Genomic DNA, 144179 nt, shown 5'->3' with positions numbered 1-144179 from the left:
AATAAAAATGAAACGGGGAATTAACAACTTATAACATAAAATATGTCACAACTGATGGAAAAAGGAGCAAAATGGGAGCATGGGCCTGCCACAAGTTTCTTCCAGTGTTCATAAGATACTAAAATCAGTGTGAAATTATATAAAGTTAGAACTTAGGGTGTGCAATAGACCCCAGAGCAACCACACAGACACCAAGAGGAATGCAGCCAAGACTTGAACTCAGAGCAACCAGTACTGCAAAAATAAATACAGCAAAAAAGCTAGTTGTAACAATAAAGTTCAATTATTAAAAACATAGTCAGTAGAGGGAATTGCCTCTTATGTCACTCAAATGCCATAAACCAAGAGTTGAGCAGTACTGAAGACAGAGAAAGAGAAGGACAGACACCTGACAGCCAGATGCCTTAAAATAGATAGCAAAGTAATGGATTGAAACACAAACACACTAGCTGGGTGAGATGGCTCACACCTTCAATCCCAGCACTCAGAATGCTGAGACAGGAGCATTGCTGTGAATTTCAGGCCCTGAAATATCTTCTGAGTTCCAGCCTAGCATAGGCTTCAGTGTGAAATCCTGTCTTGTTGTAGATTAAATATTGTAATATTAAATATTAATTTAAGATGTGTTACATTTGTTTACACTGTAGAACATTTGTCTAATGATGCACAGATGTGCTGCAGTCTTCCCTGTTGCATTTGTTTAACTCTGTGAAGCTGTGTTACTGTGCCTGTCTAAAACACTTGATTTGGTCTAATAAAGAGTTGAACAGCCAATAGCAATGCAGGAGATAAAAAGGAGAAGCTGACAGGCAGAGAGAATAAATAGAAGGAGAAAAAGAGAGAGAAAGCATGGGAAAAGAAGAGGTCAGCCACCCAGCCAGCCATGGAGTAAGAGTGAAAGAGAAATTGCAGAAGTAAGAAAAGGAAAAAGCCCTGAGGCAAAAGGTAGATGGGATAATTTAAGTAAGGAAAAGCTGGCTAGAAATAAGCCAAGCTAAGGCCAGGTATTTATAAGTATTAAGTCTCTATGTGATTAATCTGGGAGCTGGGTGGGAGGCCTCCCTCAAAAGAACAAAGAGTAAAAACCAACAATACTGTACATGTGATATATATATATATATATATATATATATATATATATATATCATCCTCCCATCAGAGCCAAGGGAGGAATTATGTAGTGCCTTTTCAAGGTCCCTCCTTGCAGGGTCCCTTGTTATGGAAAGTCACATGATCCAACCTCAAAGAGGGCGGAAAGTATATACTACCTAATGGACCTGGAGAGAGAACAGATGGATAGTCACGAGTAATGTTAACTTTAAAAATTCACACAATGAAAGCATCCATGTGACCCTGGACTTTCCAGGGGCTCATTCACGTTACCAATGTTCACAACGAAATCCTCAGTCTTTGAACCTATGTGGTCAAGTATTGCAAGGAGGGCCCACTTGCTTGTTCCAGCCACCCAAAACTAAAATAACCACATAGAAATTGTATTAATTAAATCACTGCTTGGCCCATTAGCTCTAACTTCTTATTGGTTAACTCTTACATTTTAATTTAACCCTTTTCTATTAATCTGTGCATCACCATGAGGCTGTGGCCTACCAGCAAAGTTTCAGCACATCTATCTCTGGTGGCAGGTCCATGGCATCTCCCTCTGACTCTGCCCTTCTTTCTCCCAGCATTCAGTTCTGTCTTCCCTGCCTACCTAAGTTCTGCCCTATCAACAGGCCAAAGCAGTTTCTTTATTCATTTATGGTAATCATAGCACATAGAGGGGACTCCCACATCACCTCCCCTTTTCTGTTTAAATAAAAAGGAAGGCTTTAACTTTAACATAGTAAAATTACATACAACAAAATAGGTATCAAGCAAGAATTACAGTTACAATATTTCTATTTACTTTATCTTTTATCATAGCAAAGGAAAACTATAACTATAACTATCTATCTATTCTTCAACTTCATCAAAGACTCCAGAAGGATATAGCATTGCCTAAGTAAACAAGAAATGCATTGTAAGCAACTTCCAAAACTCTAGAATTTATAGAAATATTTTGCTACCTGGACAGTCACCCAAAATTCTTTTGTACTGTTGGGGCATCCATCTTCAGCCCACAGGCCCATAATATCCAGAAAACTTTTCCATGAAGCAGGAAACTTCAAAGACAGTTCAGTCACGTTCTTCTGTATCCTGCAGAATGCCTCGCAGACTCTTTCATGAAACAGGAACCCCAAAAAATCATTTCACCTTTAGGCAAGTTCAGCAGTCATGTCTCTGTGGGTTCTTTATGTCCAGTTTATGCAACAATCCAGGCAAGAGCAGTTTCTTGCCCAAATGGCTAACCAACTCCATAAGAAGTCTCTTCAATGCCCATCATCCTCTTGAAGTAGCTGGTGCTGCCAGGAGCAGATGTGTCTCACTGTCATGAAAAGTCTTAAGTTCTTAAATCTTTTAAATGCCATATTCTGAAGGTCTCTGAAAGATTTGAAGAATATCTATCTAACTGAAATATATCCTATATATCTAGACTAATATAGATGAGTATCTATTAACCTACATTTCTTAGTTATTACATTTTTAAATGAACTACACAAACACAATACCTTAATCAAGAACATAAATATACATATAACAAAATAGACCTTAAATTTGTATCAATAAACCAAGATGCACATCTCTATAGCATTATCCCCCTTTAAATGTAAACAAACATTTATAGACAATATTTGATAATATGGGCATAGTTCTATCCAAACTTCTTCCTGCTGTTTATTGGGTGAAGTAATTTTTGAGGGGTGTATTTTTGAGGGGTGTCCAAGGCTACCTTTCAGGAGGACATGGTCTATTAAGCCATATTGGTCTGGAAGCAATCCACAGGTTTTCATCTTCTTTGAAAACAAAAAAAGAACCTCTTTTCCAAAGTAACATATCCTTAGACTCAAATTTTGAAGTCAAGATGCTTTGTCATATACATGCTGGTTTAGCTTAGCAGCCCATACAATGAAATGTCTCTCTGTTCGTAGCTCTTTCACAGTCAAATAGCTCAAAGAAAACACAATAATATGCATAATCCAGACTCTCTGTTCATATTTCATCTTTACGTGGCTTGTTTTTCTTTTTATTCTGTCTCTTTAAAGACTCTTTTTAAACAAGTTACTCTTTTCAACTCTCTATACTCTTTTTTTTTCTCTCCCAAACCTACATACATTTATCCAACACTATGACTCATCTGGATTTGTCTTTATTGCATGGAGGGGGCTACTTGTTCTTCCTGGCAGCCCAGCTAGCTTACACCTGAAATAATCACACACAAAAAAAAACTGTATTAATTAAATTGCTGCTTAGTCCATTGGCTCTAGATTCTTATTGGCTAACTCTTACATCTTAATTTAACCCATTTTTATTAATCTGTGTATCGCCACGTGGCAGTGGCTTACTGACAAAGATTTGGCATGTCTTACTCTGGCGGCAGCTCCATGGTGGCTCTCCAACTCCACCATTCTTCCTCCCAGCATACAGCCTAGCTTTCCCCACCTAGTTCTGTTCTTCCCTGCCATAGGCTCAAGACAGTTCTTTATTAACCAATGAAAGGAACACATAGACAGAAGGACCTCCTATATCAATCAAGCATTGTAGGTAGAGACTGCTCATTCATTTCCCGGCCACCCAGATCTGAATAATAACACATAAACTTTATTAATTACAATACTATTTGGCCAATAGCTTAGTTGTATTCCTTGCTAGTTCTTACATCTTGAATTAACCCATTTCTAATTGTCTATATATTGCCACGAAGCTGTGGCCTATTGGTAAGATTCCATCCAACATCTGTCTCCTTCAGCAGCAACATGGCATCTCTCTGACTCTGCCTATTCTCTCTATTTATATTTCTTCTAGTCTGGCTATATTCTGCCCTATCACTGGCCAAAGCAGCTTTATTCATTAGCCAATAAAAACAACACAGAACAGAAGCACATCTCACATCATCTCCCCTTTTCCGTCTAAATAAGAGGAAAGATTTTTAGCTTTAACATAGTGAAATTACATATACTAAACAGTTATCAGGCAAGAATTACAGTTACAATATTTCTTTGTGAGTATAAAGTTTCATACCTAATTTATCTTTTATCATAACTAAGGAAAACTATAACTATCTATTCTTCAACTCCATCAAAGACCCCAGAGGATATAATGTTACCCAAGTAAACAGGAAGTACATTGTAAGCATCCTCCAAAACTCTAAAACTGACAGAGACTGCTCATTCATTTCCCAGCCACCTAGACCCGAATAAGTACACAGAAATTTTATTAATTACAATACTATTTGGCCAATAGCTTAGTTGTATTTCTTGATAGTTCTTAAATCTTGAATTAACCCATTTCTAATAGTCTATGTATTGCCATAAGGCTCTGGCAGCCTACTTGTAAGATTACATCCAGCATCTGTCTCCTTTGGCAGCTACATGGTGTCTTTCTGACTCCACCTACTCTCTCTATATATATTTCTTCTAGCCTGGCTATATTCTGTTCTATCATAGGCCAAAGTGGCTTTATTCATTAACCAATAAAGGCACATATATTCAGAAAGGCATCCCACATTAAAGCATCACCCAGAACCTGGTTCAGAGCAGAAACAAACTCAATAATTCAATCTAAGAGAAAATTCTTTACTTATACAGTGTAGGAAGAGCTTAAAGAAGAAAGGGCAGTGAGGGAGCAGGGTTGTAGGAACAGAATCCAAAGATCCCAAACGACAAAGTGATTCCAGAGACCTGAGATGCTAATACCCCGTGTAGAGCACCCCACTTCTAGAACAGAAGAGGGCATCAGTGAGCTGCCATGTGGGTGCTGGGAGCTGAACCCAGATCCTCTGCAAGGGCATCGAGTGCTCTCAACAGCTGAGCCATCTCTCAGCCTGTTTTCTCTGACTTACTCTGTTACATTTAATATTGTTTTCTTCTTTCTAAGATCTCATTTCCTTTACTTTCATAGCAGGATGAGTCAGGAGTCAAGAACGCATACTGCTCTTACAGAAGAGTTCAGTGCCCGGAGCTCACATTGGGTGGCTCTCAACCACATACAATTCCAGATCCAGGGTATCCAATACTTCTGGCCTTTGCTGGAACCTACACTCACATGCATGTGCCCAAATGCCACACAGACACATACACACATGAAATTAAAAATAAAATAAATCTTGTAAAAATAATAATGACATATTAAAGTAAACGTTTAGATGATAGATTTAAGACCTTTCTTTTTGTATTATAAGCACTAGTCCTAGGAGTTATTCTCTCTAAACACAGATCTTCTGTCTGTCATAAATAATGGCACTTCATGCTTACAGTAGTTATTTCTGAACCACTATGACAAATGCCTAAGAAAACCAATCAGAAAAGGACAGGCTTATTCTAGTTTGCAGGTTCTGATATTTCAGTCTGTGGTCACTGGTCCCATGTGTTCAAGTAGGACATCACGGCAGTGGGAACCCAAGGCAAAAGATAGCAGCTTGTAGCAGACAGGAAGTAGAGGCAGCAGAAACAGGAAGGGGCGGAGCAAGATCTAACTAACCAGAAAGGACACTCTCGGGAGGCTGCTTCATCTAACCAGGCCCCAGCTCACAGCTCACCACTTTCCAGTGGTCTGTTCAAGAGTTTGGCATCCACCTATGGATTAAGCCACTCATTAAGTCAGAACCTTCATGATCTAACGTTTTCTGGATACACCTCAACTTGAGTCTTCCAGAACTCATGAGTATGGTTTAATCCAATCAAATTGACAATCAAGCTTTGCTATCATGATGTTTTTATTTTTGTAAATTAACATTATTTTCTTTTTTCTTTGCTATTTCTCCTTTATTTATTTTGAATGTGTTGATCCATTATTTGCAGATTTTTCTCTATGTAGATTTCTGTTACAATGCTACTTTTATGCTATTATGAAGTAGTATAGTGTTATGTATTTAGTCTTCTTATACTTAGTCAATATACTTTATGCCACTAAATACAGTCTTTCATATATATAACTTTAAAGGACTGCATTTCCTGCTCTTTTGGCTGACATGAGTCATAACCCCATCCAGGACACAATCCCTTTCAGACACTGTACCTTGGTGTCTATGAGCTCAATTTCTACGTATTTGCCCTTTCATCTTCTTCTTCTTTGTGATCCTATTTAGTTCTTCCTTCATGCACATGTGAAATACGTAATATCCTTTTTAATTTATTTTTTTCTACTTCCATCATCTTTTATTTCTAGTTCTTTTTCAATTTTTTTTTTGTCTCCTGGTTTGATCTCTTTGTTATTTCTGCCTATAGCTGTGTATATCCTGAATATCTTATGTACATACTGTTTCTTTCTGGACTTTGGTGTGTTCTAAAGACCACCAATGTGCTTCATCCCTAGCGTATAATTGGTTCTATCTTTCTATGCCTGTTTAAGGCTGTTTAGGTGACCCCAGAGCAGTCTTAGTCTAATGTAATAGACAACCACCGCTGTCTAGATGATTTTATGAAATCATCTATTGAACACTGATATCTATTGACCACTAATGAGAAAGTGTAGCTAGTCATGAAGTCATGGACTGGAGCAATGGCCAACCCCCTCAATGCACTCTTTCTTGTTTTACATTCGATGAGACCAAACATTCATCCCTCTTACCTAATCAAAAACGGAGGTATCCTGCTCTCCTGGAAGGGATCCCAGATCTTCAAAATCATTGCCAACTACAAGCTCCACAACACAGGCAACCCTGTAAAACATCCACCAAATGAAAACAAATATGACCTTCTCTTATGGTTCTCAACACTCAAGGGCAAATTTAAAAGAAAATAGCCTCTGCTATGTGTGTTCTGCAGCCTCAGGTTGAGAATATACACATGACCAAGATATGTTTATGTAACCTATCACATAATTACCCTTCCCCTTCAATGTCTCTGAGCACACAGGCAACACTGCAATCCTCAGTCAGTGTGTTCTCACTCATGAGGCTGCACATATTACTTCCTAGCATGGCTGTTTCTTTTCTCTTCTTTTCAATTTTATTTATCCCTTTAAAAAATTATTAATGTTAGCTGGGAAGCGGTGGCACACACCTTTAATCTCAGCACTCAGGAGGCAAAGGCAGATGGATCTCTGTAAGTCCAAGGCCAGCCTGGTCTACAGAACTAGTTCCAGAACTAGATTACACTGAGGAACCCTGTCCAGAAAAAAATTATTAGTGTACATTCATTGTATGAAGTCATGGACTTCAGGCTATATTTGGTTCAAGTATGTCATCTTCTTTATATACAGTTATGGGTAACACCCTTCCTTGTCCCTCCTTCCTCTGTTTTTGTCCTCTTCTCAGATAGTTCCCCATATGTTTTCATGTCAAATGTGTATGTGTGCTGTATGCACATAATTTAGGTCCCATGTATAAAATACAGCACAATATAGTCATATTCTGAGCCCAGCTTACTTCTCTTAACATCGGGTTCTCTGATTCCATCCATTTTCCTGAATTTATGGCTGAATAAATCAACATTATCTTCACTCAAGCATGCACTGATGGCCGCATAGACCGACTCCATGGCTTGATCGTTGTGAATAGTATGGTAAACTTGGAAGAGCTGATATCTCTGACGTGGACTGACTTAGATTTGCTTAGGTGAATTCCAGTGGAGGTATATCTCAGTCACATAGTTGTTCCAATTTTAATTTCTTGAGGCATCTCCATACTGATTGTCATAGTGTCTGCACTATTTATATTCCCATCTACAGTGCAGAAAATCTCCTTTCTCACACATCCTTTCTGGTCTCTGTTCCTTGTGTTGTGGTGGTTTGAATGTGATGGCCCCCATAGGCTCTGGCATTTAAACACTTTGCCCCCAACAGCTCAGGGAAGCTTAGAAGGCATGGGTTTGTTGGAGGAAGTATGTCACTGGGACTGGACTTTGAGGATTCAAGGCCACACACTATGCCCAGTTTGTTTTCTGCTTCCTGCTTATCGTTCAAGACATGAGCTCTTAACCTCCAGCTAGAGCCACCACGTCTCCCTGGTGCCATGCTTCTCTGCCTCAATGGACTTTTCTTAGTTAGGGTTTCTCTTGCTGTTTAGAGACACCGTGACCATGGTAACTCTTATACAAGAAAGCATTTAATTGGATGACTTACAATTTCAGAGGTTTAGTTCATAACCTTCGTGGTGGGACAGGGCGGCGTGCAGGTGTTGGAGTCCTACATCTTGACAGACAGGCAACAAGAAGTTAACTGAGACACTGGGCATAGTTTGAGCACATAGGAGCCCTCAAAACCAACCTCCATAGTGATACACTTCCACCAACAAGGCCACACCTTCTAATAGTGCTATTGCCTTTGGGGGCCATTTTCTTTCAAACCACCACAGGACTCATCCCTCTAGAATTAGCCCAATTAAAGCCTTCCTTCTGTAAGTTGCCTTGGTCATGGTGTTTGATCACAACAATAGAAAAGCAGTTAGCAAAGTGTTTTATTTTGCTCATGTGTTTTTAATGAAGGGCATCCTGACTTGGGTGCCAGGGATGTCCTTTCACCTCCTCATATGTATAACTTACTCCTCAAAGTAAAAGTTAGCTTTGCTGCCCTGCTGCGTCCATCTAGAAATTATTTTATTGATGAGTATCTTAGTTTGAGTTACTATTCCTATGATAAAACACCATGACCAAAAGCAAGTTGGGAAGGAAAGGGTTTATTTTGCTTATGTTTCCTCGTCCATGGCCCACCCCCTAAAGGAAGTTAGAATAGGAACTCAAACATGGCAAGAACCTGGAGCCAAGAGCTGTTGCAGAGGCCATGGATGGGTGCTGCTTATGGGCTTGCTCAATCTACTTTATCATAGACCCCAGGACCACCAGCCCAGGAATGGCACCGATTACAGTGGTCTGGACCTGCCCATCAATAGCTAATCAAGAAGCTACCCTACTGCTGAACCTTATGGAAGTGTTGTCTCACCCAAGGCTCCCTCCTCTCTGATGCCTCTAGCTGTGTCAAGTTAATATAAAACTACTCGGTATAATGAAATTAAGAACAACAAAAGTGGGACTACCCCTCAGTCAGCTGCCCCTACAGAACCAAGGTCTTCCACTGCCGTGAGTCGGGACACAACCTTCCCAGCCCTAAATGCAGGGCAGGGACTACACAATGTACTTTCATCTGAGCTATTTTCTTACCCATACGTGATTGCTTCTCATGTACGTCTGGGTCTATACCCCCTCGGTGGTGGAAGGGGAGCCTTCTCAAGGTCCCTGGCACACTTATTTCTCTCTGTATTCCTATCATCTCCTTTATTTTGAATCTGGGTTAATCCTGGTTAATTATAGATTTCCATACTCTAACAAAATATCTGAGACTGTCAACTTATAAAGAGAAAAGATTTATTGTGGCTTAAAGTTTTGGAATCTCCAGCCTGTGATTGACGGACCCTGTTCTTCTGGGGCCTGTGTTGGTCGATCATGGTGGAAGCACTTGCCGGAGCAAAGTCGTTCATCACAGGGGAGAAGAAAGGGAAGGGTCTGGCAACCAACTCAAAGTCAGGTCCCTGAGGACCTAAAGACACCCTACTGAGTCTCACAGCCCCGATATTCTGTCATCTCCTGACCGCATCCTGGAGCCTGACAATTTGTCACGTGGACCTTTAGATAAATTAACAATCCGTACCACACACTGCCTGGAATCTGTCCTTGACCCCCATCAAGTTCTGCACAAATCTTCTAGAGTTTGTGTGACGGCCGAGTTTTCGTAAGCTTGGCATCCCTGGGGGAGCACATACACATCCAGAACACTATTCCATCAACCCAGACTCCCTACTGCTAACAGCCTGATTGGTCACATCCTAGATATAGGAAATCTGGAAGTTGGCACCTGCTCTGTGCCTGTCACATGATAGGCAACAGAGGAAGGACGTCCTCAGCTATTCTGGAGAGTGAAAATGCTCCCCAAAAGTGTGGCCAAAAGAAGGGTGGCGGCCTTGGTTCCTCTCTCCCAGCCCACAAGCATTCGTCTTCTACCTCTGCTGGGTACCCTTCCAATGTGTGATTTTTCTAGGTCTGTGTGTTTTGCACACACACACACACACACATAACACACCACATACACACCACACACATATACACAATACATACATATACTCGTCACATACACACATATACATTACACATACACACACCACATACACACACACCATACACACACACACCACATACACATACCACACACAGCAACACACATATACCACACATATGCACACCACACACACACATACCACATACACCACACATGCACCACAATATACACCCCCCACACACACTGACACCACTACTTCTCTAGTGTGAGTCTCCAGATTTCCTCTAAAATTAAGTCAATTGTGTTGCTCTGACTTCTCTGCTCAAACCCTGTGTATGGTTTGAAGGAGAATGGCTCCCATAGGCTCATGTGTTTGAATGCTTAGGTCTCAGTCAGTGGAGCTGTTTGGGAAGGATTAGGTGGCCTTGTTGGAGGAGGTGTGTCACCGGAGGTAGGGTTTGAGGTTTCAAAAGCCATACCAGACTCAGTAAGCCAGTCAGTCACCTCTCCTCCCTCTCTCTCTCTCTCTCTCTCTCTCTCTCTCTCTCTCTCTCTCTCTCTCTCTCTCTCTCTCTCTCTCGGCTGCTAGCTTCAGATCAGGATGGAAGCTCTCAGTGACTTCTCCCACACCGTGCCTGCTGCCACCCCACCCCGACATGATGGCTGTGACTTAACCCTGAGACTGTAAGCCAGCCCCCAACTAAACACTTTCTTCTACACGTTGCCTTGGTCATGGTGTCCCCTCACAGCAATGGCACAGTAACTAAGACACGCTCTGTAATTCTCCCTTTTACTTAAACACTGACATTCTGCAGTGGCAGGGAGTCCTAAGAGACTCTCCAAACAACCTCCCCAGCACAGCTGAGAAGTTGCTGGCTCCAGCAGCCCCAGGCCCCTCAGCGAGTAGCTCAATCCCAGGACCTCCCCGTTGCTCACCCAACTGCCTGACATGCACCTCCCACCACATCTGTGTGGCTCAGTTCACACCTCCTCAGGGCATTGCCCAGGTAACTGTGTCAAGGAAACCTGTGTCACCCACGGATTCCCATCTTTCCCCTACCATGAGCCCGTGGAACCCCAGACTCTGTGGTTTGTATAGCATCTCCCATCTTGGGCAAAACACCTGCCCCATGTCTGATGTGTATTTCTGCCTCTTCCACTAGGCCCACATGAGGACAGGCAGTGCTGGTTCCTCTGTGCCCTGACTTTGTTACGTGTGTGGAACGCCAACTGGCCTCTCTCCAGTGCCCGATAATCGTCTGTGAAGTCTCTGGTGACATAGGAGCACCCTTTCTCTGAGCTTCCGCTGTTCTTCTCCAGAGGCCACCGACAATCTGTTATTGACCCCTGTGTGAACACACAGAATCGTTTGTTTCCCAAAGCTGCGGATTCAATGAAATCATCGCTCCATTCAGACCTGACTCAAGTCTCTGCATCTTCCTGACTTATATAACCAAGGAGAAGGGACGGAGAAGGACACCCTTCCTCCAGGGCTTTTGCTAGCTAGGAAGACAGCCTGCATCTGAGAGCGAGGCTGCCGGCGGCACTGTGCAAACATCTCTGCGCTCCAAGCAGCCCGCACAGTTGGCTGGCCCAGCTGGTCCGCAGCATCCGGGGGCGGCTCATGCTGCTGACGTCAATTGGCAGAACCCACCTGCTCGGCGTTCACACTCAGCCTGCCTCCCACACACTCCTTTCTTCCACCCAGCGCCGTTATCCAACCTCTGCTTCTTAGTCCGGCCCTCGGATTTCCTCTAATGTCTTAAAGGACACGTGTGTCCTTTACAGACTTCCTGCTCCCGCTACTCTCAGCCTGTGGCGATGCAAGAACAAAAACATACGGAGTCAAGTGTGAGCTGTTGAAGCTCATGACACGTTCATTTCTCAGAATAGGCTGATGTTAAAGGTCTCAATCCAGCTTGATTTTTTTTTTAATTAGGAAGCAATGGAGATTTTTGCTCAGGCAGCTGCCAGGAAGCACTAAGCCATTGACTAAGGACATTATGACAACTGACTGATCAATTCTCTTTGTTTGCATGCTAAGGTCGTGAATTTTCCCTTCCTTTTTCAGCCTGTGTGCAAAGAACAATCATTCCCTCAGTTGGACTTACTCAATGGAACACCTCTGTGTCACGATAGCATGCAAATAAACCATATGGAAAGCCCGCAGCAATGGCATTTCCACACCCCACTGGGCAGGAGAACAAAACTAGTAAGAGCTCACTATGTAAAGAGGAAATGTTGTCTTACAATAATCTCATTTGTGCTAGCATTAACTTTAGCCCCAAATCTCTCCTGTTAGGTTGGCAATCTGATTCAATTCCAGCCTGAGTGTCGTATGCTGAATCTCACAAAAGAAGAGGTAAAGGAGCCAACTGAGGCAGGGTGAGAAGCCACATTGTCAGGTGAGATCATCTCTTCTAGGAGCGGCTGGCCCCGGCGACACCTCTGTAGGAGTTCCTCTTCTGTTCCAGGGAGCGTTTGTCCAGTTTCCTCATTTGTGTTCAGCTTCCCTCCGTGGGAGTCTCACAGAAAAGCACAGAGTCATTGTTAACTTGTGCAGACAAGTTACCTTTCCAAGTTTCTTCTCTCCTCTTCTGTGTTTGACTATGGACTTCCTGGAACACACCTCCTCTCTAGGACTTTAGTGCCATTTTACTCTGAAACTTTGGGGGCACTGGAGCTGGCCTTTCGTTTCTTGTGTCTCATAGGTTCTCTTGAGTTTGTAATCTCTGCCCTGGGAACTCAGAAACAGGAGGATCTCCTGGGTTTCAGTGGCCTGCCAACCTAACTGTGATGGTTTGAATAATGACGGCCCCTATAAATTCCTATATTTGAATGACTGGTCACCGGATAGTGGAACTGTTTTAAAAGATTACAAGGATTAGGAGGTGTGGCCTTGTTAAAGGAAGTGTGTCACTAGGGGTAGGGGTGAAGGGTAGAGGTTTCAAAAGCCTATACCAGCCAGGTCCAGTTCATCTCTCTGTCTCTCTGTCTCTCTGTCTTTCTCTGTGTGTGTGTGTGTGTATGTCTCTGTGTCTCTGTCTCTGTGTGTGTCTCTCTCTGTCTCTCTGTGTCTGTCTCTCTCTGTGTGTGTATGTCTCTGTGTCTCTGTCTCTCTCTGTGTGTGTCTCTCTGTGTGTCTCTCTCTGTCTCTCTGTGTCTGTCTCTCTCTGTGTGTATGTCTCTGTGTCTCTGTGTCTCTGTCTGTCTCTGTGTATGTGTCTCTGTCTCTCTCTGTCTCTCTCTCTGTCTCTCTCTCTCTCTCTCTCTATTTCTCTCTCTCTCTGCCTCTGTACCAGGATGTAGCTCTCAGCTAATGCTCCAGTACTATGCATACCACCATCATGATGAAAATGGCTAACCCTCTGGCACTGTAAGCAAACCCCCAACTGCATGTTTTCCTTCCAAAGAGTTGCCTTAGCTGTGGTGTCTGTTCACAGAAAGAGAAGAGACTAAGATGCTAACCTACTTTGCAGAGTCCTGGCTTCACAAAAAAAAAAAAAACCCTGTCTCAAAACACCACGGTGGGAGCTGCAGAGATTGTTCAGTGCTCAAGAGTGGTTGCTGCCCTCCCAAAGGACCTGGGTTAGTTCCCAGCACCTACACGGTGGCTCACAGCCAATTCTTAACTTCAGAACCAAGGGATCTGATGCCCTCTCTGGCTTCTGCAGACACCAGGCATGCACATGGTACATATACATACATGTGTGCTGTGGGATGCCCTTAGGTATATGAGTTGCTCGTATTGGTTAATGAATAAAGCTGCCTATGACAGGGCAGCATACAGCCAGGCTGGAAGAAAAAGAGAGTGAGTAGGTGGAGTCAAAGAAACATCATGTAGCTGCCGAAGGAGAAAGGCGCCCAGAACTTTACCTGGTACGCCAAAGCCTTGTGGCGATAAACAGATTAATAGAAATGGATTGATTTAAGATGTAAGAGCTAGCTAAGAACTCGCCTAAGCCATTGGCCAAAGAATGTTGTAATTAATACAATTTTGTGTGATTGTTTGGGTCTGGGCGGCTGGGAAACAAACAAGCAGTCTCCTTTTACACATGCGGGCAAACACTGTTACGAAATCAAAAAATTAAACTTTTTAAACATCAAAGTGGACAGTGCCTAAGGAATGACACCCAAGGTTAATCTCTGGCTTCTACATACATGTACAACTGCACACACATACAGACACATACACCAACACCCTCCACATACATGTATAGCTACACACACACCAACACCCTCCACATACATGTACAGCTTCACACACACCAACACCCCCACATACATGTACAACTACACACACACCAATGCCCTCCACATACATGTACAACTACACACACACCAACACCCTCCACATACACGTACAGCTGCACACATATTAGCCACACAGACACCAAAAATAAAAAATAAAAAAAAATAGCAGATAAACTTTGGCTCTAATGTTCACAAGAAAATGTTACCACTGGACACATGCTTCCCTGGATCCCAGGAACATAAAACATGCTCTGAGTACTCACTTTGGACAGCAGTTCTGAGGAACATTCACAGGGCAGGTGGCTGAGTTTCCAGACATCTGTGGTTCTATTGGGTTACCAAGTGACCAGGTGGAGAGAATTTCTCCTCTAGCTCTGGTAGCTTTAGATATGTGCACCTGAGAATGTGGTAAATCCCACAAGACCACACTGAAGCTCCTTATGATGCCACCACACACGTATGCACACAAGCAGGCCCACACATGCTCACATGCACACATACACACGCGCATGCACACACACGCACACACAGGCATGCATACACACAGAAGCCACTGTGGATCCACTCTGCATGGCCTGGAACAGCACACATGAGTTCTCTGGGTCTGCTTTGGCTGGCCTAGGGTTGGTTTTTGCTTTTCTAAAGATTCACCTAGCCGGGCGGTGGTGGCACACGCCTTTAATCCCAGCACTCGGGAGGCAGAGGCAGGCAGATCTCTGTGAGTTCAAGACCAGCCTGGTCTACAAGAGCTAGTTCCAGGACAGGCTTCAAAGCCACAGAGAAACCCTGTCTCGAAAAACCAAAAAAAAAAAAAAAAAAAAAAAAAAAGATTCACCTACAATGCATGACTCTGCGGCATGCCACTGTCACTGAGCCACACCCCACGGCACGGAAACCACAATCTGTCTTTCCGCTGCTTGCGGACAACCATTTGGAATCGTCCCAGCCTTTGGCTGTTTTAGGTGAAGCCGTATGAAACCCCTATGCAATCTTCACACTTGGGTCGGTCTTCTCTTCTCTGTGAACACCCAGGACTCGGGCACAACATCATTTTAAAGCTTTTCACCAGGGCATTTGGCATAAAAGGCTAAGCTTGGACCGTCCCTGCTCCTTGAAATCTCACTAGCACCCACCCAAAGCCTTCTCCTGTTTTATTTATTGCCCTATTTATGTATTTATTTATGAATTCCCTTTCATCCCCATTCCCCAACATCCCTTCCCGGCTCCTGTGTGATGTGCATCCAGGACTGCTATTTAGTGGGATCCAGGACCAAGATAAACTCTTGTGCATTCCAGTAGCCACTGGGACACAGCAACCAGCAGCGACACGGTGGGGGAGGGGGGCTAATGCCATAAGCGTGACCCACCCAGCACAGCCAGCTCAGTTGGCTACAAATACTTGATTTTTTAAATAAACACTGACCTACGCGGGAAGGTATGCTGTCCACTTTTTTTTTTTTTTTACAATTCGTGCATTTAAAACTGATCAGCGGGCACTGCTGTGCATGGTGTCACATGTCTTTAATCCCAGCACTCCAGAGACAGAGGCAGGCAGATCTCTATGAGTTCATGGCCAGCCTGGTCTACATATCAAGTTTCAGGCTAGCCACAACTACATAAGAAGATTCTGTCTCAAAAATAATAAATAAATAAATAAATAAATAAATAAATAAATAAATAAATAAATATAAATAAATAAATAAATATAAATATAAGACAGATTATCGTTCCTGGTTTGGGACCTTTAGAGCAAGTGCTGTATCATTCTTATCAGTTTAAAATGGAGTGCTCCTGATAAGGTAGGCAAGATTAATTAAAGCACTTAAAGCCTGAAAAAGCAAAACCCTTCGGTTATTGGGAAGGAAGGACTCCTACCTCAATTGAAAGTGTCTGGGATTCATTCATTCATTCATTCACTCACTCTGGCAGCACCCGCCCTGTGTCAGGAAGAAGTCTGAGCATCACTTTGTCAGAGGTGGCCTTGACCTGACCGGGTACCAACAGAGGAGTTGCCACAGCCTCCGCTCTCACCCACATTGTCCCTGTCCCTCCTGTATCTAGGCCTTTCCGCCTCCGCTGGAGCTTGTGAGGAGCTATGGCCTATATTTCTTTCATCAATGTATTGCACAGTGGATATTTTGGGCATGAGGGATTTTTGAAGGGAGTGAAAGAAAACCATAAATAGAACAGACAGTGAACCCCCACCCCCGGTCAGGTGTACATCATCTCATGAGGCCTCCTCCTTCCCCCTCAAAGAAGCGATGCCAAAGTCTCCAGAGATGCCCAGTGACTCACACATATAAGGAGTTTGAGTCTGAAACTGTCCTGGGGGACCCAAGACATACACCTCAACAGCATCTAGTAAGTACTGAGAACAAGCAAGGAGAGAATTCGGGATCCTGACAGGGGCACCACACCACCACACAACCTGATGAGCTGCCAGTATGCTTGGGTTAAAGACCATTTCCTTTTCAACTATTTTTGGTTTGAACAGAAATAATTCAAACTATTCCTGGGCTGTACTTTCTACATGCCAGTAGGCCACATGGGCACTAAAATTATATATAAAACATACAACAGGGAAAACAGTAAAAAATAGGTTATTTCTTCCTTACTCTTTTCTGAATTTTTAAAAAATACTTAGTTTTTCAGTGTGTATGGGTGTTTTGCCTGCATGTATGTCTGTGTACCATGTGTGTGTGTTATGTCCATGGAGGCCAGAATAGGGCTTCAGATCCCCTGGAACTGGTTGTGAGTCACCATGCGGGTCCTGAGTCCCGTGGGAGAGCAGCCAGTGCTCTCACCTGCCGAGCCCTCTTGCCAGCCGCGTGGTTCTGAATTTTTAAATGAACACCTTCGCTTTTATAATACAAATAGATAAATAAAAAATGAAAATTAGAAGAGAAGTCAGTCCGTGGCCCTAAGGCCAGGGCAGGGACACTGGCTCAGCTCTATTGGCTGAGGAAGGGGGGGTGTTCTCTCCTCTTCTTTGCTCAGCAGCATGAAGGGCGGGAATCTCTCTCTCCCAAGACTGCTCAGACTCAGTCGACAGATCAGAAAGTCCAAGCAATGACTCTTGAATCGCAAAGGAGAGGGAGGAGAAGTGAGAGTTCAGGAGAGGTCATGCTTACGATGGGATTTCTGTGGCCCCGACGACCTGTCTTCTTCTACCTTCTGGTTTCCTCATTTTCCTTATTTCCTGCCTCTTTCCAGTGGACTCTAGAACCTTCCAGCGTCCTAATGAGGCTGGGCAGCTTAGCAGGCCCCACTGACTAATTTTATTGGCTGTTAAAGAAGTTTTGGGGAAACTCTGAGTGTTGGAGTCAACGCTGTAAAATGCGATGCCTCTCTGCCACTCTGAACGCTTGCCGGTACCTCTTACGGCTGGGGACTCGCTGGCCGGTGCCCTTTCTGTAGAGGAAATGGGATCTTTGCTTCGAGAAACATGACTGGGGTCTTTTCCACGACTGTGGCGATAATATCCACTATAGACACATAAACAGGTCAGGCCCCCGCCAAAACCGTTCATCTCACGTGACCGGCCACCTTGAAAGCTTCCAAAAACATTTTCAGAGCAGATTTAGAAGCAGAAACCGGCCACTGCCGGAGCGTGATGGCGAATCTCAGTTGTCAACACGACTGCATGTGGAATCAACTAAAACCAAAGCCACTGCGGTCTCCCAGGAGGAGTTTTCTTGGTTGGACCATTTCTAGCCAGAAGATCCGCCCTCAACGTGGTGGCGCCTCCTGGTGGCAGCCTTGGTGAAAGGACACAGAGGTAGAAAACTGTTCTTTGCCTATTTGCCCTCCCTCTGACTGGCAAGTTCATCTACTCTGCTGCTGAGACACTCCTTCACCTGTGTTAGAACCAGTCTCCTAGGGATTCCAACCTAGACCAAAGACCAGCGGCTCTTGAGGAATCTAGGCCTTCAGTTACAGACTGGAACTGCATAGCCATTGTGGGACTACCCAAATCACACACACCCTATAAACCAATCCAATAACCCCCCAGCATACATACATATATATGTACACACACACACACACACACACACACTATCATTTATATTCATATAGAAAACCTGACTAATACACTAACACCCACTAACTTGCTCTGTAGACCAGGTTGGCCTCAAACTCAGAGATCTGCCTGTCTCTGTCTCCCAAGTGCCAGGGTTAAAAGTGTGGGCCACCATGCCCAGATAAGCCTTCTCTTTAAGGGAGATGAAGTATGTTCTGAGCACAAATGTGCAGTGACCAGGTGCAGGAGCCCTGAGAAGGTGTCCCATGTCAACAGGAACTGCCAAAAGACAGCAATAAAAATGTGACCATGGCCACACTGCGGGCCACCCAGCATCTGGCTTTACAAATCCCATACAGCTCTGAGCCCTGGAGGAAAGAGGCATTGACCACTCCAGAACACAGAAGGTCAAAGACGTGCTTCAGAGACAAGACAACAGCGAGGACAAAGATTTCTGGAGCACCTACACACATTGGTTCCTTTTCACCCAACATTGCAAACTGGCTGGATATTGTCTAAGGCTGTTGCTTTTCTATCTGAAGGCACAATAGAAATTGATTTCAATCTATGCCAAACATGCAATAATAAAGTGGGGGCTGTTTCATAAAAGCTGAAATGAAAACCCTTCAAGTCCAAGACAGAGCCATGTTCTCAGAGGAAATACATTTTCTCATTGCTGCAATTTCTCTTTCTTTTTCTCTTCGTTTTTTGTTTGTTTGTTTGTTTTTTAGACAGAGACTCAGAGTGCAGCAAAAGACTCCCACCTCTGCCGGTCCTGAGATTCTAGGCCTGAATGAATCTGTTTCTCAGCCCACAGAATGAGTGACCAGGTGCTGCTTCCCATGCTAGCCTGGCGTAAGATAGAAAAAAAGTTTAAAATTCATATTTAACGTGGAAATGTTTGTGATACAAAAGCTGGTTAGAGCGTAGGTTCTGCTGGAGCAAGTCTGGAAGACACCAGACGTTCTAGCCAGTTCCAGGGAGGCCAATTCTGCTGGAAGCATATGATCAAGCAGGAGCCTCAGCTGCTGAAGGGTCACCTGATCAGAATAAAGACAGTGTGTGCTCCTTAAAATAAACCAGAATGCAACCGAGTCTGATGGCATTGAGGAGGGTGTCATTGCTATTGTTTGGTTTGGGGGTTTATCTGTTTGTCTACCATCTGTCTGTCTGTCTGTTAGAAGTAGGGAGAATCCATAAGTTTGTTCAACTTCACTGTGTTTCCCCGTGGTTGTCATTCAACTTGTTCCTTCCAGCTTGCACTGTAACATGAGGGGTCTGCTTGTTGGGGGTTTTTGTCCTGTTTAGTTTCCACAGCCAATAACCCCCAAAGAAATTTACACGGAGTCTGTATTAAATATAAACTGTTTGGCCCATTAGCTCAGGTTTTGTATACATATATTAACCCATTATGCTTATCTTTGGTACCACGTGGCTCGGTACCTTTTTCAGCAGGGCAGACCACATCCTGCTTCTTCGGTGATCTGGGCAGGACTGGAGAAAAAGCTTTCTTCTTCCCAGAATACTCTTGTTCTCATTGCCCCACCTCTACTTCCTGTCTGGTTTTTCCACCTATACTTCCTGCCTGGCTAATGGCCAATCAGCATTTATTTAAAACATGATTGACAGAATACAGACAATTCTCCCACACCATTGCACTACTAGATTAGAGATGTCCAACTCATTCCTTCCAGCTTGCACTGCTGGATTAGCAAGGACCAAGAAAAGTACCATGCAGTGTACTTGGAAGTTACATCCTGGATTTTCCAGTCTGGGTCTCAGTTTGCTTTACTGTTCCATCTAGTACCTTCTGGGGGATCATGAACCTTAATTTTTGATTCAGAAAGTGTGGTGACCCAGCTGGTTTAGGTGGGCTGCCTAGGACCCCCGCTTGGCATATCCCTGGTGAGTCTGCATTTAGGAGCACATCAATCCTCTGTGTGGTTGATTCACAGTCCCAGAGCATCCATCCTCTGTCCTCTGAGTTCTCGGGGCACAGAACAGCCACTATGGAGAATCTTTAGCACTCAGACAAATGCATTCTAGCCACTAGGGTTGAGACCAGGAAAGCTCACCGGGAAGGACCACTTGGGGATAAATCATGATGGACTGCCAGAGAACTATATCTCCAGTTGATAAAGACAGGAAGACTCAGAGATTATCTGTTAGATGCTGGTCAGAGAAAGAGCAAAATTCCAAGGCTTGTTCATGGATGTCATTACTACACATTTTCCAGCCAGACTGCCTACACGGGTGTATGCATGGCTTGGTGGCATGTGTGTACACCCCTGTGATGTGTGTGTGTGTGTGTGTGTGTGTGTGTTTTCAAGAAAGATGGAAGCACCTGGTCACAGAAAATGTTGTGCCCCAACAATATTCATGCCAGGACAGTTTCACTCGGTTGGGTTTTCTGTTTGCTTGTTTGCTTGTTAATTCTGAATAAGGAACATGCAGTAGCATGTTGTCTTTTGCTATAACTGAGCATCCTAAATGAGTAATCTATAAAGAAAATAAATTTATTTCTCAGCAAGACAGAGGGAAGCCTCTGGGGAGGCCCTCTTGCCTGACCACCTCATGGTGAGGCCATCATCTAAGTGAGAGAACCAAGGGGCCAGGCTTCTCTTCTCTCTGGAACAGGAGCCACCTCAAATCTCCCGCTAGGAACCTCCTTCTGTAAACAGTGACTGTGCTTTCATTTTCCCAGCCAACCAGACCCAAATAATCACACAAAATTGCATTAATTACAGCACAATTTGACCAATGGCTTGGGTATAATCCTAGCTAGTTCTTACATCTTAAATTAACCCATTTCTATTAATCTGTGTTCCACCATGAGGCCATGGCTTCCCAGTAAGGTTCTGGTATCCTTCTCTTTAAGCAGCTACATGGCACCTTGCTGACTCTGCCTTCTCTCTCCCTACATTCAGTTTAGTTTTCCCACCTCACTATATTCTGCCCTGCCATAGGCCAAAGCAGCTTCTTTATTAACCAATGGTAATAAAACATATTCACAGCATACAGAGGGTAATTCCACATCATCCTTCCCCAGCAAAGCTACCCTAGGGGTTGGGTTCTCCACTGTTGATTTTGAAGGGCTCACTCAAACCACAGCAGTAGCCATCCGGGAAAATGACAACACCAGAATATTTTGGTTTCGCCAAGTAGGGCAAAGGTGCACTGTGACCACCAACTTATGTGACATGACTTCCAACTCAACTCAAGATTCCACACACGTCCATGGGTCCATGCAGAACTCCCCCATCTGACGTGAACAGCCCTCATTTCTAGTCTTAAAATAAAGAAACAGATCCTAATTGTGTTCTCAGTCTGTGTGGGCTTCTGTGTGAAATAAAAACCCTGAGATAAAAAAAAAATCTGCATGTTCAAGAGTGATTTTTTTCTTCCTTTTGCTTTGAAAGAATTAAGCCAATGGGTAGGAAGGAGGTACCAGCTTTGGAAATTTAATTTGCATTCTGAAGAAAACCACATTTGGAAAATATCTTAGGTGATATCCAAGATGCTCAGAGCAAATGACTTCAGCACACAGACACAAACCAGAAAAGTGGGAATCAACAGAAGATTCTACAGCTGTTGGTGGCTGTGCCCCTAGGGCTAGCAGAGGAGCCTGTTCTTGCCATCTCTCAGAGTTAAGGAGCACAGACCACCCTGGCACACACTTTCAGATTTGCATATCTTCCATTGAACAAATATTTGGAATCAACCTCTCTTATAGAATGTTTTTTCATGGCAATACAGGCTTAGGAAATGTTCATAGAGACTGCAGGGATGGCTCCATAGTTAAAAGCACTGGCTGCTCTTCCAGAAGATCTAGGTTCTGTTCCCAGTACCCACATGGGCGCTCACAGGTCTGTAACTCTGGTTCCATGGTATCTGATGCCCTCTTCTGGCCTCTGCAGGCACCAGGAAACTTTCAAACTGGCTTCCATCCCTACTGTTTCTCTTACATCATCTTGGAATTAACCAATGAGATTCCATTTTGTCAAATGTCGACTTCAGTATCCCAGAGACGGATGCTTCATCCCAGTTGGGCTCTCCTCCTTGGAATATTCCTCTTGGTTGCTTTCTTTAGGGCTCCTTCCACATGGACAGCTTGCCATTCTCCATCTCACAGAGACTCCCCACCCCTCTTGAGCCCTAAGTAATGTGTGATCCTAAGCTGCCTTCTTTTGGGGGAATTTGACAACCACCTCTAGAACCTGAGTTCCAAATGCCAAGCTCTAGCCTAGAATTTCTTCCAGGCTTCAACCTGAACACTCAGTTGGTACTTGACATGTATACTCAGTACCCAGCCTCCCCCATGAAGCCCTTGGCCCACCCATGCCCCTGCTGCTCAGATGGAAACAGCACAGAACACAAGTCCCCTCCTCTAGAGCTTACATCCAACTCCATGAACATCAGAATGCTGTCAGCCCCTGCCCCTGCCCCTGCCCCACCCAGGACCAGCTAGGGACTCCAGCATGGACCCCATCACCATGGAGGCCAAACCTAACATTTCCCCAGTCTTTCTGTGTTGATCACTGTCTTCTAGCTCCCCAGTCTACAGAATTTTCTTTCCTAAAGTCAGTCAGAGACGTCCTAAATTCCACGTTGTGGCTGTTTAGACTCTGAATGGCTTTAGAGGCCTTTCTCTGATCATTGCTATTTCTGTTCTCTGTCTCTTCTCAGGACACTTTGCCAGTTTCTAAAATGCACCAAACCATTTTTTTACCTGAAGACCCTTCACACAGGCATCCTCCACCTGGAATCCTTTGGACTATTCACATGAGACACCTTCTCAGTGTTACCCACCCTCAGGAGTTCATTTCTTGCCATTTCTCTGTCCTAAACACGCCCACTCATCTGGTGGGGGCAGTTGTATCCTATGAGAACCAGTCTTACACGGTCTCAGTGAACACTGTCCCCAGCTTCAGCCCAATGCCTCATGCATATAGGTAGCCTTTAACAAATGCTTGCGGAGTGGAGAAAAGTCTTCATCTTTGATAATAAGAATCGCACTTCATGAGATAAGACAAATCAAATGAAGCAATGCTCACAAATAATTATGAGACAGTTGAAGGAGCATCTACAGTACAGTTCACTAACTATACATACGTTCATAAATTTTAATATGTCATAGCTTTTTTAATACATCATATCTTGTTCACATTCCAGAGATAGATTGTACCTCAGGACTGGCAAACAACTTCTCTGGGGTCGTCTCTGAGACACAGGGTCTTCCCCCTCTGCTCTCCTTTAACTAAAACTCTCTCTTTGGCCAAATATCCATCAGCGCCCTCTTAGCTAGTGTTGAAGACAAAGATGGTAGCTGTGGAGATAGGGAAAACAGGGGTGCTTTAAGACAAACACAGACTTACTGACAAATAAGATGGGAGAGGGGAGTCAAGGGTGAATATCTGGCCTGCAGCTAAGGGCAATAGCATGTTCTGCAGCCATGTATAAACAACACGAAAAGGAAGAAATCAAGACTTCTGCTGTAAGGAGCTGGAAAGATGGCTCAGTGGTTAAGAATACTGAACTGATCTTGCAGAGGACCTGGGTTCAATTCCCAACGCCCACTGGAGGTTCACAACCACCTGTAATACCAGTTCCATGTGACCCATGCCCTTTTCTGCCTTCTGCAGACACCTGCATGGTATGGGAAATCCTCCTGTATATGTGTTGCTTTTATTGGTTAATGAATAAAGTTGCTTTGGCCTACAGAAGGGCAGAATGGAGTAAGGAGGGAATTCTAAGCAGATAGAGGAGGAAAGAAGGTGAAGTCGGGGAGATGCCATGTAGCTGCCGAAGGAGAAAGATGCAAGCTGCCAGCTAGAACCTTACAGGTAAACCATGAGCCTTATGATAGACTATAAAATAATAAAAATGGGTTAATTTAAGATGTAAGAGTTAGTTAATAAGAATCCTAAGCTAATAGCCAAGCAGTGTTTTAATTAATACAGTTTTGTGTGATTATTTTGGATCTGGGTGGCTGAGAAACAAACAAGCAGCCTTCGCTTACACCTGCATGTACCTGGTAGATGTAAACATAAATTTTAAAATGAGTACATAAATCTTTTTATTTAAAAATAATTCAGTTTTAGGATGCCAGAGAAATGTCTGGGTGGAGACACCTAGCACCTTTCCCTCCAAACGAAGACCCAAGCAGAGAAAAACAAAAGCCGTTTAGCTAGAGTGTGCATGGAAGAGTCTCAGGGTGCCGTGCAGATGTGGCAGCAATGCCAGGGGGCACAAAGACACATGGTGACCAGACCAATAAGGGCAAGGGCACTAAGGCACTCCCCTGCTGTCCCTCTAGGTCAGCTACAAGCCAGGGTCATAAGAGAAAGCAAGAGGCCACAGCTGTGCTCCTCATGGCATGGCCTGGTGGAGCACTGGCCACAGGGGTCACAGCTGTGCTCTTCATGGCACGGGCTGGTGGAGCACTGGTGACAGGGGTCACAGCTGTGCTCCTCGTGGCATGGGCTGGTGGAGCACTGGCCACAGGGGTCACAGCTGTGCTCCTCATGGCACGGGCTGGTGGAGCACTGGCTACAGAGAAGTATTTACCTCTTCCTGCCTGAGCCAAACTCGAGGCTCTGCTGAGATACTGTGCCCTTCACTTCCTGGAAGAGTCTATTCATACTCTGCTTCCACACTCCTGCTCCCGCAGCACAGACCCATCTTGATACTCTCTTGCCAAGATCCATGAAACAGCCAGCAGTGGCTACAAACAGCTCAGCCAGCTCTGTGAACTATCTGGGTGACCTGCCTACCCTCCCACAGACTTGTGGACATTTGGGCAGCCAGCCTGAGAAGCTTGATGTCCAATGTCTCCTATGAAAGTCGGGTGGCTGTTTCCACCCCCGTGTTGCCATAGAAAGCAGCCAGGTGGAACTGCCCACCCTCCTGAAACCTGGAGAAGCATCAGGAACACTGATATCAGAAACCTAGAGCCACCAAATCTCTACGGCTACCCCAGCTCCCCGGCAAAGACCATCAAGAGCAGCCTCGCACCTGTGTGGTCTGCGGAAACTGGCAGGAATCCCATACCCACAGCTGAGCACACCATTCCCAAAGCCACCAATAAGCCTGCCCCACCCCAGAAAGCTGCCTCTCAGGCCATGGTGAAGCCCCACAGTCGCAGACATTGCTCACAGCTGGGGAAGCTGCTACCCTGAGAATTCTGCCTAGAACAAAAAGTCAATCCAACATATCAAACCAGCACCCAAGGGAGCGAGACCAGGAAGGTGTCATCCACTATGAAAGTCTCCCTATGACATGGATGTGACGTGATCACCGCAGACACACAAAAGACCGGAAGTACAAAGGTGGTGCACCTCCATCGCAGCAAACCTCAAAGGAAAGAAACTGATGAAGTCCTTGACCAAGAGCTCTGAAGGGGTGCTGCCAGGAGCAATCCTGTCTCACATCAACAGCACCCTAAGTTATTTTAATGCCGTATCCGTAAATTGGTGTAGGTGTAATAATCATTATTGGCCAGCAGGCACATGACAGAGGGATGCAGAGGAAAGACGCAGTGGCGAACTCTCCTGCTCTGGTTCCGCGTGCTGTTGCCCACCTAGATACTGACAAATATGCTTTAACAAATTAAGAGCACTTATTAAGGACAATTATAGCAATTCTGTACCTGGTGAGAGTTTTAAGCGGCCAGAAAAAGAAAGAAGCCCCAAACTTCCCCTCAGTTGGGCAATGTACGAGACTGTGGGCTCCAACAGGGAAAGTCCTAGGCAGTGGCAGGTGACCCGTGGGTGGGCAAGAAGTGTGTGCCTGGGAGCGCAGCTGGGCAATGGTCCTGGTAAGCGCGAACTTGTTCTCAAGTTGAGCAACAGATAAAAGGGAACGCACCGGAGGAAGGGAAATGCGAATCAAATAATCCTACACTAGCTCCAAAAAGGATATAAGGTGTTCTTTATTAAAGGGGAAACTCACAGATCACAACAAGGAACAGGAATGGAATTCAACATCCGGGTGTGGCCAACGGGGAGAAAGAGAGCGGATTAGCCCATGCTCTTTTTGGTACCCATGGTCACATCCAGCCTGGTCCAGCCTCTCTAACACCATTGGCTGAAGGAGGTTCCCCATAAGAACTCAAAATATTAGTTTTAAGAAATGGGGGGGGGGGGGATAACAGAGACCATTAAAGAAAAATCTAACAGGAATCATGGCGCTGAAGAACTCAATAAATGAAAATTCTAAATACTCATAAGAGCCTTGGAAAAATTTACATAACCAGCTGGCAAAAGAAAAAAAACTAAAGAAAAACTGATTAAGAACGCCTATGAGAGTTATGGAACACAGTCAAGAAGACGTGCTTGCCAGTGTGCAGTGGAGCCAGAGCAAGAAGTGAGACTGGATAACAAGGATTTCTATAAATAAGTGATTATGTCCATAGAAACCAAAAAGTGATTAGAACGGACCAAAAAGTTTAAGATGGTTGAAGAACACACAACCAGCATGAAGATATCAATAGGTTTTTATACACCAGTAACAAACATCCCGAGAAAGACACAAGAGCAATCCCATTCATAATAATAAAATACCTAGGAATTAGTATAACCCAGGAAGCAAGTAACCTCTATTCTGAAACCTTACCAAACACTGACAAAAGAAATTGAAGGGGACCCAAAGAAACATAAAAGACACTCTGTGTTAGTAGGTCGAAGAATTAATACTCTTAAGATGTCTGAAATGGCCTATTCTTCTCGCGTGTCTGTTGTTCTTTTGAAGTGGGGTGTCTAACCCCAAGACCCAGGCCTTCTTTCCAGGCTGATCACTGTCTTCCAGCCCTATTGGTCCATCTCATGTTGCTTGTCGCTACATTTTTAGGGCTGACCACCTAGTGCTGGACAGCCGATTAAGGGGTCCATCCCTTGAAAAGACCGGTTCTGGAGAGAGTTTTTAGATATGATCTCAGGACACAGACAACAAAAGTTGAGTCGTGAGATTATACCAAACCCAAAAGCTTCTATAAAAGAAAAGACATAGTGCACAGACTACAGCAACGATTCACAGAACCTAAACCTCTGCAGACTGTTGACTAGGACTTAACTCCGGAGGCAAGTCACAGGACTCAACAGCTGGGCAACAGCAGACACGCGGTCAGATTTTAAAATGCACATTTTTTTTTTTTTAATCCAAAGAGCTCCAAACTTGAGGGGCTTCTCTGAATGCCCCTGGCCAATCAGTCTCAAGTTCTACTCAAGACTGAACTGGGTTCATTCTCGAATCTGAGTCCATCTCTGTGAGTGCTGGGTTTCCACTGGCAGGGTAAGCAGAATTTCCATTCTGCTTTATGGCCACACTAACCTGACCCTGTAGCTTTTTGCACCTCCTGCAGCACTTCCGGGCTGAAAAACAATCTCCGAGTCTTCACAATAGAGACTTGTCAATTCCAGTTGTGGCCTTCCGTTAATGACCCACGAGGATGCGTGCTGTCTAGCCTGGCAACTTCTTCCACGCCTTGGAGGTTCCAGCCTCATCCGCAGACCCCGGGGGCCCGCAGAGCAGCCTGAGGCGCCCTCTGGCGGCTGCTTCGGGAATATCGCTGAGGTCCGTGGAGCTCAGGCTCCACCTCTACTGTAGACTAAGGTCAGAGACAGCCGATGCCTCGAGGGAACAAAAATGCTGGTCCCACGGAATCCAACAACTCACCCTCATAGGGAATCAGAAAGACTGGGCAGGAGGTTCTCATCAGCCCAGCGCAAAGCCCCTGCCAGGTATCATCCCTGGAGGCCCAGTTGTCCCCACCCAATTCCTTCGTGGAACCCCATTTCTACCAATGTTCCTATTTGTCCAGCAGGCAGACCCTTCTTCACTGAGCGCATCACGAGACCAGGGAGAAAGAAAACCAACGGTCCCTAATAAGGCCACAGACTCAAACCCTTTATTTATCGTTTTTTTTTTTTTTTATTTTGTTTAAGACAAGGTAACCCAAACTGGCCTCGAACTCAAGACAGTCCTCCTACTTGGCTCTGAGCTAACAGATGTGTACCACCACACTGGCCGGGTTTTTAATCTTCCCGAGGCAGGAAACCCCATCCATTTCCCCCAGGAATGTTTTGGTTTTGTTGTTGGGTTGGTTTTTTTTGTTTTTGTTTTGTTTTGAGACAGGGTTTCTCTGTAGCTTTGGAGCCTGTCCTTGAACTATCTCTCGTAGACCAGGCTGACCTAGAACTCACAGAGATCTGCCTGCCTCTGCCTCCCAAGTGCTGTGACTAAAGGTGTGCGCCACCACCGTCCTGCTTCCCCCAAGTTCTGAAACACTGCTCCCTAGGACAATCCAATGGGCAGTGAGAGGAAAGGCCTGGGAAGCAGAAACACTCCCGTGAAGTCTGATGGAAGAATTGTTTTTTTTTTTCACATAGTTAATAATTAAGAGTCCATAAGTTTCAGTCAGGGAGATGGCTCAGTCAGTAAAGCACTTACCATGAAAATGTGGTGGGTGACCTGAGTTCAAATCCCCAGAACCAATGCAAAACAGCTGTGTGCATCTGCAGTGCTAGCACCAGGGAGCTAGAGAGCACAGCTGTGTGCATCTGCAGTCCTAACACCAGGGAGATAGAGACATCCTGTGTGGGTGAACAGTGAGTTTCTGGGGACCCTGTCTAAAAAAGTAAAGTTGCGGGAAAGCATGATTGAGCCAACATAGCCCTCTGGCCTCTGTATTCGTAAGTGTGTGACTGGGTGCGCACACAAGCGCACACACACACACACACACACACACACACACCTCACTTGTTTGGAATACTGATCTTAATGTTAGCAACATCACAGGAATTGATGGAAAATAGGAAATCACCTCTATCCATGTCTACCCACACAGATGGTTTTCTACCAGGGCGTCTGTCCCACACAGGGGACAGCTGCTACTCTCTTCAGTGCTAGCATGCTATAGTGTTAAGAAAACAAGGTATATTCATAGACCTGTGTTTGTGTAAAGAGAGACTTTGGGGGGAAAGGAATTTGCTGAGAAGTTGTTAGGGATATACCAAGTTTCTTTTTAAGTAATTTGAATTTCTTTTTATTTCATTTGAATTTCCACATAGATATGTAATTAGAATAAGTTGTTTATATTACTTTAAAATAAAGTGATTGAGTCCAATTTTTATGAGTCCAATTTTTAAGAACATAGCAGCTGGGCAAAGTCCTACTAAAAACTGGAAGAATGGTTAGCTACCTCAGGGGAGTACAGGCAACAAGCAGGCTACTTCCTCCCAGAACATCAGCTAAGCTCTGGCTAAAGAGACCAGTGGGAAATTAACTAGGAAATCTGTGGTGGTTTCAAAGAAAATGGCTCCCAAAGGTAGCAGTACTATTAGGAGGTGTGGCTTTTGGGGAGTGGGTGTGGCCTTGATGGAGGAAGTGTGGGGGTGGGCTTTGAGGTCTCACATATGCTCAAGCCACGCCCAGTGTCTCAGTCTACTTCCTGTTGCCTTCTAATCAAAATGTAGCCATGTCTGCTAGCCCATGAGGGTAATGGGCTAAACCTCTGAAAATGTAACTCACCCCAGTTAAATGTTTTTTCCTTTATAAGAGTCGCTGTGGGGGCTGGAGAGATTGCTCAGAGGTTAAGAGCACTGGCTGCTCTTCCAAAGAACCTGAATTCAATTCCCAGCAACCACATGGTGGCTCACAACCATCTGTAATGAGACCTGGTACCCTCTTCTGGCGTGCATGCATACATGCAGGGAGAACACTGAATACATAATAAATAAATTTTTAAGAAAGCAAAAACAAAAAAAACCAAGTTGCTGTGATCACAGCATTGTCTTCACAGCAATAGAAACCCTACCTAAGACCAAACATAGCCCCAAAATGAGGCACTGGGCTTCTGCCAGAATCCACAGGGTCAGACATGGGGCTCATGCCTTTAATACCAGCACTAGGTGTTAGGACTTCCAGCTCCTTAAGATGCTGAGGCTCTAGATGAAGTCATCCCAACCCTGACAATCCATGATGACTGCACTCTGCCCCTTAACAACATAGTGCAAACCTGAGACTTGTGTGGGATGATTGACAGGTCCTGGCCCTTCCCCCTAGACTGGGAGACAAAGCATATTCACAAGCCGTAAACAAGCAGAACTTCACACATTTCACTCGCTCCTTCTCCTTGATCACTTGGTAAGGCCTTTCATGCCTAGAACCTGAGAGAGGGGAGGACCGCGCTGTGGAGGACCACACTGTGGAAGACTGCGCTATGGAGGACCGCACTGTGGAGGACCGCGCTGTGGAAGACAGCACTGTGGAGGACCACACTGTGGAAAACCAGGCTGTGGAAAACCGCACTGTGGAGGACCGCACTGCCAGCACAGTCCACATCAGTGCCAGGAGGAAGGGACAGCATCTGCGCTTTGTCGCTGCCCAGACGCAGAGGTGAAGGATCTATGGAAAGGATGCCCTGTGGGCAGAAGACAGAAAACTAAGGAATAGGAAACACCGGGGGCAAGATGAGATGTTGTACAGTTAGAGAATAGGGTTGCTCTCCTCCTCGCCCTCCTCCTTTTCCTCCTCCTCCTCATCATCATCCCCCTCATCATCATCATCCTCCACCTTTTGCTCTCTGTCTCTCTCCTCCCACATGTTTTGGTTGAGATAAACCTTACCCTGTATCCCAGACAGGTCTCATACTCAAAAATCCTTCTGCCTCAGCTTCCCAAGTGCTGGGATTGCAGACATGAGCTGTGACACTGTCTTTTCCACTTGGGACACTTTATACCTGTTTGACATGTGACTAGCTCCACACGAGTGACAGAGAATTCTATTTTCTTTACCTTCTGTGGGATTTGAGATAAGCCTGTCACATGGCCTCTTTAACACAAATGAACATGCTGAGTTAAGTTAATCATTATCTTTACAGTGAAGCACAGTTGCGAGAATTTGGGGTTGGATTAATAGAGCCTTGTTCATCAGACCCAGTAGGCTAAAGTCACCTGGTAAACATGGCTCTTTAATTCTTAAAGCAACTTTGAGAGTAGGTGTTGCCCCCACCTGGAGAGAGTCGGACACAGCATCGGTTTTGCAGCCTGGCAAGCCATTTTTCTAGCTATACAGCATGGACATCCAGAAGGCCATTGTGTGGGAAGAGGGAAGGAGAAGCGCTGGAGTCAGTGAACCGGCAGCATCACTAGGTAATCTTGTCTTCACAGCCTGGGGTCACATCCTCTAGCTGTGCTAGAATGTTTCTAAGCTGCCAAGGCTTAATACAGGTTAGGCTTTGCTTAAACCTCAAGTTCAGACTCCCCCTCCCCTGCTGCCCCTTTGTCAGGCCTTGGTAACTTCACAGATAACACTTTTACTTTGCAAAGATATAGCATTAGTAGAACAGCCATGATACTTGGGCTTGTCCACTTTCTTTGATTTGGAATCGCCTAGGAGATACACCTAGCCATGTGTCTATGAGGTGTTTCCAGCGAGGTTTAACTGAGGAAAGAAGACCTACCCTGAATGTGGTGATGCCATCCCATGGGCTGGGGTCTCAGGCTGAATAAAAACGGAAGTGGGCTGAGCGCCAGCGTCCATCTCTCTCTGCTTCCTGACTGTGGATGCCATGTGACCAGCTGCCCCACGCTCCTGCTGCTCCGACCTCCTCCCAGGAGCCAAACCCTCCCTTTCCTCGCTCACTTTGGTCTTGCATTTGACCCCAGCACAGGCAACCACTTCACCCAGCTTTTCAGAGCTTCCTGACAAGCTGTTCTTCTAGGAAAAGCTTCTGAGCTGGCAAGAGTCCAGGGACAAATGGAAGCTATGTTCCCTTCCCGGCCCTTGCCCACGGCTCCAGGTCTGGTCTGCTCCTTCCATGGTCACACATATGTGAAAACCGGCCCACCATCTGCCACTACTCCAAGCCACTCTCTGTGGCCTCCTGCGATCTGGCTTTTGTCTTCCAATGGGGATGTCACAGGCATCCTGGTGACAGGTGTCAATCCTGCACCTGTCTAATTTTGATGACATCAAGCACCTCCGAGCTTCCAGTCCTCCTCTGCTGGCTCCCTGCTGCTGGCCATGTTTTCTTCAGTCACTCTGACTGAACTCAGTCTTTTAGTTTTCTTGGTCCTCTCCCTACTCTGACCTTCTTGATCTCTTTTAAAAAGTCAGAAAATTCCAGGATGAGAAGGGAACTCAGAATGGGTCTGTGTAGTCACTGTCCACTATTTGGCTTAGACCCTAGGAGTCGCTAACCAGAGTCGCCTCCCTCCAGCTCCTGCAGTAGTGTCCTAAGGCTTCCCTCACTCAGAGGGCAGCACAGCTCTACCTAGACATGCAGAAGCTCTCATTCCCTCCGTCTAGCCTAACCATCCTTTGCTTTCCCCAGTCACAGAAAGCAATCACCCTGAGGTTCCTCACAGCCCTGGGGTCTCAAGGTTCTCAGTGTTCTTATATTCCCCCATCTCCCCACAACCGGGGTTTCTTCTCCTTTTTATCACCTGCTCCCATCACTGGACCATCCCAGATCACCCATCAGAAGCCGCACTGCTCACCTCGGAGGATCTGCAGAGAATACAGCCTGGTTCCCTACATGCTGGCCTTGGTGAAAATGCACCCGTGGATGGGCACCCACTCTACAATGTTGCATGGAGCTCACATGTTTGGGAGATGATGGAGGCAAGTATTGAATAGAACAGAGGGATGATCAGATAGACAAACAGATAGACAGACAGGTGGATGGGTGGATGGATGGATAAATGGACAGATGGACGGATGGACGGATGGACGGATGGACGGATGGATGGATGGACAGATGGATGGATGGATGGATAGCCAGACAGATGGAAAGATGTGGGGGGGTATGTGAGAAGGTGAATAGACACATGGGTCTTGGTCCATCCAGGTCTCTGTGTCTCTGCCAGCCAATTTGCTCTCCAGAATGCTAGATGGGCTAGAGAGATGATGGCCCCTCAGTGAAGGGCACCTGGTGCTCTCAGTTCCCATCACTATGGAAGCTCACAGCCACTGGTGACTTCAGTTACCGGTGACCCAATGCCTTCTTCTGGCCCCTGAGGTACTGGGCACACACATAGTGCATATAAGGACATGCAGGCAAAACACATTCATAAAATAAAAATAAATTGAGAATGCCTGGTTGTGTCCTCAGAATATTGTGAAACATCCCTTCTTTCTCCCTCGGGTTACCCAGGAGTTCTGGCAAACAGCAGTGACTCCACGAGTGTTTGCCCAATCAGAGGCGCCCATCTGCCATCACACTCCAAAGACCCCAAAAGAAAGCCCTGAAGTGCCTGAGGCTTCACAAGGCAGACTCGCCGTCGCCATCGTGTGGCCATCTGGACAACTGCAGCTGCGGGCCATCCTACGTATTTAACTCCAGGAATGGGGGCTTCTCTCTTCCCAGCTGCATATTTTTATCCCCTCAGGGCAGCTGCTTCCCTGAGTCTGGCTTCAGCTTTTCCAGCCATGCCTTGTCGGCCCATCACACCTGGGTGCTAATGCCTGTTACCTCAGCACCTAGGCCTTCCTCTCCTCCCCAGATTCACACCCCTCTGAGAAGTATGGAAAGCGGCCTGCTGTTCTCTGAATACGGCAGTAGCACACAAAACATGACGTTCTGATCTGCATTGCCAGACAGACTGATATCTGTCCTAAATTCCTTCATTTTATCTCACGTGTTCATGTAGCATTTGAAGGAATTCCCCAGTATCTTTGTGTTGTAGACACATGGTCGATCCACTGAGGTAGGCATTAGTTTTTGAGGTGGTCAGACTCTGATCTCCAGGTAACTCAGAGTTACCCATCTTCTCCTCTGCCACCACCTACTCTTTCTGTTTCTTGTCTTTTCTGTCAAGCCTCTCAGGTAAGTTTAAACTTCAGTTCACTCCGTTTCTATTCCAGGCCAACATCCTCATCTTGGACGTGGAGGAGACGGTCCTGAGACTAAAGCCCTGACCACACAACCTCGTGTGTCAGCCTCCCTGATGCTGGGGAGTGTGCAGTGAGTGTGCACTAGCACGCCAAGCCTTCGCACAGCCACACAGTTCATTTTTTTTTTATCAAGACTTCTTTCCTGTACAAAAATATGAGCTTCATTATGACATTCTCACCCATCTATATCATGTGATTTCAGTTTCCTGGTGGAGTTTTCTTTGGAGGCGGGGAGTCTCTTAAGTATAGAATCATATCATTGGCGAATAACAATAATTTGTCTTTTCCTTTCCTGTTTGTAGCTCTTAATTCTCTTGCCTTATTGCTCTGGCTTTGAGAGAGAATAGAAGCACAAATATCCTTGTCACCTTCCTGGTTTTATAGGAAATGCTTTTGGTTGTTCCCCATTTTTACTAAATTTTTACTAAATTTACTAAATTTTTACTAAATGTTAGCTATGGATTTGGCATGTAAATGACTTTTATTATGCCAAGGTGTGCTCCTTCTTCTCTTTACAATAAAAGTCTGTCCAGGGTTTTTATTATAAAAGGTTGCTGAGCACTAACATCTCCTGTATCTCTTGAGAGGACTGTGATCCTGCCTTTTGCTCATTGGTGTGCTCTGTTACTTTTATGGATTGCCTATGTCATGCTGTCTTTGTATCCCTGGAAGGACGGACACAAGCTTAGTCATGCTACATGGCTGCCTTAGTGTGCTGTTGAAACACATTTGTAAGTGCTGTGTTGCTAACGTCTGCATGCATGTTTCTCAGGGATGTTATTCTGTATTTTCCTCTTTTTGCCCATGGAGGCCAGAAGTACCACATCTCCCTGCAGCTGGAGTTACAGGAAAGTTGTATGCCTCCCAGTGTGGGTGCACTTCTGACTGCTGGGCCACCTCTCCAGCCCCTATAGGCTTCTTTCCTGTTTCTGCACCTCACTTTGGTTCCAGGGTGTCGCTGGCTCTGTAGAAATGCTTCTTGCCATTCCTCTTCTTCCCTCAAGCAGGAGTAGCCTGAGAAACATCACTGGTGCCCTTTAAGGTCTGGTAGAATTCAGCAGGGATGCTCTGCAGTCTCGGGCTTTCTGTAGTTGGGAGACTCTTCCTGTGCCGGTCTCACCCATCACTATCCATCTGTTTACACTGTTTATGTATTTTAGTTTTAATTTTGGTAGTTCATGTGTATTCGGAATGTACCTGTTTCTTACAGATATTCTCAATTTATTGGAATATAAGTGTTCTTTTATTTGCTTGTTTGTTTGTTTAATGTGTGTGGGTGTTTTCCCTGCATGTATATCTGTGCAGTGTGTGCAGGCAAATCCAGCACCTGCAAAATCCAAAAGAGGGCACCAGATTCCCTGAAGCTGGAGTTTCAGGCTGTGACAGTTGGGAGCCATGGGTCCTGGAAACCAAACTCTCTCCCTCCTCGGGATTTCCTTCTGAAACTGGTCCTGTATAGGAGATAACAGCTGCTTTATCCCTATGGAATCCACACAGGGTCTTAGCTCCAGCCGATGCCCTTCAGTTCATTCTCCTGCTCTTTGGAATTCTCTGAGGAGGCTGCCCTGAAGTTATCCCACACTGGATGAGCATCCTGCCTACAGCCCTCAGCTCTCAGCCTTGGTTCCAGCTCCCCGGGTCACCTTGTCTGTCCTGCTCTCTCTCTGGCACCAGAGGGACTCTTTCCCTCTCCCTCTCCCTCACCTGCAGTATTTTCTCTTTGGATCTGACCAATTCTCACTTTTTTTACATTCACAGATGCTCTGGGGATCAAGATACCCGGGGCACAATCTCCAAGGCTTTAACTGCTCTTCCAGAGGACCTGGGTTTAATTTCCAGCACCAAAATGCTGGCTCACAACTGTCTGTAACTCCAGTCCCAGGGGATCTGACACCTTCTTCTTGTCTCCAACCAGCGCCCTTGCTTGCACGATCACCAGGTACCATATGTGGGACACTAACACCATGTAGATCCACAGACAAATCACTCATTTGAGAGGAAAAAAAGAAAACACACTTACATACATTTTTAAACATTTAAAGAAAAAATAAAAAATTAGACTTTGTTGTGTTTGAAAACCTCATACATCAAAAGAAATCACCAGGGTCAGTGAGATGGCTCAGCTGGCAAACAACCTGAGTTAGATCCACATAATGAAGTAGAGAACTGGCTTCACCAAGCTGTCCTCTGACCTACACACACACACACACACACACACACATACACACACACATGCACATACACACACTCACACACGTGCACACTCACACACATGCACACACACACATGCACACACACACATGTGCACACTCACACACATACTCACACTCACATACACACACATTTCTAATTTTTTTAAAGAAACCACCAAAAAAAAAGAAAAAAACAATGAACTATAAAATCTTAATGCCCAATGAGGTATTTGTATTGAGAATATATAAGGAATCCTAACAACTCAACAATTAAAAAACAGCCAGGTTTTCAGGTCAGTGAAGAATTTGAATGGACAGCCACTCCTCCACAGGTAATAGAGAAGTGGCCAATAAAGACTCACAGTTGTCTTAGCTAGGGATTTTATTGTTGTGGAGAGACACCATGACCACGGCAACTGTTATAAGGAAAAACATTTAATTGGGGTGGCTTACAGTTTCAGAGGTTCAGCCCATTATCATCATGGTGGGACACATGGTGGTGTGCAGGAAGACACGGTGTTGGAGGAGATGAGAGTTCTATATCTTGATCCACAGGCAGCAGGAGACTATGTACCACACTGGGCGTGGCTTGAGCATGTGGGACCTTAAAGTCCACCCCCACAGTGGTACACTTCCTCCAACAAGGCCACACCTACTTCAACAAAGACATGCCTCCTAATAGTGCCACTCCTGTGGGTCAAGCATTCAGACACACGAGTCTATGGGGGCCATATCTGTTCACACCACCACAACAACCAAAACTATAATGATATGCAGTCCATGTGCACTGGTATGTGTGTATGATGATATACAGTCCATGTACACTGGTATGTATACATGATATGCAGTCCATATACACTAGTATGTATGTATGTATGATGATATGTAGTCCACGCACACTGGTATGTATGTATGATGATATGCAGTCCATGCACACTGGTATGTATGTATGATGATATATAGTCCATGAGCACTGGTATGGTTAAAGTGGAAGGCAAAGAATCTGGGTGAGGGTATGGATAAGTCAGGAGCTTTGTGCATTGGTGATGGGACTAGAAAATTATACAGAACTTAGAAAAGGTCACAGTGATTCCCCTAAATATTAAATAGAATCACTGTTTGGCTAAGGAATTCTGCTCCTTGAAATATATTCAAGACAAAGGAAAATACACGTTTACATGACAATCTACACAAATGTTCAGAGGAGCAATGTTTGTAGTGTCCCCAAAGTAGAAATGGCTCAAATTTCCACCAGGGGATAGTTGGAGAGACAAAATACAATATATATCCATGTGGTAAAATACTCAGAAGTAAGAGATGGAATCATTTTGATATATGACACATTCTACGATTTGAGAGAATTTTGGAAACATGTTGATTGAGAGAGGCCGGGGTAAGAGAACTTATATGATTCGGTTGATGGGAAGTATTCAGAATAGGCTGTTTGGTTTGCTCACCCACTGCTGTGATAAACGCTGTGACCAAGAGAAACTTGGGGAGGAGAGGGTTCATTTCTCCTTAAGGCTGCAGTTTATCTCCGAGGGCAGTCAGGGCAGGAACTCAAGGCAGGAATGTGGGCAGGGACTGAAGCAGAGACCATGGAGGAGAGCTGCTTAGTGGCTTGCTCCCAATAGCCTTCTCAGCCTGCTTTCTTATATACCCCAGAGCACCTGCCCAAGTGTGGCGCCACCTGTCGCGGGCTGGGCCCTCCTCTGTCAAATAGCAATCAAGGAAATGCAGCCCAGACCGCTGCAGGCACTATGGTAGAAGCCCAGACTTGCTGCAGGCACTATGGTAGAAGTCCTGTTCTGTCTCCTAAATGACTGTAGTTGTAAATCTTGCCTTCTGGGAATACCACTAGACCACTGACATCATTGAGGAGAGACTGTGTTCCCTGCACCCCACTTAGCTTAGCATCCTTTGGGGCCCAAAATAGCTTACAGGCAGGAGCAGACTCCAGCAGGGTGTCCCTTAGGTTTAGGAACCTCCCAGAGTCCTCCCCTCCTCTCCCTCCATATGTTTCCTCCTTGGCAGAAACCCCTGCAGGACTACAGGTTTCCATGGAACAAGTCATGAAGAAATACCTTCCACCGGAGTCACTGCACATAGAACAGCACAGAGGACAGCAGCTGAGGGTGGCTGCCCAAGGTCTCAGCAGCTGGGGGCATTGCCACAGGCAATGCTGAGAGGACCTCTCAGGAGGTCAGACTCTCAGAGACTCAGCAGGGAGCCTGCACGGCAAAGGAGGGTGTCTCCAACAGGTGGACAATGAAGACAAATGGATCTGGGTTGTCAACAAGTGTGACATTCTGTCTGGTCCAAGCTAGGGTTCTTCCACTTACGTAGACAGCATTCCACCTCCTTCCTTGGGGAAGGGTGTCCAGAGATGACCGATGACCACAGTGTGAAAACTAGCACCTTCCCTCATCGCTGAGCAAAGTCACTTTCCTCCTGAGGCAGATTCTGATCACCCGAATCTAAGAGGATGGGAAGACAACACTATGCAATGGGGAAGCTAAATTAAGTGTTGCTGGGTCCTTGGAGCTTCTGAGAATTCACTGTGGGGACAGCAGTGCAGGACAAGGGCACAAGAAACCAAGTTTCACCCCCACCATGCTGATCACAGGCTTGTCTTAGAGAAACCTGATGGGAAGAGGGGTAGGTGACACACACTAGCTAAGACGTGCCAAGACCAGAGGGAGACAGGAAGGAGATGATGACCTGAGGCCTCAGCACAAGGACCCTTTGTGAGCTGAGAGGTCTGTGGCAGCTAGAGCCAGCCCAAGCTGCACCGGATAAGGGACTAAGCTGAAGAGCTCTCGACAGATGTAGGATATAGACTCCACGTCTCACTTCTCAGTTAACACTGGTTGTGCATTATTAGTGAACAAATATCATCTCTGAGATGTTCTTTTCAGGGCAAAATGGGATAGGAAGGAATCATGTGTGTATAAGAGTATGTATATTGGGCTGGAGACATGGCTCTGAGGTTAAGAGCACTGGCTGTACTTCCAGAGGCCCTGAGTTCAATTCTCAGCACCCACATGGTGGCTCACAACCATCTGTTATGAGATCTGGTGCCCTCTTCTGGTATGCAGGCATACATGCAGGTAAAACACTGTATACATAATAAATAAATAAATCTTAAAAAAACACTGTATACATAATAAATAAATAAATCTTAAAAAAAAGAGTATGTATATTATGTTTGTGCATCTGAGCATGACTGTTAAAAACCATGAATGCTATATATGCCAATGTATATTGTATATGTGCATAAATATGAATGTGTATACATATATGTGGGTGCATTCTGTCAATATTTATGTGTATATTATATATGCACTTTTAGATATATATTGATATTGTATATAACATATGAATGTATAGATAAACATGCACATATGTGTGTATATTGTGTATAGATTAATATTTAAATGTGCACTGCAAAAATGAATACATGTGTATATGTATTTGTTCATGAGCATATGTATACGTGCATATATGTGTGTATATGTAAATATGTATATTTTTATTAATGCGAATGAGGTTGCATGTTTACATGATTACACATGGGTATATGAATGTATATGTGCATGCACGTGTAAAATGTGTGCTGTGTATGTATAAACGTGTGTGTTTATATGGGTGAATGTGTGCATTTGCACAGTGACTGTCATATGAGCTCCACCTGGGCTAAGGCCCCCCAGTCACCCACAGCACTTCAGACAGTGAAGTCTTTCCTGTCCCTTCCCTCGAGACAGAGACCTAAGGGGGCTGTGCCATCCTTTGATGGACACACCAGCCTCTGCAGGAAATATCCGGTTAGTTGAGCTTGGCCTGGCTGCCCCTCCCACAGAGGAGCCCACAGATGGTCCTCTGAACCCCCCCCCACTCCCACTCACTCTCTCTCCCTCTGGTGTCTGCTCGGCTCCATGCCTGCCTCCACCCACCACTCTCTAAACCCTTTACATTTAAATTTTCACAGCTATATTGATATATACACATGATTGTGCTGGATCGTTGTATGTCTGCTTGATGCAAGCTAAAGTCATCTGAGAGGAGGGAACCTCCATTAAGAAAATGTCTCCATAAGATCAGGCTGTACACAAGCCTATGGGGCATTTTCTTAGTGATCAATGGGGGAGACCCCAGCCTATGGTGGTTGGTCCTGGGTTCTATAAGAAAGCAGGTTGAGCAAGCCATGATGGGCAAGCCAGTAAGCAGCCTCCCCTCCATGGCCTCTGCATCAGCTCCGGCCTCTCGGTTTCTGCCCTGTTTGAGTTTCTGTCCTGACTTCCTTCAATGAAGAATAGTGATATGGAAGTATAAGACAAATAAACCCTTTCCTCCCCAAGTTTCTTTGGTCATAGTATCTCCATTGCAGCAATAGAAACCCTAACTAAGACAATGACATATAATAAAATTATACACACACACACACACACACACACACACACACCAGAATAGGAGTGGTACTGAACCAGCTACCTAGCCAGAGTGGGCGTGAGGAAGCAAGCTCCATGGGAGTGGGAGCCAAGAGCCAATCCAGTCCCATGACACTGGCAGACCAGGACTGAGCCAGCATCCTGATCCAGAGCAGAAAGGAGACAGTGAACTCCAATGTAACTGGACCAACTCCAAGTCAGAAATCTCTGCAGGAGAGGATTCAGACCAGGATTTACAGAAACGGGTCAAACTCAGTAACCTAGGCCAAAGTAGACCTGAGACAGCAAACTCCAAGAGAGCAGAGCAAAGCCTGGGAGCCCTGAGCTATCTCCAGGAACTCAGAGTTACCAACGGGGTAACTAGAACTGTGGCACTGACTGTACCACGGGGAACAACCATCTGAGTGTCGGATTCACTGGCACCTAGAAGATTAATCAACAGAATCACAGAGCCCCCACCACACCTATAAGAGGAAAAGATGAGTAGAAAAGGTAAGAACACACGCTACACCACAAAGAGCAGCACAACACCAGTAAAACCTAAAGACCCTACAACAACAAGAGTTGAACAACCAAATATAGATGAAGCAGAAGAAAATGAAAATAAAAAATAACTTCAAGGGAATGTTTGAAACTCTTAAAGAGGAAATGAGAAATTCCCTCAAAGAAATGGAGGAAAAGACAAACAAAAAAAATGGAAGACTTCAACAAATCCCTTAAAGAAAACCAAGAAAAAGAAATCAAACATAAGAAAAACTATTCAAGACTTGAAAACTGAAATGGAAACAATAAAGAAAACATAAGCCGAGGGAATTATAGAAACAGAAATCATGAGAAGACCATCAGGAACCACAAACGCAAGCATGAACAATAGGATACAAGAGATGGAAAAGAGAATCTCAAGTACTGAAGATTCAATAGAGGAAATCAGTTAAAGAAAACATTAAATCTAACAAAAGCTTAACCGAAAATATCCAGAAAATATGGGACACCATGAAAAGGCCAAATTTAAGAATAATAGGTATAAAAGAAGGAGAAGAAGTTCAACTCAAAGGCACAGAAAATTTATTTAACAAAATCATAGAAGAAAACTTTCTCAACCTAAAGAAAAATATGCCTTTGAAGATACAAGAAGCTGGGCTGGAGAGATGGCTCAGTGGTTAAGAGCACTGCCTGCTCTTCCAGAGATCCTGAGTTCAATTCCCAGCAACCACATGGTGGCTCACAACCATCTGTAAAGAGATCTGGTGCCCTCTTCAGACAGAACACTATATACATAATAAATAAATCTTTAAAAAAAAAGATACAAGAAGCTTACAGAACACCAAATAGACTGGATGAAAAAAAACTTCCCTCGCCACATAATAATCTAAATATACAGAGTAAAGAAAGAATATTAAGAGCTGCAGAGGAAAAAGGCCAAGTATCATATAAAGGTAGACCTATCAGAATTACACCTGACTTCTCAAAGGAGACAATGAAAGTCAGAAGGTCACAGTCAAGTGTTACACAGACATTAAGAGACCACGGATGTCAGCCAAGACTACTATACCCAGCAAAACTGTCAATCACTATAGATGGACAAAACAAGATATTCCATGACAAAACTAGATTTAACCAATACCTAGCCACAAACCCAGCCCTACACAAAATACTAAAAGGAAAACTCCAACTGAAGGAAGTTGGCTACACCAACAAAAACACAGACAATTGATGGTCTCATAGCAACAAACACAAAAGAAGAGAAAAACACACAAATTAACATCACCAACAATGAAAACTAGATTAACAGGAGATAGCAATCACTGGTCATTAGTATCCCTTAATATAAATGAACTCAACTCACCTATTAAAAAGACACAGAGTAACAGATTGGATATAAAAACAGAATCCATCCTTCTTCTGCATACAAGAAACAAATCTCAACCTCAAAGACAGACATTGTCTCAGAGTAAAGGGCTAGGAAAAAATATTCCAATCAAATGGACCTAAGAAACAAGCAGGTATAGCTATTAATATCTAACAAAATAGACTTCAAGCTAAAATCAATCAAAAGAGACAAAGAAGGTCATTTCATATTAGTCACAGGAAAAATCCATCAAGAAGAAATCTCAATACTGAACATCTATGCCTGAAATACAAGGGCACCCTCCTATGTAAAAGAAACCATACATTAAACCCCACACAGTAATAGTTGGAGACTTCAACACTCCCTTCTCACCACTGGACAGGTCAGTCAGACAAACTGAAAAATAAAAACCACACGATCATCTCATTAGATGCCGAAAAAGCTTTCGACAAAATACAGCATCCCTTCATGATTAAAGTCTTGGAGAAAGCAGGGATGCAAGGAACATACCTAAACATAATAAAGGCAATATACAGCAAGCCAACAGCCAACATGAAACTGGATGGGGAGAAACTTCCAGTGATTCCACTGAAATCAGGAACAAGACAAGACTGTCCACTCTCTCCATATCTATTCAATATAGTTCTTGAGGTCCTAGCTAGAGCTATAAGACACAAAAAGGAGATCAAGGGGATACAAATCAGAAAAGAAGAAGTCAAACTCTCATTATTTGCTGATGACATTATAGTTTACATAAGCAATCCCAAAAATTCTACCAAGGAACTTCTACAACTCATAACACTTTTAATAATGTAGAAGGATACAAGATTAACTAAAAAAAAAATCAGTAGCCCTCCTGTACACAGATGATAAAAGAGCTGGGGAAGAAATCAGAGAATCAACACCCTTCACAATAGCCACAAATAGCACAAAATATCTCGGAGTAACTCTAATCAAACAAGTGGAAGACTTGTAGGACAAAAACTTTAAGTCTTTGAAGAAAGAAATTGAAGAAGATACCAGAAAGTGGAAAGATCTCCCATTCTCTTGGGTAGGCAGAATTAACATAGTAAAAATGGCAATCTTACCAAAAGCAATCTATAGATTCAATACAATGCCCATCAAAATCCCAGCAAAATTCCTCAAAGACCTCGAAAGAATGGTACTCAACTTCATATGGAAAAGCAAAAAACCCAGTATAGCCAAAACAATCCTGTACAATAAAAGAACGTCTGAAGGCATCAAAGTCCCTGATTTCAAACTCTACTACAGAGCTACAGTACTGAAAACAGCCTGGTATTGGCATAAGAACAGACAGGAGGACCAATGGAACTGAACACAAGACCCAGATATCAATCCACACATCTTCGAACACCTGATTTTTGACAAAGAAGAAAAAAATATCAAATGGAAAAAAGAAAGCATATTTAACAAATGGTGCTGGCATAACTGGATATGAACATGTAGAAGAATGAAAATAGACCCATATCTATCACCATGCACAAAACTCAAGTCCAAATGGATCAAAGACCTCAACATATAGCCAGCCACACTGAACCTCATAGAAGAGAAAGTGGGAAGTACATTTAAATGCATTGGCACAGGAGACCACTTTCTTAATATAACCCCAGAAGCACAGACACTGAGAGAAACAATTAATAAATGGGACCTCCTGAAACTGAAAAGCTTCTGTAAAGCAAAGGACATGGTCAACAAGACAAAACGACAGCCTACAGAATGGGAAAAGATCTTCACTAACCCCCTCATCAGACAGGTCTGATCTCCAAAATATACAAAAAACTCAAGAAATTGGTCATTAAAAGAACAAATAATCCAATAAAAAAATGGAATACAAACCTAAACAGAGAACTCTCAACAGAGGAATCTAAAATGGCTGAAAGACACTTAGGGAAATGTTCAACATCCTTAGTCATCAGAGAAATACAAATCAAAACAACTCTGAGATTCCATCTTACACCTGTAAGAATGGCCAACATCAAAAACACTAATGACAACTTATGCTGGAGAGGTTGTGGAGGAAAGGGGAACACTTCTGCATTGCTGGTGGGAATGCAAGCTGGTACAGCCCCTTTGGATGTCAGTGTGGTGATTTTTCAGAAAATTAGGAAACAAGACCCAGCAATACCACTTTTGGGTATATAGCCAAAGGATGCTCAATGGTTCCACAAGGACATATGCTCAACTATGTTCATAGCAGCATTGTTTGTCATAGCCAGAACCTGGAAACAACCTAAATGCCCCTCAACTGAAGAATGGATAAGGAAAATATGGTACATTTACACAATGGAGTACTACATACCAGAGAAAAATAATGACATCTTGAATTTTGCAGGCAAATGGATGGAGCTAGAAAACATTATTTTGAGTGAGGTAACCCAGACACAGAAAGACAATTAACACATGTACTCACTCATCGGTGATTTTTAAGCATAAGGCAAAGAAAGCCAGCCTACACTCTCATCTTCCAAGTTCCCACAGCAGGCTACTGAACTCTGAACCCTCAGTGGTTTCTCCACGACAAAGCCCAGATGCCACCACAATCCTCATCAAAACCATGGTCAAGTCTGTCATAGCAACATCCTGCAACCCGGTACCAATTTCTCTCTTAGTTATGGTTCCTATTGCTCTGATAAAAGTGCTATGATCCAAAGCAACTTGGGAAGACCGGACTGGTGGGGACATTTTCTCATTTGAGATTCCCTCTTCTCAAATTACTCTAACTTGTGTCAAATTGATAGAAAAAACAGAATGGCCAGGACAATATCTCAGAGTAGAAAAAAATAAGCCGAGAGGTGGATAGCTATTGGTACTTTTCTTTCATTTTTTGTTTTGTTTTGTTTTTTGCTTTGTTTTGTTTTTGTTTCGAGACAGGGTTTCTCTGTGAAATAGCCCTGGTTGTCCTAGAACTCACTCTGTAGACCAGATTGGCCTCAAACAGAGATTCATCTGCCCCTGCCTCCCAAGTGCTTGGATTAAAGGTGTGCGCCATCACCACCTGGCAATATTTTTCAAAACTACCGAATATTTTCTAAATTGTGTGAAGATTTCTGCTGTTCCCCTCTGTACACACACTCAGTGTTAACCTCCCTTTTTGTTATTGTTAGTAATTCTACTTTATACTCACTGTTTACCTTCGTTAACCTAAATCTCCAGCTAATTTCCTCAGTAATGTTTTACACCAAGTTTTACAAATAAGAAGGCAAATTCCATAATTAGGTGATACAGATTATATTGTATCCATCAGGTAAAATAGTAGCAGGCTAAGTAGGTTGGAGTTGAATTTTCTCCAATCCTGAGATGGCTTTAAGGCACGTTTGGGAGACTCCTTGTCCTTCTGTATTCCTTCTCTACCATCCTTATCAAAAGGCTGCAACCATAGTCCCAATAACCCTGGGAAGATGACTCTGTGGGTAAGTGTGAGGACCTGGGTTCAAATCCCTAGAATGCATGCAAAACTGAATACGGAAGCATATTTGCAATCCCACACTCTTATGGTAAGATGGAAGTTGGAGACAAGAAGATGAAGAGTCAGATAACCTGATATTTGCAACCGTGAATAGCAAAAGACCCTGCCTTGAACAAGAGGGAAGGGGAAAATCAATACCTAACAATGTCCTCTGGCCTCCTCACCTATGCCATGGTAAGCCCGTGCCAGAATCTACACACGGACATCCCACACAGATATAACCCTTGCTCACATATAAAGACTTAAAATAAAAACAGAAATAACTGGGACTAGCATCAGCTTGTGCTCATTACAGAGAGAAACTTGGAGAAGGGTAGAAGATGGAGAAATGCTCACAATACTGTGGACATCTGAGGCAGAATTAGGTGAAAGACCCAGCCAAGTAAAACAGGAAGAGTAACCAAGTAAAGAATGGAGAATGTAGAGCATAAAGTTACACAAACTAGATCCAACATATCAGGTAACCAAAGAGAGAACCAAAAAAGTAAAAAGGCAGCCTTTCAAATGAAAGAAACTACAAGTAAAAAGCTTAAGAAATTGTTATGAAAGTGTGCTCTTTAGACTGAAAAACCTGCTGTAGACACTGAAAAATTGACATCTGACCCATAAGATTCTGGAAAGCAGTTGTGAGGAATAAAACACTTTTGACTGAAAAACAAAGGGTTAAATTATCTCTAAGAACTAGCCTCCTGTACTCAAAGTGACCACCAGGATGCTCTCTGCTGCCCATCATGTCTACAGTTCCCCTACCAAAGGACAGGCGTGCTTGCCAGTAGACTTTTATACCCAGCCAAACTGTCATATATATATATATATATATATATATATATATATATATATATATATATATATATATATATATATATATATAGAGAGAGAGAGAGAGAGAGAGAGAGAGAGAGAGAGAGGAGGGGGGGGAACAGCCAAATTCTAACAAGCTGTTTTGTCCATATAAAAAAGTTAGTTTTAAAAGTCAAATGGAAGTGCAAATGACCAAAATGACACTGAAAATAAAAGTCAGATGATGTATCCTCTAGGATATCAATGCATAGTATGAAACCATCTTCATCAAAGCTGAATGGCGCTGTCAAGAACTGAATGTAGAATGATAAAATGAACTGCTGGAATAAATTACAATAAATAAATTACAAACACCCAGGGTACTGGAAATATATACACTTTGTAGAGAAATAACAAACACAGATCAATTTAGTGAAAAACACATTTTATATAAGCAAAAAAATATAGAAACTAACATAAAATCCTAACAAATACTAGAAGTACCCTCCATATAAAATCTATAATGCAAATAGAAAATTGAGCTGCAGAGTTGTTATTCTGAAACTTTAAGGAGATTAGAAGATTAAAGTAAGAGAAGAAAAGTATCTATTATGGAAAGACATTGTGTAATGTAGGTATTTTAATAAATAAAGACTGCCTGAAGATCTGAGAATAAAACAGCCCTACTGGTCAGCCTTACAGACCAGGTAACGGTAACACACACTTTTAATCCCAGTAGCCACACTAGTTGCCATAGAAACTTGGCGGTGCAAGCCTTTAATGAAGGTAGTGCATGCCTTTAATCCCAGTCCTAGAGAGAAATATAAGCCAGGGGAAGACAGCTCTCAGACACAGTCTCATTCTGAAATCCTGGAGATAGGATCGTCATTTCAGACTAAGGTCGATGTAAGAGCCAACGGCTGGCTGTTTTGCTTTTGAGATCTTCAAGATGGACCCCGATTTCTCTCTCTGAGTTTTTATTAATCATGCTTCAGTGTAAGAAAAGGTTTGAGCTATGATGGGAAAGACTACCAAAGATGAAACACACACGTGTGCCCCAGACCCCTTGTCTGCAGTGGTGCAGAAATGAAGCAAGGAACATAAAGCAATTCACTGCAATCTCAACCACAGGCCAACACGTTTCTTGCAAAATTTTCCTACAGGAAGTAGATGTGTTTCCATAACACCAAAGTGGAGCAATACAACTAAGCACCACTCAGAGTGAGTGATCACTGGGCAGATAATAAAATGTCAAATTCTGTAGGTGCCTAAAATGTCTGTCATTAAAGCTCGTTTACGGCAATTCCTTCCGTTTTCTAGATGCTCAACAGAGAAGCTTTCTTGGAAAAAGTCAAAGTCAGATTATTCCTAATTAAAACATAATTTAAGTGTGCTCTTTCTTGATTCTCATCTCAATATGTCAGATGACAATATACAACTGAATTATGAGCACGTTAGTCTCAGAAATGTTGGTCTTTGGGCATCTTGAAGGTGCACATACTATTCAAAATCTTCTCCCAACACGAAAGTTCCAACCAGGCCACTCTAATCCTAGTTTGCTGCCTCTGCAGGAGACAGTTTACAAAGCCACCAAATACAAGTTACGGTTCAAGCCACACTTAATTATCCACTCAGAAGTAAATGAACACTGGCACTGAAGTGGAAGACACACTCGCTCCTGTTAGTCATTCTGTCTCCCATCAATCACTCAGACAGGGGAATTTCCTCAGTGCCCTCTGAACTGTGCCTTCCATGAGGACATTCTCCTACCTAGATGAGGAATGTCGTGCATTTTCCACACTCGGCCTCTAAGAACAGAACACACAGAGACAGCTTCAGGAGGGCCCCGCCTGCATCCCAGACCTGGCAAGAAGCCAGGTCCAAACTGCAGCGTGTGCTCCCTGCATTGCCAGACCACAATACTCACAGAGGACTCTTTATCTCTGTTTGGGGCTTCCACACCCCTGCAGTCTAAACCAACAAAACTAAGAAGATTTTAGCCTTTGACAGGAAGGTAGCATGACCACATAGCAGACAGAAAAGCTTAGGTGCATTGTTTTCTAAGGGAATTTGGATAGAAGGTAAAATTATATATCTTATCTACGCTGGGAAATCATTATCCTGAGACCAAGATGATTAAAGAAACCTGTCTCTACTCTTTATATAACAACTTTTCAAATCACTGTTATTTGGCTTCTAATACATTAGTAAACAAAGCTAAGAAGAAAAATAAGGTAGAGATTTTTATATTGAGAACTGAGATAAAACATCAAGGCAATTAAAAAAGACTGAGAATGAACCCACCATCTACAGAAGAGACCAGCAGAGAAGATCATCCCTATGGTGGTGGAGTCGCGGGCCACCAGGCAAGCATGAGAACAATCACAAGCCTCACTCCACAAGCCAGCTTGTCTGCACTGCTAACTAGAGACGCTTCAGGAATGTCCACTCAGCTTGCTCAGCCTCTTACAACCTCTCTGAGCTTGCTTGTGGTGGGTTCAGAACAAACCACCCAGAACTGAGGTTCCCATATGTACGCTAATGTACATGCATACACACACACACACACACACACACACACAGGGATACACACCATCACCATCATCGACTATTATAATTTGGATCTGAGATGTCCCTATAGGCTCTTGTTTTAAATGCTTGTCCCTCGGAGGGTAATGAAGTTTCAGGCAGCTGCCAGTAGGGGTGAATTTCTAACTGTTAAGGGCACCTTGGCTCTAGCCTGCCTACGGTCCCGTGACCAGCTCTGCCTCACACTCCTACTAGCTACCAGCTTGTATGGAAACACTTAAACCACCATGCTTTCCCCACCGTGATGAACTCAGGAACCAAAATAAGCCTTCTGGCTCCTAAGTAATTTGTCAGCTATTTTGCCATGGCAACAAGAAAAGTAACTAATACACAAGGTTCTTGCCAGTGAACGTGGTGCTGCTGCTGTGATAAGCCTAAAAGTGTGTTCTGCAGACCTCTGAGAACTGCTTGTGGGAAGAAGGTGGACAACTTGGGAGATGCAGGCTAGAACAGCCATGGAACGTGAAAAGCAAAGTTTCATGGCAAATTCTAGTGGGATTCCAGGTGATCAGATGGCCAATATTAATGTGTAGGGCTGTTGGCTATGGGGTTTCAGATAAAACAAGACCCTACTGCAAGTTGTACTAGAGGCTCTTCCCATGACGTCCTGACACAGAATCTAGCTGTGTTGTACCTGTGTCCTAAAAACTTAAGTGAGGCTCAAAATAATGGATTAATTTGTGGTAAGAGTAAGCTTCGAGATAACAGAACATTTAATGTGGGTGCAGCTGCTGCTGACTGCTTTTAGACATGTTTGTTTGTTTGGTTGGTTGGTTGGTTGGTTGGTTTGGTTTTTCGAGACAGGGTTTCTCTGTAGCTTTGGAGCTGAAACTAGCTTTTGTAGACAGGTTTATAATGAGAACCGAGAGGAAAAAGATGAGCAAAGGATTTGAAAACAGAGTACAGAAAAGAGCTGGGCGGTGGTGGTGCACGCCTTTAATCCCAGCACTCAGGAGGCAGAGGCAGGCAGGTCTCAGTGAATTCGAGGACACCCTGGTCTACAAAGTGAGTTCCAGGAAGGACAGCTAGGGCTGTTACACCAAAAACCCTGTCTCAAACAAACAAACAAAAAGAAACTACAGAAAAGTAATTATAATTATTTTTTAAAAGATTGATATCATTAAAAGAAACAGTTGTCACCAAAAGTCTCAGGGTAGGACCTAGAGAGATGAATCAGTGGTTGAGAAAACTCTTCCAGAGGTCCTGAGTTCAATTCCCAGCAACCATATGGTGGCTCACAACCATCTATAGTGGGATCTGATACCTTCTTCTGGCATAAATTCACACATGCAGATAGAGCACTCATACACATATAAATAATCTTTTTTTAAGTCTCAAGGTATAAAAATGCAAATTCATAGTTGGGTGGTGGTGCATGCCTTCAATCCCAGCACTCCTGGAGGCAGAGGCAGGCAGATCTCTCTGAGTTCATAGCCAGTCTGGTCTACAGAGTGAGTTCCAGACCTACACAAAGAAATCTTGTCTCAAAAAGTGCAAATAGATTTGACAGGAGAGTGCTGGAAGAGGGGAAAAAGGGGGGAGACAGACAGACAGACAGACTTCAGGGCTCCTTGCTGGAAACGGACCACATGGGAATCGTTTGAGGGTTTAACAAACAGAAACTCAGCTGTTTCTAGAGCAGGTAGCATGTGGATGCTGTTGGAAAGCGTTTATTCTGCCCCAGGAAAGTGCCCTGGATTCTCCAAAAGGAAGCTGTTCCCTCTCAAGGAGGTGTTAGCGGGGACGCATGGAAAGAGCCCACCTAGAAAAAGTGTGTTTGGATATAAGGATCTAACAATTCTGTTAAACCTTTTAGGAGAGGAAACATTCAACCAGGTGAAGCGACTCCCCTCGTCCTTATGCAGAGAGGACGCACCCAGCCCTGAGCCCTGCATCCACCCTCCCACAGGTGAAGTGGCTCCCGCTTCCACTCACGGCGTCCTCATTTACATTGGTTCCTCTGTGTTGTTTTTAAGGTATTTTCCTATCCATGTTAATAAATGTCGTTGATTTGTGTTCCTTAGCTTTAGAATCAAGTTTGGGGACGAGGAAAACAGCTCCGTGGTTAGGAGCACTTGCTGCTCTTGCAGGCCACCCAGGTTCAGTCCCCAGCAACCTTGTGAGTCTTAGTCATTTCCAGGCAGCTCAGCTTGTCTGAGTGTCTTCTAGGTAGCTCTCTTTCAGATGGCTTGGGTGGGCTTCAGCCCACGCAGTGGTATCTTATCCCAAGACATCATCAACAGAGCTGGGCTCAGTCATCCTGGTCTCAAAATCCTACAATGCCACACACATCTGGCCTTCTGCCCACTCTCCAAAACCTTCTCTCGTTTCTCTCAGGCACACTAAATACTTCCTCTGCTACCACAGTGAGAGAAACCTGTTCTGGAAGTAGAGACCTACCGTCCTCAGGTCTCCTCCAAGAGGGAATGAACACAGCGCGGTCCTCCTCCCTCCCAGTCACCGCAGCTCCTGCCCCGGCCAATCCCAGCTTGAAATGTTCAGTGGAAATTTTCAGAAATAAATCATTTACTAGGTTTAAATTGTACGTTGCTTTGAGTAATGGGGTTAAAATCTTGCCCCGGGGCTGGAGAGATGACTGGGCAGTTAGAGCACTGGCTGCTCTTGCAGAGAGGACCTGGATTCTGTTCCCAGCACCCACATGGTGACTCATAACTCTGTAACTCCAGTTTCAGAAGCGATATTCTCTGGGGGCCTCTGTGGGTACTATACACAAATGGTGTACAGACATACATGCAGACAAAACACTCATAAAAGTAAATTAAAAAGTAAAAACCTCGAAAAAAGAAAGAACAATCTTGTACCAGCCTGTATTAGTACTCAGGCATCTGTACTGGCCGCCCTTGGGGGCCTGACAGGATAGATACATCCTCGGCTGCAGCCACCTCCTGTGCACATTCCCTACGTTTCCTTTTAAAAGGTGTGCCTTGCCCACCTCCCATCTCTCTCTCCCCCTCTCCTTCTCTCTTCCTCTCATTCCCTCCCTCTCTCTTTACTTATCTGCCTGTTTCTCTCTACCCCCTCTCTCTATCTCTATCTTTCTCTCTCTCCCCTGCCTCTCTCTCTCTTATGCTGCTCCTGTCCCCAGAGGCCAGTCTCCCCTTTCCTTCCAGTAAAAAGCCCCTCCATGTGAGCTTTGTCCCATGGTGTCTTTCTTGTGCCACTTATTAAATAAATTACAACAGCCTGCTCCATTGTGCCTGCATTGAAGCTTTCTTCTGTCCACTGTACCCACTCTTACACCCCAGCCCCTCTTACACATCTGCATAGACATCAGGGCTGCTTGTCTTGGCATCACAGTGCATAGAGACTAAGTAACTATTACTCAATAAGCAAATGTAGTGATGTGAATTTATCACAATATACTGTAATAACTGCTCAATTTTATTATATTTATTAATTTTCTGCAGTGCCTATTTTATAAATTAAGAGCTGTCACTTGGATGGATGGATGGATGGATGGATGGATGGATGGATGGATGGATGATGGATAGACGGGTGATAAATGATGGATAAATAGATGGATGAACGGGTGGATGGTAGGATGATGGATAGATGGATACGTGGATGGATGGATGGATGGTGGATGGATGGATGGGTGGGTGGATGGTGGATGGATGGTTGGATGGATGGGTAGGTGGATGGATGGGTAGGTGGATGGGTGGATAGATGGATGGATGGATGGTGGATGGATGGATGGATGGATGGATGGATGAGTGCACAGCCAGATGGATGGATGGACGGGTGTATGGGGAAAACTGTACACACACACACACACACACACACACACACACACAAACCACCCATGGTTTCAGTCTTCCAACAGACTGAGGGGAGATTGCTGAAGTCAAATCCAGGTTCTTTCCATTTTACAGCCCTTTCTGTTCCCACTTCAACACCACAAAGATTGAATTATTGAAATACTGCTCTAATTCGAAATCTGAATACTTTGATGAAGCTAAGCAGGTCAATCGTCATCCACTGCCCATGCGTAGAACTTGCCCCGCTATGACACAAGCTCATAACAGAAGGGATACGGAGCTCTGTGTCCTCAGCCTTAATAACAGGGTGAAGACATCCCTCATGATGACCTGCAGGTTCTTCAACCCCAGACACCACAGGGGCAGTGAAGTCCCTGACATACAAGACCACACTTTGTGAAGAGCATGATCTCAGGGTGGCACCTGCTCACACCTGGTCTCCACCTCAAGTATCCTCCCAGCCCAGGCCCAGAATCTTAGCACCTGCTCTGGTGAGGACCCACAGTCAAACAATTGGTTTATTTCCCAATCCTGGCGGTGGATTAATTCTGCAACTATTCGCCTAGCCCTGTCAATCAATCTGATCGGGTGTGTGGAGCTCTACAGGAAGAGGGGCAAGCCCAGCCCTCTCAGAATAGGGCACAGACTACACCAGAAGTGTGGTAGTTTCTACCTAAGCTCTGGAAAGCAGTCGCTCTGTATCCTCAACATGGGGTCTGAGGAAGGCAGTGCTGCACGGGGTACCCCCAACCCTTACCCCTCAGCTTTCTACTTCAAACTTAATGTGCACAGCCTCCAAGCAGGACTCCTGCTTTACCGGTGACCAAACTGGCCAGCTGAAATTTTAAGAAAGCAGAGATTTGGGTTAAATCAAAACCTGGGTCACACCATGGATTCTGCCACTAGATGGAGGAATTACCACACACACACACACAGGCCCCTGCAGCATCTTCCCGCTGATGGGGAAAAATAACAGTGATTGCAAAAGTCAGAAGCCACCTGAAGTCAGATTCCTACATTAACCGACTTTATCAGCCCATTTTATCCTGTATGTGGATATCCTGTATCTTTATGACATTGGCATGCTTCAATACCACTATGCACATTTATCTGTGATTCAATATCACTTCATGTTACTTTTTTTTAGCCACTAAGATTGCACGGGTACATAAAATGCATCCCACCAGTTCTGCAACCGATTTAGCTACAACATTAAAGTTCAGAACGGGCTGAAACACATCTCGGAGAGAAAGCCTTTCCCGAAAGGAGACCTGAACACAATAACAACAAGGACCATCTGCTGCATATGACCTTTATTGTGCAGAAACGAAACAAACTTTCTGCGGATTGTCTTTGGCTAGTTCGTCAACAGAAGTATCGCGCCATTGACTTCACAACACAAAAAGCTACGTGTGCTTAAGGTAGAATCTTCTAGAGGGAGGAAGAGTTTCCATTTTAGCTACAATCTGCTGGCTATGATTTCTCTGTCCTCAAAGCTAACTACTCTAAAGCATTGAGGACAGGCATTAGAAGTGTGCCTTGTGTCTCACTAAAGTAGGACAGGGGAGAGCAAAGCCCAGCCTTTCAAAGTCACCTACATGTTGTAGCAGAGACAAAGGATTTGACAGGAGACTGGACCACAGCCTCGTCTCTGTACCTGGCGTCACAGGTAGGACACATATCACTACTGCAGGTGTCAAGCAAGAGGGTCGTGGAACATGATAAACAGGGCATGCACAGTTCCTCGTACTTGACGATGGAGTTAGTAGCAAGCTTTTATTTCTTTCCCTTGTCCCAAGATCCTGCCTTGTGGTGCCTAGGAGAGGATCCAGTCCACACTGGCTGTTACAAGTCTTAGAGCACGGCGGGGAAGAGTTCAGTTCACATGGATGGAGGTGACACGGGTGTCCACGAGGCTATGAGGAGGCTCTGGGCTGTGTCGTACTGGCTGTCAGAAATGTCCGTGACGGTAGCCGCCCCTTCATACATAGGGGAGCCAGAGGACGTGGCCGCCGAGACCGTGTGCGTCAGAGGTGCGTAATGTGCAGGGGAGCCCCGAAAGAGCTGGGCTCCTAGCCCATTGGACACCCCAGCTGTCTGGGAGCCTGGGGTGATGGTGCCATTGCTCACAGACCATAGGCTGGGGTATTGGCTGAAATGAAGAAAACAGATGTCAAGGCGCTGGGAAGAGGCTCCAAATTAGCTACGTGGGGGCGAGGTGGAGGGGAGGGACCGGTACGTCAGCAATTGCGTCATCCTAATGTTTTGCAGGCTGGCCTTTCCACTGTTATCATGTGTTTAGAAGCTACTGTGTGAGGACACAAAGTCAACAGGAAGCAAACTAAAAGGAAGGTGTGCACAAGCCCAGTGGGCAATATTGGGCCACAGTCTGCTAAGACAGACGTTGGGCAAGCAGCTCTGTGTTCGCTAACACGCAGAATTTGCACTGAGCTCCAAGGCTCGGAGCTATGGGCCTACTTTGTTAGCTAATGTTGCCAACGCCCTGCAGCAACTCCTGAATCCACAGAGGAAAGCGTTCCTCAGAATAGCATCCTTGCTGGCCCAACTCATCCAGCGGACAGTGTGTTAGCAAGGTTGACATGGGCCAATATGCAATAATGGTCTCAAGCCCAGCTCTGCTCTGTGGCTCGCCCCGTGACAGTTCCTCAGGCTGTCTCCCCATCTTTAAAATGAGGGTACTGAAATGTGTATCAAGCCCTCTGGCCTACATCCTAGAAACAAATTTCATTAAACTATATTAAATTTTTGTTTGGGAAACCTTCTTTAGAGTTTATCTAAAAACACGACATGATCTAACGTGGTGGCCATTATTAACACGCCTTCCTCTACACCCACCTCAACCTGAACTTGAGAGCAAGCCTGGCTAAATTAAGGAGGACTACTGGTTTTTTTACAGGCGTGAGTTTCAGACTGAGACACCAAACTGGTCGGCACTTGGCTGCCAGCAGGTCCTCTAGCTTCTGAAACAATGTCCTCAGGGCCATTGACAAGCCTGATGTCTTGGGTGTGTTTGCTTCAAGATCAGACTAAAGTGGGTGCAGCAATACCTGCCAATAGCTGAGGGGGCTGAGCCAGGAGAATCAAGATCTTGAGCTCTAGACTCTATAGTGAGCGCAAGGCCAGCCTGGGCTACATACTGGGACCCCATGTCCAAAAAAACACCTGACAACTAGATTGCTATTACACCCAAAACAAAAACAGCTAAGACCTTAGGCAAACATTTAATGTCCTAGATCAATGGTTCACAACCTGTGGGTGGCAACCCCTTTGGGTGTTGCACATTGAGTCCTACGTATCAGATATTTACAATACAATTCATAACAGAAAAATCGTAGTTTTGAAGTAACAATGGAATTATTCTATGGGAGGGGTCACCACAGCACGAGGAGCTGTATTAAAGGGTCACAGCATTAGGAAGGGTGAGAACCACTGTTCTAGACCACCAGGGATGCCTTTGAGGTCAAGGTCACAGGATGTCAGGCTCCTCAGCACCACCATGATGGCATGTAGCTTTGCTACTCTTTGGTCAGTACGGTGGAGGAGTAACAAGCCTGGAGGGGATGTGTTGCCCCCAGCATTGCTGTGTGTTGAGCCTTCCTCTTAAAGAACTCGCTGGTCAGTCAGTTCCCACTCTTTACCTGTTTCCCAGCATGCCATTCAGGGCTTTTACCCCTTATCCACAGAAAAGTCAAGAAATGCATTGCCCTAACTGATAAAGTTTCCCTAAAGGAAGAGACCTGGTCAGTCATCCTCATCAGCTTAGACCGTGAAACCCAATAGTTCAACAGAACCGCCATATGCGGGCTACCCATGCATGCTTCAGCATTGCCAGGGCATGAATTTCAAATTCAAAATTCAAAGGTTACTTTAAACTACACATGCCAACACCATCAGCCTGAGGCTGGAGCTATTTAGTATCTTTTTACATATGGAGAAACTCAGATGATTAGAGGCCTGTTCATCACAGCGATGATAAGACCCAAGGTGAGGCTGTACCCTGGTTTGGTTAAGTAGAGCAAACCAGACCAAAAAAAAAAAAAAAAAATACAGGCTATCAAAACTACACATGGAACCTGTGTCCCTGGTCCCACTCAGCTTAGTTTAATTATAAACACAAACCCAAACACCCATAGGTGGGATTCAGAGGCAGAGTCATGGGAAAGGCCATAAATGGAACCAGCAGAAACCATAGGAGGACTTGCTTTCACAGGCACACACACTCACACGCACACACACGGACATACCATACGTACCTAGAGCCGGTAGGCGAGCTGGTACTGTGACTCATGGGTAGCATGCTGGTGTGGCCAGGCACTCCTAGGCTAGACCAGTTGTCGTGGGATTGCAGCATGGGCAAACACGCAGACGAACTGTCGGCATAGGCTGAGGGCAGAGAGGGGAGTTACCTGGCAGGTCTTTGGAAAGGGAGAAAGTGTAACAAAAATGATACTAACAGCTGAGCCAACCTAACGCTGCAAACAAATGCTGCCTGGGTGCTAGATGCAGGAGCAGGCCACTTAAGTGGCCCTCAGGCAATATTTATTGTTTTATGTGAATTATTTGAAAATATATCCCAGTTAATATAAGCTGTCTCTTTTCATCCCACCAGATGCCCCGCAGACACTGGTATTGCTTATCTTTTTATTTTTATGCTATTTGTTTATATTTTGTGACATTGGGGATCAGATTCAGAGCCTTTCAAATGCTAGCCAAGTAAGTGCTGGGCCACTGAGTGACGCCTAGAATACTTCATTTAAAAAGTAAATAAATAACACTTGCCACTTTTCCACAGGGGGTTATTCTATAAGGGTTGAGTAGGCTTTGGAAACCAGGGCCTCGCCAAATTAAAAATATGATCTCCCCACCTCAGAGGCTAGCCTCTCATTGAACAGGTCTCCAGAGCTGTTGCCTTTCATTGGGAATCAGCTGTAATTACTTAATTGTTTTATGGTGTTCTTTAGCCATTTCCCCCTCCTTCTACAGCAGACAGTGTTAGAGAGGAGGTTAGTCTGGAGGGCCACCACACCCTCCAGCTTCTGGGTCTGGGAGGACCTGCACTGTGGCTGTTCTCAATAACATTGAGGGCCTGCGTTCTACACCTGGAGAATCTTTGTTCTAGTCGGAAATGCTTGCACCTGGCTAATCCAATATGATTATTAGACCTTATGATAATACGACCTTAGAGAGAGGTCACCTCATCGAAGATCCAGAGATCAGTGAAAAGATCCAGAGAGCTGTCATTTTTAAAACCTGGAGGGTGTTCTGAGGAACATGGATACTGAAAGCCTCCATAGAGACCTCTGGTAAACCACCATCCTGACCAAGTCTCTTCAGGAGCCACTAGAAGCTGGGCTCTCTATCCTGCACCCCTGTAGGAATGCCCCTCCACTGGTGTCCCCCCACCACCCCAGCCTCTGATGAACCAAGACACAGAACCTACTGGGAGAGTGGTTCCGATGCGCGTACTGGCTGGGGTAAGGGGATGAGCGGTGGTTCCTCAGAGCCGGGTACCTCTCGCAGCCGTGTGTGGAGGGGAGAGAGAGCGAGCCTCCAAACTGAGGGTGGGAGCTGGCAGGTGGACAGAGGGTGCTGGTGCCAGGAACAAGCCACCCCCCTGCTGTGAGAAAAGCATGCTGAGAAAGAGGCCCTTGCTTGAGACTCAGAACTGCCCTACCCCTAACCCAGGAGTCTCTCTCTGGAAGTGAGGAACACCCAATGACCCAGCCCTAGGTGCTAACTTATCTCAAACATCAGAAAGCCTGCGATGCCCAGCTCTCCAGTGGCCTGAACTGAGCCCATTCATTGCTCTGTCCTAGAGGACCAAACCTGAGACCTCCCCCAGCCTTTGAGACACGTCTTTGTGGCAAGAAGCTTTCTCTCAGCAACAATGAGATGCTTGTTCAAAGGAAGGAGCATGAAGACAGGAGGAACACAGTGGGCCACAGGTGGGACCCAGACTGCTCAGGACTGCTCCTCCTCAGTCATGCTCCTGCCTCAGAAGTAGCTAGTGAATCTATTTCCTATTTGGTCCCTTCTGTTCTGACTCCTCCAGGTCCCCCCATTCTCCCTCACAACATCTCCTCTCCAAGACAGCTAGCTACATGAACTAAACTAATTTTTTAATTAAGCAAGATGAATGATCCATGAGACAATTCCCAAGCAAGACAGTTCTTCAGACAATACTTAAAAGATAGAGGTGCGCACACACACACGCACATAAGCGCATGCACACAAACACATGCACACACATACACCTCCCATGCCATCCTGTGTGGCCCCATATGCAGGCCATCTCTTGCCCATTTTCCCCCTGATCTGCTCTCAAATGAGCACCCTTAAGTCACAGTGGGGAACCTGTTTCTTAAATTCATTTGTCAAATTTGTGGAAGATGGTGTTCAAATACCAGCTGAGAATAGCTGATCTATCTGCACCCCTCATTCTGGCTAAGAGAACTCCCAAAGGAATCCTAAAAGAACTAGCCCCCTCACAAGGCACAGAAGCCAGGAGCCAAAGGGGACTAAGCAAGGTGGTTGTTCATGTGTGTCTCCAAAGACAACCGTTCAGTGTTCAGCCACTAACAAGAGTGGAGGTCATCTCCAAGGGAGGGAGCTGAGCTAAATTCCCATCATAACCAAGGCTTAACTCCCAAGAGTCCACTCTACCTCTGGCTACTACAGAACAAACACACAGAGTTCTTTGGCCTGCCAGTGTCGAAAGCCCAAGAAGATCAGGCAGCAGCCCCCAAACCAAAGGGCATGTCCCTTGGTCACAAAGAGGGGCCATCCTGCTATGCCCCGCATCGTTCCCAGAAAGCCTTCAGCTTCCCTGTGGGTTCTGGTTTTGGGGAATCTTAGAACTCAAACAAGCCAGAGGACCACGGAGAATGGAGGCCAACAAACGTACACTGGGAATACCCTGGCTGTTGGCCATCCCCAGGCTCCTCCAACACATCTTTGTGGTCATTTCTGAAAAAAGAAAAAAGAAAAATGGAGTAGTCAAAGGAAGAATTGCCTGGAAAGAGCAACTTCTTTCTAGTGGTCCTTCGTCCCAGTAGTGGGGTTGGAATTCTCACCTTTCTTTGGCATCAAGGAAGGCTTTTGCAAACGGATTGTATTTAATTTTCAGGGCTGTGATCTGAAAAACAAGGAAGAGCATTTACTAATTCAGTGCTGTTACCAGACTTGATTGAATGGGGGGAACCATGAAAAATTCCCGGGTCTGTCAGTCCCAGGTTCAGAGCGCTGAGGCAGGAGGACTGCTGTGAATATAAGGACAGCCAGGACTACATAGCAAGACCCTGAATCAAATGAAGGTGGAAGTGGGGGCAGAGGGGAACACTACCCAAGAAGGAAAAAAAAAACAAGAAAGAACAGAAACAAGTCAAAATATTCAGGTTGAATCAGAAAATTTTTCTATCTGGGTCTGAAATGTTGGGAAATTTAAAAAAGCAATTTGAGTGAGATTTTCAATAAATTTGGTCTCTATCATGTCTTTGTTCAGACATACCCTGGGGTTCCCGAGGTGTTATTAATAGTCAACAGCAGCACGGTTAAGGCTCCTTGGCCGCATTTGCCAGGACTTCACATTGCTGAGAGCAGGGACGGTCACCTAGCCCTTTCCAGGAGATTTTTTAAAAGCATGAAGTCCCCGGCCTAGGCACAGCCGGTGAGCACACACACGGAGAGGACCCTCTCTCTCTCTTCCGAAGCCTCACCTCCTCATTCTGGTAGGCGGTCACAGCTATGAACTGGGTCTCGGGAAAGCAGTGGCTGGTGATCATGCGTTGTGGGCCGCCCACTCTCACAATGTGAATGCGAGGCTCATACTTGTGTAAGGAATTCAACATGATCTGCAGGAGATAAGGAGCAAACGTGGAGACCGTGCCCACCTCAATACCACAGCCTCCACAGCAACTGCTTGGTGATAAACGAACCCAGCTACAAAGTCTCCAGGAAACTGCCCTCAGTATGCACCCCATGGTGGGGTTTCTTGGTGTCTTACACATCTGCTTCTCAATGCTGGTCTGGAACTAGGCTATGAGGTGCTACACACTATTGAACCCTGACAGAATAAGGCCACAGACAACTTTAAATGGCTGGCTTGATGGTGACTTGGGGTTGAGTTTTTTAGCAACAGGCTCCAACTAAAGGCTTTCGAGAAGAGTGGAGTGTCCGCGTTTGCAGACGTCCCACGGTGTTCCCTTCTGACTTCGAAGTGACTGAGTATTCATAATCAAAGCCCACCTGGCTGGGTCACTCAGCCTGAACCAGTTTCCCAAGAGGCAGGCCAGCCAGCCTGTTCCACCCCCCACCCCAGCCTTCCAGGGTGAGGACTCCCAGCCCCGGGCCTCGGTGTGACCCTTATCAGTTTAATTATAAACAGTACTAAAGATTTAATTGGGGAAGCCTGTGATGGCTTCTGTGAGGCTGACAGAAGCTGAGGGAGCCCTTCTAGGCTCCCAGCTGGGGGAGGTGCAGCCCTCTGCTCTCTGGGCTGGGCCCTGCGGCTGTCTCCCTGTCTCCCACACACCCTACCTGGCCTCCTCCGTTGAGTTTGTTGGTGAGTTTGACTTTGCTGAAAGACACGGGAGCCTTCATCCAGTGGGCCCCGAAGTTGGGCGAATCTGGATGGATGTAGACGCAGCTGGGCGCCTGAGGCTCTGGCTTGCCCCCAGGTACCCACTCCCCATTCACATACTTCCAGCGGTGATTGTCAGCCGCGACGAAGTCCAGCAAGAAGGAATACATGGCATTGGGGTCCAAACCCGACACGTTCACCTTCAGCACCGGGAACATCCTCCTGAAAAGACAGGGCACAGCAGGAGGACCCCATCCGACTGGAGTGAGGAAGCCTGGCACCAAGTGTTTATTATGGTCAAAGAAGCACCCCTGCGGCCGGTCTCACAAGAATTCTTTGCCTGAGCTTATTCAGCCCTGGAACTAAATCCATCTCCCCACTAAGCCCACAATCTCTAGAGACAGCGGAGGGACAAACTGATCAAGGCTTTAGAGGACACAGGCAAGCCTGGCCACACCAGTGTAGACCTGGGGAAATCCTAGAGTTTCGTCAGTGAAAGTTCCGGAGAAAACGGTGTTGGGAAACCCCTAGGGGCAGTTAACGCAACGGGAAGAAACAAAAAGTCGGCCTTAAGCAGACACCTCTACACGCAGGAGGCATTCTCCAGGCCCCAGACCGCAGCCTTGCAGCACGCACCTACCTGCCGTTCTTGGTCACAATCATCTCGTTAGTTAGCTCCTTGAAGCGCAGCCACAGTTCGCTCTCCTCCAAGCCCACTCGCAGCTCGCGCTCCGTGGGGTCACCCTTCTCGCTGCCCGCCTGCAGCTCGCTCTCCACGGCGCTGAGCAGGTGATCTACTCGGTACTGCAGGCTTTTCCCTGCGCTCTCTGTGCCTGGGGAGCTCATCCTCCTGCCGCCCTCTCCACCGCCCCGAAGTCTTGACTGCCTACCCAAGAGCCACCTTCACTTCTCTCACTCCTCTTTTCCAAGAAAAAAGGTCACTCGCGGAACCCAAAGACCACACCTGGGTCCCAGCACATTCGCCAAAGGAGGGCCAGGACCGGGATGTGGGGGGAAGGGGGCGGGGAGAGGGAAGAGGGGCTGGGGAGCCGTGGTTCCACTTGAACTCCCACAAGACGCGACAAGAGTAAGTCTCTGGGGAAGAGAAAATGGGTCCCCTCCCCATAAATACAGCCCAAGTGGCCTCGCAGGGGGCGCGGCGGATTGGGCGGGACACCCTTTGAAGTACCGAGCCACTGCCCATTGGCGGTGTGCGGCCATATCAGACCGGCCGGGCGGGCCCGGAGGCCGGGGGCCAACAATGGACTCCGCGCGCGCTTCCTGTAAGGAAAGCGTCGGGCTCAGTCCCGACACCCCCGCCCTCCCCCAAATGTTTGCACCTCCATCAAAGCGGCGGGGCGGACCCTGGGGGGAGGGCAAGGAGCAGGGCTGAAGCCACCCAGGCCCCTGCTCCCAGAACAACTGCTAAGCTCTCCACTCCCACACTCGATCACATCGCGCTCTGCAAGCGCACCCTACCACCTGTGGCAGTGGCCCTCAGAGTGTCCACGCTGCGCGCACCTGCGAGAGACTACGGCGGATCTGCGTCTCCCTGACCACTACGAAGCCTCAGCCCCCAGAGGTGCAGCAGCTTCGGGACACATCCCCTCGCCCCGTGGACTGCCACTAACTCCCACCTCGGCCGTCCGGGTTCCCCACGACCTTCACCTGCGTGGAGAGGGAAGGCCAGTGCGGATCTGTCCAGATAGCGACCCTAGTAGGAGGTGTCCTCGCATCCCACATAAAAGTTGGACTTTGGTGATGGTGGCTGCGCCTGCACCGAATGTGGCCCCGGGAGTCCCCGGTCTCTTTGCCCCGGGGATTATTGGAACGCACGCTGGGCGCGTTTCCCTATCCGCCTCCGCGCCAAGCGGTGTGGGTAGCAGTTGGTTTATTACCTCTCGGTGAGAACCTCTGCCGGAGAGCGAGAGGAAGGTGACAAAGAGCAGGAAATAGTTCAATGGGGTCTCTTTAAACAATAACATTCCTCTAAAATGGGAGCCCAGGAAGCGGGAAGGAAGCCAGAGATCGCGCCCAGTTCTTTAACGAGGGTCTGGGTTCTAGCCTCCGTTTCCCCGTCTTCCACACGCGCACCCGACCCTGGAAGCTCCTTGGGAAAGGCCCCTGCATCAGGTGGGGCACCCACTTTTGAAAATCCTGTGCCTCTCCTAGTCTCCCTGGGAAGTCTTTGGGGCCGGGGTTGCGGGGTAAGGTAGACCCGGTCTTCGGATTCTGCCTGCCTCTTGCTTCTGCGAGAGAGGGTTTTCTGGGAGCCAATCGCGGAAAGGCACTCCTGGAGTGGGATGGGAACTCGTCCTGGGCTACTTTCCCTTTTCCAACTGACTACTGGGCACTGGGATTAGCTAGCTATCATGCTTATTGCTCTTTTGTAGTTCAGGACGTAAAGAAATCTCGGTCTGGCCCGACCCTAGGGAAACGGTTCCTTCTGCAGACACACCAAAAGGCCCTCATTTGCACCCAGCCCCAGCCCTCCCGCAACGCCCACCAGCCAGCTTGTGTGGTGGGTTTGCCGGAGTTTACAGAATAGATGCAAAAGATGCTAAGGCCGGAGACTCTCTGAGTCCTGGCACTGGGAATAAAGGGTCTAGGCGGAGGGGACGTGAAGACGAAGGGTAGATCCAAAAGAGGCTGAAGGTCTCTAACCTCTGGCGTGAAGGTGAATACGGCATGGGAATGTGGTTCTTCACAGATGAATTTTTCTCCATCGTCCACGAAGCTCGTGGAAGATTGCTTTGGATCCGTTCTCCAAAAGAGGGGAGGCAAATAAATAATATTACATTTTCTACCGTGAACAGTGATATCTCTACCCTCCAGGCTAGAAGCAACTCTTCCAAGGCTTAGCTATTTCGGCCCTACCCTCTTCTGTGGTCGAGTTCTAATCTTTGTCCCCAGAACCTCGTCCATAGCCTTTTTCAAGGAGGGCTGCGGTGCATGACAGTTTATAGCCGAAAACTGCCTTCGGGCCAGCTATAAAGAATTCCCAGTTAGTAACCTGTGCTTCCTTGGGAAAGGAGTGGCCTTCTCCCTACTTGTGATTCGTCTGCTTATCTCCGGGTTTGGCGGCACCTTGGGAAGCCTCAGCCTTCCCAGAAAAAAAGCAGAGAAGCTTCATGCCTGGGCCTCTGCACCGGCAACCTTCCCACGAAGAAGAAAACCCAAGAACCGTAAAATAATGTATGCCCAGCGCAATTCCCAGAGGGTAGTTCCCCTGATCGCACCCCTTCTCAGACAACAAAGCCCCCTCCTTGGGAGCAGGGACTAAAGAGAGGAGACACCCTGGGTCCTGGCCTCACCTCCAGGGTCTTCTTTATTGAAAGAGAAGTGGGGGGAGTCCTTTGGGAGGCTGGGAATAATGGAAATCCATACTGCACAACACAAACACATGAGCCCAATTAATTGCTCAGATTCAGGATACCAAGCTAGTCCTTGGCCACTTCTTGTTCCCCCAAGCTGACCAAGCAGATAGAGCACTCCCAAATCCTAAGTTAGTGCACAGAGACCCCCTTCAAGGAGAATATTTGTCACCAAGAGGGGAAAGAAAATGGTGACTTTAGTGGTTGCTTTTAAAACCGCACAGTTCTTTAGACTACTTAACATTGAACATCTCGCTTAAGGACATTGGATTATTTGCAATGACTGATTTTGTAGGAAAGAATAAAGACAGGCTTTCAAAGTGGACCAGCAGGACTCACCTGTCACTCACTGGTCACTGTGACTGTGGGAAGCGGGTCACCCCACTGAGCAAGTGCAGAGCTTGGTGAGAGCTGGCTGAAGAGGTGTCTTCCAGTCAGCTCCCCTCCTAGCTATCTTCCTGAGCCACACCAGTGTCCTGGTGGTTTAGTGACAGGAGTCCCTACACTGAAAACAAATAAAGCAGCCAGTGTTTCTCCCTAACCTCTCTGATCTTCGAATCCAGTGCTAAAGAGCAGATAGCTTGAGTCTCTTCAGCCTCCTTACCTAAGCGCTCCATGCCCAGGGGGTCCAGGTTTCTTCTGGAGTAAATTGGGGGAGCGCTTTGTCTCAGTGAGGCGATCAAGCCTCGGAGGTCATCCGTGCCTGGGAATGACTGCCCCTGCCTATTTTCCGTTTCTCCTGCCTCTCCCCTGAGCTGTTTCATCTGGGTCCTTCTGCATGTATGGATGATGTGTGAAGTATTTGCGCCACACCACCCTGTCAATTTGTCTCTCTGTCACTCTTGGGGTTTTACTGCCTCCCATGCAGATTTTATGTCTTTGCTGTCCCTTTGAGTTTCTGGCAGTCCCGGTTCTCTGTCATGCTATTTATTCCACTGTCCTCTATGGCTCCTTTTGCTCCTTTGAGCTGTTTGTGGCTCCTGGAGACCACAGGACCCTGCCTTAGACTCAGGCCTGACAGCTGTTCTTAGGTGACCACGGTGAGGTATTTCTCTTTAGTGCTGGGCTATTCTCCTGCCCTCTTCATTAGCCCTTTTGGGGGGATTCCATATCTCCTTCATTCCTCCCCTTGACCTGGGCCAAATCTGAGATAAATGGATCTCTGCACAGATGGCCCCATGCAGATGCCTTGTCTGTAATCCTCCTCAGCTCAGGGACAACCATGGAATGCAGATGTCCCTGTGCCCAAAGATGTCAATGTGTCCAGGAGGAACAGCAGCCACCACACTGAAACCCACCCACAAGTGGTGTTTTAGCTACAGCTGACACAGACCTGGCAGTCCTGCAAGTGTTCTAAAGGTGGCTACCACTGAATTTGGGGCAGCCTTCCTACCTTCCTAGTTCCCAGTTTCCACAGGAGAAAGGCAAACAGAGATGGGGCCTCATTTGAATGACAGTGGAGACTCCACAGTCACGGGAAAGAACCATTGAGGGGTCAGAGGGTCAAAGCTGCAGATATTATGGTGAGAAGCTTTGGAGCTGATAGAGAACGGGAAAACAGAGAACTAAGTCCAAAGGGGGACTCTGAAAGGGAGGGTGCCTGCCAGACTTCTTACATGGGGGAGGTGGTCTCCAGAGTCCTGGTAGGAGGAAATGAAGTCCCACAAAAGTCCTGGAAGGGAAGAGCACTGATTTAGAAGCTTTTTATAGGCATGTCAAGGGACATTGGAGACAAAAACAGTAACAGGTCAGGAGCAGAATGACGGAAGTGTTAGAATATCCCAGGAGGGTGACCAGCAGGGGACAACTGCAGGCAGCTTCCAGGAGGAGTGGGTGTGAGGGAGGAGGCTGCGCCCACCTGCTGACACCAAGCCCACAGGAAAGACCACAAAGGTGGAAAGGGGATGAATGCCCCGGGGGAACTTGGCTGCATGAGGGACTGGAGGGGAGTTAAGATAAATCTCCCCCACAGATCAAGGGCAAGGCTGATAAAAAATGGGGACGGGTACTCTTCACACACTTCTGAGAACACATTCCCAATCCGTGGCTCCCACCAACAGACCCGAGTCCGCTGAAGAGAAGTCAGAATTAGAGCCTTCAATGACCCACACTCTGGTTTCCAGACCCCAGTCCTACCTCAGAATACAAGAAAGCCTATTGTATGCAGGGGATTGTGTACACACGTCATGTAGACACACAACCCTGCAAGGTGCCCACAGTCTTCTACAGATAAGGCCACTAAAGCTCACGGAGAAGCTGGAAAGTGATAGGAGGTTTTGACTTCTGATTTGTCTTCTTTGAAATCAGGTGGGTTTTTTTTTTCCCACTAAATAAGTTAAGTATACAGAAAGTAGAAACAAGGGTTTTTCTCTCCTGCCTACTTCACCACCACATTTTCTTAGCTGGTTACAAATGGAATTAGGCCTGGAGAAGGCAAAGCTGATCAGCTTGACTGCTTGTTTGTTTGTTTGAACACTGGGCTAGCCTGAAACTCACTATGTAGACCAGGCTGGCCTTGAAGCGCCACTGCCTCCTGAATGCTACAATTAAAAGTATCACCAAGGGCTGGAGAGATGGCTCAGAGGTTAAGAGCATTGCCTGCTCTTCCAAAGGTCCTGAGTTCAATTCCCAGCAACCACATGGTGGCTCACAACCATCTGTAATGGGGTCTGGTGCCCTCTGCTGGTCTGCAGGCATACACACAGACAGAATATTGTATACATAATAAATAAATATTTTTAAAAAAATAAAAATAAAAGTATCTCCAATCATGCCCAATGACTTTTTCTTAAATTAAAAAAAAAGAGCCGTGGTCTACACCTCCCCAAGGAAACAGCCCCCGCACATCTACCAAAGGGCTGCTGGCTTCTTTTTAATCACAACTGGTCCTTCAGCCCCGCTGACCTGAACCACAGAATCTCATTCAAAATACCACATAATTAGCCTAAACAGAGTGGTCTTTGCATCCCTGTGAAACTGCACAAGCCAGTCTGCCATCACCTGCATCTTGAGATCCCAGAGAGCAGCCAGCCGCTGTCTGAGCACTCAGTGGTTTCTAGCCCAGAGTCCATGCCACCATGATCCTCCCCAAAACGCATGGCCGGGTCTGTCACACGCAGCAATACCCCACTCGGTACCAATTTCTATCTCAGTTGGGGTTTCTATTACGGATAAATCGCCAGGGCAGAAAGCAAGCTGGAAAGAGGGTTTATTTGACTGACAGCTTGTACTCTATCACCTGGTAGGTCAATTCAGGAACTTGGGGCCAGGACTGAAGTAGTGACCTTGGAGAAATTCTCTTTAGTGGCTTCTTTCTGCTCCTGCATGCTTCTGCTCGGTCAGCTTATTTACACAGCCCAGGACCACCAGCCCAAGGTGGACACCACCTCCCACATCAACCATTAATCAAGGAAATGCATTATAGTTTGCCCACAGTCCAGTCTTATAGAAGCCTTTTCTCAATTGAGGTTCCCTACCCCAGACGACTCTAACTTGTGTCAAAAGTTGACAAAAAAATCTAAGTGCATAGCCCAGACGAGGACCTCAGCAGGAAAATCTGCCTTCTCTCCTACTGATTCTTTATTCTTTAATTGTGTGTGTGTGCATGTGCATGTGTGTGCATGCATGTGTGTGCGTGTGCACATGCGTGCGTGCATGCGTTGTGTGTGTGCTCGTGCATGCATGTATGTGTGTGTGAGTGCATGTGTGCATGTGCATGCATGCATGTGTGCATGTGTTGTGTGTGTGCATGCGTGTGTGCGTGTGCATGCATGTGTGTGCGTGTGTGCGTGCGTTGTGTGTGTGCACGCGCGTGCGTGCATGTATGTGTGTGTGTATGTGCATGTGTGCATGTGCACGTGTGTGTAGGTGCCTACAGAAGACAGAGGCATCAGCTTTCCCTGGAGCTGGAGTTACAGGCAGTTTTGAGCTGTCTGACATGGATATTGGGAACTGAACTCGGGCCCTCTAGGAAAGTGGTGTGTGCGTGCACACATGTGCAGAGGACAACAGAGTACACTCTTTCTCCCTTGTGGACTCCAGGGGTCAAATCCAGGTCATCAAACTTGGCATCAAGAGCCGTTACCCACTGAGCTAGCTTGCCCTCCTCAATCACACAAACGATGTAGGTATGATGGTCTAAGACTTCATTTTTGAAAAAGAAATGTATTATTTTATGTGTGTGAGCATTCCCCCTGAATATTGTTCTTGTGCCACTTGCCTGCCTGGTACCTGTAGAGGCCAGAAAAGGTTAACTGGTCCCCTGGAACTGGAAATACAGACAACTCTGAGCTACCATGATGGTCTGAGTGTCCAATACAGGTTCTCTGGGAGCGCAGTCTCTCTAGTACCCTAAGATTTTATTTTTTAAAAAATGCTTTTTATTTTTTATTTTACTCTATTTTATTGCCAGTCATGGTGGTACACATGGCGGCACAGAGGAGGCTAAGTCTGGTATACACAACTAATTCCAGAGCTACATAACCAAACCCCTAATACACACACACACACACACACACACACACATATATATATATGACATTACATATATTACATTACATGCACATGTGTGTGCAAGCATGTATTTATGTGTGTGGGCACACATGTTCCGCAGCACTCACAAAGAGGTGGGAGGACAATTTGTGGGAGTCAGTTCTCTCCTTCTGGCATGTGAACTCCAGAAATCAAATTCATGCCCCAGAGAAGGGCTTTGAATCTCCTAAAACTAAAGTTATAGACAGTTATGCCCTGCCATGTCGGTGCTGGGAATCAAAGCCAGTCCTCTGGAAGAGCAACTGGTGTGGTGTTCTTAACCTCTGAGCCATCCAGTCCAGTCCCTATGGATGCATCTTTAATCCAGTTTGGTAAGCTTTTTGGGAGTCAGTCCCTGAGTTGATGACCACACAACAAATGGATAAAAATTCAAAGAGGGGGGGCTGGAGAGATGGCTCAGCAGTTAAGAGCATTGCCTGCTCTTCCAAAGGTCCTGAGTTCAATTCCCAGCAACCACATGGTGGCTCACAACCATCTGTAATGAGGTCTGGTGCCCTCTTCTGGCCTGCAGGCATCTACATAGACAGAATATTGTATACATAATAAATAAATAAATATTTAAAAAAACTCAAAGAGGGCACTGGGTCACCCTCCCAGTGAAATCACAACAAAGCACCAGCTAGGGACCCAGAGTTCTTCAGAAGCAGGGTTAGGCAAGCCCACTGAAGTCAGGGCAGGATCAGCGTTGCTCTCCTGTCCAGCTACCAGTCTTGTGTGTGGCTGCCACTCAGCATCTCTGGCTGAGTTACAAGGTGAGTTTTCTGTTGTTGTATTTAGATTATTTTTATTTAGTGTTTGAGTACTCTGCCTGCATGTATGTAAGCGTATCACATGTGCACTGCCCACAGAAGTCAGAAAAGGGCATCAGACCCCCTGGAACGGATGTCATGGATGGTTGTGAGCAATCATGTGGGTGCTGAGAATTCATCCTGGGTCCTTGTCAACAGAAATAAATGCTCTTAGTCACTGAGACAGTCTTACTACCTGGCTCCAGCCCCAGTTACGAGGTATTTAAAAGACAGATGTTGGGGCTTGAGAGATGTTTAAAGTCTGTACAAATATTCCAAAATCTGAAAGACTCTGAAGTCTTAAACACTTCTGGTCACAAGCATTTCAGCTAGGGGATCCTTGACATGCATAAGGAGGTTCGGCTTGTCTTCAGCCTTCCGAAACTGCTGTGTGCACAGATCTTGGGGTTCAGGATATAGTGCTAGTGGACAGCGCTTACTTAGGACCCCTTCTTTTCCTTGCTCTCTGCAGATGAGGAAGGAAAGTGGCAACCTGCCTTCCTTTCCTTCCATCCGTCCATTTCTCCTTCCTCCTGCCGCCCTGCCATGGTTCCTTCCTTCTTTCCCTCAGTATCACTAAGTTGATGAGGCTGGTCAAAAGATTCTCCCATCTCAGCTACCCTAAAAGCTGAGATATATGCTCTCTCTCTCTTTCTCCTCCCCTCTCTCTTTTTCTCCCCCCCCTCACACACACACACACACATACATATCTCTCATGAATATTCTTAGCATTAATGACATGGTAGCTATATTTAACATATTTGTCACCTGTGGAATGAAGGAACTCCATGGCCTTCTTATTCAAGTATCTTTACCAGTTCTATTTGCTGGACTGGAGAGATGGCTCAGAGGTTCAGTGCTCTTGCAGAGGACCCACCTATGGTTCCCAACACCCACACAGTCCCCAGTTCACAACCAATTGTAACTCCAGCACTAGGAGAAAGGACACATCTGGCCAATCACACACACACACGCATGCACACACACACACACACACACACACACACACACACACACACCAGTTAAATCTTCTTTTAAAATTCTGATTACTGGGAGGAGAAATGTTTGCATAATTAAACACAGCTAAATCAGCCGGGTGTGTAGCACACACCTTTAATCCCAGCACTCAGGAGGCAGAGGCAGTGGAATCTCGAAAATCTGAAAAAAAAAATAAAATAAAATAAACAAAAACAAAATAAAACAGAGCTAAATTTTCTTGTAGTATTTAAACCATATAAGATGGGGCTGGAGAAATGGCTCAGAGGAGAAGAACACTGGTTGCTCCTCCAGAGGACCCAGGTTCAACTCTCTGCCCTACAAGGCAGCTTACAAGAATCTGTAACTTCATACAGTTCAGGGGAATCCAACGCACCCCTCTGGCCTTCTCAGACACTGTGTGCAGTTGTACACAGACATCTATACACATGAAGTGAAAGTAAAAACTTACAAAAAACGATAGCATTATACATTTTTTCGCTCTTGTGTGGGTCAAGCTTCTGGTATAGTATCGCACCGGAGTGGAAATGATGGGGCCCTTGTGTTGTTCCCACCTCAAAGACAAGACTGCACTACCTTGCTGTTACACACACCATTGCACACATGTGTAGTTAAACATCTGATTAGCTCGAGGATTCCCCCTCCTTTTTACGATTTGCTATTGTTTTTATTGGGAGAAGTAGTTACCGAGAAGAACATGCAGGTTTCATTCTATGCTGCTTCCTCCATACACACCCGCAGAATTCGCCAGCGGAACCAATGTGCCTGACGTTTTCTTACTTTTTTGGGGGAGGTTTATAAGTGGTGGACTTGGCTTAGTTACTTGTTTTGTTTTTCGAGACAGGGTTTCTCTGTGTACCCCAAGCTGTCCTGGAACACTTTGTAGGTCAGGCTGGCCTTGAACTCACAGAGATCCCCGCACCTCTGCCTCCCAAGTGCTGGGACTGAAGGTGTGCGCCACCACTGCCTGGCTCTTCTTCTTGTTAAAAAGATTCTTTAAGAAACAATTAATAAATGGGACCTCCTGAAACTGAAAAGCTTCTGTAAAGTAAAGGACACAGTCAACAAAACAAAACTACAGCCTCAGAATGGGGGAAAATCTTCACCAACCCCACATCAGACAGAGGTCTGATTTCCAAAATATACAAAGAACTCAAAAAATTGGTCATCAAAAGAACAAATAATCCAATAAAAAAAAATGGAGTACAGACCTAAATAGAGAACTCTCAACAGAAGAATCTAAAATGGCTGAAAGACACTTAAGGAAATGCTTAACATCCTTAGCCATCAGAGAAATGCAAATCAAAACAACTCTGAGAGTCCGTCTTACACCTGTAAGAATGGCCAAGATCAAAAACACTAATGACAACTTATACTGGAGAGGTTGTGGGGTAAAGAGCATACTCCCCCATTGCTGGTGGGAGTACAAACTGGTACAGCCCATTATGTGGCAGTCTCTCAGAAAATTAGAAAACAATCTTCCTCAAGACCCAGCAATACCGGTTTGGGGTATATACTCAAAGGATGCTCAATCATACAACAAGAACATGTGCTCAACTATGTTCATAACAGCATTGTTTGTCATAGCCAGAACCTGGAAACAACCTAAATGCCCCTTGACCGAAGAATGGGTAAGGAAAATATGGTAGATTTACACAATGGAGTACCACACAGCAGAAAAAAATAATGGCATCTTGAAATTTGCAGGCAAATGGATGGAGCTAGAAAACATCATTTTGAGTGAGGTAACCTAGACCCAGAAAGACAAATACCATATGTAGTCATTCATAAGTGGCTTTTAGAAATAAAGCAAAGAAAAAACAAACTACAAATTCACAATCCCAGAGAACCTAGACAACAAAGAGGACCCTAAGAGAGACATACATGGATCTAATCTACATGGGAAGTAGAAAAAGACAAGATCTCCTGAGTAAATTGGGAGCATGGGGTCCTTGGGAGAAGGTTGAAGGAGAGGGGAGAGGCAGGGAAGAGAGCAGAGAAAAATGTAGAGCTCAATAAAAATCAATAAAATGTGAGTTTAAAAAAAAAAAGATTCTCTAAGATTCTACTGCCATCCCCACTAGGGAGCTGCTTGCCTTGGGATGCTATTCCTCAGTGAGATCGGCTTCTTCCTTTGGCTCCTTTAAGGATCTCCACTGCCACTCTGAATGTAGACCAGGCTCATCCCAAACTCACAGAGCTCCTACTGCCTCTGCCTCCGGAGTCTGAGAGCAGGGATTAAAGGTGTGCATCTTATGCCTGGCTGAACTTTATTTTTTTAGATAGTTTTTTTAAAATCTTCTTTTCATATTTTTACATGTGTGGGTGTTTTGACTGCATGTATGTCTGTCACCATGTGCATACAGTGTTCACAGAAGCCAGAAGTGGGCCTCAGGTCCCCCAACCCTGCCAGAGTCATAGACAACTGTGAACCACCATGTGAGCTCTGGGAACTGAGCCCAGATCTTGTGCTAGAGCAGAAGTGCTCTTAAATGCTAAGCCATCTCTACACCCCTATTATTATTATCAATTTGTTTTTTATTTTGTTGGTTATATTATTATTATTATCTTGTTCTTGAAGTGCTGGGGATTGAACTCAGGGACTTGAGAATACAAGTCAAGCCCTCTCCCACTGAGCCACATCCCCAGCTAGTGCCATTTTTTTTGTTTTTTTGTTTTTTCTTTTTTTTTTAAGATTTATTTATTTTATATACAACATTCCTTCAGAAGAGGGCACCAGATCTCATTACAGATGGTTGTGAGCCACCATGTGGTTGCTGGGAATTGAACTCAGGACCTCTGGAAGAGCAGCCAGTGCTCTTAACCTCTGAGCCATCTCTCCAGCTCCATTTTTTGTTTTTTCACTACTGTTTGTTATTCTTTGGATTCCCTAAATCTAAAGGTTGACATTTTTCACCAGTTCTAGAAATACCTTTCTTTTCTGGTGCTGTACCTTCCTCCGCCTCTCGGTCATTGCTGCTGGACCTGGGATTAAACCCCATTGGCCTAGGAAGGCCAACGGTTTGTCTGTCAGTGCTAAGCATCAGACCAAGTCTGTGGCCTACCCAGTTCCTGCATGCTATCTTCAGGTGTGCCTAATCCAACCACGTGTTGGATAGTACCTCCATTAATTCTATTTTTCTACCTTATAAAGCTAATTTCATCTCACCAAACGCCTTTGATCCATTTTCCTGCCTCCTTGTGCTCACTCATAATTTAAAAGTTTTTTTTTAAAAAAAATTATTTTTAAGAAAGAAAACAGTCATATTTTCCTTGAGGCACTGCAAACACAGCAGCAGGCAGAAGGACGCTGAGCCAGCGGAACTGAAGAGCCCCCAGTTTAAGTCCCATTCCTAAGTCTGCTCAGCAACGACTACTGTCCTGTCCCTGGTTGGCTGTCCCCATCATCTGAATTCATGGCTCTGGGTTCTGCATGGTGACGTCACCTTTATAAGGAAAGAATGATCCGTGCCAGGTGTCTCATATCAGGGATTTACATCTTTACTAGATGTCAACCTCGTTGCTGCTTATCATCATGTTGAACCAAAGGAAAAGAAAGATATCATTTCCTGTTTGGATTTTCTCCACATCTAGTAACTGTAGAAAATCTTATTCTTCGTCCGCATAGTTCACCCAGTATCGACGTGCAGTCTTAGCCTCCTACAATGAGTGAAAGAATAAAATAACACATACTGGCACGGCCTCTTTCACTGTTCACAGAATAGATGCACGCTGAGTGCTGTACCAGGCACTGACTGTCTTAGCCCACAGTTATATGCTCCAACTCCAGGGAGTTAGAAAACGCTTCAGCCCCTCCAGAGCCCGCCATTACCCTGACGTCTCCCATACTTCATCCCTGGGCTGCAGGCCCATCCAGTCTCCAGCCCGGAAATCTCAGAAATCTCACACTTGCCGGCCTCCTGCCCTGCCCCACCTCCCCAGTCCTCCTCCATCTCCTGCTCACATCTGTCCTTTGATCTCCTGGAGAGCCACAGCCTCCACCCCGCACAGGCAGAGAGCAAACAGGAGCCTACCACCACAGGACAGGTCTGGATCACGTGTTCCAGGGTCAGGGGTGCTGTCGGCCTGGGGTCTGTTGTGGTGATCCCGGCAGGAGCAAGCTTGCCCCTCACATGATCTGAAAGCTTGCTCCTAAAGGACAGAGAGGAGACTCTCACAGACGGCATTCAGACGGATTCTGCCATGAACTCCAAAGGTGCTGACACCAGTACAGGACTTTTTCCTGCAAATACAACTTTTCTACTTCATTCATCTCCATGACATTAACCTTTTTTGGATCATAAACTTCCTCAATGTAATTTAAAATGTTTTTGTTGTTTTTCAAGACAGTGTTTATCTATGTAACATTTATTTATTTGTTTGTTATTTTAGGTGTGTCCTTCCTGCATGTATACCTGCAGGCCAGAAGAGGGCACCAAATCCCATTAGAGTTGGTTATGAGCCACCATGTGGTTGCTGGGGATTGAACCCAGGTCCTCTGAAAGAGCTGTCAGTGTATGTCTGTGTGTGTATGTGTCTGATAAATGTTTGTTGATGTGTGTGTATCTGTATATATATATGTCTGCATGTGTGTCTATGTTTGTCTCATGTGTTTGTGTCTAGGTCTCTTCGTGACTATGTGTATGTGTGTGTGTGTGCATGTGTGTGTCTGTGTGAATGTCTGTGCATGTATGTATGTGTGTCTGGTGTGTGCATGTGTGTCTGTGTGTGTCTTATATATCTATGTCTGGGTCTATTCATGACTGTGTGTGTATCTGCATGAATCTCTCTCTCTCTCTCTCTCTCTCTGTGTGTGTGTGTGTGTGTGTGTGTGTGTGTGTGAAAACATCAAGTGTCCTGAAACTTGAATGAAAATGCATAGAAATTAGAGAAGAATTTTCCCTGCCATCTGTGTTGGCTTAAACTTAAAATCACTTTGTACAGGTGGCATCTGGGGGATCTTCTAGAGCCTGTTACTTGAGGGTGACTCATTAGCAAATCCAAGCAGCTGAATCAGATGATTCTGGTCCCGCCTTTCCTCAGCCATGGTGCTGCAAAGGAGCCCCCACCAGAGTGGCATGTGCATCACTCTGGAGGGCCGGAGTCAGGGTGGCTCCAGACTGGACAAGAGCACTGGCCTCACCATCAGCCCTTACACTGTGCCGGGGTCTCGGCAGCATCCAAGGCTCTCCTGGGCTGTCTGAAATCATAAAGCCAGGAAGCTGCACTGATTCTTTTAGACTTATTATATGTATATGAATGTTTTGTCTGCTGTGTGTGCACCATGTGCATGCTTAGTGTCCTCAGAGGTCAGAAGAAGATCCTCTGGAACAGGGGTTATGGATAACTGTGAGTGTTGGGAGTTAAACTTGGTTCATCTGCAGTAAGTGCTCTTAGCCAGTGAACCATCTCTCCAGCCCTGGCAGGCTGCTTCGTAAGGATGGGAGGGTGAGTGACGGCTTTGCTGAAAATGTCAACGCGCTTCATTGCACTCAATCTCGAAGAATTCCAAACAGAAAAATGGACATTTACTACCAAAGAGACAGACGCCTGAAGGGTATGCTCTGATGGAAGGCTTTACGGAGCCTCACCAAGCTGGAGTGCAATCAAAAGTGGCTGTCCACAGCATCACAGGCGTCAGAGGGCATCAGAGGGCATCGGGGGCTGGGCAGAGACTGGACTTGTTGTTAGAGGCAGGCTCACCGACACAAGAAGCATTTGGTCAGACAGCGTTCACTTAGTGAATAGCCCTAAGCCTGGAGCTCCGTGTGATTTGCTGTCTTACACAAGTGTCCACACCTAGGAAGATCTAACCCAGAGTGACCATTGAGGACCGGCTAACAGCAGCCTTCCATGTCCCGCTTATGAAATTCCTGTCAGGGGAGTGAGACAGCTGGTTCCCCGGACAAATGTGACGGAGAATGCCTTGCTCACATCATTCAACTGAGTCCAGCAGCAGCCCAAGTAGCCGGTGTCACCGTGTACAGGGAACAAGATGATGAAACACTCTGAGCTTCACTGAGGTCAGTGAAGGGAGCTTAGCTGGGCCCACCTGTGTCAATACGCAGTACCCGCCATGCCGCTGAGTCTCACAGTGGGGAGCAGGCAGAAGGCGGAAGCACGCACCCTCTGACTCAGGGGACGATGGAGTTTGAAGGGAGCAGAGGTAGACACCTGCTCCACCAGGGGCCTTAGGAAGGACTGTGAAGAAAGTGGCCTGGGATTGGCTGAGACCCACAGGGGGTTCCTGTGGGTGAAATCCAAATTACTTCTCTGTTTTCACCCTTCCACCGCCAAAGTCTTCTAATGCCGCGGTACAGTTCTGTTGTTTCCTTGTTTGCTTTGGGCGAGTTGCTTCTAACCTATTATTTTCTCACATTTAGTGCGTGTGTGTGCGTGTGTGCGTGTGTGTGTGTGTGTGTGTGTGTGTGTGCGCGTGCGTGAGCGTGTGTGCGCCCGTACATACATGTGGAAGTCAGAGGGAAACATGTAGGACCTGGTTCTCTTCTTCCACAGTGTGGGCCCCAGAGATCTCAGGTGGCCCAGCCTGGCAACCAGTCCTCTCTGCCAGCTGAGCTATCTCACTGGCCCTGTCCTCAGGACTTTGATAACTCACATGCCACACAGGGTCACTTGCTGTCTTCCTGTCTTCAAGCGGGAACTTCTCTGCAGACTCTCTGAGCTGTGGCACTTGAGGAATCGGAGGGCAGGTGGTGCTTGAAGTTGCTGGCCAGGGACCGGGGGGTCCTCCGCCTCCATTTCTCCGGGTGGAGCATCTGCCTGTGTGTGCCTGCTTGGGACCATGTAATCCAGCTCGGGAAGGAAGGAACGTTGCCATTTCGTGAAACGGGTTATAGATCAGAATCGGGGGCGGAGAGCAATGAGCATGAAGGTATCTACTCATATTTTAAATTTAAATGCCACTGCCCAAAACTGTGCCACCTTAGAAAGTCCTCCCTTGGCACCCGGAACTACCGCTGGGGTCCCCCTGCAGGGGGTCACTGCCTCACACCCAGTGTCACGAGGAAGGAGCAGAGGACGGTGAGGTGGTTTGGGCTTTGTCCTCAGGTAGCCCAGGCTGGCCTCAAACTCACTGCCTAGCAAGGGATGACTCGGAACTCTCGGTTTTCCTGCCCCTACCTCTCAAGTGCTAAGATTACAGGTATGTGCCACCATGGCCTGTTTATGTGATGCTGGGGTTTGAGCCCAAGGTTTCCTGCAGGCTAGGCAAACATTCCGCTAACTCAGCTATCTCTCCAGCCCCAGACTGAAGACTTTACTTCACCTTTTCTTCCTTGGCCACCACCACCTAAGGTCCCAATTTGAACCCCAGTTCAATGAGAATGGGCTGGATCTTGCAGCCAGGAGACAGAGCATATCCCTTCCCAGGTCCCTCTGCCCCTCCCAAGTCTACGTCCCAGCAAGACAAAATGCCTTTGGTGCTGTCCCTGGGCCCACAAGACACTGACCAGGCCTCTAGCCCTGTGCTCGGCGAGCAGGTCTGCAAGGCGGCCTTCTCTCTCCAGCAGTCTGCCCGGATGGCACCAAACAGAGAAAAGCAAACACAGAAGAAGCTGTCAGGCCCGGCACCCTTTGAGTACACAAGGCTGCAGCCACAGGTCCTCCGTGCCCTCACGCTGGACACCCTCGGCTGGGTCATCCTGCAGAAGGCCACAGGGACAGGACATCTCTCACACAGTGCGATTAGGCCAGACAAGTGGCATGACTTTCAGAGGAGACTCTTACCATGTGTTCAAAATAATGTTCGGCCTAGAAATGGGCCTGCTCCCAGAGAGCCTGCAGCTGAAGGAGCACACTATGCTGGAGGGAAGCCTCCTGGAACAGGCTTGTGGGACAGTGCCCTCTGAAGGCTGGTTCACTGTATTCTTTAGTGAGTCCTACTAGCTTCTCTGAGCCTCGTTTCAGCTCTGCAGCTAGTGATGGGGGCTGCCGGCCCTCCTGAAGATGCTCACACTTACGTGTGCCCTGTATACACTTCTTATCATGAAGGTGCACCCGGCACTCGATGGACCTCACCTGTGTGCTGAGCACAGGTGCTTGGGACACTGTGTGTCTGTGTGCACATGCGTGTGTGTATGTGTATGCATGTGTGTATATGTGTGTATGAGTGTGTGTTATGTGTGCATGTATGAGTGTGTATATGCCTGTGTGTATATATGTGTGCATGAGTGTGTGAGTGTGTGTATATGTAGGTGTATGAGTGTGAACACATGCGTGTTGAGCACACATATGTGTGTATACATGTGTGTACACATATGCATGGTAGGAAATTTCCTTAATATCTTCAGTTAGCCCCCCCCCCCAAACAGTAGACTGTGAATAAACTGTGGCCCTGTCCCAGGTTAAAGTATAAATGACATCATTGCGTAGCCTCAGGAACATCCCTCAATTAACAGTCTCCCTTGGGGCTCTTACTGGTTCTCACAACAGGTCTTATAAGCTGGCCTGGTACTAGCTATGCAGACCAGGCTGGCCTCAAACTCACAGGATCTGCCTGTTTCTGCCTCTAGAGTGCTGGGTTTAATGGCCTGTCTGTCCCTCTGCCAGGCCCTGGGGCTGTGTTTGAGGTCATAGGCTCTAGAACCAATAAACAGCCACACTGTGTTCCTTGAGTGAGGAGTGGGGTGATAAACAAGGCCCTGTGGGTGCTTTTCATCGCCTCTTGTGCCTTGTGTGCCCAGGTCTGAGGCAAAGAAGTGGGCCACCCACGCCCAAGGGACTCAGCTGAGCTCACACACCAACTGGGGGTCACCAGGGAGCAAAGGCAAGCCAGACTGGACTGGATTCTGCCGGACTACGACAGGGCAGGTGACGTTTGTCTTTGTAGGCAGGACACAGCAGTCTTTCATCGGCCCAAACAGCTGTTTGACAAACTGCTTTCCCTGGAGAAGCCAGCCTGTGGGAGGAAGCTTGTTAATTAGGACCCTGGGTGGTTCCTTTGAGTCACTGAGGGAACTCCAACAGCTGGAGAATGTTACTCAAGGAAGGGTTGCATGCTCTGTGTGAGCCAGGGGTGGGTGAGAGAAGGCTCTCACACAAGGCCTCCTAGAGAGGTGTGGCTGAAACCGGTCTCGGAGGGTGGCCATCTCCCTTTTGGGGGGGGGGGGCGGAGTAGACCAGGGAAGAAGAGCAGAGTTATTTCCTGGAGGCAAGCCTAGGGACAGAACAGATCTTCTGCAAAGTAAGCTGTGAGCACCACAGACAGCAGCTTCCTATGAGGTTTTCCCTCAGCAGGGTACCCCGAGTCACCTCCATTTTCGGGAACCACTGGTCTTTATGCCACTGTGTGTTCAGTGGTGGTGCACGCCTTTGATCCCAGCACTCTGGAGGCAGAGGCAGGCGGGTCTCTGACTTCCGGGACAGCCTGGTCTACAGAGGGAGTAGACAGGAATCCACAGAGAAACCTGTCTCAGAAACGTTTCAGATAAAAGGAAGAAAATGGAGGATTTTTGAAAGCTTAGCCTTCTGTCTTTTTACCGTAAAACTTGAAGCTTTTGCTACTTACTAAAGAAACAAAAGTAATTTACCCTTCCAGGTTATATAAATTAAATACTGCCAAAGGCTGTACATACAGTTCAACGCCCTTGAAGGGGCCTTTCACCCACTGCGCAGTGGTCCCCGAAGTGACCGCCTGTCCTTGGCCCTTGTATGTGGTCGGCTCTACCACCTGGACCTGCTGTGTTCCTATCATTACGTGAATTGGCTTCATCCAGACAAAGAGAATGTTCTGAAGGGGCTTAAAGAAATTCTGCGGGCAAGGACAGCAGTGGGCAGGGCCGTGATGACCCAGTGCTGCAGGGCTGGGGCTCCCACGGAAGGAGCTTGAGAGGTGGGCCTTGTTGCATCTGCAGCCCAGACAGGCAGCCATTGCCATTTCCCGCTTCCAGCTGATTAAAGGGGACCAGCGAACAACTTACTCTTTAAATTGCAACAACAAAGGCTTGCCCTCTCTATTCAATCAAAACAACTGGGCTGCCTGATTCAGATGCTAACAGCGGGGCCAGAATTGGTCCCTAAATGAGGGAAACACTCCCCTGACACCACCCACCACCCCGCAAATGACCAACAAGGGGCTTCTTTGCCGCCAGAATTCTCCCAGGTGTATGTTCTGTTAAATGTTTCGTGGGAAACACCCTAGTTGTGGGAGAATAAAGTTCCCAGAGGTGGGGCAGGGGGATGCCTCCACCCACACAAGCCTCTGCCGGGAAAGAACTTGGTCTCCTGTAGAACCTCCTCCTGTGTTGTGGCTTTGGGATGTTTTGACAGACTGGATGCATCTTTTGAATACCTTGAAAACGACCACTGTCTCCCTCCATCCCAGTTTCTGGAAGGCCGCTCATGGGTGGACTCTGAGTGGAGAGCCTGGCTGGTTTCTCGGCTCTCTAGGACCCAACTCCCTATCTGTTAGGACACCAGCACAGCCTAGAACCCTCTGCCTGCTTGTTCTATCCACCTTGAGCTCACAGAGCAGGCCGGAGTCAGATGGCCCAAGTTCAACTCCTAGGTGGCAACCTCAGGCCAGGTCCTAGACCCATACACTGGGGGTCACTGTGTCCTTCATCAGTTTTGGGGGTGAGGAGAAGTGAGGGCAATGCCCACATCTCCATGCTGTTGCAGAAAAGTACATACAACCCATGCAGAGACTGTCTTTGCCATCATTACAATGGTATACATACATACATACATTACACATGCACACACATACATACACACACATACACACATACATACACACACACACGTACACACATACACACATACATACATATACATACACACACATACATACACACATGTACACACACACACACACACACACTTACACCTGCCTTGTCTGTCAGCTTACAAACTATGTCCATTTTGATCTCACACATCCCCACCCCACTAAGCAGCGTGGTCACTAGGGAATGGCACACGCTGAGGCCATGGTGGCGCCCAGGGAAATCTGCTAACATCCTACTCATTGCTGGAGTGGGAACGAGACTCAAGCTCACACCAAGGAGCTTCAGTGGCCTCAGTCCTGTGAGGGAGCTCCTTCGTGGCCTCACAGGGCGGCAGAGCCGTCATCCCCATCTGATACTACACCGGGTTCTCCCCTCATGACTAGGTTCTATGCTCTCCCTTGTCTAGGAGGCAGCCTGTAGGCGGTTTGGTAGCGACAATTCCTCCGTGTCTGCATGAAGAGAAATAAGGTGATGGTGACGAGGGGCATCAGATGTAGAAGCAGACACCCAGGGCTGGCCCTAGCTCAGTGGGCCTAGCTTAGCCAGGCTGTGGGGAGGGTAAGAAAAGAAGGGAGGGAGGGACGGAGGGAGGGAGGGAGGGAGGGAGGGAGGGAGGGAGAGGAGAGGGAAGGGAAGAGGAAAATAAACCCATGAGTATGGCAGCTCACACCGTAAACCCAGCCTTTGGGAAGACAAGGCAGAGTGATTTTGAGTTTGGACTCAGAGTGAGCCCCCAAGACTGTGCCTGCAGGGGGCGGGGCTTACCTTCTGGAGAATTCCATGTTAGCCAGGGAGGCGGAATGCATCTGATCCAACCGACTGAGATATCTCTTGCTCTGGGAATCCGTCCTTGTCTTAGACACACTCTTGCTCTGTAAGATGCATTTTGCCGTGAACACATCTCTTAGCTACGCCCCTTGTAGCTAGCTAGCGTTTGAATTTCTCAAGCATGGAGATACAAACCCCTTTGTACCACTCTGGTACAGACGGGCAAGGATGCCATGGGCAGGAGCTGAGCACTGTCCTGTGTTCCATAACGGTTAAGTGGTAACACCTACTCTCTCGTGCCTGTGACGGGTGGACATCCCACCCTGGCCTTCCTGGGCCACATTCCTGTAGGTGTGATGTCACTACTTAGGCTGTTCAGCCTTCCTCTCAAAGGACAACACCAAGAGCCCTGCACCAGCCTGACACTTACAGAACAGACACGTCATTTTAATAACAGCTAAAAGGAGCATCCAGTGTGCTATGTAGTATTTTAAAAACCCAAAAATACTGTTATGAATTGTACCACTCTTTAAAAAGTGTGGGGAAATATGTATATTTATCTAGTTTTTGTTGCCCCTTCAGTGCTTGGAGTCAAACCCAGGACTTCAAGCATGCTCAACCCATATGCAAACAGTGGGCTACACTCCATGCCAGAAATTGCTTAAGAAACTATGAACAGTAACAAAAACCATATCCAATTCCATCCCAAAGCATAGACTGCTAGATGGGAGGAAGGTGATCCAAAAAGAAGAAAAGAGACCTAGAAATGGTAAAGCGTGAAGCTAAGGAGGAAGGAAGGATGGGAAGGGGGACCGCCCAAGCTGGAGGGAATATGCCAACCCCCAGACCTGAGATAGGAAACCATTTATCTACCCACTGTGATTCCTCATTGAGACCTAGACCCTGGGCCAGGGCTAAAGTTGTTCGGAAGGGTCAACAGTACAGAGGTCACTGAAGGTGAGGCTGATTTCCACACACTCACCTCCCCCTGTTCGTGGGGCAGTCTCGGGGCCACTGCACGCTGTTGGCACCGTTTTCTCCATTCTGTAAGTCGAGAGAGAAGGCTCTTGGAAGAAAACAAAAGAGGTCTTCTTGCGAATGTCCTCCAATGGGTCCTTTTCGTCAAACCTTGAAGCCATGCCCTGGCCCCTCCGCCTCTGTCACCTCATGACAGCCCTGTCCTCAGTGCGGGACTCCAGGCTAGGGCCCGCTCTCTGGGCATGCCAGCCTCACGTGGCCAGGAGCCTTTGTGCTAGCTGTTCCCGCTGTGAACATGGTGTCTGTCACCTCACTCCGTGGAAGTCGGTAAGTGAGATGGCCGGAACCCGTTGCACAGGCTGAGGTACAACCACCAGGAACATCCGAAGGAAAGCAGGATGTAGTGAGTGAGGGAAGAGGGATGGGGCAGGAAGAGCATCTTAGGCTCCGTGGACCACACCAAGACACACGTGAACGCCGCTAGCACACTAGGGCTGGGGCTGGGAATGAAAAGCACAGAAAAACCTAAAGCAACAGGAGCAGAGCCCAACTTGAACGACTGTGGCGACGTGGGGGAAGTGGACAATTCCTCAAGATCCGCAACTTTCAAAATTCACCCAAGATGAGAAACACAGGCTTGGTGATCATAATTAAAGAGACTGACAAGTGGAAGCCTCCAACCAGGTGGTTTCATGGAACAATTGTGCCCAGTCCTTAAGGAAAATTTTGACACAAGATGTTACACACTGCAGAAGATGAGAGACTCCTCCCCACATCCTTGAGCCCCATCTCCACCACTGCAAATGAGGTGTCAGGAACCCTGTGTGTATCTGACGTGTGTCCCAGACTAAGGGTCTCGGCAGCTGTCATCACAGGAACTCAGCGTCATGATAGGCCACGTCAGACTTCAAGGAAATAGCTTCTCTACTATACTCAAAGGTGTGAACACACACACACACACACACACACACACACACACACACCAACAAATCCGAGCCAGCAATGTATGAAAGCAACTGAGCAGTTTTCCCAGGAAGGCAAAGGTGGCCCAATATCCAAGTGTCAGTCAGGGAACTCCACTGTCTCAATAGACATGAACGTGAACTGATACCCAAAAATCATTCGGAAAATTCTACACCCACTCATGAGAATAGAAGGGAACCTTCTCAACTTCACAAAGGTCGTCCCAGGAAGTCCACAGGCAACACCACACTTAGACCAAAACCAACACAAGGAGGCCTGTTCTTACATCTCCTTCATGTCAGCGGGTCACGTGTCAGAGGTATACATGTCAGCGGTGCCCATGTCAGTGCGTCACACGTGTAGCTCCAGCACTCCTCAGGAAAAGAGGAGGTGGAGACAGGAAGACAGAGGTGTGAGCCCGGGAGCTTGGAATACACAGCCCAGCAGCAGAAAGAAAGACAAGGGAGAACCAGTCTCAAATCGGGGCAACACCTGACAGTTGTCCTGTTAGCTCCACATGCATTCTGGGGCACATACGCACGTGTACACATATTTACACACATATACACAATACAATAAATACACAAATAGTTGTTAAAAGATTCTGCCAAATCTTTATAAACGTCGACCAATGTACTCTAACATCTGTATGGAAAAATAAAAGTCAGAAAGGGAGGTTGGAAGAGAGTAAAAATGACAGGCATGACCCTTCCCGACAGAACGGCTTACGCTACAGAAGACTGTGTGATACACACACAGAGACACACACAGGCAAAACAGAAGACGCTAGAGCTCCCAGAATGCACCTGTGTGATACGCCCAAGTGCTAACAAAGACACAACAGCCACATCCTTCCCCACTAACTGTGCTTGAGCAGAGTGAGCATACACCCCAACGGTTAAGATAAACAGAAACAAAACAAGCAAAAGTCCTGAGCACACTAGACGGCTGCCCAGAGGTGAGCAAGGTCCCCAGGACACAGCCAATCCTAACAGCTCCTGTTCTCATGCCTTCCCGCCATTAGGAACTAAATCCTCACGCCACGAGCCAAAGTCAGTCCTCTCTTCAGTTGCTCTAGCCAGGGTATTGCGCCCCAGTGACAGGGAGGTGACCTACACTGTGGGTCACCAAAGGGGTGTGGAGGCAGACTGGGGAGGGAGAGGCTAATAGAGGGGGCGCCCCAGGCTTTGGGCTTGCAGATCATTCCCTTTATGCTTCCATATGTAATGCTCACAGCATCCCATCCCCTGATCTTGTTTGGCACAGGGTGAGACAGACAATGAGGGGCTCAGCAGTCTCCTAATGCCACATAACCTGCCAGGTACACGGACTTAACCTACAGGCCCTTGACGTTGGCTGTTTCCCCAGAAGTAAGTTTGTTGTTTGGTCAGGCACGCTCTCTCTCCCTATCCTTCTCTCTCTCCCTCCTTCCCTCCATCTACCTGTCTGTCTGTCTATCTATCTATCTATCTATCTATCTATCTATCTATCTATCATCTCTCTCTCATCTATCTGTCTGTCTGTCTTTCTGTCTCTATCTCCCTCTCTCTCTCTTCTGGGACATCTTATAGTAAAACTGACAGAAAACTAAACTGGAATTCTTCTATAAACAGGAAAACACTGCTAACAGAGGGTAAGAAAAGGCATCCACCAGAGACTGAAACTCAGCTGTGACATTAAGAGAAGAAACCCAGCAACATAGTGTCCATTCACTTCATTACGTCATCGCTCTGAGTTAGGGAAGAGGCCAAACACACAGAGAAACACACAGGAAAATGTAGAAGGAAGCGGCGGGGCCGGCTAGCTTTACACCCGAAATAATTACATGGAAACTGTATTCTTTTAAAACACTGCCTGGCCCATAGTTTTAGCCTCTTATTGGCTAATTCTCACATCTTTCTTTAACCCATATTTAGTAATCTGTGTAGCACCACAAGGAGTGGCTTACCAGGAGAGATCTTAACCTGCGTCCATCTCAGAGAGGAGAATCATGGCGACTGCCTGAAGCGTCTCCCCAACTCTCCCAGAATTCTGTTCTGTCTACTCCACCTACCTAATTTTCTGTCTCTTAAAGGGCCAAGGCAGTTTTCTTTATTAATTAACCAATGAAAGTAACATAGACAGATAACTCTCCTCCATCAGGAAAAAAGTCTAGAGATGTCTTCCGAGTTTAAACTTTGAACCCAGAGTGTTCTCTGTACACATGTATGTAAATTCATAGTGCATGGATGCCCCTGGGCCCCTGCTCTAGAACCTCCAGCCAACTCTTCCCATATGCTCAGCCTGGGCCTCCTGTGACGTGCACAGCCATTCAGAGCCATATTAAACACTAAGGACACAGACTCTGGGGACGGAAATGCATCCTTCCTTGTAAAGTTAGCTGGCAGTTGCTCTCAGCATAATACCTGGGACACCCAGTGAAGAGGGAAAGGAAGTGTCAAAGTCATGCTTTTTTGCAAACTTCAAAGGTCGCCCCTCCCCCCTCTTTACATTTTACTGTCTGGGGAGCTGACTAGTCTGCAGCTGTCGGCAGAGACTGTGGCCCTGTGTCAAACCTGCCTCCTCCTGGGCCCATAAAACTACAGCAGGGAAGTGGGTACAGGTGTGGAAGGCAGGGCGTGTCCTAGTGATGTCCCTAACACCTCTGGGAGCTGCTCAAGGCAAAGGGCCAGGCCAAGGGACCTGGAGAGGTGCCATGCACACACCACACACCTTGTGCCGCAGCTGGAATGAGGTGAAGGCTCTGCCACCTCCCCCACACACACACCCCAGCACATCAGGCCCTATGTGTGCCTCCCAGTAGAAACCCTGTGTGTGCAAGCCCTCTGAGCCAAAGACCCCTGGAAGCAGAGCAGCCGCCAGAGCGCGCCTTGGATGCTTCACGGGTTCAGGATGTCATGCAGAGCGAGCATGGGTACAAAGGTCTTGCTTGCATTCCTCACCAAAGAGAAAGGAGCTGAGGACCATGATACATGTCAGGAAGCCCAGCACTTGGGAGGCCAAAAAGAAGACCGCGGGTTCCGAGCCAGCCTGGACTACATAGTGAGAGAGATGGGGGAGGGGGCGGGGGGGCTGTTAAAAATCAAATGTGCCTGTTTCCCAAGACATCAGGATTTTTTTGCCAGTCACATAAAAACGTAAAACACTTTGCTGTTTCTTTTTTTTTTTTTTTCAGTAAAGAGAAACTGGTAATTATGGAATACCCAGCAGGCTGCTGATAGGAAACCTGTCTGAATTCCTGACTGCTATGTCTTACTCATTTGTTCCAATGTCTTGAAGCAAAAGGGGGTGGGGGAGTGGAAACAGATTTATTTGCCGCAACTGTAAAGTATTCACATTGGTTTTATTAGGTAGGTCAAGAAACAAACATGCTTACTTTTTTATTAATTTTTAATTTCTTTGCAAATTTCACACGAATGCAGTGTGTTTGTATTATTTCCACCCTGCTCTCCCCCTCCTCTAACTGTTCTCCCCCGCTCAGTTGCCTGATGGCCTCTTATTTTATAATCACTTTCGTTACGCGTGCACACGTACACACTTCTGTGTGGGTTCTGGGGCTCTGAGCGTCATTTAGTCAAACACGTGACCTTTTATTTTAATGAATAAACCAGTCTGTTGACTACTCCACCAAGGTTCTGATTCTTATCCTGACACCTCACATAGTCAGAACAAACACACTCCCGATCATCTGAATCCCACCCCACCCCCACCCCCTCACACCCTGCTCTGTAGACCAGGCTGGTCTTGAACTCAGAGATCCGCCTATCTCTGCCTCTTGAGTGCTGGGATTAAAGGCATGTGCCACCATGCCTGTGAGTCATCTGAATTTTTTATTTTAATTAATTTATTTTTATTTTATGTGCATTGGTGTTTTGCCTACATGCATGTCTGTGGGAGGGTGTCTGATCTGGGAGCTACAGACAGTTGTGAGCTGCCATGTGGGTGCTGAGAATTGAACTCGGGTCCTCTGGAAGAACAGTCAGTACTCTTAACCATTGAACCATCTCTCCAACCCTGGTCATCTGAATTCTTAAGGCCCATGGTTTCTAACTGCAGGGACTACAAGGCCAGTTTCCCTTAGGGATGAGCCACTTTCTAGCAATAACTGAAGACACGTCCATTTGACACTCGAACTGTGGGCATGGTATGGGCACCTGCACGGCCTACGCAGAATTTCAAATTCCATCATCACCTGACAGGAGCAGTGAGGCCCACCCACTTCTGCTGAGGCGCCTGCACTCCAAGGTTTCTGTCTTTCATCATCTGGTGACGAATGGCCATTGGAACTCTGAGAATTTTCCGTTTGTATGTTTTACCTTAACTTGAAGCACCTAGGGAGTGGCTGGAAAGTCACACATTTTTGTGAAATTAAGTCTCTATTTCTGTATGGGAAAGCAGAGACTCTAAAAGGAAAGAAAACCAAACAAGAAGGAATTTATTTGGCGCACGTCCTGCTTTTGTTGTTGTTGTTATTGTTGCTTCTGTTTCTTTTTTTAGATTTATTTGTTTCATGTGTATGAGTGCTCTATCTGCATGTACACCTCCACACCAGAAGAGGGCATCAGATGCCACTATAGACCACTGTCAGCCACCAGTTGAACTCAGGACTTCTGGAAGAGCAGCCAGTGCTCTTAACCACTGAGTCATCTCCCCAGCCCCTGCTCTTCCCGGTTTTATGGATCTTGTCGTCACTGAATACAAGCATAACAAAAACATAGTTCCCTGAGACCAGATGAAGCACGATCCTGGCTGTAAACAGAACACGGACGGTGCCTAAAATCCACAGCCCCATTTGGCTCTGTCTTTGGGGGTCATTAGTGCCATTTGTACTATGGAGAGCTAGGGGGCATCTCCTCATCCTGGGACCCAACAGGGACCAGCATAGACGTGCACAATAAGATAGACCTACAGGGTCTGAGTCTGGGCATTTTGTCTGCTACAATTAGGTGATTGCCTGTTAAACCCCACTGCAGCTGGAAGGGAAGGAGGGAGGGAGGGAGGGAGGGCAGACAGCTGGCTACAAGCTGGAGTCACTGTGAGTCACTGTGAGCAGATCTTAAAGCCACAACTGCCCTGCGTCTCCACAAGGCTGATGTTTCCTGTCCCTTGGCACAGAACTTACTGGGACAAATCTTTACAGTCCCAGTGGGTTCTGTGGGTTGTAGGATTTGGGAAGAGATATGCTTCCAGATCCAGGGACTGTTTGCTCATGACACTGCTGGACAGGCTTGAGAGCCAAGGTGGTTACCAGCTGCCTTTTGGGTCTATGAATTTAGGGAGAAAATATTCAGAAGCATGAATGGTACTTTTTCTTTAAACGGTGCTGGGGTTTGAACCCAGGGCCTCACACATTCGGGGTGTGTGCTCAGCCGCATCCATGGGACCCTAAGTCATCCCACTGACACTGCCCGAGTGCCCTGAGCCAGTGCATCTGACCAGCCATGGGACCCTAAGTCATCCCACTGAAACTGCCCGAGTGCCCTGAGCCAGGGTGGGAAGCTGAAATGTCAAACCAGGGCCTTTTTGCTTTTCTCGGGAAGACCACCCTACTCACATACTAAAGAAGAAAACCATGCGTTGACCAATGCCACAGGGAACCCTCCTTTAAACACATGCCACAAGGACAGAAGCAGTGATGACATATCTGAAAACCAGGTTTATTCCAACTAATGACAATGGCGGTGGGGGGGGGGGGATCCTGAAAATGCTTTCTTGCCATTGTTTTAGGTTATTTTTGATTCTCAATTTCAACCAAGACCAGTTTTAAATGTAGCCTGGCTTCCTCTAAGTCACATTAGGAATGACTAAAGGAAGCCCTCTGTGAGCACTTCAAAAGCTGTGCTATGGGATAGTGTTCTTGTACCCTGTAAAGATTTGTCACTCACATTTGTTTAATAAAATGCTGATTGGCCTGTAGCCAGGCAGGAGGTATAGGTGGGGCGACCAGACTAGGAAGATTCTGGGAAGAGGAAAGGCAGAGACACAGTCGCCAGCCAGACACAGAGGAAGCAAGATGAGCATGTCTCACTGAGAAGCGGTATCAAGCCACGTGGCTAAACATGGACAATAATTATGGGTTAATAGAAGTTGTAAGAGTTAGTAACAAGCCTGAGCTAATAGGTCAAATAGTTTATAATTAACATAAGCCTCTGTGTGTTTGTTTGGGAATGAACAGCTGCGGGACCCAGTGGGACAGAAACTCGCATCTACAAAGCTGAGACCCTCCAAGGGCCAGTAGCTCCCAAGTTAGAAATAAGAAAAGTGAAATATGGGGCTGGAGAGATGGCTCAGAGGTTAAGAGCACTGGCTGCACTTCCTGAGGTCCTGAGTTCAGTTCCCAGCAACCACGTGGTGGTTCACAACCATCCGTACTGAGATCTGGCGCCCTCCTCTGGTGTGCGTGCATACATCGAGGCAGAATGTTGTGTACATAATAAATAAATAAATCTTAAAAAAAGGAAAGTGAAATATGGAGACATCGAGGTTTGCCCAAGGTCTACGGGAAATAAGTGGAAGAGCAAGGGTTGGCGGATGAAGCAGCTGGCTTTCCTTCCTGGACTCCCCTTTCCTCTCTGCTTCACAGCCGTAGACACTGTGGGTTAATGTGTTACCGACCTATGGCCTGTGCTTGGCAGAGGCCAGGGTTAAGTCACTGCCATCACAGCAAAGGAAGACACGTCCCCAATAAAGAACAAGAAGAGCTAAAGCAATGGAGGCCACTTTGAGCATCTGCGAGTACATCGGCATCAGCAGTGCGTCTGTGAGAGGGACACTGTCCATTTGACAATGACTTAAGCCAGCGTGTCCTTAGTCCCTTCTGAGCTCACCGTGGGCAAATGTGACTGGGTGGAAGAAGCTTACCAAGGCCAGGGAAAGGAACAGCCAATAAACCAGTGTCGGTGGCCTTGGTCACCCCAATTCTCAATAGTCATCCCTGCAATGCATTTAGTGGTGTCCCAGTTTTTAAGTCTAAATCGGGTAATATGGGTTGACAATGAAAAGCCATGTGGGTAGAAAGGAAGACCCTGCACAGGCAACAAGGGACAGAAAAGAAGCAGAAAAAACAGCCTGAATTCAGGAGAACCAGGGTCAGGCGTCGGGAGCATGGGTGTTCTACAGCAGAAGTTCAGGCATGAGCCCCAACCAAGAAGTGTGTTTGGACCCTGCTCTGGCTACTCCAGGGCAATGCAGCAGAAGACCCACCTGAAACCAAGGGGAACACACCAGCAAAGGGACCAAAAAAGCCTTAATGGGAGACAGAGTGTCCTTGGGCTAGAGCCAATGGGAGGTTTGCAGGAGTGACAAGGCGTGGATGTGACTGGAGGACATCTGGAGGCAACGGCAGGCAGGGAGCAGAGGGCAGGGGACAACTGCCTCACCTGGGGCAGCAGGTGGCAGAAGGCCTTGCCCGAATGCTGAGCTTGTCTGTGTCTTTAAACGGTGTTAATTTATCTTACGCACACATGCTGACATGGTGTGTATATATGAAATGAAAAGCATCATCAAGGAAAGTTTCATACACTCTTACCAATCTTCCTGGCAATGTATCAAATGCTGGAGGCCAGCCACTTTTCTACACACTGGCAATACAGCAATAAAAAGAAAAATGATGAAAATACAGTAAAATATAAATGATATTAGATAGTGATACATGCTGAAAAAAACTAAAGCAACAAGGGGACTCAGTCCCCCAGAGTGGCAAGTTCCCAAGATGGACTCCCATCCCCCTAAAGCAAATGTCTCTGGCCTCATGGCAAAGGCCTGAAGGGAAGGAATTGCCGGCAGGGAAAGGTAGGATTTCCAGGCAAAGGACCTTCATGTGCCAAGGACCAGGGCGTGAGCGTGTCAGGATGTGTGAGGAACAGCAAGGGGTAAGGTGACTGGCCAGAGAGCACGAGGAGCAGACAGCCAATGGGAGTGGATCACAAGGCTTGCAGACTGGGAGGTGAGACCCTCAAAGGGATAGCCAGCAGGGAGGGATGCTGTTGATGGAGGCCACCTGTTTGCTCCCTGCTGCCCAGAACCCAAATAATCACACAGAAATCTGTATTAATTGCAATATTGCTTGGCCAAGAGCTTAAGCATATTTCTGGCTAACTCTTATATCTTAAATTAACCCATTTCTATTAATCTGTGGCTTACCAGTAAGGTTCCAGTGCACTCCGGAGGAGGCGTCTGTCTCCTGCTGGTGGCTACATGGCTTCTCCCTGACTCCACCTACTCTCTCTATGTAGCTCTTTCAGTCTGGCTTTACTCTGCTAAGCCATTGGCCAAAATCAGCTTCTTTATTAACCAATGGCAATAAAACATATTCACAGCATACATGACCTCCCACATGAGGATGCAGTGCTGGCATTGGAATGGCATGATGAAGGGGCCTCACTTTCCACCATGATACTAGACATGCTTAGACTCTCTTGGTTCCTCTCACGCCACAGTTCCTTACAAAGGGTTTGAGCTGATGGAGTGTGATAAACCCAGTTCCCTGCAGTACATCTCTCAGCACCAGATGCCGTAACATCAGGGTGTAAGGAACTAAACCTCTGCAACCAAGAGTCAGATTCAACTTTCTTCCTTAGAACTTAATTATCACATGCATTTTGTCACAAGGCCAGAAAGCTGGACAACACATTTAGTGCCTAATGTAAAATGATTAGCAATAATTCAAAGTATAATAGAATTATTTTTGAGTTAAAATACATATTAAACTATTAATGCCTCTTTTGTTACTAGGGATTGACCCCAGGGCCTCAACCATGCTAGACAAGAACTCTACCTTTGGGACAGATTCTTAACTCTTTTGTATTGGGGAACTTCATGTGTGGTGTTGAGTATGTGTAGGCATGTTTTATTTACTTGTTAGTGTATGTGTGCTTGGGGGTGCATGTGCGTGTTTGTGAACATGCAGGGCAGAGACCTAAGAGGAGCAGCCACTGCATGCTCTTCCCTAGTCTCAGGCCACCAAATGAAGGGTATGGTGGGATGGCAAGGATGGGTCAACAAGTCCCTTAAAGTCCGGTCACTGGAGTCCCAAGGGGACAGTCAGATGTCCCCTCTCTCAGGAATGCCTTTGCTCGGCTGTCCTTCTGGCCGCTTTCTCCACAGTTCTGAAGGCGCTTGTACTCAGTGCTCACCCCAGAAGCAGGCTTATGGGAAAGGGAAAAGAGAACAGAATTCCAAGTTTCTGCTAACAGTAACTTGGAAGAAAACAAAAGAGAGACATTTCTGTGAAATTTTCCCATTAGCAGATACTCTGACTCCTTTAGCTCCTTCAGTCCCTTCTAAAGTCACCACATTTGAACACAAGGGTTTGGTTTTTCAAGTCAGAATTTCACAGTATAGCTCAGACTGTCCCGGAACTCACTTTGTAGACCAGGCTGGCCCAGAACTCAGAGATCCGCCTGCCTCTGCCTCCTGGGTGCTGGGATTAAAGGCATGCGCCACCACCACCTGGCACACAGATGCTTTAAAACGATTAAAACATTAGTCCTGACCAAGCTGGTTCATCTGCCTGCTTCTCACAGTCTATTCTAAAGCCAAATCAAATGAGAAATTTGTTTGGGGTTGGTTAGTTTTTGGCTTTTGAGACAGGGATTTAGATTGTCCACACTGACCTCAAATTCACGTAGCTAAAGATGACCTTGAATCCTAGTCCTTTTGCCCTCTTGCCTCTACTTCCCCAGTGCTTGGATTACAAGCATACAGTACCACATCTGTTTTAAATGAGAGACTTAAAAATACTGTTTTTAAATTTTTTATTGTGTATTTATGCATTAAGTGTGTGTGTGTGTGTGTGTGTGTGTGCATGCAATTCTGTCTTTACAGAATTAAATTCTGATTACAGATGTGTGTCATCGAATATTGCTTTTGATATGAGTGAGTTCTAGTGTTTGATCTCTGATCATTTTAACTGGGGGTTTCTCTCCTGCCTGCCACTTACCAAATAAACACTCAGAGGCTTAATATTAATTGCACACTGTTTGGCCTATTAGCTCAGGCTTATTATTAACTAGCTCTTACAACTTCACATTTTGCTCCTCAGGCAGTTGCTGGCATCTCCCTACTCTGCCTTCTTTCTCCATGTCTCTCTGCTTTGATTTCTAGCCTGGCTCTGTTCTACCTGGCTATTGGACAAGTCACCTTCTTTATTAACTAATGGTAATAAAACATATTCACAGCATACAGAGGAGTATCCCACATCAGATACTGCCAGGGATACAAGACCAGCATTTATTTTTTAAACCAGTGAGCAATTTCCCTGGCCTCAGTTGAAAGACTTTTAATGAATGGATGTGTTGATAGATAGATAGATAGATGAGTGTATTGGCAAGTTGATGGACAGAGAGGTAAATAGTGTATGCGTGGATGGAAAAGAGAAGAATAGGTGTACAGATGGCTAGAAGAGTAGATGGACAACAGATAGATAGATGATAGATAAATAGATAAATAGATGATAGCTAGATAGATAGATGATAGATAGATAGATGATAGATAGATAGATAGATAGATAGATGAATATATGGGTGAGTCAGTGGGTAGATGGTTATGAGGGTGGCTAAATGTGTGGATAGGTGGGAGGGTGTTATTTAGTTAAGGTTAGAAGTAAGCGTTTGATCTTAACAACACACAGTCTCTTACAGAGCACAGCTGCTTAAACAGAGGGTCATGACCTCACAGAAAGTAGAGTAACTAAATGTTGCAACATGGAAGGTTTCTGGATATTTTCCCATCATCATTTCTTAGCGTATAACTATCCATTTTGTACATCTTTGGACTGGATTGTGTTGGGATGTTTGATTTTAAATACTACGAGTTGAGCTGCTGATTGGAATTTGACTTCTTCAAAATATTATTAAGTAAAAATTGACTTGGAATTAAAACAGAACCTCCAAAATTTCTGAGATGGCCGGAAACCTATTTCTGCTCTTATTGTTATGATGTATCCATGCTCAGGGGTGGCTGCACAGAGTTCTGCTGTCATTACGTATATATGCCCAGTGCAATCTCAGCACTGAAGATGACTTCTGCTATCATTATTATACACATATGCTTAGTGAGGTTTTCAGCACTGGGAGTTATAAAATCTAAATATCAACCCACCCTGATAAACACTGAATATGCTCTCTATCCTGAAGGATCAAAATAGTCAACAGAGATTTCATTCTTTACGTAAAACAAATAAGCACATCACCTCATTAGCATGCAAAATTGCCTTCTCTTTAATAAATGGTGACGTTTATGTAGAACAAAGAACTCTCAATGTAAATGTCTTTGTGATTTACTGCTCACAAATGATTTGTGTAATTGCTTTAAGGATGCATTTACCCAGGATTATATGAAAAGGTCCTGAGCAAACAGGGTCACAAGGGGGAAAAGTTTTCTTTTTGGCATTGAGCGCGTTCATGCATATGTGTGTGTGTGTGTGTGTGTGTGTGTGTGTGTGTGTGTGTGTGTGTGGTGTGTGTAGTGTGTGTGTGTTTATATGTGTGTGTGTGTGTTTATATGTGTGTGTGTGCACGCACACACGCGCAACTGCATGTGCTCAAGACTCCTGGTCCTCACACACCTGCACATACACACTCACAGCAAAACCAAGCCAAAGCCCCTAGGGCTTCCCTGGAAGGAGTGACTCTCAAATGCTTTACTTTCTGTTTTAGTGTCTTTCCCCCCCCTTCCTTGTCCTGTTTTCCTATTCCCCTAATTATCCTCTCTTCTCTGCCCAGCTCCTGTGAAGAATGCCCTGTTGGGTGCCTGATCTCATTTACACACCCGCTTGGGAAGATACAGAAGGGCATGACAGAACACAGCCTTCATAAACACTCCGGTCATCTGAGAGCTTCCACAGCTCTAGGAACCAGCTGCGCACATGCTCAGGTGCTGGGCCTCCCTGGCTTAGTAACAGAGGATTTAGGGATAAGAAACACCTGAGATTTGGGGCTGGGACCTCTGTTTGATTTGGAAGCGCACTGGTGACCAGTTAGCGTGTCCCTGGTCAGGCCATGTGCCTGCAGGCTGAGTGTCAGAAGGGCGGTGCTTATGGTTTGTCAGCCTGTCCGATCCACCTGTTGGAATTAACCCCTCGTGCCACAGCTGTGAAAGGTGGAACTTATCCAGAGGTAGCTGGGCCACGTGGCTCTGCCCGGTGACGTGGCTCTGCCCGGCGACGGGTGGGTGTTCTTCTCGCTGATAGATTCGTCCGTGCACACAAGCACCCACCCCATCTTCCCTCTCCTCACCTCTTGTTCTTTCACCTTCCTCCAAGGAACGGTGCACCAAGAAGGTCCTCCCCAGCTGCAGGCCCCTTGACCTTCATCCTCCCAGTCTTCAGAAGCGAGAGATGGGCCTCAGACATTCCCTTACGCAGCAACAAGTAGACTGAGAGCGAGCGATCTCACACACACAGAGCTAGGTCCCCCTCAGCTTTCCACACTAGACCACCAGGGCCTCCGGCATGTCACGTTGTGGTCGCGGGCTCTCACACACTCCATACAATCCCACAGACTTAGTGTCAGCACAATAGAGCAACTTGGTCTCCCAGAGAATTTGGGGGGAAGGTGTATTTGGTTACTTGGGGGCTGATGTCTGTTGTATTTGCTCAGCGCCAGGGCATTTGGTTAGTAAAGGTAGGGACCTATGTTCCAGTCCCAGCGTTGAAAGTCCCAACTACCAACCAGCCTTGCTGAGTCCTTAGCAGAGTTGGCTGTGGTGGGCACATCCACTGTCCCAGCTACTTAGGAGCCTGAGACACCAAGGTCAGTCTGGGAGAGACTGTTTAGTGAGACCTTTGTCTCAGAACCCAAAGCAACAATGGATGAATCATTCCCAAGTATGTCGCATTATCCCTAGGTTCCAGGCCAGGGCAAATCCACTAGTGAACACGTATCTCAGGTGTAGGTGTCCTGCCATTGCGTCTACAGCAAGGCTGGGGAAGTGTGGCAAGCCTGAGAGGCACCACATAGGATTAGTGTGAAAAGCACAGAAGCAACACTGGAAAGCCAGATCTCTCTACTGATGACACACACTCAGGCAGCCTGTCACTCACAGATCCGGTGCAGCCAACTCGGCACGGATGCATAAACACCTGAGCTGAGCTGGTGTCTAGCACCTGGTTCTCAGACTGGTGTCCACGTCGGAAGTCCCTGGAGGATCGGCCCAAGCCCAGAGTTTCAGATTCAGGAAGTGGTGAAGGCCTGGAGACTTCCATTTTAACGTATCCCGAGGTCATTGGCGCAGAATCACTCAGCCATAGATCTGGCGTGCCTTACAGGATTGACGGGTTTGGGGCTACTGCTCCATGTGTGTACACAGTAACCCCTGAGCCGTTTTCCCGCAACAGGGTCACCTGCTCCAGGACAGGGAAATGAAGAGGACACCCAGGGAGTTGGCCTGATCATCAACCATGCTGACAGCAATCTCAGGTAGCTGCAACATTACCAGCCTTCTCCTCTTACGCCATCAGATAGACAGACACCTCAGGGAGCAAAGCGTAGCTTCCATCCTTGGGTGCACGCTGTTTGAAAGCAAAACCATACCAAGGAGGTGGCAGTGATCATCCAGGGAGCAACGGGAGGGGCCCTCCCAATGGAGCGGGCAGTTCCCACAGCAGGCAGGCACAGGAGGAAGGCGGGCTCCTGTTGGGCTCTCTTTGACAGCACCGTTGGCATCTTGCCTTCATCTCTGTGGGGTGGGAGGAGACAAGGCCATCCCCATATAAGACAAAGCCTACTACTAGGAGTTGCTCCTGGTCCACACAGTCAGACCTAAACATATCGTATCAGCGCTACCACGGTAACCCTAATTCAAAAGACCCATGGCTTTAGTGGTTATGCCTCATCCAGTACCAACTTCATGACACACACACATCCACTTGAATCGCATCTCTAACGGACACTGCATCTCATGTCAGGCGGTTAGACAACCCGTGAGCCCGCACGCACAGAAGCCATGGAAGCACACGGCATGTGGACCGGAGTTAGGCTGGTGGCTGGTGCAGCCCTGTCTTCTCTCCCCTTCTCTGGGCCATCCTCCACAGCTGCCCGTGTCTATGCTGGATGGCCCTGCTTGTTGACAATGCTAGGGCCAGTACCTTAGATTCATTTTGAATTTAATTTCAGTGGCACCTCTCCCCCTTTTCATGTTTGAAAGAGTCTTAACTCATTTCGGGTTTTATTTTTTCTCACCTTGCTGTGAACCGTCCCCTCCTCCCCAACAGATCCTGAGTCACTACCAGGAGTCCAGATGTGTGTGTGCCTTGCTCCTTCAGACCAAACAGGAGCTGGGCCTCCCTGTGGGCCAGGCCAGATTAAAGGCGTAGGCTTTCTCACAGTTTGGTGTGAGCTGCATCAGCCTCTGTATTGAAACTAATTTCAAATTCACCTGACTTTCCTCAGGCAGGGAGACGAGGAGCCACAGAGCAAAGGCAATGGAAGGAAAGCCCACCAGGCTTAGAAGCCACTGTCTGATTTACTTGTGGATTTGGACATTGGAGGCTAGAGAGATGGCTCAGAGGCTAAGAGTACTTGCTGCTCTCACAGAGAACCAGAGTCACAGTGACTCCAGCTCCAGCAGATCTGAAATCTTCTCCAAGCCTCCTGCGCACCCACCTGCTTCTGAACATACACATAAAATAATAAAATGTATCCTTAAAAATAAACAGTAAATTGTTGGAATCCATAAACTCACAGTCGTTGTTCATGGGACGTTTCCTGCATGCACTGCCCTGCAAACCTTGTAATCCCCAGCTCAGGGGGATGGCACACAGCCAGGCAGGCCTATGGGCTTTAGGGATAGGGTGGGTTTGGATCCAGGGCCAGCTCTGTACCAGTGGTTATCTGGTATCTTCTTCCGTGAACCCTTTCCTCACCTCTAGAGTGAGTCTGCTAAAATTTCAGGCACACCCCTGCCCAGACTGAGGACTCGGATTAACCAAGATGGTGTCGAGTGCGGTTGTTGGTCACCCGCCAGGCCTATGTCTCACCGCCTCCCGTGAGGACCCGGCTTCCACGTGTCAAACACTTACCCAGGACACTAATTACTTGTGGTTTATTCTCCAGAGTCTTCTCCCACCGCCCTTTAGGTATTGCATGTTAGTAAGACAGGAGGATCAAGAGTTAGCCGACTCCAGGGATGGGTTTGGTTCCCAGAACCCACTTGGAGGTTCAGAAATGTCTGTGTATCCATTTCTAGAGGACCTCACACCCTCTTCCGGCTTCAGCAGGCACTGCATGTAACTGGTGTTCTTACATACATGTAGGCAAAACACTCATTTAAAAAATTCTCTGGGGCCGGGTGGTGGTGGCGCACGCCTTTAATCCCAGCACTCGGGAGGCAGAGGCAGGTAGATCTCTGTGAGTTTGAGGCCAGCCTGGTCTACAAGAGCTGGTTCCAGGACAGGCTCCAAAGCTACAAAGAAACCCTGTCTCAAAAAAAAAAAAAATTCTCTGGGCCCAGGGGGCTGGAGAAATGGCTTAGTGGTTAAGAGCACTGGCTGTTCTTCCAGAGGACCAGGGTTCAATTCCCAGCACCTACATCCCAGTTCTAGGGGATCTGCTACCTTCACACAGACATGCAGGCAGGCAAAACACACACCAATGCACATAAAATAAAGATAAATAAATCATTAAAAAGATGGCTTAGAGATTAAGAACTCTGAGAGTCCCTCTTATACCTATCACCTATCCCGGGGAGCACACTGGAAATCAATATGGTAGCTTCTTAGAAAATCAGAAATAAATCGACCTCAAGACCCAGCTATACCCAAAGGATGCTCAAACATACCACAAGGACACTTACACAGCTATGTACACAGCAGCTTTACTTGTAATAGACAGAAGCTGGAAACAACCTACATGTCCCTCAATTGAAGAACGGATAAAAAAAAGTGTGGTACATTTACACAATGGAATATTACTCAAGTCTTAAAAACAATGACATCATGAAATTTGAAGGCAAATGGATGGAACTAGAAAGAAATCATACTGAGTGAGGTAACCCAGATTCAGAAAGACGAGCATGGTATGTACTTACTTATAAGTGGATATTATATGGAAAGGATAACCAGGCATAGTCCACAGATTTGGAAGGGCTAGGTCACAAGGAAGGCTCAAGGGGAGGTGCTGAGCTCTTCCTGGGAAGGGGAAGTAGAAGAGAACAGTGGATGGGAACGTGAGGGATCAGATGGAGGGTGGTGGAGAGAATACTAAAAGAGATGACTGGAAAAGGGGGCATTTGGGGGCCAGGTAGAAACATGATGCAAGAAAAACTCACAGAAATCTACAAGATGACCCAGCTAAGACGCCTAGCAATAGGGGATACATAGCCTGAACTGGCTGTCTCCTGTGATAAGGCAAGATTTCCAAGGGAGGGAATGGGAAACCAACCCAGCCACATAACCTTCTACCTACATATCCATCCTGCCTGTGGGATGTGTTGGGGGTAAGTGTGGCACAGAGATTGAGGGAGTGGCCAACCAGTGACTGTTCCAGTCTGAGACCCATACTATGCGAGGGAGCTCATCCCTGACACTTCCTGGAGTGCCAGGACCTAGAGGCTGGACGACTCAGAGACATACATCAGAGAAAAAGAAAGTCCAAGGAACAATGCCTAATAACATCCTGCTATACTCATAGACTGGTGCCTATCCCAACGGTCATCAGAAAGTCTTCATCTAGTAACTGATGGAAACAGACGCAGAGACCCACAGCCAAACATTATGGCAAACTGAAGAACCAGAGGGGTCAAGGACATCATAAGAAAATCCACAGAATCAACTAACCTGGGCTCATAGGAGCTCACAGAGTCTGAGCTGACAGCCAGGGAGCCTACAAGAAACTGACCTAGACCCTCTACATATGTGTGACAATTGTGTAGCATCATCCACGTGTGGGACTCCCAACAATGGAGGCAGAGGCTGCCCCGAACACTTCGGCTGGCTTTTGGGAACCTATCCCTCATACTGGGTTGCCTTGCTCAGCCTTGATACGGAGGGAAGGAGTTGAGTCTTACTGCAACTTGACAAGTCACGTTCTGTAGATATCCATGGGTGGCCTTCCCTTTCTGAACAGAAACAGAGAAGGGGTGGATGGTGGGGCTGGGGCAGAGGGGAGCTCAGGAGCGGGAATAGGAGGAGAGAAGCGAGGGGAAACTGGTCACGATGCAAAATAAACAAATTAAATTAAAAAAAAAACCTCTAGCTGCTCTTCCAGTGGACATGGGGTTTGATTCCCAGCACCCGCATGGCAGCTAACAACCACATCCTACATCAGCTCCAGGGGACCCAGCACATCGTCTGGCCTTTGTGAGCAGCAGGCAAACCCCTGGTGCAGAGACATACATGCAGTGTGAAACACTCACACATGTAAATTACTTTTAAAAATCTAAAAAACTGATCCATTAATTATATAGCATTTAAAAAATATATCTTATCAAAAAATGAAGCTTCTTTTTGCATCAGATGAAGACTAACCCAGAAACCCACAACTGGCTAAAATAATAACTGACCAGCACCAGTTGGTTTATCTACAACACAGCATATATTGGAATATTGTCTTAGTTCGGGCTAGCTCGGTTTGCTATCACAGAATATCACAGGTTGGATTGTTGAAATAACAAGAATCTATTTTCTCGTGATCCAAAAGGAGGAAGTGAGATACTTGGAGCCAGCACAGCAGGTCCTAGGAATGGAGACAGTCACCTCCCCTAGTAAGGGCTCACATGTAGGAGGGACAGCACCCCCCCAGACCCATTTATTTATTTATTTATTTATTTATTTATTTATCTATCTACCTATCTACCTATCTATCTATCTATTTATTTATTTATTTATTATGTATACAACATTCCTTCCATGTATGCTTACATGCCAGAAGAAGGCACCAGATCTCATTATAGATGGCTGTGAGCCACCATGTGGTTGCTGGGAATTGAACTCAGGACCTCTGGAAGAGCAGTCAGTGCTCTTAACCTCTGAGCCATCTCTCCAGGCCCCCCCAGACCCTTTTATGAGGACATTCATCTTGACCTCACCTAAACCCAGTCACCTCCTCTACACCTACCCAAACCCCATCATATTGACATTTCTACAAAGATGATAAAGACGAAGATTGCCTTCGACAGCTGCCCATTTCTACCCCCAATCGAGAAAAACGACTTTCCTGAACTGTGTGTAAGGCTTAATTTGTTTCAAAACTGTGGGGCAGATCTGGAATCTACAGTGAAGGGCCCTCTGTCCTCCCTGGTGAATGCAGTCGGTAAGTAAATTAAACCGTTGACTGTAAATTAAACTCTCAGCCAAGTTCAGCCATCTGATGGACTGTCCTCCCCCCCAGGGATGGTCTGTGTAGCAAACCGAAAATGAGGTGCTCCTTGCACCTGTGTGTGAGGCAGTCTTCCCACAAGAGTGTGGCTCAGCACTGCCCGCAGGCTGGACACCGTGGAAAGAATGTGTCTAAGTATGTTGGCTCCCTCTTGGGCAGAAGTAGCTTCCCAGTAGAGAAGCTCAAAACACAACACATCAAGTTGGTAAGACTCTTCGAGCTGAGCATGGTGGCACACACATCTATAGCCCCAGCGTTTGAGTACTTGGGACGGAAGGATTGCAAGTTTGAGGTCAGTTTAGGCTGTGCAGCATCCTCTATCTCAGAGAGAAAAACAGAAGTTGACACAACTGTCCGCGGTGGGAGGAAGTGTTCTCAGCGCACTCGGGCTTCAAGGCTATCCTCGGAGCAATCAGTACTTGGACCTTTCCCTGTGAGCCGCTTATGAGGACCTCTTAAACAGACAGTGTCGGTGTGCCTCTCTAGAGGAAGAAGTTGAAAGAGGTTGAAGCCCGCCCAAACTACCCATTAGGGAGCAAGGTCAAAAGTCGAACTCAGGTTTCCTTCCCCAGGACTGGGCTTCTCTGTCATCACCATAATAAGTGTATAAATTAAAATCCGGCAAGTGCACCTTTAATCCCAGCACTCAGGAGACAGAGGCAGGTGGATCTCTATGAGTTCGAGGCCAGCCTGGTCTACAGAACAAGTTCCAGGACAGGCTCCAAAGCAACACAGAGAAACCCTGTCTCAAAAACAACAACAACAACAACAAACAAACAAACAAACAAAACCCAACAAGCAATACTGAATACCATTGGCCCAGCACAGCCTGGACATGCATACATAGTCTCCACTGATTCCTGAGAGCCTTCAGGCTTTAATATCCAAACTATGGCCCTCTGCCTGTATGAGGAAGCTCCTTATCATGGAATCACTTAGCTGGAAGGGATGGAGATACACAGAATAGCAGGGCTGGGTGGGGGACTGGAAGCTTGTGGTGGATCAGATCCGCAGCCTCGTGTCCTGCCATGGAGCTGAGGACTGGACAGAGGCGGAGCTGTAGTCGGAGACTGCTTGCTCATTTCTCCACTTCTCAGACTCAAATAATCACACAGAATCTATATTCATTACAACACTGTTTGGCCAATAGCTTAGGCATATTCCTGGGTAACTCTTAGATCTTAAATTAATCCATTTCTATTAATCTGTGTATCACCACAAGGTTGTGGCCTACTGGTAAGGTTTTGGCTGGCAACTGGCAGCTTTCTTCTTTGGCAGCTACATGGCATCTCCTTGACTCTGCCTATTCTCTTTATCTCTGTTTGAATTTCCCTTGCTATATGCTGCCCTGCTATAGGCCCAAAGCAGATTCTTTATTAACCAGTGTTGTTCATAGCATACAGAGGGGAATCCCACATCACAGAGACAAGTGTCTCACTAAGGCAACTGAATCCAGCTCATCTGAGCAGCCTGCACTCCAAAGAACAGCTCTTCCTCATCAAAACACAGACCCTGTGAGATCACAAAAGCCTACTTTCTGTTTTCTTTAAGATTTGTGTGTGCGCGCATGTGTGAGCGTTTGTGTGTATGTATATGTGTGTGCTTGCGTGCATGTATATGTGTGCATGTGTGCATGTGTATGTGTGTGTGCAAGGGTGTGTGCATGCATGCGTGTGTGCATGTATGTGCATGTGCACGTGTGTGCGTGTATGTGTGCACGTGTGTGTGCGTGTATGTGTGTGCATGTGTGTGTATGTATGTGTGCGTGCGTGGTGCGTGCGTGCGTGCTTGTGTGTGTGTGTGTGTGTGTGTGTGTGTGTGCAGTGCCCATAGAGGCCAGAGGTTATCAGATCCACTGAAGTGGGAGTTACAGGCAGTTGAGAGCTGAACCAACAGCCTCAGGAAGAACAGCAAGTTCTCTTAACCACTGAGTGTTCCTCCAACCCCAACAACCATGCTCTGATAGGAAGGCTTCCTGAACTGATTACACTGTGACTTTATGGAATAAAAAATGAGTCATTTTCTTTCTCGCCAAAACACTGCTTCCAGTTGTTGCAGTTTGAATAGTCTTGCATCTTAGGTGCTCATTCCCTGGCTGGTGGCATCGCTGGGGAGGCTGTGGACCGTTTGGGAAAGTGATACCTGGCTATTGGAAGGACAGTCCCCTAGGCATGGGCCCCTGAAGGTCCCATGGGTACGGTCCCCTAGGCACGGGCCCCTGAAGGTTCCCATGGGTACGGTCCCCTAGGCACGGGCCCCTGAAGGTCCCATGGGTCCAGCTGATTTCAGCTTCCTGTTCTGCCATGATAGGGGCCATTTCAGCACATGCTCCCACATGCATGAGCGCCAATGCCTCCTGCCACGGTAGACTGAGAGTCACAGTAAACACGCCTTCTGTCCCATTGTGTTCATTGCTTTGGTCATCGTGATGTAAGCAGTAACTCGGTTGTCTTGGTAACCCAGCCCTCTCCCCCAAGATGTTTAGTCCCCTGGTTCTTCTGCTGAGATCACCGGGAATGTGGGAATCAAGTCTTCTATTTTGCTGTACCTTCTTCAATGAAGTTGGATAGGGGAGATAAAAACACTACTTTTCATGTAATAAGAATCTAAAATTGCATGCCACGCCAACTACTTGCTCAAATGGATATTTTACTGCTAAATAACAAAATTATTTCGAAATGTAGACGTGAAACATTTTTCAATATAAAAAAATTAAAAACTCAAAAACCCATTGCATCAGAAGACGCATTTTCCATCCCCAGAGGGACTCTTACCTGGGCCCCCTGGCAGCTTCCTCGGTCTTGATCAGTGCTGTCCAGCATCCTGGTTTCAGCAGCTGGCGGCCAGGGCCTGGGATTCATCACTGCAGAGAGAGATTGGAGCGTTATCAACAATCAATTGTATAAATGTTCACTACCCTGTATGCAGGATAAGTGTGACTTCATGTTGAGATTGGCTGCTTAATGTTGAAAATCCAGCTCTGCCAGGCAGTGGTGGCACACGCCTTTAATCCCAGCACTCAGGAGGCAGAGACAGGGGGATCTCCGTGAGTTTGAGGCCAGCCTGTTCTACAGAGCGAGTTCTAGGACAGGCTCTAAAGCTACACAGAGAAACTCTGTCTCAAACCCCTCTCACACCAAAAAAAGAAAGAGAGAGGAGAGAGGGAGGGAAGGAGGGAGGGAGGGAGGGAGGGAGGGAGAGAGGGAAGAAGGAGGAAGGAAGAAGGGAAGAAGGAGGGAAGGAAGGAAGGAAGGAAGGAGAAAGAAAGAAAAAAAATCCAGCTCAGTGGTGGAACAGATTGTTCCTTTGGGTATAAAACTAAAATTTACTCATCTTTCAATTTCAGCATTCATTTATAGAGTCAGTATCTATAAGTGGTAATAGGTATCTTTATTTATTGAGCTAGGTGTGGCTCTCTACACCTAGTAGAATCCCTGGTACTCGGAAAACTTAAGAGCAAGGGCCCTCGTTCCACAGAGACACCTTGCCTTTGAAAACTGCTTGAAGTGCTAGTGCCGGGGTGGTACGGACTCTGGGCTGGGGGTCCGTCGAGGCAACCTAACGAGACTCTGCCTCAAAATGGTTTTTATTCTGTTGCTTCTTTTTGCCGTTGTTTTAAATAGAGAGCTGAGGCTGTCGCTCAGTGGTAGAAGGCTTGCCCAGCAGGCTTGCAGACCTGAGCTCAACAGAAAGCTCCAGATGCATTGAAAAGATGCCAGTGCACTCTGTGTGTGTGTGGGGGGGGCATGTGTGTGTGTGTGTGCACGCGTGAGTGCGTGCGCGTATACAGGTAAATGTGAAGGCCACAGATCTGCCTCAAACATTCCCCACCTTACTTTGTTTTGTTTTGTTTCATAAGCATTGCTGTCCTGCCGTGGTACCAGGTTCCCTGGAACTGGAATTACAGACAGTTGTGAGCTGCCGTGTAAGTGCTGGGAATTGAACCCCGTTCTCTGGAAGAACAATTAGTGCTCTCTCTACCACCCCCCCCCCACACACACCTTATTTTTAAAATGGGTCTCTCTGTACCCAGGAGCTCACCAACTCAGCCAGCCTGACTGGCACTGATCCCTACGGACCGTTGGTCTCCATCTCCTTGGGGCTGGGATTCTATGCTAAGCTCCACACTTGGCTTTTGCATGATCTAGTCTGGAGACTGAACGCGGGCCCTCTTGCTTGTACAGCTGAGTCAACTTCCCATCCCCCAACCCCACACTTCTCTTTTATAAAATATGGATTTATGAAATATGGAAATCATTAAGGTCCAAGAGCAGCTTTGACAGCAGTCACACTTCTAAATTGACCTTGGAAATTGCATTTTTTTAATCTTCACCCAAAGGCATTTTCAACAGTGAAAACCGTTTGTGAACTCTAACTCCTCTGAACCATTTAAACCGCTTGCACAAGCCACATGGCTTTCTGTGCTCATCCAGAAAGACTTACAGCCTATGAGTTTCCCCAGACTTCAGACCCGATGACAGACGGACAGACAGCTCACTATTGAACGCTGTATCACCCTGCATCAGTTGGCCCACCCTCAGCATGTTTCTCCCCGCCAGGCACTGCACACAGAGACACAGGCAAAGCATCTTCCCCTCCAGCACACTCCACCCGTCGGTCACACAACCGCACACTCGGTTCTTAGCAAGAAGTAAACAGTGAATAGTTATCAAAACGGATTTCTTCACTTTGGTGAGAGAGGTGGGAAGCCCTGGCAAGATCCAGGGGAAAAACTTGGTAATTCTCCTTCCTCGGGGGCCGGTTCCTGGCAGTGCCACCTCTGCTGACTCGACAGAAAGGAAAACATTACCCACCTTAACCACTTCTCCTTCCGGGTGCATCTTATCACCAAAACCTTTGTCTTGTTACTAAAGTTATTAGAAATCAATACAGCTTTTAAATCTTTGATCACAGCTGAAACCCAGACCACAGGTCACTTCCTAGAGCCATCTGCTAAAGGTAACAAACACCCCCGTGTGGAGAGAAAAGAAATATACAAACACTTAAATCTTATCTTCTGGAGCTTTTCTTTAATTCCCACGCCAAGAGCTTCCTCCTGAACCAGCTTGCAGAAATCCTCGTGGTGGCTCATGTTCTTCAGGCTCCCACTTTTGGTCAGCTCATTTTGCAACCCTGTAATCTTATTTTCAAAGAGAATGGGTATATAAATAAACACATACTGCACACTGGCATTTCTAATGGCAAACCCTAAAATGAATGAAAATGGCAATCTCATTTCTAAACATCAGAGTGCCTTCTGGGTGATTTGGCTTACCTCAGCTCAGCGTTCCTGTCACGACTGACACAGAATTAATACCACCCATCACATGTTTGAAGTTTTCTGTCCGAAAACTCTGTGCATTCATTTGCATTTCAACAGTTAAAGGGAACAATCAGAAGGCAGGCAGTCCAATTTCTTTCTTTTTTTAAAAGGCTAATTAGTAGCAGCCAGAAGTTGACCCTAGCAGATTCTTGCATGGGAGGAGGGCCAGTCTGGGCATCAGGAGGAAGGTCATTGCTGTCCTGTGTGACCACCATCCTCTATCCTAATTGCCACATAGGAATACGCTGTTTGCCGTAAGGTACAATACACTTGCCAATTTAGCAGAAAGGCGGCCTCAGGACTCACCCTCTCTCAAATATAATTTTGCTACGTAGATACAAGGATTCATCTCTGGCCAGTTCTGACATATAGAGGAACAGCTTCCTCCAACACTTGGCCAAGGAGAGGACTCCCAGTGTCTCAGAGACCCAATTTGGGAAAAAGCAAAAGCACTCATGTACTTAGTTGTAAGAGGTTTTTGTATATGATCCTGAGAGAAAGGCCATTCCTCCGACATCACTCTGCACCCAGAGATTAAGCCCTGCACTTCCTGGGTAGCCTTAGGCAAGTGAGTCTCTCCTGGTAGCTGGGAGACATAGAGCTTAGCCTGAGTTCATGACACCTGCACAAGAGATGCCACGCAGGGCACCAGCGCAGGCCCTCGTGCAAAACAATATGTCCTGGGATTTCACAAACTCAAGAGTAAAATAAAATCGGCCCCGCATTGCCCTCTGGCTAGGGGATTGTTCTGGTTGATCAAAATGCAGCTTGTTCTGCGGACACCGTCCCCACCCGGGTCTCACTTCTGACGCAGAAATGGGAGGTCAGTTAAACTGGTTTTCTGTGGAGACTGGACAATCTCAGATTCAGGCAGTGGCTCTTTAAGGGAAGACCTCTTAACCCTCTGCAAGAAATACTTAAAGGACCCAGGGCCAAGGGAATCCCTGCCAACTCAAGTCTTAGAGCCAGGCTCAGAGGCCCAGAGATGTATAGGGTTTGGGTTTTCTGTCCCCAGCAACTGAGCAGGTAGGTGACAGGCTCTCTCTGCTGGAGAGCCTCGTGGCAAAGGTCCGCCTGGAGCGCCGGGGACCTGGTGCCGCTCTCCTGGGCCTTTGGGATGCGTGGTGTGTTGCTCCTGCTCAGAGAACCGCACACCGGGGGTCCTGTCTTACCAGGTAGGTGTTGGACCTTGGAGGGAACCGGGTTGAGGCCTTGGGCGGGAATGCTGGCGGGGCTTCGGGCTGTGGCGCAAACAAGCAAAGAAAAGTGGTGAGCAAGGCAAGCAAGATCCAGGAACAAAGCCACGGGCCCAGAAGTAAACAAGCAGCCACAGGAAGCCATTAAGCAGAGTGGGCGCTAATGAGCGCACCGCAGGGCCCTGCGCACCCGCCCGGCCAAAACCACCAGGGACTGCCTCTCCCGGCAATTTGGATCCCAGAGCCCTGCTGACAGGCCATAAACCCGTTTGTAGTCTCCACCGGTTCCCCCTTTAGATTCCGCCTTCAAGTTTGTGTCGCTAGGGATGACAAGAAGGGCCCTGGGATGCTGTGATCTTTTCTCGGGACCTGCAGTTGCTGGGGGCAGATGGGCTCCCAACTTCAAGGTAAAGGACTACCGGCCTGCCTCCCACCCTCAACCTTGGCTGGCCACGGTGGGAGACCAGGGGTGTTCAGCCCACCTTCCAGAGTCTGCTGAAATTGTTTCTCGTTTTAAAGGAAGTCATTTGACTTTCCAAATGTTCCGCAAGTTGTAAAACGTGCTTCCAAGCTGCTCAAAGGACCACTGGCTTGTCTGAAATTTCATATCATCTACTCCTGGGCGTTGGGCTGGCGTTCTACGGCAGGGGTAGGTCCCGGCCTCCTACAGGTTCTGGGGCGAGGACGTGCGGTGGGGGCGGGGGGCACCACCTGCCGACATTCCAAGCATCCTGAGAGCTGCTGGTCCTCGTACCTTCTGATCCTCGCAGCAGCGACACCCAGCGGTCATCCCTGGTACCCAGAGCAATCTCACAGGTCGTTCTCCAAGTCATTTCCCCCCAGACCACACACAGAGGGGGGCTTAGGAATTAATTCCTTTCCTAGATGGCTCAGAAAGTATGTGGGAGAGCCAGCTAAGGATACGTTTCAGGCCGCTCTTAGATGTTTGTGCAGATGTTCTCTTAGCACTACCTGGAACTTGTTAAGAGGAGGTGTCATCTAAGTAGAGAGATCGTCATAAATACTTTAGTCAAATTTGAAGACGACAAATCCCTTTAAACAGCTCCAGTAGGACCTGTGGTAAAGAGTGTTTCTTCCTGATAATCAAGTCTGCTGCCCCCTGGGGTCCCAGGGCGAGTGTGTGCACACTTGCCTCCATTTTCACGGTCCTGGCAGCTCATTTTGCTCAATAAAAACAAATTTGAGTATATTTTCATTTGCATATTTCATGTGCCATTCACTCAACATTACTACCAATTTGTAATGGAATTCCTGATACATTGACTCTAACTGAACTCCACCCTAAAACACAGGAATTTAATAATGGCTCCAAGATAGGGGTTTCAGTTGGTGGAGCAGACCTTAAATCCAATCAGAAAATGGTTGGTCACTCCCAAACATAACATCTGTTCAAAGATTGCACCCGTGATCTTGTCTTGCCAAGGCAGTCATTACTATGGTTCACAGGGTTCTCAGCTGTCTAAGATGAATGATTACTTTTCTCCTGTGGAGGGATGAACCTTCCAAGTTAGTACCAGCATGATTTCTCCATGTTTTTTAAGATGTATTTTATTTTATGTATGAGCGTTTGCTTGCATGTATGTCTGTGGACCGCATGTGTGCAGTGACCACATGTGTGCAGACCTGTGGATGTCGGAGAGGCTGCCGCATTCCCTGGGGCTGGAGTTAGCGTGGTGTGAGTGTTAACTGGAAGAGCCAGGAACTTTTTATTTTTCCTTAAAGATTTGTTTATTATGTATACAGTGTTCTGCCTGCATGTATTGTCTGTAGGCCAGAAGAGGGCATCAAATCTCACAGACGGTTGTGAGCCACCATGTGGTTACTGGTAACTGAACTCAGGACCTCTTAACCGCTGAACCACCTCTTCAGCCCCCAAGTTGGGTGCTCTTAACCATGGACCTGTTTCTCCAGCCTCTCTCTATGTTCTATAACTCAGTATGTGGTTGGTGTCTTAAGAATAGGGTCTTCCTGTCTCAATCTGGAAGATGACGGAGAGAGTACTTGCATAGCCCGAAGTGTTTGTGGGTCTGAGATCACCAGCATGGCCCACAGTTTGTGGGTCCAAGAACTAATTCGACTTATTAAATCTTTGCCATGTATAGAGTTTTTAGAGTTATTTATTTTACTTTGTTTTATTTGCATGTGTGTATATGTACCACGTGTATGTCTGTTGGATCTCCTAGAACTTCGGTTACAGACGGTTGTGAGCCACCATACAAATGCTGGGAATCAAAGCCAGGACCTGGGCAAGAGCAACAGGTGCTCTTCGCCTCTGAGCCACCTCTCCAGTCCCAGCCATGTATATGTTTTATTTGTGTGGGAACTGTTTCCAGCTTTGTGAATAGTGTCAATTAGAGGTCATAGGATTGCAGAGTTTTCAAGCCTCCATCTGCCGGTTCCACTTTCTCGCCCCAGGGTTTTCTGAAGCAGGCGGCTCTGGGGAAAGCAGATTGACACCTGCCCTCTGCAGCCCAGGCTGCGCAGTTTATCACAGCTTGCCACTGTGTAACAATGTAACAATGTATATGATGCTGTTGCCGAGAACAAACTGGAATAGTTCTGTCTGTACACTAGTATCAATTCAGTTGCAAGAATTTATCATTTTTTCACATTTACCGCTTTTACACTTCACTGGCTTTCCTAAAGTAGGAAAGTTGCTTTCATTATAGGCCAAAATCTTTATAACGGTCTTTGGGGAAGCCTGAAACATCCCTTCCATCATTTACATGAGCAAATTAGCTGGGCAGTGGTGGTGCACACCTTTAATCCCAGCACTTGGGAGGCAGAGGCAGGCGGATCTCTGTGAGTTCCAGGCTAGCCTGGTCTACAGAGCAAGTTCCAGGACAGACTCCAAAGCTACACATGAAACCCTGTCCGAAACAAACAAACAAATATATAAATAAGCAAATTAAAAATGTACTTTGGGTGGGGTGGTGGTGGAGCAGGGAATCTCTGTGAGTTCAAGGGCAACCTGGTCTACAGAGTGAGTTCCAGGATAGCCAGGGCAGAGAAACACTGTCTCGAAAGCAAAACAAAACAACACACACAAAAAAATGTACCTTTGGGAGCCTGCCAGATGGCTCAGTGAGCATTTGCTGTCGAGTTTGACTGAGTTTAACTCCTGGGATCCACACGGTGAAGAGACAGCCCAATCCCCTAAATTTTCCTCTGACCTCCACCGTTGTACACACACACACACACACACACACACAATGTGTGTGTGTGTATATATATATTATATATATATATATATATATATAGGCAAAACTCCTGCACATATAAAAATAAATCTTTATTAGACTTAGTTCCCCTGTCTAAGATGAAAGCCCCAAGCCAAGGACTGAGCTCAGCAGAGCGAGGGAGCCTATGCAGAAGGTCCTATAGTTTTACTCCTAGTATCATCTCTCCCAAAATTAAAACCAAATTTGAAATATTAGAGCGGAAAGCAAAACAAAACACAAAACCTCCTTCTTCTTGCACCCTTGTACAGCTCTGGGATCTACTTCCATCCTTCCTCCTCCAGCCAGGCGGGACACCAGGGCCCTCAAACCCTGTTCATCTGTCAACTCCTTACTGGGATTTCCCACTAATTGTGTCTCCTGTGAAAGGACAGCATGAGTCTGTCACTCAAAAGTCAAGTTTAAGGATGTCTTTGGGGGCGGTGCCCACCATCACTCCTTAGAGTCTGGGAAGAGCCAGGAAAACCTGACCTTTTGGTCCCATAGACTCCATGGTCCACATCTCCCCTTGTACCCCAGCACACCTCCTCCTTACATGGTGCATCTCAATGAGGAAAAGGAAATGGGAGAAAGATTGAGAATGTCACTGACATAGACTAGGTGGCTAATGCCTGTGGTCCCAGCACAGAAGGCAGGAAGCAGGAGAATGAAGAGTTCCAGGCTAGCCAGGGCTGCACACAGCCAGACCCTGTCTCAAAGACAAACAAATTCCAGCAGGGCCTAATTAGCCCAGGGAGGGATGAGAAGTCTCCACCAGGTTGGGGTAAACAAACCCCGTGAAAGTGCCTTCCACTCACCGCTCATTTGCAAAACAACAGATGGATTTAGTGAATGAAATTAAGTACTATTCCAGAAAGTACTCGTCTCTGAAGCCTACCACGCAGAATACCGGGGCTGGGATCTCACCTCCTCAGCCCACAGCCAACTCCTAGACTCTGCCTGGCTTTGCTGGAAAGTAAGAAGTGGAGGGGAAATACTTTCCAAGTTTGTTGGGTTTCAAAAGTGTTCTTTTTGTTTTTACTATTTTCACTATTTTGGTCAGGAGTGGAGAAAATCAAATCCCTCAACAAGTGTTCTAACTTTAAGTCTTCGATATGGCTGTCTCAGAAGCAACCTGTCACCCAAACAAATCGTTCTTCCGCCTTGGAAGCATTCTCCGGTTAGCAGTCAATGGAGTCTGCTAGTGTAATCAAGCTCTTAAAACGGGAGCCCCTCGAGCCCCTCTTTCCCCGTACTCTCTGTGGGTAGCGTTTTCAAACAGTCATAGATGGAGCTCCCAGTAGGAGACCTACGCTTTAATATCCACAAGCGTTTTGTTAAAGATCTTTGACATTTACTTATGGGAACATAATTGGAAGGATACTGTATTTTAGTAATTATTTCACACACGCACACGTAACACAACCCAAACCCATAAGCATCACTTAGGTATTGCTGTAGTTCCCAGCCAAACACAAGCCCTTCTTAGCTTCTAAATTTCCTAGGTAAGATATACAGCTCTCACCCAGAGCTGTAGAGAGGGACTCAGGGAGGGCTGATTGAGCCTCCAAGCTCATGGGGGCGGAACCGGCTGGATGTGTGTGTGTGTGTGTGTGTGTGTTGGGGGGGGGGCTTCACTTTAAAATGGAGATCTCCCTTTCTTTTAGGAAGGAAATCAAGGAAGTTGTTTCAAACAAAATAAACGTTCAGGATGAAGCCAGAAAAGGGTGTGAAGGGGTACTCTTTGATTTCTCAACTTGTGTATTTGGGCTCAGACAACATTTTATGTGCATATTAATCAAATGTTAATCAGCCTCCTGCAAGGATGGTGGCATTTGACACTGAGTCTTCTCAACAGAAAAGTATTGGGGGTATTTTAATCCCATCAAGGTGGGGACGGTGGCAGGGGTGGGGGGCAGCTGGGAGAGCCCAGTAGAGGGTAGGAGTTTTGGTCTGGGGACTGCCTCCGGCCTCCAGAGCCAGGGGTTTTGAGGATGATATCCACATCAATGGCCTTTTGGAAAGGTGTAAACTTTCTGAAGCCTCCAGGGAACTGTATTTACTTACCCACCCTGCCCCAGTAGGGGTTCACAAACTTGAGGGTGCTCCTGAGGGTGAGCTTCAGGGATTCAGCCTGGGACCCAGCAGCAGCTTGGGGGTCACTGCTAGGAAAGAGCAGCAGTGGAGACTGGGGTGCCCAAGGAGATCAGGGTGCCCAAGCCTTACTGTTCTCTCAGATGTGCAGGGTCTTCATTGTTCCTAACAGGGAGTCCAGATTGGAGCTGCTTGGTCCCAGGCAAGGAACCAGCAGACAGCTGTAAACCTTCCACGTGATCAGGGGCTAATTTCCAAAACATAGAACTCAGCATCTCATTAGCAATCTGGGGCTGGAGAGATGGATCAGAAGTTAAGAACACTGGCTACTCCTCCAAGAGGACCTGGGTTCAATTCCCAGAACCCATGTAGCAGCTCACAACTGTCTGTAACCATGGTAACAGTTGATTGGGCAGAGCAAGGAGTGTGGCTCAGTGGTGGTAGAGTGCTTGCCTAGCGTACATTTTCCCCAGGTCTGCTTTCAACACTGCCCATGCTGGCTCACTGCCAAGTCCTTTCTTCCTGCCCCTGTCTGTGGTCTCCTCTCACTGCTCAGTCTTCACAGTGAAGCTTTATAATAATTTCTGTGTTGAAAGCAGGCAGACGACCTCCTGCTGCCTTAGACTTCCTCTTCAAAAAGGGTTTGGTCTCATTAGCCTTGTACATTTTGGAATACTCTCTAATTCCACCTACAGAATGACTGGCTGGCATGGCACCTGTCTAGGCAGAGCAGACACCTTCTCTACCTCAGCTTTGGTCTCGGCCTGGTGGTGCTGCTGTAATGAATCTCCACAGACAGGGCACAAACTTCTTTGTATTGCTTACACCTTGGCCCAAAGTCAAGGTGCAAGCCTTAGGAAAACTGCCCTCTGCTTCCAAGATGGTTTCTTGGTGTTGTGCCCTCTCAGGAGCTGCATCCATAGTAACAGAGGGGGAAGAGCAGCCTCACCCCCTCAAGCCCTTTATAAAGCTGTCAATCTCATTTTCCAGGCCAGAGCTGTCAATTAAACAACTTTTTAGATGCCTGACTCTTACTGAATACTGTGACCTGGCAAGTAAGCTTCTGCCTGTGAACTTGGCGATCCTTCCAGTTCCAGCAGCTTCTCTCCCCATTTGCTCGGACTTTGGTTTCTCCCATCTGCCTCATGTAACTGTCAGCACACAGATCCTGTGCACCTTTTCTGGGTTTGTAACTAAGGATCTCGTTTGCAAGTTGCAGATGGAAACATTTTTATTCTTCAGTCTCTATGGCGTTTGGTTCTGTGCTTTGTTTGTTGAGTTAGTGATCCACTGAATAAGAATGATGAGAATGGGCGTTTATGCTCCGTTCCCAACATTAGAGGAAACACACTTAGGCCTTGACCATCAATGTAAAATTCTTTTTGTGGGGAGGGGAGCGTTGAGACAGGGTCTTCATAGGAGGTTGAAGATAGGCTGTCTTGGAACTTACTGTGTAGACCAGTCTGGCCTCAAACTCACAGAAATCCCCCTGCCTCCTCTTTGGGCACCAGGCATGCAGGTGGTGTACAGACATGCACACAGGCACAAAACCCAGAAACAGAAAATAAAAATAAATCTTATAAAAAGGAAATCACGATCTCCCTTCCATCTTAATTTCCCACTCATTTCCGGAGGGCGTTCCCACTGGGTTTGGGAATCTGGCTATAGAGTTCTTTCCTTTCCATACTTGGGAAATACTGTGCCTTCCTTTAGTCGAGCTCCTTCTCCTCCACCATGCTCCCTGTAGGTTCCTGTCTTCACGAGTTCCCGATTTCCTTCTTTGCTGCTTCTTTTTCTGTTGCCATGAGAAAACATCATGAAGGGTTCATTTGGGCTGATGGTTCCAGAGGGAGAGTCCAGCATGGTGGGGAGGCACAGCAACACATGGCAGGCATCCTGGCCAGAGCTAGAAGTTGAGAGGTCACATCTTCATAGCAGAAGTCAGAGTGAAAACCGGAAGTAGGACAAAGGTATGCACTCTCGAATTTCAGCTTTAGGGTGATGTGCTTTCTCCAGCAAGGCTGAGCCCCTCACAGCCTCCTCAGACGCCACCACCACCTGGGCTCCACGCCTTCAAACATATGGTTTCCCACTCAGATCACCCCAGTCAGAGTCCTCTCTCAAAGACACGTGAATACATTCCTGTTTCTCCACGGATATTGTCTGGGCTGCTGTACCCTGCTCTCTCCTGACACAAGGCTGTCCGAGCACAGTCCAAGAATGGAGAGAATTATGAGGATAATTATGAGTGCTTAGGTGTAAGCTCTGAGAAGACAAGAGTCTTGTGACCTCATTTTTTTCAAAACACAAGGTTATTCTTAGAATGTGTTTTTGTTCCCCTCCCAGGTGTAGCAGACAGGAGTGAGTTCATTACAACTGGGTGTTGTCATCTGTTTAGATGTCACTATGTAAAAACATGTTTTTACCGCATGCAGCCTGTCCTGGTGATTGTACCCTTTACTCGGGTGACTCTTCTTCACCCTTGGAGGATAAATTGTCTGATGCTCTGAATAAAGTTGGTTATTGCAACTTTACTCCATCTCATATTTAGGCCCCAGTCTCTCAGGCTCACACTGCCACCTAGAGTGGCCGCTCCAGGCTCTAGAGATCTCCCAACCCAGGCACAGAAACCTTCATCTCTGCTCACGGTTTCACCATCCAGCCTGCCAGGCCTGACACTTTAGTGACTGTCCGTGAGTGCCCTTACAGAGAATACCGTCATTAGCAACACTGTCTCGAGGTCATTTTGTCCCTGTGCCAACAGCAACTGTAGAAGTGAGGTTGCTAGGCTGGGGGCTCCACGTGGCTGTTGTTTGATTTCTGTGGCTCTTTAGACTGCAGTCCTGTCCCCAGCCTGAGCAGCTCTCAGAGGGACCTCCTGGGTGAGACGGGACGAGCTGCACACAGTTGACCACCCCGGGCCAGGTCTTTAAGCTGCTCCTCCAATACTTTCATTTTAAAAAGTGTTATGTGTATGAGTGTTGTTCTGGCTTTTATGTCAATTTGACACATGCTAGGCTTGTTTGGGGAAGAAATCTTAACTGAGAAAAACGTCCCCGTCAGATTGGCCTGTGGGCAAGACTCAGGTGCGTTTTCTTGATTGCTGAGTGTTGGAGGCAGTGCCACCCCCGGGCTGGTGGTCCTGGGCACTATAAGGAAGGGTGAACAAGTCGTGGGACTCGAGGCCCTAAGCAGCCCCGCTCTGTGACTTTTGCTCTAGTTTCTGCATCTAGGTTCCAGCTTTGATTTCCTATGGTGTAGTGAGGAGCTGTTGGGCCGCTTCCCGCCGCCCAGCTCCTGGCCGCCCAGCTCCTGCACGGCTAGCTTTACACCCGAAATAACAACACACAAATTGCATTCTTTTAAACACTGCCTGGCCCATTATTTTCAGCTTCTTACTCACATCTTGACTAACCCATATCTAACAATCTGTGTAACACCACAAAGTGGTGTCTTACCAGGAAAGATTCAGCACGTCTGTCCTGGCGGCTGGCTTCATCGCATCTGGCTCCCTGAGGAGAGTCATGGCGACTGTCCCAGAGAGGAGAGGCGGGGCAATTGTCTGAGCCATCTACCTCACTTCCTTTTTCCTGTTCTGTCTACTCCACCTATCTAAATCTTGCCCTATCAAAAAGCCAAGGCAGTTTGTTTATTAGCCAATGAGAATCCGTCATCATTGTGGCAACTTCCCTACATGATGGAGTGCAAGATGAAATGAACCCCGTCCCTCCCCGAGATGTTTGGGCCATGGCATTTTACCACAGCAATAAGAACCCCATGGAAAGATGTTTTGCCTGCATGTATATCTGTGTACCTTCTGCATTGCTGGTGGTAGCAGAGACAAAAAGAGAGGGTGTCAGAGCCCCTGGAACTGGTGTTAAGAATGGTTGTGAGGCACCATGTGGGTGCTGGAACTCAAGCCCAAGTCCTCTGGAAGAGCAGCAAGTGCTTTTAACCGCTGAGCTATCTCTCCAGCCCTGTTCCTCTTTATTAAATATTAAATGCATGTGTGCACATTTGCGTGCATGCAATTCAATGGTATGCATGCATATATGTGGGGGCCAGAGGTGGAATGAGTGTATAGACAGGTGTGAGCTACCATGTGGGTGCTGGGAAACGAACCTGGGTTCTCTGGAAGAGCAGCCGGTGCTCTTAACCGCTGAGTCATCTCTCCAGCCCCCAGACCCCACGTTCTTACACTTGCAAAGGACGTGCTTTACCCCCTGAGCTATCTTCACAGCCTAAAGAGTAAATTTTTAAAATGAGGGCTACTTTATTTTGAAGCTCACGTGCATAGTTCACCCTATCCACTATGGAAGCTTGGCTTCTGTCTGGCAATTTTTAAAAATGTCTTCTTGGTCATTGTGTGTGTGTTCATGTGTGTTCATGTGTGTTCGTGTGTGTTCATGTGTGTGGGTTTTCAGAAGCTGTGAGCTGGGCATGTGGTTCTGGAGACCAAATCTATAATCTTTCTAGTACTGACACTAGGAGGCTTTATGGCTTTTTTTTTTTAAAAAAAAATCAAATTAGTATTCTTTAATCTGTGAACAAAAAAACAAAGGGGTGTTTTCTTCATTATACTTAATTAGAAATCTAGTTAGCTGTGAGATACAGAAAACTGGAACCTCCCGTGACTGTGCCCAGAGGTTCCAAATGTCTCAAGTAACAAGAGGGTCAAAGATTTCCTTCCTGTGTGAGATCTTCCCCTGTCAGTAACACCAGCACAGCTCTTAAGGCTCCTGGGTTGGCTCGAGGTCTCCATTTCTTTCTGTCTTTGCCAGCCTCATTCTTCGGGCTACACCGACACAAGGGTCCCCAAGTGTTTCAACCAAAGGAGCTCAGAGCCTGCGCCCAGGAAGTACTGCTTCACGGGTATATCACCAGCCCAGCGGAGGAGGGAGCAGTACTTCCCGGGGCCCCAATGGAGCGACTCCTCAACCCCACATGCCTAGGGGTATCCCTGTGTCCTCCAGCCAGGTTGCTGCCCGACATCTCCAGCAGCCTCCACTAATGTTACACTGTATCCTCAATGCCCCCTCACCTCAGTGGCCGCCAGCCTCCTTCAAAGAAACTAACTTCCTTCTACCAAGTCTTCCCAAACTGCCTGACTGGCCAGCTCTCCCTCATTAGCCGGGATCCTGAGGTGTGGGAAGGGTCCTCCTACTCAGAACCCTGGCCTTGGTGTGCACCTGGGGTAGACAAAATCTCTCTCATCCAGATCTCAAGTTTCTGGATTTTGAAACTGGAGGGTGGATTCACAGGACACAGGAAGATTTTCGTCTTTTATCCTTCGTGTCAAGGTTGTTGGAGTGGAGGTGAGGGAAGCTTTTGGGTCCTGGTTGGAATTAAGTGTTTTCTCTCACTTCAGATTACGCTACTTTCTCTGTGCTCCACCAGAGGGCGCCATAGAACAAGGAGCCTTTGTTCTGTTGGGTGATTTTCATTCACCACGCGACCCTGGATGACGGAATGGGAGTGACTTAAAACAAAACAAAACTTTGTTATAGTTTTATGTTCTCGCAGTTCTAATCCTCTAGAGCTCCTCGCTGGTGCTCCTATTGCACAGCGCTCTGTCCTGCCGCTCGTGGTTACTCAGCCGGAATATGAACAGAGACATTAAACAGAGGAAGGTCAATGACGATACTGACGCTCTTTGTTCACAACATCACAAGCAGTGGTTACCTGATCCGGCGAGATCTGCTGCGCTGCCTTCCCTGTGTCCTCCGTTTGGGCGCGACTGTCTCTGCTTTTCTTTCCTTTGGCTTTTCTGAATGGTCTCTCAAGATCTGGGACGCCCTGAGTCACACGGACAACCATAACAAAAGAATTCGTATTAGATTTTGGATTAGAACTTCTTTTCATACAGCTAGACACTTTTTTATACTGTGGCGCGCTGGACACTTAGCTTGCCCGTGCCTACATGCGCCCCCAGAGAAAAAGATGCACGAGCAATTCTGGAACAGTTAGGAACATGGGAACAGCGGCTCCTTGAAGCTGCAAACTGGCCGTCTTCCCATGCTGGCTCAGGCACAAGGTGGGCACACAACAGGAGCTGTTAAAGAAGGTGAGGAAGCAGGCAAGACAACTCTGAGCCTCCCGAATGCCGCTGGAAAGGGAATTGCTTTTCTAAGCACAACAGCAACAGAAGCCGCCTGGCTCTGGCTGATGCCTCCAGCCCAGCCCCCTCCTTCTAAGCATGCTCCTTCTGTTTCTTGGCTTTGTGGTCCTAGCAGCAAGCAATGCTCTGATTTTTGTAGCCCAGCAACGGGACTAAGGGCTGCCTGATGGTGGAAAGAAGTCCTGGCAGGTGGTTTGTCAAAGACACTGGCGATGTAGGCAGAGCATTCTTAGTTGGGGCTTCTGTAGGAGACCAGCAGCCATCACAGACAGCTATCACAGGGCCCGGGAAAGACAGTCTTCATGATTTCACCCTTACCCCTCCTTCTCTTTTCCCACAACCACCTATATCACATGACCCCTATATCACATGACCTTGCAGGATGTTCTCAGATAGAACAAGCTGGAGTAGGAGCTGGATTGATGGCTCAGAGGTTGAGAGTGTGTGCTCATTCAGAGGACCCATTACCCATGGTGGGCAGCTGACAACCACCTGTAACTCCAGCTCCAGAGTTATCCGATGCCTTCTGACTTCTGTCTGCATGCACATGAATATACCACACACAGAGTTACATGTATACACATAATTAAAAATAGTTTTTAGCGTCTGTAGAGATGGCTCAGTGGTTAAGAACTGGCTGCCCTTTCAGAGGACCCGGGTTCAATTTCCAGCACCCACAGCTTACAACCGTCTGTAACTCCAGGATCTGACACCCTCACACAGACTTATATTCAGGCAAAACACCAGTGCACATAAAATAGTTGAAAATAGTTTTTAAGTTGAGACATTTACTTCCTATACTCAAAACTCACCCTTTTAAAGCCTATGATTCACTGGGCCTCAGTGGGGCTTTGCAAAGCTGTGCAGTGGTCACGGTAGTCAAGTTCTGAACGTTTTCATCGCCCCAGGAAAAACTGTGTTTGTCAGCAGTCACCCTGCTCCCTTTCTCAAACACCTGCAGCCTCATCCACTCTCGGGCTCCAGAGGAGTTCCAGGCTCAGTCATGGTCCCCAACAGTCACAAGTTAAAGCCCCCACCTTACTCAGCACCTCAGAATATGACACATTTGGAGGCCTTGGGAGAGGTGACTGAGCTAAGCGAGTTCACAGAGTGAGCCCTGATCTAAGCCTCTGCCCTCGTGAGAGGAAACTGGGCTTTACACAGTAGGGTGAGGATAACCAGGTGAGGATGCCGTGGGGCATGGGCCAACGGCAAAGGGAGTGGCCGGGGAGCAACGGGCAGCATGGTAGCAGCTGAGGGGAGAGGCCTCCATCCTCCGTGCCCTTCTGCCCTCTCTCTGACTCAGCATGGGTGCAGCTGACCATATACTGAACTTCACCGTGAAGCCGCAGTCCCAAATAAATCTGTGCTGTCTTATCCCCTTGGGTACTGTCATAGCAATGAAACCTTAAGACATTACCTCTCTCAGAATCACTGGGAAACTAAGATAAGCAAAGTCAGAACTCTTCTGTAACTCCAAAATGCTACACGGAAGACAGGCGCCTGCATAGCGACAAAGGCTGAGGCATTGTGCGGGAAGGGGAAGTGCGTTGGCGTGTCTCCTGTTAGCCAGACATGGCTGGACTTATCTAGAAGGAGGGAACTTCAGTTGAGAACATGCCTCTATAAGATCCAGCTATAAAGCATTTTCTTAATTAATGATTGATGTAGGAAGACCCGTTGCATTGTGGGTGGTGCCATCCCTGGGTTGGTGGTGCTGGGTTCTATAAGAAAACAGACCTCCAGTTCCTGCCCTGTTTGGGTTCCTCCCTGACTTTCTTCAACGATGAACGGCGATATGGAAGGATAAGCCGAGAAAACCCTTCCCTCCCCAAGCTGCTTTTTGGCACCGTGTTTCATGGCAGCAATAGAAACCCTGAGTAAACAATAGCAGAAACATTCAACTAAAGTTTCTTTTTTCCTTAGGTTCATTTATTTGGGGCTGGAGAGATAGCTTAGTCATTAAAGATTAGGCTCACAACCAAAAATACTAGACTTTATGCATGTGGGTGTTTTGTCTGCATGCATGTCTGTGCACTGCATGTCCCTGAGGGTGTGACTCGCGGCAGAGTCAAGACTGTAGCCATGCCAACTGTGCCCTCACTCCAACCCCTCACTCATACCAATGACAAGTTCACAGTCAAACTCAAAATCAAATTTTGTCATTCTCTCTAGAATGTAGTTTCTTTAACTTTCCCTAACTTTTGTGTGAACTTCTTGATTCGCCTCGGTCACCCCTGAATCTTTGTCCTTTGTTTGTTTGTTTGGGACAGGATTTTACTGTGTAGTCCTTGAACTTGAAACAAGTCCCCTGAACTGAATGCCGGGATTCTGAGTGTGCACCACTGTATGCAGCTCTCACTCAATCTTGGTGATAAAGTCTGATGTCTTAGTGGGACTCAAGGGTTGACTTAGTGTCCTGGCCTCAAACAGGATTTAACTTAAGAGTCAGAAGTAACTATGTCCGAATTCTTTCCCCACACTCTTTATCCTTAATCTCTTCCAAGACCTTCATGCCAGGCTGTGGTAGAGTCCCTGCTTTGCAGGCACGAGCCCATTTCTGGGCACCCATTTCTCCTCTAACAAAGAGGCGAGGAGAGAAAGGGGGGGAGAATGTGTGGTGACCCACGGAAGTGATCCCACTTTTATCCTGACTAAAGGTCAGAGGGTTCTAGCTCACCGTTGCGCCAAGGCTAACACAACAGGATGCTTGACCCAGGACGCCTCGCCTAAACAAAGAGATGCCTCCATCAAAGGTGTGGCTCCTCAAGGCTGTAAGGCAAGAATCTTACTTAGGTGGTTACCAGGTGTCTCTGTGATGTTGGGAGAAAGTCACGCTGCTTGTTCTTGTATCACTGGTAAAGAAATCTTTCGCCCTCCCCTTCTGGTTGGGGGTATAAAAGGACGGTGGAAAAATAAACTCAAGGCTTCCTTCAGTATTGGCTGGAGTCCCTCCTAAAGCTATCCTGTGTCTCTGTCTGCAAAGCTCTGGAAGGTTCTGTTCATGTCCTGTGGTGCCCATGCCGCTACAAGATGGTAAGCGAGCCGGGAACCAGGCTTGAGACTTAAAAACACATAGACAGAGACAGACAGAGAAACAGAGACGTGGACACAAGTCATCCTTGATACAAGAACGCTAATGCCCAGTTTTTTGTGCTGGGGGAAGCTTATATAGGGATCCTTAGACACACCCAGTTCTCAGGATCTTTCAGCTTCAGGCTTCATCAGCGCAGGCAAAGAAAGTCAAGGGCCAGGGATCTACTGCTCCCAACATCTGTCTATTTTTTTGTGGCTCTGTTTTATTTTTCCTGTCTAACATTTCTAACCCTCATGCCCCTGCCCTGGAACGTTGGACCCCGACGGGGAAGGGAGGGAGAGAGGGAACATGATGGATCTGTGTTAGCCAACTGCAGTCAGGTTGTTCTCTTTTCAGTGAGTTATTAAGATCTACAAAATGCTCCTCTCTGGGGTGTTGGCCCAACACTGAGGAAGGCAAGCAGCTTGTGAGCCTGTGGCTGTGGGACTGAAGAAAGGACATCATACCTGCCTCATTTGGTGCTCCTAGAAACATGACACCAGCTAGCACCCCCCTCACCTTTGGAGTTGGGAAGAAGGGGAGAGGGTCTGAGCCATCCCTCGTCAGGCACAGGAACATGAACAGGCTATCCCAAACTATGAAACCACTGGAGTCATGTGATCAAGTAGGTATGGCCAGCAGAATATTTTATATAATAGAAGAGAAAATAATATGCTATATTCTGTATAATATGGAAAGGTCGGCATTTACACAGTGAGGGTAAGTGTTGTCTCGTTGAGCTTTTGCTTTAGATGCACGTGCTCTCTCTCTCTCTCTCTCTCTCTCTCTCTCTCTCTCTCTCTCACACACACACACACACACACAGGATCACCATGTACATACATTTTTACATTTTGTCCTGGGGGTTGGGTGGTCACCAACAAGATCAGAATGGCATCCTGCTAGGGGGAAAGGAGGAAAACCAGGAAGATGAAGTGGAAGAGTGGAAGAGCAGGTGGTGGGGGCCCCCCAGACTCCACAGCACATTAGTGTAGCCTGGTGTTAATTAGCTTTGGAAACAAAGCAAGCACAGGGGCAGGGAGCAGAAAGAGCCTGTGTCAGGTGGCACCATGACGGTGAGCTGATGAGGGGACAGCCATACCAAGGAAGGAGCAGGCCCCAGACGTCTGGCCCCATTTTCTCTTGAATCCAGTGTCTCTGGTGACCCTGAGCAGGAGTATGCCAGCCCTGCAGAAGCCAACACAGTATCAACTATCAACGTCATCTGTAGTGTACTGTGCTAGGATGCAGCCTCCCAGGAGAGGCCTGCTGCTGTGTTGCCATAGCAACGTCTTCCCTGCCCGTGGCCCAGTCACTATTATCTCATGATGCGGCTTCCTTTGGCTGTGAATTCTGGCTGCCAGGCAGGGCCCCGGCAAACCTGCGGTTGTCACCACCGCCTCCACAGGGCAGAAAGGATCCGGGCAGGGCTACAAGGGCCTAGCGACCTGTAGGTCTTCTTTCCCCTTGTATCAAAGTGACTGGTCCAGAGACCCAGGAGGAGGCAAGGCAGACACAATCCTGCTTCCTCGGGGACAGCAGGAACTTGGATCGGGGCCCAGCAGTAGATTCAAACCAGATCCCCGCGACTCAGTGATGGGGAAACAGGACAAAGGAAGAGGACCGCTCTTCTTTGACTCAAGGGCAGCAAGGAGAACAAAGGCCACCCAGCACCCCGGATTCAGATGGGGACACTAGCACAGCGAAAGGGTCTGGCTTTTGGAGCCGGGTCTGGCTTTCATCTGTTCCCTGCTTCATCTCCATGACGAATGTGCATGCTGATGCATCCAGTCGCCGCGGAGAGAAACTCAGACTCTTAAAGCAAAAGCAGCAAATGAAAATGTCTAAGGAAAGCAAGGGTCGCAGCAGCGCTGCGCCAGGCGCCAGGCCCGTGCGTGGGTGCGGCGTCCATTACACCTTCTTCCCACTGAATAGTGAATCCGTCTCTTGCAGGGTCTTTGAGTGTGGCAGCTTGTTTCTCCGCTCGGGTGGGCTGAACGCAAGGAACTGGGGCTCTAGAAATGTGATGGCTGCCCGAGATACGCTGATCCAGGGTGGTCACCTCATCATGTGCACTGAATGGCACACATACATGCAGGGAAAATACTGATACGCATAAAAATACTTTTTAAAAAAGAATAGCTAGGACTGATGGGCGTGGTGGCTTTTAACCCCAAAACTCAGGCGGCAGAGCAGGCAGGTCTCTGTGAGTTCAAGGCCAGCTCCAGCAGAAGTGTACGGTGGCAGAGCAGCAGGTCCCTACAAGGGAGGAGGCTGGAGAAACGAGCTGCCTGTTTGGCAGCCTCACTGGCTGCCTTCCATGCCTGGTGCATGTGTCTGAATGGAAGAATGATGAAGTAGGAGCATCCAGGGCTCGCTAAAATCCTACCAAGAAGTTTCTAGAGGGAGGAGGAATCAGGACATGAGGAGAGCGAGGGCTGACGCCAGGTCAGTGCTATCTGGGTGAATCTGGGCCTTTAAAAAAAATCTGAGCTAAGTCAGGTAGCAGTGATCCACATTTTTATCCCCAGCACTCAGGAGGCAGAGGCAGACAGACCTCTGAATTTGAGGCCAGTCTGGTCTACAGAGTGAGTTACAGGACAGCCAGGGCGGAAACAGAGAAAACCTATCTTGGAAAACAAACAAACAAAAACCACGTGAGCTAAAATTACAGAGAAGGAGTAGTCACCCAGACACTGTGCCCTCAAGGTCTAGCCCAGTTCCCTGTGCAGGAGAAGGGTTTCTAAGTGAAGTTCATGGATTCTGAGCTAATTCCACAGTGTTTGGAGTCCAGCACTTGCACTCTCTGTGTAGAGCTCACTGGGAAAGTGTCTCCTAGTTTGCAGGTGTCTTCCTCTGGGATAAGCTCAAGGCTTCTGCGTGGAGCTCACCGAGAGTCTGATCTGCCAGCTCACAGTGGGTTTTCCTTGCTGGGGCCCTTTTATCCATATGTGACTGCCAGAAAGCGAGACTGCCTTCTGTGGGGCTCCATCACTTTCCCTGGAGGCTAGGGACTCTTCAAGACAGGAGTCAGACTAGCAATCAGAAAACAGCTTTGAAGTGGTACAGTCAGGGGCCGGGAGATAGCACAGAGGGCAAAGGGCTCGCAGCACAAGCACCAGGACCTGAGTTTGAGCCCCAGAGCCCACGTTACAACAACTAGATGCAGGGGTATGGACTGTAATCCTGCAACTGGGAAGGCAGGGACAGGCAGATCCCGGAAGAGCACTGGTCAGCCAACCTGGCCTCCTCAGCAAGCATCAGGCCAATGAGAAGATGACTTTCAAAATAACAGCAAAAACAAGTTGAATGAAGAATGTTGGAGAATACACACACACACACACACACACACAGCAAAATTAGCTGTTATTGAGAAGATAAACGGGTATTAAATACAAATGCTAGCCAGCAGTTTGTATTCATAAACGGAAAAGGAAGATAACAGCAAGATTCCGCCACAGAACTTTAAGAAGAGCTAAAACTGGGCTGGAAGAATGGCTCAGCAGTGCAGTGCACCTGCTGCTCTTACAAAGGACCTACGTTCAATCTCCAACACCTACATGGCTGCATGTAACAGTCTACAACTCCAGTTTCAGGGGTTTGGACGCCCTCTTCTGGTCTCCAAACACACTGCATGCACATGGTGGACATACATGTAGGGAAGCCGCTCATACACACACACACAGAGAGAGAGAGAGAGAGAGAGAGAGAGAGAGAGAGAGAGAGAGCTAAGACTGCTGGGTGTGGTGGCATACGCCTTTAATGCCAGCACTCAGGAAACAGAGGCAGGCAGATCTTTGTGTGTTCAAGGGCAGCTTGCTCTACATAATAAGTTCCAGGCAGCTAGGCTTCATAGTGAGAACAGAAACAGCAAAGACCAAACTGCGGCACTAGTGTCAGCTAGAAGGCCACGGTCTACCTTTCACTTGCTAGCAGAAATGCCGTGTGTGTGACCACTCATCCATGTGATCATACCACAGTCTCCTTAATAGTTGATTTGCTGTGAGATCCCTCTTTCACTCAAGGGACTTGTCCAAGGGGTTTCCCACGTGCACAGAGCCTGGACCAGTGAGCACACTCACTCCATTTGAACAGCCCTGACTGGAAACAATCCACACATATGTCATGATGTGACCTGACAACCAAACCTCAGTTCAGAGATGAAGCCGGACACCACACACTCTGATGACATCAGCTCTCTGAGACCAAGGTGGCAGGGTGTAGTGATAGGAGAGGCGGGCTGCATCCCACCACTCGGCTCCCGGCCACTGGCTAGCTTAAAACCCGAAATAACAACACACAAACTGTATTCATTGAAACACTGCCTGGACCATTAGTTTCAGCCTCTTATTGGATAATTCTCACATCTTGCTTTAACCCATATTTAATAATCTGTGCAGCACCACGAAGTGGTGTTTTACCGGAAAAGATTCAGCATGTCTGACCTGGCAGCTGGCTCCATCGCGTCTGTCCCAGAGAGCAGAGGCCTGGCGATTGCCCGAGGCATCTGCCTCACTCCCAGCATCCTGTTCTGTCTACTCCACCCACCTATGTTCTGACCTATCAGGCCAAGCAGTTTCTTTATTAATTAAGCAATGAAATCATCAGATAAATAGAAGACACACCTACATCAGCAGGGCATACAAATGGGAGGGTTTTTCATATAGAGAACTTGAGACAATGCAAATCAATCTACAGTGAGAAAAAAAGCCACATGGAGGCTGCTCTAGTGTGGGAATAAAAGAAGCAGGAAGGGACCTAGAGGGACCTGAGGATGGGGAGGAGGTGTGCTCACTGCTTCAGCACAGGGGCACACTCCCATTAAAGTGTGTCACACTCCAGGCCTGGGGTGCACAATTTTCTGTATGACGTGGCAGCCAAGAAAGACTTTTAAAATCAACAAAAGTCCCTCTTTGCTTCTGCATGCTCCACACCACTTTCACCTGCCCTCCCCCTCACTTTCTCAGTATTTCCCGTTCCCTCTGAGCCCCGCTGTGCTCCAGATTCTACCGAACAACCCATGGGACCGGCTCCTGCCATCACGGTTGGCACAGCATGCCAAGCCCACCGGCTCTCTTGTGCCACACTGGGACATTGCTTCCTCCCTTTCATTTTACATCATCTTTGCTTACACAGGGATAATCCTCCTGCCTCAGCGAGTGCCACCTTTTCTGTCTCTTCCTCTGTGTCATCCTCAGCCTGCTTCCTGCAAGTTATCTCAGGCTTTACCAACCCCGAGCTCCCTCTCCACTCTCCCTTGGGTCTTGGTGCTCCTTCTCTTCTGTTTTCCAGGGTGCTCACAACTCCACACCCATGTCAATCCCTGAATACCATCTTAATCAGATGCATAACTGCTGGGGAGCGGGGGTTCTGTCCCCTCCCGAAATCCAATCAAGTGTGAACTCAGGATCTTCCCCAAATGTCCCCCCTCCACTATGAGGGTCATCTGACCCTTTTATCCCTCCCCTCCAGGCACCTGTCTCCAGGGCTTTTGCTTGTTTGTATGTTTGTTTGTTTGTTTGTTTTCCTGAGACAGGGTTCACTGTGTAGCTCTGGATGTCCTGGAACTTACTCTGCAGACCAGGCTGGCCTCAAACTCAGAGCTCCACCTGCCTCTGCATCCTGAGTGCTGGGGTTAAACAGGTGCACCACCATCAGCCTGACCAGTCCTCCAGTGCTTATGCATGCTGCCCACCCCTCCTCTCCAGGTCCACCACTGTCCTCTATCTTAGCCTTTATCATCTCCAACCCATCCCCAGTGCACAGTGGTACAGTAGGGGATTTGTATGACTCTGGCCATTTCTCCAATCAAGCTCTCTGGATTCCACATCCACTAGCCTTCAATTAGAATAGCCTTCTCATTGACTGGTGGGTATTTTTTTGCTTTAAGTTTTATCCAGAAGTTATCTGTACCATGTATAGACAAACGGTGGAACTGGCATAGCCCGGATTGCTTCATGTGGTTGGCACTAGAAAGAACACCGTTTGCTGAATAAATTTATCAAGAAGGAAAAGAGAAGGATCCAAGTGTACACACCAGGCAAATGTGAATGTTCAGAGGTGCTGCCAGGTGGATCAGCAATGACTGTGTGGTAATCTCTTCCTAAGCAAGCAGAGTGTGTTCCCAAACAGATCAGAGACTGCATGGAAGCTGGGAGCCTCACTGAAGCCTGGGTCATGCAACGGGAACCAAAGCAGGCAAGCCCACACTTGCACATATTAACTTCAGTGTTTGTGGTCCAGAGGGAACAAAGGGGCACTGTTGAAAACAAACTTTTGTTTTGTTTTTCAAAACAGAGTTTCTCTGGGTAGCCCTGGCTGTCCTGGAACTCACTCTGAACACCAGGCTGGCCTCAAACTCAGACATTCAACTGCTTCTGCCTCAAGCACTGGGATTAAAGGTGTGCACCACCACATCCAGCTTGAAAACTAATCATTTCAACAGGAAAATTACAAAGGAAAAACGAGATGGGTGGGGTTAAATGCCAAAAGGAAGATGAAGTCTCAGGATAACGGCTGCAACAGAGTCACACACTCTGGCTAGTTCTCAAAGGACAGAAGTCTGCCTCGTTACAGTTCTGAGAGTTGGAATTCAAGAACAGCATGAGCAACAGGTGTGTGGTGCTGGTCACAGCCACATCCTTGAATGGAGGAGAAAGGGAGGAGAGGACATTGATGAAGCTTCCTCTTACAAGGATCTGAGCCCTGCTCTCAGGAGGATCCCTTCTGGTCTGATGGCCTCCCAGAGGCTGATTTCTAAATATGCCTTCCTGAAACACCTGGTCTTCAGAGTAGACATCTTCAAGTAATTAACTTCTTTCTTTCCATTGATCAGAAAAAGGATCCAAGTTCTGTTCCCATTCACTTGTAACTCCAGCTCCAGGGGATCTGATGCCCTCTTCTGGCCTCCTCAGGCACTGCACCCATGTGCACCAACCCACACACTGACACACAGTTAAACCTAAAAATCAAACAGAAGAGTGGGTTTTCCTCTTCTTAAAGGTAAGAAAGTGAAAGAATCAGGCGCTCTCTCTCTCTCTCTCTCTCTCTCTCTCTCTCTCTCTCTCACACACACACACACACACACACACACACACACACACACACACTCATACTGAAAAGCTAACCTAGCTTGAGGCAGCTGGGAATGTTCATAGAAAACAGAATAGAGAAACTGTCTGCTACAGCTAATACTAGGGAAAGCTGACATACACGTGTTTTATAAGTCTCTTGTTCCACCTAAATTTAAAATGTGGTTTAAAATAAAAGTATTTTTTGTCATATAAATACCATGTGAAATAGCATATAAAAGACTTAGCTGAGCTGGGGATAAACTCAGTGGAAGAGCGCTAGCCTGCACACAGTCCTGCACTCAACCGCAGTGCCCTCCAAAGGCAGCCCAGGGCCTCTCCTGAAGTGGAAGGCACAACCTACCTAGGAACTGGGCTGTCCGTGCAGGGTGGATGAGGACTGGGTGCCCGGAGGCATGGGACAACAGCGTGCCTTTCAGTGAGGTTTCCCCCAGTGACGCACACGGCAGACATCAGCAACCATGAGCATATGCCGGTTGCCCTTTTGCCACCTCCCCGGGTCTCTTCTTCTTAAACTTAAATATTTTTGTGTATGAGTGTTTGTCTATTGTGTATCTTTGTAAACGACCTGCATGCCCCGTACCTGGGGAGGCTAGATGAGGAAGACTGGAGTTATAGATGGTTGTGAGCCACCATGTAGGCGACAGGATCAAACCCAGGTCCTCTGGAAGAGTGGACAGTGCTTTTAGCTGCTGAGCCTTCTCTCCAGTCCTCTTAGATTCCCTTCTTGAATAGCACAGACAGGCTCTTCCCTGAGGGGACTCCACGGCTCCTGGGGTGACTCCCTTGCAAGGATGTGCTGGGGTGTGGTGTGAGAGCTTGGTGTCCCTGTGTCCTGCTTGTTCTCTGTACCCTTTTCCCAGCTGCACACATCATGGCCAGGGGTGGGGGCAGTGGCAGGCAGCACCCCTCCAGAGAATGCTCTGAACACATACAAACCACACGTGATACACACAACACACATCCTCAGCTGTAGCATATCTCCTGCGCTTCAGTCTACCACCTAGGCAAGGCGGCCTCAGCATCTCACCTGCTGGGTGTCCGTGTAGGGACCAGACTGACAAGGGAGTCAAGCCACGCCCCTCTAGGACTTTATTAGAAATGAGGTGAAAGGGAAATGTCCCCAACTCAACCCCACCCTCCCAGGATTCACAGAACCCCAAATGCCTCCAAACACATGACTGGCGGAGCAAAGCCTCCGGTCTTAAAGACAGATCAGCTGTCTTCTCACAAAGCCCCTTTCCTGAGTCTGGGTGTCTCCATGAAGACTGATTCACCAGGACTGAGTTCAGGTTACAGCTCCTCTCCACAGGGCCACAGGTGCCACAGACTCTGGGTCTGTGCACTCTCAGATGAGAATACTCCCAAATAGAGGGACAATGTGGTCACATGACCTACTGATGGGTGTTCTGGGCCCTAGGTGCTCAGCAGCCACCTAACAAGGAACCCTGGAGAGAGCAATGTGGGAACAAGAGTTCTAAGAATGAGAGACCCGAAATGTAGGTGCCACATGGGCTTTCCTCTAGGGGAGCCACCAAGCCACACTCTGACCATGACCAGAACAGAACTGGACTTCTCAGTTTTGCTGGGACCTTTGTAGGTGCCATGGAGTTAGGTCTGGTGTTTTACACACACACACACACATGAAATATTCAACTGTAAGGAGTTTTAGCTGTTTTGACGTTGATGTGTGCATTTCACCTCTGTGACCAAGAGCGACATGTATGTAGAATGCGCTCCATACAGGCTTCGGTCACGGGCAACCTGTCCCTTCCAGCTTATTGCAGTTTCTGAAATCCTCCGTGGCCTCTCCCCAAAGCAATTACCTGCTGGTGAGGGCTTTGTGCTCGGTGGCTGGTCAGGAGAGGCAGATCTAAGCCCTTGTGGTAAGCGTAGGGGTCCGTGGCCATGTTCTGAGGTGCTACACCTGTGAAGACAGAGGACGCACTCAGCTCAGGGCAGGCCTGAAGACAGGCCTGTGGCTGTGGGAGGGAATGAAGTCAGCGGGCTGAGGAGAATGACTCACAGGCAAAGGGGAGGACTCTCAGAGCAACAACCCCGGGTCTCAAGCACCTCAGCCATGGCCTTGTGGCTTTTAGTTTTTGATCCCTAAGGCCTCCTGACTACAAAGTTCTTCCCAGATGAACACAATGCCTTAGGGTCACTCTCTCCCTGTAGATCCTGCCAGCCTCATTAGCCAATGGAATTGAAGACCCTCCTTCAATTTTGACTCCTTGAGTCAATAGCTGAAGGATCTGTCATCCTAGGGCCCCCAATCTAGAACAGGAAGAGGTGGCTCCTGTGCAGACCCCACATGAGCCTCAGCTACCTCAGTACTGTTTAGGGATTCTTCAACTATGATAAAGGCAGAAGGCATCTTTCTTTGGATTTATTGGGAACTGAATTTTCTCTGGAACTCTCTGACCCCTCCCTTATACTCCAAACATAGAGTTCTCCTCCAACATCGGCATGATAGGATGGGGAGGAGGAGGAAGAGGAAGAAAGAACATGGACTAGGACTCTGAAGAGCTGGTGACAGGCCCTGGCTGTCCTCCCGGAGCCAGGTGCACAGCCTCCAGTCCTGGCCGTCCTCCCAGAGCCAGGTGCACAGCCTGCAGCCCTGGCTGTCCTCCCAGAGCCAGGTGCACAGCCTCCAGTCCTGGCTGTCCTCCCAGAGCCAGATACACTGTCTGCATCCCTGGCTGTCCTTCCAGAGCCAGGTGCACTGCCTGCAATCTGGCCTTCCGGAGCCAGGTGCACTGCCTGCAGTCCTGGCCATCCTCCTGGAGCCAGGTGCACTGCCTGCAGTCCTGGCCATCCTCCTGGAGCCAGGTGCACTGCCTGCAGTCCTGGCCATCCTCCTGGAGCCAGGTACACTGCCTGCAGCCCTGGCTGTCCTTTCAGAACCAGGAGCACCGCCTGCAGCCCTTGCCATCCTCCTGGATCCAGGTGCACTGCCTGCAGCCCTGGCTGGTTGATTTCTAACCAGCCAGGACTGAGCATGGGGTATCAGTGCCTCACAAAGAACACTGATGGGAAGAAAGGGAAGTGGTTTGACATTGTTGCTCTTTATTGTCATTATAATGGGGGTGGGAGTTCACATAATTACCAGGAGTACTTAGGAAATGTAATAAAAATATTTCTGGTAGAATTTTATATAGCCCAGGCTGGCCTCTAATTTGTTTTATAGCTTAGACTGACCTTAAATTCTGTAAGACTTTAAGACAATTCTGAAGCCATTTCTGACAACTCTCAGTCTCAGCAGTAATACTCCCCTCTTTCTCCCCCCACCCCCGGGAACCAAGGACCTAACAATTGCCCACACATGTACTGAAATGTTGGGAATGTTCCATCATCTCCCTGAGTCCTTATAAATGTTCTCCAAATAGAACTCAGTTATTGAATAGGGGCAAGATAACTCAGTGACTGATGTTTTGACTTAGGCCCTGGGAAAGGGTCAGAATGACCCTCAGATGTTTTCCCTTACCTCATCTGATCCGGCAACCACTCTCCAGCCAATTATTGGCAATAGCCCCTTTGAATAAGCCAATCATAATAGTTAAAGAACACCCCCCAGATACCCCTTCCTTCTGTGTTTTTTTCCCTTTAAAAATAGCCTGTACCAGACATTCGGGGTCTTCTAGTCTCCCTAATGCTGGAAGACCCTGTCATGACAGAATTAATAAAATCCTCATGCTTTTACATCAGCTGTGGTGGTGACAGACGGTCTCGGGGGGGGGGGGCGACTCCCCCTCGGTGATTGGACTCTAGGGTCCAACAAACTCCTGATTCTCCTGCCTCCCCTTCCCAGTGCTGGGAGGACATGTGGGACATCACACAGTTTATGTTGTCCTGGGGATCAAATCAAGGACTTTGTGCCTGTTAAGGACGCTACTCTGCCAACAGGGCTACAACTCCAGCCCCTGACTTTTCTTTAATCGAATCTTCATGAAAATTAGAGGGGAACAATAATCTGCCATGAGCAGCTAGATTTAATCTTGCAAGAGACGCCTCTTCCATCAGGTACTGAACCACTTACATCTCACTAAGTCAGGGCTACACTGTATCTGCCCTCACCTGCCATCCTCAGGCCAGAGGTCCTTTCTGGGTCCACACAGCCGGTGTCCAGGTACCCAGTTACTTCCTCCCCTCCCTCCTCCACTGCCCTCCACCATCTCTCCTCCAGGGCACCAGCTGTGCCCACCCAATCAGGCTGTGACCTTTCAGGTTTCCACAGTCAGGTCTAGGCAGACTTACCACCAGCTCTGGGCCACTCTGTTGTCACAACAAGGTGGCCCTGGTAACGAGTGCAGGAGACTCTGTGTTCTGCCTGCCCTCTGGGCTACTCTGCTGGACAGGCCTATGCTGGCTTGGTGCTGACCACTGGAGTCACACCCTGATCCTCTGGCTCTGCCTTCTAACAGGGTGCACACCCCAGCAAGGACAAGTGACCCCCTGACTTTCTTCTTTGTCTTCTGACAGGCCAGGTCCTGCAGGACTCTGATTCACCTCCTCTTACCTCCCAGGCTCTCTTACAGACTGGCTTGCGGCTCAGGCCCTCTGACCCCTTGTCCTCTGCCTGGCCAGTCTCCCCTGGTGTTTGGTCAGCTACTGGTTAAAGTTCCTAATTTAATCCTGCCCCGCCCTCCCCTGACCCTAATGGAACTTGATCCTCTTTTTCTCCCCTCACTGCCCATGTCATCTAACCTTAAACCATTTCCACATTATTTACTATTTGCCGCCTCCCCCACAGGCACATAAGCCCTGAAGGGCTCCTGCAGTAGGGAGGCATCCAGCTCTTCAGCCTGACTGACAGTCACTGGGTAGGAAAACAGTGTACCCCACTGCTCCTTCTGTTACCCTATGCTGCCACCCCAGTTCCTCCTCATCCCTCCCCTCACCCTCAAAAGCACCAACCCTCACCACAGAGCACACAGACTGCCTGGGTGGCTTGCTACATACCCCTGAGAATCTCTGTGAGCGCCGTCAGACTAGGTCTGGAGAAGCTGCTGTGCAGGCTAGCTTTGTGTCCATTGGGCACTAACTAGAGTCACCTGAGAGGAGGAAACCTCAGACGAGAAAATGTCCCCACAGATCAGACTGTAAGTAGACAAGCCTGTGGGGTATTTTCTTAGTTGTTGATCGAAGGGAGAAAGCCCAGCCCATTCTGGGTGAGGCCATTGCTGGGCTATTGGTCCCGGGTTCTATAAAAAGCAGGCTGAACAGGCTGGAGAGATGGCTCCGTGGTTAGGAGCACTGGCTGCTCTTCCAGAGATCCTGAGTTTGATTACCAGCAACCACATGGTGGGTCATAACCATCTATAGTGGGATCTGATGCTCTGTTCTGGTATAGAGTCAAACATGTAGATAGAGCACTTGTATACATCAAATAAATACATAAACAAACAAACAGATTTGTTGTTGTTGTTTAAAGTAGGCTGAGCAAGCCATGAGGAGCAAGCCAGTAAGCAGTCCCCCCCCCCCCCCCCACCATGGTCTCTGTCTGCATCAGCTTCTGCCTCCAGATTCCTGCCCTGCTCGAGTTCCTGTCCTGACTTCCTTCAATGCTGAACAGTGATGTGGGAGCGTAAGCCAAACAAACCCTTTGCTCTCCGAGCTGCTGTGGGTCGCAGTGTTTCTTCGTGGTGGTAATAGTAACCCTGATTAGCGCAGCCAGTGCAGGAGACAGGAGGACTAGCTAGGAAATCTCCACAATATGAGCAGGCCTAGTGCTTTCTTGGCTCTGTTATTTATGTGTCTCTATGTGTGGGTGCCCGCAGAGACGGGAAGAAGCCGTCGGGTGCCCTGGAGCAGGAGCCACAGCAGTTCTGAGGGCTCCAAGATGTAGAAAACAAACTTGGGGGATCTAGGGGAGCAGCAGCCACTCTGACTCAACTCTCAGCCTTTTTATTGGTGGTGGTGTTGGTTTGTTTTTGTTCTTCAAGACAGGATTTCTCTGTGCATCCCCAGCTGCCGCTGTAGACTGTGCAGGCTTCAAACTCATAGAGATCTGCCTGTATTCACCTCCCTGGTGCTGGGATTAAAGGTGTGCACCACCACTACCTGGCTCTCCAATCTATTTTTGTTTTTGAGGCAAGGTTTTGTGTGTCCCAGGAGAGCCTCAACCCCTTTGTCTAACCAAGGATGACCTTGGACTTCTGATCCTTCAGCCTCCATCTCCTGAGTGTGGTGACCACAGGTGTGCACCTCCACACCTGGTCTAGTGCTATGATCACAGGTGTGCACCTCTATACCTGGCCTCGTGCTGTGATCACAGGTGTGTGCCTCCACACCTGGAGTAGTGCTGTGATCACAGGTGTGTGCCTCCACACCTGGAGTAGTGCTGTGATCACAGGTGTGTGTCTCCACACCTGGAGTAGTGCTGTGATCACAGGTGTATACCTCCACACCTGGAGTAGTGCTGTGATTACAGGTGTGCACCTCCACACCTGGAGTAGTGCTGTGACCATAGGTGTGCACCTCCATGCCTGACTTAGGTGGCACTGTGGAGGAAACAGGTGTTTATGCATGCTAGGTGAGTGCTCTCTACAGAGCTATAGTCTTACTCAGGCCTACTGCTGTCTAAGGGTTTCTCTGGCTTCAGTGAAACACCATGACCAAAAAGCAAGGTGGGGACAAAAGTGATTATTAGGCTTACATGTTCACAGCACTGTTCATCATTAAAGAAAGTCAGGACAGGAACTCAAACTGGGCAGGAACCTGGAGGCAGAAGCTGATGCAGAGGCCATGGAGGGTGCAGCTTACTGGCTTTCTCCCCATGGCTTTTTCTTATAGAACCCAGCACCCCCAGCCCAGGGAAGGCCCCACCCACAACTGACTGGGCCCTCCCCCATTGCTCACTAATGGAGAAAATGTTTTACACCTGTCTCTCATGGAGGAATATTCTCAACTGTGCTTCCTTCCTCTCTGATGACTCTAGCTTGTGTCAGCTTGACATAAAACCCCCAGTACACCTGATCCTGTCAGCTTGACACACAAACACATCACTTTTCAACTAGAACCTTTCCTTTCTCATCTGTCCCCAAGATGGAACATTACAAATAACACAATTATCACACTATAAAACATAAATGACATTAAAGAGTCCCACAGTCCTTACAAACTCAAACACATTAAAACATCAGTCTCCTTAAAATATTCTATCTCTTTAAAAATCCAAAATCTCTTTTAAAAGTTCAAAATCTTTCAACCATGGGTGCCTGTAAAAATCAAAATTAAGTTAAATACTTTCTTTTTAAAATATTTATTTATTATATATACAATAGTCTGTCTGTGTGTATGCCTGCAGGCCAGAAGAGGGCACCAGACCTCATTACAGATGGTTATAAGCCACCGTGTGGTTGCTGGGAATTGAACTCAGGACCTTTGGAAGAGCAGGCAATGTTCTTAACCTCTGAGCCATCTCTCCAGCCCAAGTTAAATACTTTTTTCAAGAGGAAAGAGCTAGGGCACAGTCACAGTCTGAACCAAGCAAAGCCAAACCCCAACAGTATAAGTAACTCAGTGTCCAATCGCCTAGACATTTGGATTAACTTACAATCATCCTGGCTCCCCCAAGGGGCATGGGTCGCCTCTCCAGCTCTGTCCCCTGCAACACACACAGCTTGTCCTCTAGGCTCCGACTGACTCCACTCCACTGCTACCACCGCTCTTGGTGGTCGTCCCGCGGCACCGGCGTCTCCAGAACTGTTGGGGTTCCTTTCTGCAGCTGGGCTACACGTTCACCAACAGCTTCCCTCTTCTGGGTTCTCTTCAGAGCCTCAGAGATGCTGGTGTCTTCTTACTCACGTCGAATGTCTCAGCTCCAGCTGGCCAGCATCAAAGCTTAGCCCAGCAAAGCAAAGGTTTCACGTTGGTAGTTCTGGTGTCTTGTTAATCACAGCTGACTCTTCAGTCATCACTGACCAGAGCACAGACTCTTCTCACTAAAAGCCCAGAAGAGTCTCTGCTTCCCTCTGAAACTTCACAGGCCAGGATCCATTGTCTGAAGCGTTTCCAACACGCTCATCCTCCAGACTCCCACAGAGCAGAGCTCACCAAGCTCTCAACACTCCATGGCTTTTCTAGTCCAAAGTCCTTCCACAGGCCTCCCCAAAACAACATGGCCAGGTCTGTCACAGTAGGACCCCGCTGTCCTGGTACTAGCTCCTCTTAGTTAGGGTTACCACCATTGCTTTGATAAATCACCTTGACCAAAAAGCAGGCTGGGGAGGACAGTGTTTACTTGGCTTACACTTCCACATCGTTGTTCATCATTAAAGGAAGTCAGGACAGGAACTCAAACTGGGCAGGAACCTGGAACCGGAGCTGATGCAGAGGGCATGGAAGGGGGGCTCCTCCCACTGTGGACTGGGCCCTCTATATCCAACACTAATTAAGAAAATGCCTTCTAGCCCAATCTCACGGAGGCATTTTCTCAATTGAGGCTCTTTTCTCTCCGATGATTCTAGCTTATGTCTAGCGGACAGAAAATTGGCCCGCACAGTGGCTATCTGCCTGTCATCTTGTGGTTCACATCTTTGTCTTCCCTCAGCTCCTCACTTGTTGGTCCAGATATCTACACACAACAAAGTGTGACAGACAGGGTGACATCTGCCTCCCCTGGACACCCGTGCATGTATTCCTCCCCAGCTGATGAGAGAGCCCATCCTCCCCATCATCAATGAGGATGTGCTAGATGCTGTTTTCTCAAATCCCGACAGGATTCCCATCATTTGTGGGACAGAAACATGATGTAGTTAAGAGGTTGCTGATGCCTCAGCCCAGACACACCCCTAAAAAGTCTGACAGGGATCTGCCTGCAGAGTAGACACTCCCTGGGAGCCTCCAGGTCAGGAAATCTGAGAACAGTGTGGTGGGTGCCATCGTCCTCAGAGCCCACCGTCCCGTGGGCAGCCGGCACTCGTACGCGTGAACTCGGGTCTCTTTAGATGACACTTCTGTGCTCACTCCTCTCCACAGATCGCAGGCTGACACAGGAGCGGCCCTGACGACAAAGCCCTTTGTCTCAAGTCCCCGTCCCTTCAGCGCCGCGGGTGTGTTTTGTTCCTGAGTGTGATGGCTCTGTGAGAGGACTCAGACAGGGGCAATTGTCTCAGAACTCTTTAGCTTGATTGTCGCCAAGCTGCACATGTTGTGGTCAGCGAGGCCTGCGACCTGGGGCAGTGCCAGAGGACTGGGCATGGCAAGGATCGTCCTATGGTGAGCCAGCCCTGCCTGACCGCCACAGCTGGGGGGTTATGTGGCTGACTGACAGAGGCACCAAGCGATGAGCCAGGTGGGGGCCCAGGCACTGCCTTACAGAGTGCAGTCCACCTGGAGATACTGTCTCCACCATGGTTGCCCAGGGTCCTCCTGCATTGCGTGTCTTTTTCTCAGATGGCTGTTTTCCCCCAGGTGTATCTGTTAGCAGTTCCTGACAGTAAGGGGCTCATGCCTTCGTGATCATAGCTAAGTGGATCCGTCACTGTGCTCTCTTGTGACAATAGGTAAGGAAGACGTCATCAGCTGTCCTGTCTGAATTCGGATGGGACTGGCCCTCTGCTGTAAAGTGGTGGGGTGATAAGGACATGTGGAGAGCTTGTTGAGGGTGATTCGTGGGACAACTTCAGCGTTCCTTTGGGCATGTGCTTTATAGAAGGGACAGGACGGTTGCAGAAGGAGGCCATGACTGAATATCTCACCCATGGCATTCCCCTGAGCCATTAGTTGGGCCAGGGAATTGCATGCAAATTGAGGGCAAAGGTCGTAGCTCAGAAATTAAGCCTTGTCCCTTAATTAATTGTGTCCTATGGAGGTTGTGGTGACCTCTTTCTTGGTTTTAGGTCCTGTGGTGGAGAGACCCACCAAGACTCAGCATGTGGATTCCAACATAGAGTGGGAGAAGACAGACAAGGGATGTCCAGGGATGCCACACATGATCCTCTGCTGAGTGCTGGGGTTGGCACATCAGGAAGGGAGGCAGGTCAGTGACTACCGGGGAGCGCTTGTGTTCACTGACGTCAATAACGTGAAGCCATTCTCGACTCTAGCGGAGCTGGTTATTTAAAAAGAATAAAAGAAAAAACAGCCAGCCTCAGCCATGGGAATATCAGATGTTCTGAGTGGATGAGCACTTAGACAGCAGCCACAGACAGGACAGTTTTCAAAAATAACCCAAGAAGAGAAAGTGATTGGTTAGAGCTCATTCAGACACCATCATTGGTAGCAGACTGGGACATCCGGTGCCAGGGCATCCAGAAACTCACACACACACACACACACACACACACACACACAATGTCTAACAATAATTGTAAAAAAATCACAGTAGAAACCAGCAAAATGAGTGACAAGCAGCAATCAGCTAAGCCCAAAGTTGGTTACTTTAAAAATAATTAGTTGTGCCTGGGCAGTGGGTAGCACATACCCTTAATCCCAGAACTCAGGAGGCAGGGGGAGGTGGACCTCTGTGAGCTTAAGGCCAGTGTAATTTACACGAGTTCCAGGTCAGCCAGGACTGTCACACAGAAAAACTCTATCTCAAAAAACAAAAACAAAACAATGATTTGTATTGAACAAGTTCCCATAAGATTGGCAGAGAACATTTAAAACATGAATTCCAAGATGAGGAACGAGAGAAGGGCTTTACCCATGGATCCTGTAAGTTTAGGGAACTGTCAGACAGGGGCCTAGACAGCGTCTCACTTTGTTGCCCAGGCTAGCCCAAACTCATGGAAACCTTGCTGCCTCAGCATCCTGAGCTGTGGGCTTAAGGGTGTGAATGTTTCCCACTGGCGAAGCCTTGTCCTCTGAGCTCCTGGGTCTTTGTACCCAGCTACGGCTGACACTGAGCAGTGGCTTTGGAAAGGGGTTAATTAGTCAATTTTCATGGCTATGGACAATCTCTCAACCACCTCTCCACACAGGCCAAGTCCTTGAGGTTTGTAGGGAACAGGATCCCGCAGAAATAACATTGCTTTCAAAGGACTTGCTGGATGGTTCTGCCCTGCTGGGGGCTGTTCTGATGAAGGTAAATCATTTGTGGATATCGTCCTAACGTGGGAATATTGTGTCACTGGCTGTTGTGGGCTACCCACAGGAGACTCACTTCCAGAGAGGATTAACTAAGGGAAAGCCCTTCCTGGATGTGGGTGGCACCATCCTGTGAGCAGGAACCTGGGCTGGGAAAACTAAGAAAGTGAGTTGAGGATCAGCTCCCATCTCTACTAGCTTCCTGACTGATGGGATATGACCAGCCACTTCCTGACTGATACAATGTGACCAGCCACTTCCCAACTGATACAATGTGACCAGCCACTTCCCGACTGATACAATGTGACCAGCCACTTCCCGACTGATACAATGTGACCAGCCACTTCCCAACTGATACAATGTGACCAGCCACTTCCCGACTGATACAATGTGACCAGCCACTTCCCGACTGATACAATGTGACCAGCCACTTCCCGACTGATACAATGTGACCAGCCACTTCCTGACTGATACAATGTGACCAGCCACTTCCTGACTGATACAATGTCACCAGCCACTTCCTGACTGATACAATGTGACCAGCCACTTCCCGACTGATACAATGTCACCAGCCACTTCCTGACTGATACAATGTGACCAGCCACTTCCCGACTGATACAATGTCACCAGCCACTTCCCGACTGGCTAGCCACTCACATTCCTGCTGCCACAGCTGAAGCTATTTCTGCTGTCACGGCTGCAAGGATTGTGACCTGAACTGTGACCTTAAATCCTCCCTTTCTGATGCTGTGTTTTTCAGAACAGAAAAATGGGAAAGGTAAGTTTGAAGCCAAGGGCTGGAGAAGCCCTAGATTGCTGTAAGCAGAGCTTAATGAACCATTTGGGTGAGAGGCCCAGCGGTCAGGCACTGAGAGAAATGTAGACTGTGCAGGCCCAGTTTATGAGGCTTCAGGAGAGAATAAAAACATTATTGGCAAATATATTAGAGGACATTTACATTATATTCTGGCAGAGAATCTGGCTGTATTTTTCCTTTAACCTGAAAAAAAAAAACTGAGTGAGGCTGAATTTGAAAGTAATGAAGCTGGGGGTCAAGGGATGGCACAACCTTCAATCCCAGAACTGGGAGTGCAAGGCCAGCCTGGTCTACAAAGTGAGTTCCAGGACAGCCAGGGCTACATAGAGAAATCTTATCTGGGGTGGGGGATGTGAGAAAAAGTAATGGACTTAGTTATTTGGTGGGGAGGGGACTTCTAAGACAGAATAACATTCAAGCTGTGGAATAGTTACTGCTCACCACTCTTAAATCTCTGGTGAGAGACAGCAGAAAGATTTAATAAAATGTGCTGTTTGGAAAATAAAAAGAGTCTGGGTGAGCTTGAAGATGCCAACAAGAAGGGTACAAACAAAACAGGTGCTGAAGAGAAACTGGAAGCGCTGGAGAAATAGCTTAGTGTTTAAGAAGAGCACTGGCTGCTCTTCCAGAGGACCCAGGTTCGAGTCCCAGAACTCACATGATGGCTCACAACTGTAACTCCAGGTCTAGAAAATCCAACACCCTCTTCCGGCCTCCACAGACATTTACAGGCACA

General features: G+C 47.2%; 2 protein-coding genes across 4 annotated transcripts; both read right to left on the bottom strand.

Moving 5' to 3' along the window:
* Positions 1-55260: 55260 nt before the first annotated feature.
* Positions 55261-62824, bottom strand: Tbxt (T-box transcription factor T). 3 transcript variants are annotated; one of them, XM_038340479.1, is made up of 8 exons: positions 62619-62824; positions 61936-62200; positions 61116-61250; positions 60474-60535; positions 60305-60366; positions 58841-59017; positions 57654-57783; positions 55261-55531 (listed from the first exon to the last, which is right to left on the bottom strand). In XM_038340479.1, the coding sequence occupies exons 1-8, from the start codon at positions 62822-62824 to the stop codon at positions 55261-55263; spliced, it is 1308 nt and encodes a 435-aa protein (XP_038196407.1). The 3 variants fall into 3 exon arrangements, with proteins under 3 accessions (XP_038196407.1, XP_038196408.1, XP_038196409.1); XM_038340480.1 differs by having other exon boundaries at positions 58841-59014; XM_038340481.1 differs by lacking the exon at positions 58841-59017.
* Positions 62825-75296: 12472 nt separating this feature from the next.
* LOC119821358 lies at positions 75297-136157 on the bottom strand. Its single transcript, XM_038340338.1, has 11 exons — positions 136112-136157; positions 133419-133519; positions 120990-121103; positions 108457-108595; positions 106230-106318; positions 84183-84266; positions 83198-83304; positions 79157-79217; positions 78304-78500; positions 75722-75839; positions 75297-75347 (listed from the first exon to the last, which is right to left on the bottom strand). Exons 2-11 carry the CDS (start codon positions 133500-133502, stop codon positions 75297-75299), a joined length of 1044 nt encoding a protein of 347 aa, XP_038196266.1. The 5' UTR covers positions 133503-133519; positions 136112-136157.
* Between the last annotated feature and the right edge of the window lie 8022 nt (positions 136158-144179).

Source organism: Arvicola amphibius, chromosome 8, assembly GCF_903992535.2.
Source record: "Arvicola amphibius chromosome 8, mArvAmp1.2, whole genome shotgun sequence".
NCBI classification, from domain to species: Eukaryota; Metazoa; Chordata; class Mammalia; order Rodentia; family Cricetidae; genus Arvicola; species Arvicola amphibius.
The sequence above is the reverse complement of the archived record's forward strand: the minus strand, read 5'-3'. Positions and strand labels throughout refer to the sequence as shown.

Coding starts and splice junctions, on each gene's coding strand:
- Tbxt (XM_038340479.1), bottom strand. CDS start 62,824: ATGAGCTCCCCAGGCACAGAGAGCGCAGGGAAAAGCCTGCAGTACCGA. Junction 61,251..61,935: donor AACTCAACGGAGGAGGCCAG/GTAGGGTGTGTG, acceptor TATCTCCTGCAG/ATCATGTTGAATTCCTTACA. Junction 60,536..61,115: donor CCGCCTACCAGAATGAGGAG/GTGAGGCTTCGG, acceptor CTTGTTTTTCAG/ATCACAGCCCTGAAAATTAA.
- LOC119821358 (XM_038340338.1), bottom strand. CDS start 133,502: ATGGCCACGGACCCCTACGCTTACCACAAGGGCTTAGATCTGCCTCTC. Junction 121,104..133,418: donor CACAAAGCCCTCACCAGCAG/GTAATTGCTTTG, acceptor CGTGTGACTCAG/GGCGTCCCAGATCTTGAGAG. Junction 106,319..108,456: donor CCAGAAGATAAGATTTAAGT/GTTTGTATATTT, acceptor CTCTCTCTGCAG/TGATGAATCCCAGGCCCTGG.